The 144,179-nt window shown below is 37.2% G+C and overlaps 1 long non-coding RNA gene across 4 annotated transcripts; it reads right to left on the bottom strand.

Moving 5' to 3' along the window:
- Positions 1 to 29,686: 29,686 nt before the first annotated feature.
- Positions 29,687 to 132,595, bottom strand: LOC103463463 (uncharacterized). 4 transcript variants are annotated; one of them, XR_533515.2, is made up of 8 exons: positions 132,341 to 132,595; positions 128,193 to 128,327; positions 126,688 to 126,758; positions 126,474 to 126,557; positions 124,546 to 124,620; positions 43,476 to 43,587; positions 32,065 to 32,122; positions 29,687 to 31,968 (listed from the first exon to the last, which is right to left on the bottom strand). It is a non-coding gene; the product is annotated as an uncharacterized LOC103463463 (long non-coding RNA). The 4 variants fall into 4 exon arrangements; XR_533517.2 differs by lacking the exons at positions 29,687 to 31,968; positions 32,065 to 32,122; positions 43,476 to 43,587 and adding exons at positions 47,268 to 47,733; positions 68,804 to 68,969; XR_014087270.1 differs by lacking the exons at positions 29,687 to 31,968; positions 32,065 to 32,122; positions 43,476 to 43,587 and adding an exon at positions 47,268 to 47,733.
- Positions 132,596 to 144,179: the final 11,584 nt, after the last annotated feature.

Below are 144,179 nucleotides of genomic sequence, written 5' to 3'. Positions count from 1 at the left end.
CTGTCTACACCAGGGGTGTCAAACTCCAGTCCTCGAGGGCCGGTGTCCTGCAACTTTTAGATGTGCCTCTGCTGCACCACACCTGAATAGAATAATTAGGTCATTAGCAAGGCTCTGGAGAACGTATCTACACAAAGAGGATGTAATTAAGTCATTTCATTCAAGTGTTTTGTACCTGTGGCACATCTAAACACTGCAGGACAGCGGCCCTTGAGGACTGGAGTTTGACACCCCTGGTCTACACTGTGTAATACTCATCTACCTTCTCATGTTGAATGCTTTGGCCAACTTTCTGATTGATTCAGCTAATTATGTGACTGCTGGGAAGCACAGAGCAATAAACCTTCATTCTTAGGTGGTCAGTTGATCCTTAAATTTGGAAAACTAAATGAGATGATGAAGTCACGGCAAACGTAGCATGACCCATCCTGATTCTTTAAAATATGATGATTCTCATAATCCCAAATGTTTTGGTGCATTCATCAGTTTCTACTAGAGGACAGAATGATTTATGTGTTTTTTGTTTTTTTTGTAGATGCATTCCGAGAGGAGACCTCTGAAAACTGACCAATGAGTTTAGTCAGAGGCAATGATAAATGATAGGCCAGCTGAGAAGACGTCATTGGAGACTTTGGAAGTCATGATATCTGTCTATTACGGTTAATCTCACTAAAGATACAAAAAGAAAAAGGTAGACTTTTTCCCCTGTTTTATTTAGCGACTGAGCTGAAAACCTCGCGAAGTCTGTTGGCACACTTTGACTGTTGTATGCATGGAACGATAATGTCTTGGAATGCCAACATCAGGAATACATTATTCAACAAAGGCTTGAGCGGGAGAAAATAAATGCCATGATGATAATTCCCCCACTGTATAATTACACTGCATGTGAATGCAGAGTATTTTTATGGTGCCAGTAATCTGGCACAATTAACAAAGCCGATACCCAAAGGGGGGGGGGTGCATAGCTACTGACCGAGCAGTATCTAGGTAACGAGGCATCTACGAATAACAACAAAACTCAAGAAATAAGAACCTTAAACTTCACTTTGTCACTTCACATTATACAAGAAAAAAAGTAATTACATATGTATTATTCAGCAGACAGTCACAGAATCAGGGTATGCTGGGATACCTGCATCTTCCCAGGGCTCTGTAAAAACAGCTTGGTTCAGAATGAGACTTTATAAAGAGTCTTGGGAACGTTAGCAGCTGTTCAGACTCTGTGTCTTTGTTAGAAGAGTGAGATCAGTGGAGTGTGTAAGAGTAGATATGCATGGGAAGCAGACCTGCTGATCCAGGTGTTGAAGGCTGGTTGGCACTGTGACAGCCGAAGGCAAGAAGAATGTACGCTTTAATGCACTACGTACTCTACAAATACATGCAGATTACAGGAAAACACACAACCTGGATTCCAAAGCACAAACAGGAGCTCTACGACATGTTTCCACCGGATGCATGAACCATTATCCTGCCATTATGTCAACTATTCATTTGGAAAATCGCAAGACAAGAAATTCCTGTTGGGTACCATGCCAGGATTTGTAGCTCAACACTGTACAACTGTCTTCTGTCTCTGAGCTCGATGATGGGCTGAATCATTTTTAAGGCAACACCCATCTGAAGAAAGCCTGACCGCTCTGAAGCAGAATTTTTTTGTGAAGAGCCAATTACAACATGCCTCGGCCCATTGTGCTTTCTCTGGAGGCTTAAATTAGGGAGAGAAAAAAAACAGAACCATGAGTTGCTCTGCTTCTGACTCCAACAAAAACCATGATTGTAACTGTAAACAGCTTTAGAGCTTGAGTTTTGAAGCATAAGTCTCATACCATTGCAGTGCTGCATTACAAGATTGTATAGCTGATTAACCTTGGACTTTGATGCTGTTCAAAACAAATTTGCAATTTTCAGTAAAGATCTTTGACCATTCAATAAAATTTTTCATTTTGAAAATAATGTTACATTGATGGCTCTGGCAATATTAGATTTCTTTTTCAAATGCTCTTTTACAAAAAGTTATCTTTTACATAACTTTAACTTTCTATGTCTAAATCTGGGACATTGTGTTACAGTTGCTTCTTCTGGGGTAAATGTTTAATAAAAGTGATATATAATGTCTGTGAGAACTGTACTTACCCTGGTACAAGTTTTCAGAATGAAATAAGAAAAAAAAAAAACATAGGCAATGATAAATCATTCCCAAACTTTTTCCACCTATATTGTGACATATATTCTATATTATTCCACTATATACATATGTCAGAGAGAAAAATGACAGAGACTGCACTGGCAGTGTGTCGGTTGGTCTGTGTTACCCAGAAAGCAATTGGGCACAATATCGCAAAACCAACACCGTGAGTGAAACAACGACTGGGGCAGCCTACTATATAAAGTACTCAGGGACCACTTCTTTAAAAATGTGGATGTGTAATAGAGTATGGAACAAATTGGCAACCCAAACTAAAGTGTCTTTTCTATGCGCATTATATTGCGCCTTTTATATGAAAAAGGTTTTAAAATAGGCCATTCATTGAAGGTGCGCCGGTAATCCAAATATCAAGGAACTTTCATTCGTAACACTTTGCTTCCTTAGAGTAGATATTATTTGACAACATTTTACTTTTCATAACAGGGATGACAGGAGAACATGCCATCCAACAACACATGTTTATGTTTCCATCCCAAAAGGTAAGAAGGAAACTAGGGTGAACAAAAAATAAATGTTAGTGCAGAACTACCAGCAGTGTCCATAAATTATAATAATATTCTATTTGACGACAACGACCTCTTACGTTCTAGGAAAGCAAAGGCATTGTAAGCACATACTAAGGAAATTTGCCTACAGAAATAAAAATCTGCTGTTAAAAGGGTCAAACATACAACCATTCAGGTAAAAATGATCATCTTGCCTCTGCTAATTGCTTGAGACATCACATTTCTTATTAAGGTTGCAGTAATTCTGTTTCCTTCCCTAAAACTTCCTGACCTTCAAAATATAAATGCTTTGTGATAAATTATTCACTGGGCTCTCATTATCTAATGTTCCATTATGACCTAGTTAGCAGGCTGTAATTTAATGCAGCTGATTCTCCACACATGTATGACCACAAATGCATTGTTCAGTTTACCCTACTGTTTCATATCCAATTAAATACGGAGTCACACAACAGTGCTTTGCACAATTATATGATCTCTTAATGACCTCATGGGATGGACCCCAAACTCATTACACTTCTCTTTTTAGACGTATTCTTAATTAACTTATTTTACAAAATTTCCAGGTTGTGTCCAGGTTTCGTGAGGTGATATAAGAGATTGTAAAATCCACTGGTTCCGATAGCACAGACCACACCCCCGAGGCAGCCAAGATGATGAAATATATGTTCAGCGAGGTCATCTGTTCACTATGCAGCATGATTGCAGATAAACAAAAGCTCTTTTGATTGGATCATTACATTATTCAGTTGGTATGCTTTTTGAAAAGCCATCACAAGGCTGCTGGTAACGGTTAAGGAAACATCAGCATTCCTCCAATCAATCCCTCAAAAAAGGACAACAGTGATTTGTCTGCAGCCATTTTGCCTGCCAGAGATGTTTAACTTCCTAGCAAATAATGGCTCTTGTACTCTGGGTAAACAACCATTACTAGCCTGTTTATTTGGAGGGAGGGGCTCGTTGTGGATCTGACCTGGTTTACAAATGACAACTCTTAACAGAAAAATAAAGGAATGAGGGAGTTGGGGGAAGGAGAGCTGGTTGGAGCAAAGAAGAGACTAGAGAGGAAAACCCAATTTATTTTGAGTAATTGGCTCCACTTGAGCAAACACCCGTTGTTTGCGCAGTGGCAGTCTCAATGCAAGACTATTCTTAAAGCAAAAATATCCAACCCAATGTTCAGTTACTTTCAAGAAACTGTGAGGTTTGAAGGTAATACGGTTTCTAAAAGTAGCAAAAGATCCCTGAAAAGCTTTTCACACATTCAAAGATATCTAGCAATTACATTCAACACCTTTAGATAATTATGTTTGGATATTGCTGATTGACATTATTTGGTATGATTTTATTAGCTCAGTATTTGTTCACTGGCAAAAATATGAGTTTGACACTGAGGGATTTTTTGCACAGAAGCCTAAGATTGTATTTATTTATTTTTTTACAATCACTACAGCATAACTGGTGGGATTTACCTTTTTGACTATTGGCATGTATTGACAGGAAATGTGCAGAGAAAGAAGAGGAACAATTGTGTCAAGGGTGGGAATTGAACCCGAAATGACAGCATTGCGAATCAATAGCTTCTGCATATAGAGCACTTTATCTACTGCTGCAACACACTGTCAGCAATAACATTTCACCAATTTAATGCAAAACAACCTCCTCCCCGCAAAAAACTACAATGGACTCCCATCTACTCACAATTTAGTTTTCACACATTTACCTATTGGTACATTTTTCCGTGAAAAATATCTCGAAATTAATTGCAGAAAAATTGCCTACGCATGGATTTTTTTTGTCAACTCTATTAAAATATTTGACAGAAAGTACAGCTTTGGAAACTGACAAACTTTAGTGCAGTAAAAACTCCTGGGCCTATGTATCTATCTCTGGGACAATAATCTCTCCTTGGTGCTGATTGGCTGTTTCCCCAATAGCAGAGATAAGAAAGACTGTAAATGTTACCATCTGTGACAGTGCAAAGACAGTTTTTGTGGGTATTAATGCATATTAGGGTATATTTGGTGTTGGTCTAGTAAAATAGGCAGTTAGATGTGTTGTTTTAGAAGGGATCTAAAATATTTACAGATTTTGGCTGCAAATTCTGGGGGTTCACTTTATATAATAATCAGTCATAATCAGATCTCCCTTTTGGCTTGTCATTGTTTGATTCATACCTTTTTTGCACATTTTTAAAATCAGCATTATAAATACAATTTTGTTTTCTTCCTGTAAGATCACACTTTGTTTCTTAAATTTCAACTATTTCTAAAAATAGACTGACAGGAGATTATTATATGCTTTGCACATGATGAGTGCTGTACTGAGTTCTACTAAACTTCCAAATGTTATGGCAGTCAGTTTTGTAAATATTTACTTGTATCTGGAACCACTTCTTATTATATTAGCTTTCTTCTTCACATACATTGCCTAAATGTTGATTTTACACATATTAGGCCATGCAAGTCACATTTAGAACTATTAGTGCCCAATATACAACCTTTAGCTTCTCTTTACTAAAGCAGCAATTGATTAAGTTGGATAAAGCCAGGAAAGTACTTCCAACACTAAGGTGGAAAAACGCACTCTCTGCAGTTTCATTTACATTGTCCACAAACAGCCTCAGTGCAGGGAAAGTCCATCTCTTTCATTTAACTATGTTCAACTTTTGCACTCAGTTTCCTTTGGTTGTGTGATGGCCCGGTGGAGCTTTTCCAGCAGATCTCTCCCATTCAGGAAAGAGGAAGCCCCCTGAAATAATACACCTTGTGAATTGATAATTAAGACATATATGGGACTTCTGACAGATAACACTGAGAACAGCAAATGGGACAAATGGCCTGTAGATGCTTTGGAGCCTGTGGGGCTGCATAGGGGTGCCGGGGTACAATGTGTCTGCTGACGAGCTGTCGATGGCGGGTCATGTTGCTAAGTTAAGTGTAAGCGTGCACATGTTTAAATGTTAAACACATACCGTCTGTGTTAGAGGAGTGACCCATCAGGAGTGTGTATTTTTTCTCATTATGTGTGCTTGTGTGTACAGATCACAGTGGGTGGTTTGAAGTGTGTCATCCCACTGCCTTCCATGCAGCTCTGATATTAGAAAGCTTTGCGGTTTCTCCTCCCGGAGGCCGCCTCAGATGTCACACAACATGTGCATCTAAGACTGCTACCTCGCCTCCAAACAGATCAAATGCAGCTGCTTAACCTGTATCACCACTTTCTGCGTGTAGTTACACACCCACACACACAGGTGCACAAATGCTGGACAAATGCTCAAAAACACACACATGCCCATCCCGATAATTGTTTGGAAAATAAGAAAATCTGACACAGATTTAGTTCCCTCTCTGAATTTTAACGTGCTTTTCTTCTCTCAATAGAGTTTCAATTAATACGTACAAAAGCATGGACAAACTCCTGGGCCTATGTATCTATCTCTGGGACAAATTTAGCAGCCAAAACTGAAATGGAAACAAGGTTGTTACCAATTGTTACGAGGAAGCATTCACATTGTGCTAAACCATGTTTTTAGCTGCAGATAAAAACATTAGCGGGTCAGTCTTTCGCTGAACTGTGTGTGTATGCTTCCTTCTGATCGCACCACAGAACAGATCTTGAGGGGAAGCAGGAAATATAGAAACAAAACAAATGGAAAAAAAAAAAGAAAATCTGTTAAAAGTTACAGACAACCTGCTGACTGAGCAGAATGTAGCAAGTTTTATTAAATAAAGTTACTTTTTTATTTGCTTTCAGGGCAAAATGAAATTTATGCAACAAAATGTATCTTAGGAACAGCACTGAGCTCCAAAACCTCGCACATTTTTGCTGAGAGATGAAATTGTGCTTGAAATCTCATGTATATTAGCTCCTAATTTCATAGGAGAAAGTCCTCAGGTATAACAACGGTTATTTGCTGAACAACAGAGATTTATTTACATATGATTTATTTAAAATGCTGCTTCCTACTCTGATGAAATATTCTCCAACTAAAATCAAGTTGAAAAATAATCCATGTCCACATGAACAAATTATGGAAGAATATGTTTACATTTCAGATTTAAAACACAATATTTATTCTTTTTTTCTGCTGGACTGATGGATGGATCTGTTAATATTGTCTGCAGCAGCATCAGGTTTTATGCTATTGCTGGTTATACCTTACTGTAAAAAAAGAGAAAGAACCATTTGTGTCCTCAGCAAATTTCTTCATTCATCTTTTCCTATCAATTGATCTTTTTGCATTAGGCGGGTTAAATCGACAAGATACATTTTTCTTATCATTTCTTCACCTAGACTGCAAGTTGCTTATTGCTCTGCAGAGCTACACAAATAAACCACGTCTGCTCCAACACCTGAGCCCACAAGGCTATAAATCACGACCAGCTCCGTTTCGTCCTTGCTGTCATTCAAAGTCACGTTCTAAGTTGGAACTCGCAATGGACTGAATCTCTTCACGCTGTTTACCACCCTGTAAATCTAGTTTACAGCTCATACTTCTCTGGCTTGGTGTGTTACTGTAAAGTTAATAGGCCCAGTGCAATATTAGTTACAGGTCTTTCAGAACATGCTCCTCTTTGCCCTGACAAAATCTGTGTGAATGAACAGTGCCTTGCTATTATTCTTGGACGGGGGATTGTTATTTTTTTCTGCTTAATTAGGATAGCTTTGTAAGCAGTGGGAGAAAGGTTTAATAGTTTCTAGAGGGAATTTTATCCATCTGAGCTAATTGGGAGAAAAATCAATGCAAGGATTATATCTCATATTTTTTAAAAGTTAGATAAGTGAAGGAGCACACCAATGAATTTAATCTGTTAAGAACCACAGGGTAATGCAAAACAAGTTTGAAACTTGTCTTTAACATCCTTTTTTTTTTTTAAACCATAAAGTGTTTTTCCATACACTGAGTTGTAGGCATGCAAATTTGAATATGGATACTTGCAAAACATTTAAAAGCATGTTAGCAAAGTATTGAAAGGGTTAAAGGGTTTAGATTCATCAATCTATATTCTGTTTCTTTGAGTCTGCAATGCAAGCAAGGGGAGGTTCATTTTTATGACAGCATTCTTGTCAAAGGTAATTCAAATTTATTTGATAAATAAAAAGAAACTAGTTAAAGAAAACAATATGACAAAGAAAAGAAATGTGGTCTAAATGCATTAGAAATGCATTTACAGAAGACAAATGAGGAAAATATAAGATGAAAGACTTACCTTCCACATAATCCCAAATTCTGTGAAGGTTGTTTGAAAATTGAAAAATCTTAAATTTCTAAGAGAACTTCTGCAGCTCAGCAGCAGCTGAATGAACTGACAGCGAATACTGCCCAGTGCATTGTGTGTTCTTTTAAAATCTGTTTCAATTGTTATTCTTGATTAGTTTTAGAACATTTGCTTCATTTATTGTTTTAAGTTAACTAAGTAATAAAAGACTAATCTAATGAAAGAGAGCATCACCAACCAGTTTTTCACTTTGTTCAATTCATGTGAAAATCGTTAATTCACATTGTCAAATTAAGGTATTTTACAAGACAGACAGGCACAATTCATATCTACAAATATACAATAAATCAATTAAGACATTCCGATCATAAATAAAACCCCAATAATATACAATACAGTCAAGTTTATTTTATAACATTTAGTAAAAGTCCTTCTGAAAAGCCCAGCTGATTGCATAAAGACATTAACTGTTCAGCAATCCATCCCGACTCCTGAGCAAGCGTGTGGCGACAGGTACAAGTAATGGCCACCTTGTAATGGAAGGAACCGCCACCAAAATGAGGGTGAGTAAAAGTGGCTGTCTATGAAGACAGAGTAGACACACAAATCTCACGAAAGCACTTTCCTGTAGAGCACAAAGACAAGAAAAAGCCAAATTTAGGTGTGACATGGCCCGCTTCCAAGGTATCGCATATCGACCAGAAGACCTTTGTGCCTGTAAGACTGGAGAAGGCAATTTTCTGTACAACTGAAACATAAATAAAACACTATCAGCAAAAGTTTCTTAACAAAACATGCAACTTTTATCTACACTTTCTCCTCAGAAAATATAAAAATATAAACAAAAACTGTTGTGGATTATTATGTTAAGATGGGATATGATGTGGCACACTGTGCAAAGTGAGATAAGACTTGAGACCAAGATGGAAAAAATATGCAACACAAATTTATTTTGATAATGACGGTTCTGATAACATCTCATTGGCCCCAATTGTTCACGTTGATTACTTGTCATTCCATATTCCAACGCGTATTAAATTTCCTCTCTTTATTCTGGCGGTTTGCTAGTCAGTGTTGTCCAGATAAGGCAGGTTTCAATTTGTTTCCATTATATTTTCATCAGCTGTCAGCTGCATTTGCATATGTAATAATGACCAAGACTGTCAGCCAGACTGTAACACCTTCATAAACACTAATTTAGAGGACTGTTCGATGATTGTTTAAGACCCAAATGCAAACAAGGCAAAAGCAGATGTGTGGTGATGGGGCAGGATAACTTCATGACAAAATTGCGGCATGTTGGAGTCACAGAAACCCAGATCATCAGAGCAATGGAACCTGGATGGTGAAAACAGAAGAATCAATTAATGATTTAGGGAAAGTAAGTATTAAATGGCAAGGATTAGTGGGATTAAAACCAAGTGCATACAGTTGACAGAATTACAGCAAAACTTTGTATCTGATGAATCTTGATTAATGACCCAGAGAATAATAGAAACAAGGGACAACTAGAACAGCATCACAGAAGCTAAGAAAACAGAGCTTAACATATATAAAAAATACAGAAATAACTCTAAATACACGAGCCATAACCCAGAACTCAGATGAAAACAAGCTCAGAGTCAAGTACTCAGGATAAATACTTTTATCCCTTTAAAGTTCTACTGATTGAAAAAGATCACCAGAGGCTCCAATACATGTGGCTTGCATTATTTATCATGCCATTGTGTTCATTTAAATAACTAGTACACTGTCATGCAGTGGCAGCACCTCTGTGACCGAGTTGCCTGCATAAAACACAGAGATGATGCATCACTGACAGAATATCTCTAAGGCAGAAGCGGAAAAAGGTTTTATTTTGATTTTGTCAGGTATCTATTGCTTTGGCAATAAAATAATACCTGGTACAGTAGAGTCCTTGATTTATTTATTATGTATGCATTATGCAGTGTGCTGATGTGAAGCTCATCTGCTAAACACATTGTGTAACTGAGAGTTTGTGACCAACTGATTATATTCCTTTTCTTTGAAGCTGGTCAATCTCACCTATCACCTACAAACAACTAAAAACTGATTTTAGACGTCAATCTAAGCGGACACACATTCCAAACTGAATCTAAATATCTATATATAAACATTTCTTACAAAATGTTTTACATTTCTCAAGCTTAGCTCAGAATTTTCAACTACTAAGTTTATATATATCTTCTATATATAATACAACAGTTTCAGAAAAGAAACTGTGATAACCATTCTCCTCTCAGGTCCTCAGTCATGTCAAATCGGCTTTCTTCTCCTTTGCCCTTTAGTCATCTACACCTTTTCTTCATTTTAATAATTCCCAACATTAGATCAAAGCAGGTTACATAAAATCTTAAAGGAGATCAGAACTACATCCGGCAGCAGTCTAAGCCAATCAGGTGGCGACACATTGCAAAGACGACATGAAAGTTTCACACCATAGGATAACATCTTTGAGAGAGAAAAAAAGAGACGCTTGCCTGTAAGTGTAGAGGTAGAAGCGAGGGAAGTACTAGCTGAAATATACATAAACAAACATCCTCAGGTAACCAAGAAACTATGCAAGACTGGAGCAGAGGCAGGGACTATCAAAGAGAGTATCCAGGATGTGGGGGGAGTGAGGGGATGGGGAAGAAGGAGACGGAAGGGGAGGATGGAAGGGGAAGGGCTGGAACAAAAAGAAAGCCTCCCTCGTTGCACAGACCTGAAAAGAAGGACTCATGCCTTTCAAGGCTGAAAAGGTGCCAAGACTAGGATTCAGCTGAGTCCTCAGGTATTCAGACATTGCCTTAAGTCTCAGAAATGAGTCAGCATTATGTTACCTGCAACATTCAGAGGGAGTGGGAGGTCTACTTCCAGCTACATCGTGTTTCAAAAAAGTACATAGAACATACTTTATAGCTGCTTGTTCTTATAGTACATAGTGTGATGCAGAGAAAGGAGGCAGTACAGGAAAATGTAAGGTTCAATGACACTAATCCGTGCTTACTAATTCCAAACATTTTAAATTTTTATTTGTGTATCATTTTCCTTTCATTTCACAATAATCTACAACTTTGGGAGGGGAACTCTAATTAAATCCTGTTAAAATAAGTTGAACTATTTATTTAATTTAAATCGAATAACATTGAATACGATTGCAAAGCATTGTCTGAAGGTACACTAAAAAAAAGTCTCCTACATTTCAGAGTTTGCCTCTGACTCCTCACACACATTTTGGCAGTGAAGCTGCTTTTATACGTTGTTTTTAGCCAATGACGTGTGTGATTTAAATCAGCACAAATATTATTTAAGGTCAGAGAAAATGTTTTAAGAGACAGAAATCTTGATATGACACTATGCAAACATTACCAGTAAAGGACATTTTATGGATGATGTTTTCCTTTTTGCATAAAGAATTGATTTTGATGAAGCGTGCAATTATATTTTACATGTTATCCAATGTTTTTTTTTTGTCAAAGTTCATCTTCCCAGGAGAAGCCAGCCTCAGCGGGAGAGGCATAATCCGGTGACAAGGCTGTCTGCCAGCCTGCTAACTCCATGATTGTTTCCAGACAAGTGTTGTTGCCCTCTGGACAGCACGTCTCTCCGTTCTAGAGTAATGGCCAATTACCAGGAGGCAGTTTGTTGAAAGGATGCTGCCAGGAACTACATCTGCCTTCAAACAGCGATCGGATCCAAACATATGCTCTGGAACAAACTACCTTCAAAAGATGAAGCGCATTCACTAACCAGAGTTGCCTTCAGAGCAATGTGCGAGTGTTGAGAAAAGTCTAAGCTGTGGATGACATGGGAGTGGGGATTTATTTGTTTATTTGTGTAGATATTGTTTACTAGGTAGGGATGAATAAATGGTTGGCAGAAGGTTTTGGACAAAAATAAGTATTTGATTAAGGTAACATCTTTTTTTTAATTGTTATTCCTTTTTCTCAGTTTAGTTCAGGTCTTTGAAATGTGTCAGTCAGATGTAACATTTTAGTCCTAAATATTACAGCTTTGTTAAACACCAACTGAAATCTACAGTAACATGCCAGATAAATTATGTACATCTCCATCTTCTTTTTTGCAATATTGCAATTGTGTAATTGGTAAGGAGTTTGATTGCGTGGTTCTGCTTGGATCTGGAGTTTTGAGATGCCCTGTCCAGTGTATCTGATAATAATAGGATCTTACATAAATTTACGTTTTTCAATTTTGAGTGTTTCTTGTCTTCTACCCTAAATCAAAGTTCAAGTTTCTGATAACTTAAATTACAATTCTCACATTGGTTTTATGATATCTTTTGTGTTAGAAAAAATTGCTGTATTAGCAGTTAAACTTGCCTAGATTCACCACTTCACACTTAACATGCATGTTTTAAAACTACTCGACTAAGCTAGTAAAAATAATTGTCTTAACTTGCTGTGAATTATTTTGAAAATTTGTAAGGTATAGCATTTTCCCCACTACAAATATAAATATAAAATATTTAGACTTTTTATTTTTACTTCTTTTGAGTCAGAGGATTTGAGGGATCATTAAGAAAGCTATGTACTGAAACAGCATTCAAATAACTTACATGTTTCAAGGTTTTGCATGAATCATAAAAACAAAGAGACTACGTGATGATCACAGTGGGAGTAAATGTTGAAATTGTAGATTCCACTGGTGATTTTTTTAGTAAAATAAATGGAAAATATTTGTATAATTGAAGAACACATATGACAGCAACATTTTTGAAATTAATAAATAGAAATGGAAATAAATATAGATTATTAAAAAGATAATCTATATTATTAGGGTTTTTTTGTCTTTCCATTTTTATGCTGTCTTATTTTTTTATTGGTTAAATGTAGTATCTTGATCTTAAATGACATGTTTTCATTAGCTATAAGAAAAAAATATAATCAACTATAATCAACATAGGAAATTGGTCTGTGTGTAATTTAGCCATATAATGTCTTTCTTAATGAATTGAGCTACAATAGATTATCTCTGTACTTTATTAAATGCATGAAATTATTACTTAGTGCATACATGCATGTTTTTGTTTCCAGTAAATATGTAACATTGAGCTATATCTTATCAGAGAATGTAAGAAGGCAAACAAAGGTCCTCACAAATGAAAGTAAAAATATGTCAGTGTTGCTTTCTTTCTAGTTCTTAAACGTAATTCATGTTGTAGAAAAGTTTGAAATATTAAATAAATGTCTCCAGCAAAAACAAAAAGTTTTCTCTCTAGTCCAATCACCATCACTGTGTTGAGTTTGAGCTTACTGCCTCCAGCACTTCGAAAATCCAAATCATGTGAGACCATTTTATCCTTGTAGACACTACAGCAAACCTCAAGGTTCCATATTTTACATGGAGCCTTGCCACATTTATATTATCTACAATTTCCCCCTGCCTTTGCAATCCTTTTCGACACAAATTTGGACAAATTACAAGCCTCCTTTAATCTTTTGATTAGGCGATGTTGTGATAGTGGATATCCATGGAGGAGGATGACTGATTGACTTCTTCACTGCACAGCCGTGATAAACCAAACAGTCCCGTTTCCAGTGGTGATGTCACGGTGTTAAAGCCAGGTGCAGAGGCCAATGGGTGCAGCAGAAGGGCCCGCTGAAATTCAACGCACACTCCAGAGCAACCAAGCAAGCATCAACACGATCCTTCGGTTTCTCTCAATAGTGTTAAGCTTAATTCATTGATATCACATGTTTCAAATTCAGAATGCTCCAATTTCAATCATCTAATTGTTTCTGTACCTTTCTTCCAGGATTTGGGTTCCTATGTTGATGAAAATAATATGCTGTCAAGTGTTCAAAATTCTGAAATGGAGGAATTGGGCCTGGGGGGGTTAACTTAAACCTCTGCCTTCACATGCATGTGTTGCTGTGGTCTTTTGATGATTTTCCACAGCTATTGGTGCAACGCTGCAGGAAGAGAGAAAATAAAAACATCAGCTAAAATATGAAGTATCCTGTTTTTCTTGCCTTCAGTGCTGCTGTTTTTGATCAAATAAAGCTACGGACCATGTAAAGGGACACAAGTTCAACAAAAAATGTGCATGAGTTTCCCCACATGCTGGATTATCTAATGTTCCTAAAGACTAATTTAAAGTGTAAAAATGAAACATTCATCTAGAGCTGTTTTTAGATTGTTAGTCCAGTAGCAATACAACGACTTTTGTAATGAAATACTAAATAAATGTCGGCAGCAAAAACGGAAAGTTTTCTCTCTAAAACACCTACGATAGTTTTAACAACAGTTAAAACTATAGTTAAAACTATTGTAGGCACTGGGAAAAATGTTACTACATTTTGATGTTTGGATTTTGCACGTGCTTTTGAACATGCAAGAGTTTTTTTTTCTTCTGCAGCTGCAGCTACAAAGCAGCTTGCCACCATCAGCGTGTACACGCCTCCAGCACCAGCTAATATAAATTAATTAATTTTAGCTGCTGTGGATAATAGTTTTGTAAATGAATAATAAAATGTGACATGCCAAGCTGATAACTACAACTTATTTATCTTATGTTGTAAAAGTATCTTTTAGAAAAAACAATTGTCAAAAATATTCCAGTATTTTGCTCTTTGTTTAATGTCGCATTGTTAACTTAAGATGTAATCTTTGAGAACATCGGTATGTTTTTCTCAAATAGAGCTACTCCCTCCGTACTTTAAAAAATACTTTGGAGAACTGCGACACCATATTAGGAAGTAGCATTTTAATATCGTTGCTTTTAAAACTCTTTGTGACCTTTAGTATCTTTGCGACTTGCACTATTTTAGTTTTTGTTCTGCTGCAGTAAAACTGATCCAGCAGGCCTAATATCTTATTGGCATGCAAAGTGTGTTTTCATGACATCTGGAGTTAATAACCAGCAGATATTGCATTCCAAATGGTCTTTTGCAATATTATTAATGTGCACACTGACAGTGATAATGATATAGTGTGCATCCCTTTCTTTGAAAGTGGTGCATTGCTAAAAACTCCACTTTATATATCAGTCTCTTTTAACATGAAGTGACAATGATGCATATGTGGGCAGTGCAGAAACAGAAACACCCACCTTCAAAATAAAAGCTGTTTATTTTTCCAAAAATAAAAGCAATGACTTTGGATTTGTGTATAGCAGTAACTTTTTGCATGTTTATGGTTCTTTTTAAATTTCTGATCCTCATTTGAGGAGTCATCAGTTATTTTGGGTATTTATAAACAGGCTTAAGACATAAGCTGTAGTAGAAAAAGAGAGGAGTGGGCTCAAACAACTGAACCTATTTTTAACTGATTGGTCAATAAATATCAATGATGGCAAGATATTAGTGAAATCTTTTTTCTTCTGCTTAGCATATTGCAAATTCATAAACATATTTATAAACATACAGATCTGGAAAAAAAAGAGACCCACTGCACTGAATCCCATTGAAAACCTCCTGGATATTCCACCAAATAATGATTTCTGAACTCTTCCTGAGTTAAAATATTAGTATTGTTGTCCCTAAATTAACATAAACTAGTTTTCTTTGCATTATTTGAGGTCTGCATCTTTTTTTTTTTGTTTTTTGACCTTTTCTCATTTTCTGCAAATAAATCCTAAAATTTTGCTTGGAATTTCAGAGACATGTTGTCAGTAGCTCATAGAATAAAAGAACAATGTCCATTTTACTCAAGCATATACTTATAAAGAGTAAAATTAGAGAACTGACAATTTTGCAGGGGTCTCTTAATTTCCCCAGAGCTGTACATAACCCTCATAGTCTGACTAAAGCCATTTCTTTGGTGGTAAAAGTTTCAAAGTGTTTATTTTATTCTATGAACTAGAGGAGTTACATGTGTGGGCTGTGATTGGTCAGAGGAATTAGATTTAAATTGGGTAGTTCTCTGGGATGCTTGTAATTTAAGCTGGTAACTCTTGGTAATAACTACAACAAACGGGGTTCCGTTTTCAGGTCACAGCACTCCTTACCTGACCTTTTAGTGCTTTTCTGCTCCTTTAGCTTCCTTTTAATCTGTCTACCACTGAATGCTCAAAGAAATCTTTTTCTCCCATTTACAGACTTCTGTTTCATCTCTTTTTTATTGTCCATTGCTGATAGGGGGAGGCTGGGAGAAAATACTGTGATGGGTTGAAGCTTTTATTTGCTTTAACTACCATAATACATCTCTCAGACTCAGATCTAGTTTCTCTCTAGCTGGTTTCAATTCAGTGGCCCGTAATCACCATTCCTGTGGAGTGTCCATATTATATCCCCCTGTTCTCTCCTCTTTAGCCAGCAATGGCAAGGAATCCAATGCAAAAAAAAAAAATCCCATAAAGCAGTGAATGATCTGGTTAATTTTTACGGTAGACAGAACACTCTGATTTAGGTAACTAATCTTTAGCTTCTAAATAAAGTTTTCAGTGATTTTATTCGAAGTCTGGACAAATGGTTAAGCTTTAGTCCATTGATTCTCCACAAGTAGCAATCAGCGCTTAGGAATGGGGCTAACTGCTCCCATATGGCAAAGGGTTTGTATTGGAGTGAGATACGTGAACATGTGTCATTTCACAAATAACTGTCTTGGGGAGCATTTTTTTTTATATAATGGAAACATATGTGGTTTCTCCCTGTTGTTCAGGTGTGAGACAGAGCTCCAGTTTTTGGAAAGGCTTTACATGGAAAAGAAACTTTTAAAACAAAGAGCCACTCTTAACTTATGAAGGATAACTGTGTCACTATGTCATTACTTAGAACTTTAAAATGTCACTTCCTAGTTAGGTGTAGGTCTCTGAAATCATCATGATAGATAACGGTGTATTTAAGAAGGCTTGTGGACTTTTTTGTGTTTTGCACATGACAAGTGTTGAAAAATATGAAGACCAGAGTAAAATCTGATGAGTTAAATGACAAAGTGAGAACGGTTAGTTGGGAAACCGATGAGTGATGAAAACTCTCCTCTGATCACTGGTCATTTATTTACCACTTACCAACGCTCTCAAACAGAGACCCTTTCATCACCCTTCAGGAAGTTAACAGACCATCAGACCACATACTGGCCTTTATAAGCATTTCCCTTATATGCGTCATGCATGCTGCTGGGTGACTGAGTGAAGCCAGCTCATTGGCTTGCTCAGCTGTTGTCTTCTGTTTTATTTGGAAATCAGCAAAGGATGACTTCATCTCCCCCAGACTTCTTCAAAGTGATCAGATGGAGTATAAGAAGCCCTTGTATTCTGCCCTTTCTTTTCCATACACAGAAGAGAAAACATTCAGCTGCCTGCAGAGCAGAACTGCAGAAGTGATCAATTAACAGGTCACAGACTACTGCTATTTTCACAGGAGAAAATCATCACAGTGGATGCTTAATTCACACCCTGCAGAGCCATTAACTTGAAAAAAGTCCAAGTAAGGTCATGTTGAAATTGCTTGGCAATTCCAGTAGCCTTATAGAAAGAGAAGAATGTGACTTGTGTAATGAGAATACTTGAACTGAAGAGCTGTTGAGGTCACTGCAGTGCTGGAATGAACTCTATCTAATCTATCTATCTATCTATCTATCTATCTATCTATCTATCTATCTATCTATCTATCTATCTATCTATCTATCTATCTATCTAATCTAATATTTCACTTTCTCTGAATGTGTATATGAATGTAGCGATGATAGCGATGATGATAGCTCCATGATTTGGAGATGAGGCACTAAAATTACAGAAGGCAGAGCTAAAAACATTATGAAATCTATTAGAAGTTGACAAAATAGGTAAAAAATTAACATAACAGATGGCGGCTATTAGAAAGCTAGACAGCTCTAAAGTGTGCACCTGAAAGAAAAAATGTATAAACTGTTTTAAATAAATTTGGTCTTGGTTAGAGTTTTCAAGACAGGTCAAAGAGTGGGACCTGAACTTAGCTTCACTTTGAAGTCTTTACATGATGCGCCAGACTGCCAAGGTTCCGCAAACTTTAAGAAATTTAAATGTGACAGCAGTATTATTAACCAAACCAATGGTGAAAAATGTAAATGAGGACAGTAAAAAAAATAATGAAAAGGTTGGGTGGCATCTTAGAGAGATAGTGTGCGTACTTCAAATTAATGTTGGAGTATCTCAAGACAAAACCCATTTAAAATTTGGAGGGCCAGAATATGCTATGCACCCCATTAGAGACATAGCCTTGGAGTCCAGTGTCTCAAGAATTCATGAGAAAGTGTGTGGGGTTATTTATGCAAGAATTCTTGCTGAAGACACAACCAGAGAATAAATTTCAAAGAGTTTCTCCCTGGTGAACTCTTGTCTCTTTCAGTTTCTTTGAGAGAAACTACAGGTTCTGGAGAGAAGCAAATGCTAGAATGCTGAGCACGCTTGAAACAGACTGCAGATTAACTAAACTCTTTGATGACCACACAGGAAAGAGTTGAGGGAAAAAAAAAGTCAGTACATTACAGGGAGGCTATTTATACATGTTTGGAAAAGAAGAAAACTTTTTTCACAGATTAGTAATCCAGCCTTGTACAGAAATGACAGATATATTTTGCAGGACTCAGCTACTACGTGAGAATTGTTGACCAGTAGATTTCTCTATTCTGCATTAGGCCCTGTTTCTCATACCGCAAATCTTCTGCATCTTTTGAGTTTGTATTTCTGAATCTATTGCTCTCCACCTATCAATTTGTCTGGGGCTTTTGTTGAACCAGAGATGTGGGCACATTTATTCTGCTGTCAGGGGAAAAATGGTAACCAGAAGCAACTACTTTATCTTAAACTATTCTTTGGTTCAGTTAATCAAATTAGCTGAATGACTGAGTTCTTTTTCCTTTTTTAAGTTGAAGCTCAGTGATTCATCTGGTTTAGACTGGGCAAGAAGAAAGTTTAATGTTAACAACAATTTGACCAGCTGTTGGTCTTCATGAGCCAACCCCTGAGGAAAGCGGCTCCTTCCTTTGCATTGCGAAAAGTTGCTACCAAAATAGAGTTAACTTTACTGCACTAAAATCAGGGGCTTTCTGTCATCAGACAGAAAGATTTGACTTGACGCATCAGTGTTGTTTTAGTACAGTTACTGGTTTGGTGTAAAATTCTTACAGAAGAAATGTGCTACGTAAATTTTTTAGGTGCTATGTGTGACAATGTTCTTCCTCACGAAACCTAAGAAGCAGAATAGTTAATACTTTGTTTTAAACTTGGTAAAATTCAAGTTGAGTTGTTTGAAAAAAAAAAAAAGGAAATTTTTAGCGAGGATTTTTTAATATTCTCATTTTAGTTGGAATGCGGCACAATTTATTAGAATCTGTTAGAAAACAACTATTTATTAGGTGTCGAACATAAAGAAAATCCACACCACAGCAGGTATGTCTGCTTTAATTTACAATACTCCATCATGCAGAGGCTAACAAAGTGTTGATAAGTCTGAATGGGACTGTGGTCCTCAGGAGAAGGATTACACTTCGCCTCAACTCTCCTTTACTTCGACCGGTACAGAGAAATGATAGTCTCCAGGGGAATATATTTCATCATATTTCAGGTTGAAGCAATCTGTCGGCCAGGAAAACAGCTGGATCAGAGCGTGTGAGAGTTTGTCGACAAGAATGGAAGGCAAATATATTCTGCTTTAAGCATAATGTTTTAGTCGTCATTTAGGTGTGGTGTATTGGCAAACAGAAGAATCACAAAGTACATTGCTGGCCCAGGTTAATATAATATTGAAATGTGTGCTGGCTCGAAATATATAGGATTGGGTTGGCAGCAGTGGCGCTCCAAGAAAATTTTTATAAGTGTGGCCAGGCCAATAAAATTCACAATTCTCCCACATGCAGAGGGGAAAAGCTAAAATAAATACGATTATTGTAGAATTACTGTATTCATTTATTTATTTTTATTGGGTTTGTCATTTATTTCTTCATCGAAGAAGAAGACTGTAAGCCATTTATGACATGAACATGATTCTTCATGTAGGAGACCAGCTAGTCACTGGGACCACCTGTTTTATTTGATTTTAGCAACCTCTTCGGAACATGGCCTCCTTTTGAGCAATATGGCTGAAAATAACATGCCCAAAATGAATTGAATGTATCTCAAGAACTACAGAGTTTATTTTAATTGTTTTGGCATCAAAACAAAGGCAAGACCCTAGGGAACATGTTACAACTCTAAAAACCACCCTGCCTGTTACTGAGGAAAGTGTATTAATATGATAAACAGCAGAAATTAAGAAAAAAATCAATTTCCGCCTAAAAAAAACACTTCAATCTATGAATGCTCCTTTCAAAACATGCAGTGAAAGCCAAAAAAAGTAGCAACAACAGTACACAATCTGACCTTTTACTGTGCCAAGTTTCATGAAAAAAAAGTTAATCATATGAGTTTTAGAGAGGTGCTTCTAGATAAAAATCTAGGCGGACCTTCCAAATGAGCCATTTTGGCACAATTTGTGCCATTTGAACTTTCTTAGTTTTTATTTCTGTAGGGTCTGTTTTAATCATTTATTCTTTTCATATAATAAATTATTATTTATCATAAATAAGTAATTACATCTAATAATTGTTTTTGGGGGTTCTTTTGAAAAATCCACATTGCATTCATTCATAAAAAGAGAAAAAAAATAGACAAATTGTAATAGACTGAAAATGGACCAGATTAACTCACAATAACACTTCAAATAGAATTATACAACAATGAAAATGCAAATAGCAATGAAAACTAAGTTGTCAAAATGATATGATCAAAGTAAAAACTAATATATCTCATAATTACATTACAATAGCTGCGCTCTGCGCTCTGTGCGTAAAACCTCCCAATTCCCCATTCATTTTTTCAAAACTACGCGGGGCAGTTTCTCGGGAACCCATTGGTCAATTTTGACGATTGACATGTCGTTCGAACCGTCAGAGCCAATAGAATCTGAGGGCGTTGACATTAATACGGAAACTAAAGTCATTCACCAATTACAGCGAAAAAAAGGCATGTGACGTAAATTGACCAATTTTGACCCGGTATTTTGTGAAGCCACATAAAACACGGAAATGCCTCTGTGCCGAACCAAAAACCATGTGAGATGTACTCAGGGAAAAGGGATTATCGGACCAGGTGGAAATATTTACTCTAATATGGATTATGACCACGAAACGGCAAAGATAGGACTGGATTTTTGATTTTAGCTTCGTGAAATTAGCTATTTCTGTTTTTCTTCTTTAGCTGCTGGTTCATTGAGTTTTGCACGTAGCCTGGTGACTCTAGTATTGTTAAAAACCGCAGTGCTTCGGCTTTACTCTGATTAATAGTTTTTGTACATCGGGCCTCCTTGCTCTTTTACTATTGCGTTTTTTACCGGGTGTGCCTCGTTAGCCTCGTTAGCGTCTAATTGCGTTTCTTTTTATTAATCTGCTTAGTGTTCAATCTGGGTGTTGTTGAGGAAGAAAATATCAATCCTATCATTTAGAAGAGCTTTTTCCCTTTACGTGGATATGCAATATGCCTATATTGATAAATGTATAGCATGTGTTTTTAATTGATCTTGTTGCGGCAAGCGCCGAGGACCCAAATTTGGGTCCTCTAGCGACGGAGACGCCACTCAAGCTAACGATTTTTACATTCGCCTTAGGAATAAACATCTGCAAGACTATTTTTAAGTTTGCTATATTTTCTTGCCTGAGAATATCTGTTGTGTTGCCCTGCGACAGACTGGCGACCTGTCCAGGGTGTATCCCGCCTGTCGCCCGGAACGTTAGCTGGAGATGGGCACCAGCAACCCTCCCGACCCCACTAAGGGACAAGGGTGTAAGAAAATGGATGGGTGGATGGATGGATGGAGAATATCTGTGTTACTTTTCTAAAATCATCCTGGTAACTGTGACATCTGAACTGATCTCAACAGATTAATTCCATCCATTATTGTAATTTGATCTAGTTAAACAGATATTGTTTCTTTTTAGCTCTATGAAAACTCGAGGTGATTTTGACGTATTTTAACTTCCAATAATGTAGAACTTCACTTCAAAAAGCTAAATGATCTCTTTAACATGTCTCAAAAAGATGAGAAAATTTAGTAATGTTTCAATTCGACTTTTTGATACCTTTACCCCGAGGAACTGAATGATTCCAGTAAAGTGGAGAATGAAGAATTCGACATAAAAGGCTGTGACAAGAGACAGTTGTGAAGCGTATGCAAGAAATCTTTCCCATGGCATTTCCTTTTAATCCTTTAGAAAATTACTTCCCCCTTGAGAAAGCACCTGGAATCTATTAGTAATAGATTATCTTGTTTTTGTGTAATGTAGCGCAAAGTATGAGGTGGAGAGAGACGTATTTATTTTATTGTTAGATTCCAATCTAGCTTAAAAAGTGGTATCATACGAGGGCAAGTGGATGGAGAATTTGTTGATTTGGAAAAAAAAGGCAAAAAATGTAACACAATGACACAAGTAGGTCAAGGTTTTGTTCATAGCACCTTTTTTTTTTGCCAAAGAGGTGATGAGATTTTGTAATCTTAGAAACGGCTTAGAACCTGGGATTCTTCCAACAAGTATAATGACCTTCATCACCCACGAATCCACTACTTATGTCCTGTGCTGGGGAAAAACGTTTAGGCTCTATCTTTTGTAGAGCTGTCTCACTGGAATTGTATCTGCCTGTTTTGTGTATCCAAGGAATCTGCTTATCTGATGTCAACTTCCTGAAGTCTCGGCTGTAAACAGACCTCAGGTCCACCCCTCTGTCTCAGAATCACCACAGACTCATGGGTGACTCAGAGAGGTATCTGAAAGGAAGGGCAGAAAAAGCAGGAAAAAGGAAGGAAGAGACAGAAATGTGAAAGGAGGAGATGAGATGAACTTGTTCAATTCAGAAAATAAAATAAGATTTTTGCTCAAGTCACAATGTGCGTTTCCAGAGGCAGGCTTGATGGGTTAAATGCAGCATGTTAAAAATACCAATAAAAACAAATCTTATGTTACTCATTCTCTTTACTTCTCTTATTTCCCACAGCCAAACCCTTGTAATGATGCTCTTCTCTAACGGTGGTTAATGTTATAAAAGCTTTGACTAAAACCTCCTTTCCAAGCAAAATAAAACAACAATGCCTCCAGGCCTGCAGAAACCTTACAGCTGGACTTTGAGTAACTCAAGACTGCAGAACTCTGTCACTGCTTTCCTGTACATGTTACATACATACTCCTCAGATCTGCTCCAGACCCCTTGTTAAAGGAAAATCTAGTTATGCTAATGTAAAATGAGAAGACACATTGTGGCAGTGAACGGTATCAATCCTGCAGTATTCTCTGCTCCGAAATTTCTAGTCCAAGAAAAGTATGATTTTGGCTGTTATATTTCCATTTGAAGTTTGGAAAATAACTCAGTATGACTTCACAGCCTCTTGTGTGTATCCTCTACAAAATGTAGCTGTGGTTCAATGATTGTACAGTGAGATTTATGTGTCTGCACACAATCGCTTGATTGTGTGCCTTTTTGGAGAAAAGAATCTTGCAAAAACGTTTGTGGAATAACAAAGTCTTTATGTCCAGGTGTTTTGTTGCAAATGGAGTCATGGACAAGCAGGACATTGGAACTCATATTTTGAAGTTATGTTTTGTGTAGTTGTAATCAGTCATAGTTCTTACCTGCACAAATAAGGGAAATTTAAATAAATCCTTGGAATAGGGAAAAACTAACAGCTAGTCAGACAGAGTAGTTGCAGAGCTCCACTTAAATATGCAAAACTCTTCCTTTTAAATGTTTCCATTTAAAGTCATGGGAAAATTAGGACACCCTAAGGTTACTCTACCTTTGGACACATGGGCATTGAAAAGCCTTCAATTTGTCCAGTTGCCAGTTCAAGCCCCCACCCTGTCCATCTCAGGGTGTGGTGTCCTTGGGGACTTCACCTGTCTCACTGTGGTGGTCAGAGGACGCTATGGGAATCTCACTTTTGTCAGACTGCCCCAAGGTAGCAGAGTCTACTGTGTAGTTTACCACCACCAGAGTGTGTGTTAAATGACTAAACCACTTTGAAGTCCTTGGACTTGATAAAGCACCAACCAACACACTTCAAATGGCAAAGCTGATACACAGGTATGTCATCTAAAGTTAACGTGATTAGAACATGTTACTCAGAATTTTGATGTTGGCTTTCACTGTTTAAACTTTAGGCAATCCATCTGAAATACTCCCAACTGTGGATGCAAAACTTTACCGTATGAGTAAAAGAGCTGTCTGGGGCCTTCAACTGAAATATTGTGGGAGGTCTCAAGCAAAACCGAAATAAAACAGAAAATAGTTTACAATATTCTAAAGATGTCTATAAAGGTTTTGAGTTTATTTTATTTTTCAAATAAAACCCAACTTTACAGATGGAATACAAATGAAAAGGTATAACAGGAACTCAGCCATACCTGAAGATAACATGAATAGAAAACACAATGCACAAATCACTCAACGTGCTCATCACTGCAAAACTATGATGAAAAATCCAATAACCAGGTACTGATGAGATCTGAACCTGCTCACAAAAAAACAGTTAAGTCAATAAATACCACTAAACAAAGTTACCAAAATAAAATGATTAAGTCAAAGCAGATTTTAAACAATTCCCACTAGCTCACAGGCAAAAATAAAATTCAGTTTTGGTGGTCTGGAGTGAGCTCGGAGTAACCTCAACACATGTCCTTTCAAGCAGAGCATGGAGCCAACAGATTGTACGGCCAAAACTGGAGACTTTGGCCGAACAAATAACCAGGAGACAAAACAACAGTCTGTCTCCCCTGCACTCACCCGCACAAGAGTCAAGGTCTTCTGTCAAGGGAGACTGGATACTGAAGGACACTCTTCAAAGAAAATAAAAAGAAAAGAAATAATTTACAGCCTGCTCAAGCAGCATGAATGACGGCTGCCTCCAGACCGTGATCTTCACCCACTTATAGTCAGCAGGGCTTTCGAATGATCTACGTCAAAGTCGGCAAAGCTGGCATCTGTAAAAAAGATCATGTGACCTAGTGACAGAACAGAAACCCAACATAACAAGAAGATGCCGACCTGACAAGATAAAACTAATAACCTCTTAAAACAATCAGTGCAGCTGCTCTAAACAATAGTTACAGAGTAATCTGAGTCACAGTCAGTTGTCCAGCTGTTTTTAAAGAGGCTAAGCTACGCCCAGCTATCACAGGTGCAGGTGAGAAGCACCCTAACACAAGAGTATCGATATGAATATGGATGCCTTTAGAGTAGGGGTCTCCAACTCCAGTCCTTGATAGCTACTGTCATGCAGGTTTTGGATGCATCCATGCCCCAACACACCTGAATGAAATGAATGGCTCATTACCAGGCCTCTACTAAACTTGATTGGATACTAAGAAGGTAATTCAATGTTGGCTGAACAACCCTTATGTAGAGAAAGAGCATTCATAATTTTAACTTCAGTGGGAGGTGTGCAAGGAGAAAAAAATTTGTTCTGCATCATCGCAACTATGAAGCATGCAGAGTGAAGTGTCCATTCAAATTAATTCACTTTACTTATATACTGCCAATTCACAACACATGTCGTCTCAAGGCTCTTTGCAAAAAAAAGTCAATTCAATCAGATCGTGTCCAGTACGCACATTCGATTTGATCCTATTTATCAAACAATCCAGTCAAGTTGAGTTTATTATTCAAATTGGTTAAAAGGTTTTCCATCCAAGGACACCCAGGAGATTGGATTGAGTCACTGACATGAAGCATTTTGCTGTGCAACAAGCCATACAGAGAATCTGTGTAGCAACAGAGGAAATTCATATGTCACACACTGTCCAAGACTTCTGGCACTTATAAGTTATGGTTTCATAACTTTAAGATTTTAACTGAAATGTTTGAGCAGCAAAAATCTGGAATACAAATTGGGTTCCGTCCGTCTGCGTTACTAGATTAGCAGTCACATCTCGTCATCCTGTGTGCAGAGCTAATCACGAGATGCCCAGCAGCACCCAGCAGGGGAGCAACAATGCTCAGGGGCAATGCACTACAGTATGAGAGCTTCATTCCTGCATAGATCATGTACGGCCATGAAAAGCTCTAACAAGCCCACTTGTGTTTCCTTATATGTGGGTGTGTGTGTGCATACTGTATAAAGTTACACACCCAAACATACAATCTGTACTACCTCAACTTTCATAGGCAGACGATCCTTGGCACTTGTCCGGCGATGCTCCAAAAAGGAATCTGAGTAGCTTTGTTCATGGCAGTGCAATGAATGGCCAAGTGATTTCAGCCTGTGTGTTCATTTCCTGACCATCAATCCCACAGTCCATTTGGTTCCACACACACACACACCGGTGACTCTAACCATGCAACTGGAGAAGCCCCAGCATCCTCCTTTTTAAATTACACAATTACCATTCAAGAGGGAATTAAAAAGAAAAACCAGTGATTAGATGGTATTTCTACCTCTACAAAGGCTCAGGGAATTGTTCCTTCCAGCAAGTATATCAAATTTGTATTTACTCTTTTATGCAGTTGGATGTTGCATGAGTTGACTTCAAATCCTGCACTGTTTAAAACAAATTAAAAGAGGACATGCCAGATGCTCTGTTGTTGAAAAAACAACATTATTTGGGGACAATAATACATATATATATTTATATATATATATATATATATATATATATATATATATATATATATATATAGTTTGTAAGACTTGCATAGTTTTGTGCAATGCATACAGCATTACTCATATAGTTTTTGCATTATGAAAACATCCCTTTGAAGTCTGTTTTCATTTAGTTGTTGTAGCATGCAATTTTATGTTAATTCATGTCATAATAATTACATTTATGTGTCTATGTCAAAATGATAAAAACAACAAAATGCTTTGCACAAAATATTAAAATGAAAACCACTGCTTATCACCGGATATACAATCTTAAAAGTAGCATTTACAAAAAATGTTTTTATCTGAAAGTTCATCTAAAAAATGTGCATGGTCAAAATATTCATAGCCACTAACAATTTGGGTTTATTTATTTATTTTTATTTTACCAATATGGCCACTCCAACTGTGACTCTTGACAGAGAATTTAAGATTAAAGCGATAGAAATGACTAAGACTTAGGTAATGAGAGCTCACTGATGTCATAATGTTAAGTTGATTTTACATAATCCTGCCTCTTTAATACAATACAAATAAAATCAGATTCTAGTGTTAAGTCAATTTAATTTGTGTGTTAATTCAATTTCATTTGAAATACTTAATCCCAAAAGGAAAAATAAGATATTAACAGCTGTCTTTGACTAAAACCCTAATGCAAACTAAAGGAATTAGTTTTCATTTTGTGCAAAACTAAAAGCACCTGTATCCCTGCAGCCACAGGGAGCCTGTGGCTGCAGGGATACAGATCAAGGCAATTGTTTGTCCTGGTAAAGATTGTGAGGAGTTAACTGTCCAGAGGATATAGAGGTGAGTCCAGTGGTGTGCAGGCAGGCGCCTCAAGTGTTGCTTTGATAACCAGCTCAAGGAAGTTGAACTGAGATCAGGAAGATGAGTACTTAGGAAATTCCTGGAGAAAATGACACAAAGTGGAGGTCATTTAAGATGAATTGAAGTATGCCAGAGAGAAAGGGATGAGGGAAAAGCAAAATCACACAGACTTCTGGAATGAGAGTCCAGTATTCGACTCACTGGTCCCGTGCCAATGTATAGAAAGCAGCTCAGTTTGAGGTTGCTTGCGTCAATGCAGAGAAAACAACCCAGGTCTGAATGGATTAACAGTACTCCCCTAAAACAGTGAACACACCATAAAAGAAAAATAATTTACTTAGGAAAGACTTTAAGATGTTGGCCTTAGATTATCAGCAAATCTTAGAAATCACTGGAAAATGTCCAAGAGACTTGGGAGTTGTCATACCCCAACAAATGTCCAGAAGGCTTAGGCCCCAGGCCCAAAATATGAGATTTTATGCTTTGGTTGTTATTGTGAAACACTGTGATGAATGCAAAGATAAACTCTAGAGCCTGAGAGGCTATATAACGCGACATTGATCTGGTCTGAAAACTTATAAAAATACATTTTGTGGTGTTTCAAATAACTGTCAAGTTGTCATCAGTAGATTTTTATTTCTACTGCAGTATTTCTTTCTATTGAGAAAAAATGGCAAAGTAGTTTTAATTTAGGGGAAATTGACTTGTTTATAGCTTTAATTTATTAAGCTCTGCTTCCTCGAGTATTAAATTTTGCCCTATTTATTTCAGAGCTTTGAACGAGGCTGGGCACTTTTCTCCTCCACTCTAAGCTAATTTTATTTTCAAACTCTCTTTGCATCATTAGAGCTGTGTTTTTGCATTGGCTTTTGTTTAAGAAGTAATGACATATTTACTGCAGGGAAAATTGAGCAAATAAGCAGCTTTGATTTCAAACTTGTGTGTAGATGAAAAATCTTTTGACTCCTTTCTTGAAAAATGGTAACTAAGTTAAGACTTTTAGTCATTTTTATCAACTCAAATTCAAGACTAATTGTATTTCAGGATTATGATGTGTTTCTTAAGGGCCTATCTACTCCAGCAGGTATTTAAGTTTGAGTTTAGCAGCTGATAGTAGCGAACAGTGAAATGGTGTGGAACGGAGATAATTTCTAATCTTTCTTCCTTATATTCTAGTTTTAATTAAGCAAAGACAGCAGAGGAGGAAGAAACACTTCTGCAGTCACTGACAGGCTTTCTTCCTGGACTCTCTTGTAATCGGCTCCATCCAATGTAAAAAGCTTTTCCATCCCTATCAAAGAGATGGATCCCCACACTATGATACTGCCACCACTTTTCAAAGTGAGCTTGTAAAGTCGGAGTGGCGCGCTGTTTTACATTCTCATCACATATACAGCTTGTTCAGTTTTGGTCTTATCCCAGCAGAGCACCTCCCTCTACATGTTTCATGTGTCCTGTCCAAGGTTTATTGCAAACAGGATTTATTTTCCTTTCTTTCGGTAATGGCTTTCTGCTTTGACATTCTTCCTCTGACACTTTCACAAATCAGCTGTATTAATGAAACAACACACAAGTAGACAGTGCGCACTAATTAGTGAAGGCAGTCTGAAGCCTTTTTTAAAATAAAACAGTCGCTATCATTAGCTTATTTTATTATTTCTTATGTGCTACTTCATGTTGTAGCAAACAGCCATGAAACACCAGTAAGACACATTGCCGCTTGTGGTTGTAAAACAACAAAATGTCATGAATACTTTTTAAAGGTATTGTAAATGGAATTATGAGATGTTTTCTTAAGCTTTGTCTAAATACGGTGAGTGGGTATAGAAAAACCCTGCAATCCAATGTATGATGAACTTTTGAACAAATCACACACTCCCAAGAGTTAAGGAAAAAATGATGCAGAGTTTTGAATGACAGCTTCCTGTCCCAGCAGCCTTATAAATATCCTCTGGTATGATTCACTTGATGTAGTACATGATTTTAAAAGCCCTTGTTAGCCACAGCTATGGCTTCCAGATGTTCCAGAAAAAGAAAGAAATTAATCTAATAATCAGGGTGGGCAGAGGTGGCTAGCCCTGGAAGGTGCCGAATGATATCACCACATCTTCATAAATCAGGATCCTGGGTCGGGAATGTGTTTTTCTAAAGAGATCTCAGACCACCCCAGTAACAAAGTATTCCTGGGTGTGAAAGCACACAACACAAATGACCAACAAAACCAAAGCAAAGATCTGTCTCCAAGTTAAAATGAAGATGTGACACAGTATAAAAAATAAAAAATGAAATAAATAAATACACACACACACACACAAGTTGAGTTAATGATGATTATCAGTCATCAAATCAAATGTAATCAAAATACAAGTTTCTCTTTTATTTGAGCCAAGACTTTCAGTCCTTAAATGGAGTTTATTTTCCTCTCGGTCTTTTCCTGATATTTTCCTAGACCTCCACATGCTTCTTTTGTTCGTCGACAGACAGAGCACATTTTATGTGTTTACCCATTTGTTTTGGGGAATGGAGTGGAAAATAATGTTTCCGTGCTAATTTCCCCAGTTCAAAGGGATCAATCTAGGAAGAAAAATTCCCTTACAACAGCCTTAAATTGTCTCAATGAGCTTGATTCTTATCAAACGGGTTCTCGTCTTTGCTACACAAAATCCCATGGAATGCTGCGTTAGAGGCAGTGGAAACTCTGAGCTCAAACAATACCACACTAATAACAGCAGGTATTTTTTCTGACCTGCGTTTTTGAAGACTTCAAATGGAGTTTAATTGTGTTTGCTGCCGGGACAGATGGGATATTTATAGCTGCCTCTACGCTTCATTCCTTTGCAGTAAGCCTGAAGCAGTGCCTCAGACTGGGCTGATGGCTCAGTGCTGTCGAGACATTATTTGCAAGAACACCAAAGAGAATCATTGAGATTCAACAGCCCAGCTGAGTTTGGGATTTAATAAATTGATTTTCTTCCCAAAACAGCCCTATTGACAGTCTGCTACATTCATGGGAAGACTTGCTTTCTCCCATGTATATGTCAAGCACCAAAGAATTTATTTAGACACAGGAGGAAACTAAATGCAACTAGTTTCTGATAGATAGGACTCAAACGTTGCCACTGTGTCCTCAAAAGGACACAGTTGTCCTCGCCCACCGCAGATGTCTTACTCAATGTTTCCTTTCTTCCAGGACTCCAAACTCTGCCAGATTTATCTTCCTCTTTATCTTCTACGCTCTCAGCCACTTCCTCATGCCTAACTCCTAGCTTTTCTCTGTCGCTGCCTTACGTTTCTCTTCCCTATTCACTTCCACTTTATCTCTCTTAACTTCCAAGTTTCTCTGCCATTAACTGTCTCCTATTTTTTCTGTTCATCTAACTCTGCCACCGCGCGCTTCTCTCTCCTCGGAATAAGGTTGCACTGTAATTGTCCAGCGAGAAGCTTATGCACAGGTGAAGGACACATGGCCATCTTCTGACATAAACACAGGGAAACATGTTGACATCAAGGCCACATGGAGTATCAATGATGTTTATACATAGTAATCACCTGAAGGTCTGATTAATGTTTTTGTTAATCAGTGGGACAGGAAGGAATACAGCTGTGACCTGTGTGAGTGACAGGCTGGTGTAAAAACAAAGATCGGTGGTGTGCGTCTCAAATGACTGAAATAAGATACAGTATTTGATATTCAATTAAAGTTTTACTAAAACCTATAGAGAAAACAAATTTATTCATTGACTTTGTAGTATTACACATTTTTGAATGAGGGACAAAAGCTAAACATTTTATCATGAACGTGACCGGCTAAAATTGGTGCTTTAGTTAATTGTTAATTATCTTTAATACATTCTACTTTTTTGTTGTTTGTATCTAAGTATCGAGTAGCTTCACTGCCAACGCAACCCCCATAGGCCTAAATGTTGAGGTTTCGTATGCTTTTTATGTCATCTGGTCAATGAATAAAAACTTTTCCAAATCTCTGAAGCCAAAGTTTTCAAAAAGTGTTTTGTTTCCACGAATTCAATGGGTGCATTTTCTTCCTCTGGCCACAGCATGGCACTCTTCTAATTGAAATCTGACCTCTTTCTAAACAGTTCTGCTCCTTGCTGACATTTTGAGTCAACTCTGGGACATGCTGTCATGCGAGACGCAGCTCTGCATTGCAACCTGTCCTTTTTATTTAGCTTTAAAGATGAATCACGGGCGTGACGAACCGATCACACATGCCTATCAGAGAAGGGACACTACTGCAGGTTCTCTGGGGTTTGAGAGGAGTTTCTTTTGAAAACACAAAACAGCTTGAACAAAATTAATCCCCTTTTCAGCCTTCTCCCTTTTTATTACAGGGCGACTCTCCTGAAGATCCGAGCAGGGCGGTCTCAACGCTCAGATCAGTCCTGCCATCTCATTACTCTCCAAGGGATCTGGGAGGTCAGTGCTATCAAGTGGAGTGAAGCTATAAAATAAATTGAATGTTCTGCTGAGGGAAATGTTGAAGGTGATGGACAGAAAGGGCCTCTTCTCAGAACCACAGCTCTCTTCAGGTCCCCTGGGTGGCACAGACTGGGACCTGGGCTCAGCAGCTGGATGACTGGCTGGAAAGAAAGGTTGCAGACAGAATTAAACATGAGCGTACTCGACCAGTGTGGGATGTTGGCCATCCGTCATTCTCCGCAGTTTTGAAAGGCTACCTGTGCAAATTCAAAGGACCTGTCAGGGATTGGAGTGGACACACTTGGCTGCACAGCGCTGGAATCAGAATTGCAGATGGGATAAGAGAGGAGAAAGCGGAATAGAGCCAATCGATGTGAACGGCTACAGTATAAAACCACAGAGAGAGGCTCTCTGCTTCGAGTGATGTTGGACAAGGATAATTTTAGACTACAGTTACACATGTCATTTTAATGTGATGTTTGAGTTTTAAATATAAAAACATCCCGTTTATGACAGCAAATTACTTCGAGTCACTAAAACCTGAAAGTCATGAAAATGCCTGAAGTAGCTCTGCTTAGTTTAAGTCTTTAGTCAATTTGGAATACAGATGTTTTGAGTTTCTCTGTGCTCAACAGTGTGTCCAGAGAATGAGGACGAAAGCTCATAGAATATTTATGGATTTACTGTAAATATAGAAAAACACAGCGGGGTCTACATTTATAGTTGACTTGCATTTATAATGTTCACATTAGCGTCAATAAAGGAAGTTAATGTAAACAACTTAATGTTCAGATATTAATCTAAAGTTAACACAAACAAATACTGTTAGACACGTTTTAAATCTGAAAAAATGTAGTTTTCTATGTTTTTTATTGGGGATGATGTCTTCATTATTGTCCTAACTTATTCAAAGGTAAGACTTTTTTGTGTTGTTCTGTTTGTGTTTGTCAGATTTTAAATAGGTTTCCACAAAAAATGTGTGTGAAAATACCAACTGTTTAATTGTCCCACAAGTGTTAGGTCTCTTTAATCTGTTGCTTCCTCTGATTTCAGACTGCAGAAAAGACTCCACACACAAAACATGTGCTGACTTTATAAAACACCTGCCTCAAGCCTTAAATTAGATGGTCTGGACCTAGACAAATACTTGGACTAATTCCTTTATCACCACAAAAGGAAAAGCACAATAGAGCACCTCTGACTACTGAGCCAGGGGTCTTTTTTAATGATGGCCTAAATTACAAACTGCCTCTCAGAAATGTGATGGCTATTTGTCTTTAACACAGCCTTTTGGAGTTCTCCTTATCTGCACATTTAAGATTTACACACATGGCTTCACCAACATGATGGGTTAGCCCCTGTGTTTTTGATTATGTTTCCATTAGTGTTTTTCTAAGGCATCAACTTGTAAACTAATTTAGCTTCTGGCGCCCTAAAACTATTCTGGCATGAAAGAGCTATTGCAACATTTGGCTTACAGCCCCTCCTTTTTTCTCCACTGCCAGTAAATGTTTAAATATGTTGCAGTTTTGTTTGAAGGACTGTGTCACAGCACACGGCTAGTCAGCAGATATCTTCGAGATAAGAGCACTGTGTTTACTCAGGTTTTGCTTTTAAACTTGTCTCCAGAGCTGTGGTCAGACCTGTTGCTGGTAACAGACTGGACCTTTGTACTACAAGAGAACCACTTCAACACAGACTCGAAAAGCGCATTTCAAGATTTATATATATATATATATCTGAGATGATTCAGAGGGTACCCAGCTTTACTCTTTACAAAAAAGTCAATTGAGTGATTGAATGAATTGTGCATTTTGGAAGTAGGATAGAAAAAAATGTTTAGTTTGATCAACTTTTTCAATTTTTGTCTATGTAAAAGCGGTATCTGATTCTGAAGAAGTATGAGTATATATATATATATATCTTGTTATGAAGTGTAAATAAATATCTGGATTCAACTGTATCTTCCTCTGCTGACTTGATAATAAACAGACTTCCATCAGAGACTACTTCAAATGATATAGAGCACATTTTTCATCAAATGACTTGCTTCTCCCTTTTGTTTTAAGGTCCTCATTATCACAATAGCAGGAAATGACAGGTGACAGCTTCCATTTAAAAGGGCAACTGTGACTGAATCAAATCAATACTTAGATGGATGACACTGCTCTTCCACGCTAAAAGAACTTCCCTTTGTTTGGAGCCTTCTGAATGTGTACACTTTCACCTGAAACCTGCTCCTTCAAATGCCATGTGCTTCATCACTGCCAATCTTTGATTACTTCTTCCTCATTAGTTCCTTATCCGAAAAACCATGACTTTTCAGCCAAGGGTCATTATTTTGAGAGCGACATTAAAAATCACTCTTCTGACAGGTTGCTTTCTTTATAAATGTGACAAAAGTCACATACATAGTGCAGAATTGCACTATGTATTGCAATTGACAGGTAATAGGACCTCAACAGCTAAGCTCCAGTACTAATCCTTAATCTTTGCTACACATCAAAAAAACTTCACTGTAGTTAGACTGGAGAGATGTATAATCTAATCATTTCTATGTCTGCCCAGTGCATGTGTTGTGTTGTCTCTTTGTTTTCCCTTTGATAGACTGTCAAATATTTCATCTACTACATCCCTAATAAAACGCTAGCTGCTAATCAGCTTAGTGTTGTTTAAAGATTTGATGGCCCTAGAAAATGTGGCCATGTCAGACAGGAAGATGAACAGAGAAAGAAGGGAAAAGACTTGCAAAGTCCACATGTCAGGAGTCAAACCACAGGTGGCTGCATCAGCGTCTAAGAGCACCTGAGAGCACACCACTACCCTCTGGCAACCACTAAAGACAAATCCCCAAACTGGTTTTATTGGAACCATTCTATTTTCAAGTCCCACCACTTTGGATAAAACTACTACTGAAATCCAAGTATAGGTGCCATTTTGTCACATGAAATGCTACGTGTGTAAATTGTGAGACTAGACTTGTTTTACTGTACTTCATATGTGTTTTTCCAAAACATCTTTGATTACTTGACTAAGTTTGCATGTAATTATCTTATATGTTTATATGAAAAACTTTAGTGAGCTGCAATAACAGGAATACTGAAAAACAAGGACAACATATCTCCAAGTCATTTACACATTTACAAGTTGTTGTTGTAGAAGTGTGAAGAAAGCTTGTAGTGTGTTCTACCACTTACGTACATCTTCGATGGGAAGTACCTGGAAATTCAGCATCTTCCTCACACATGCATATGGAGAGAAGCAACACTAGCATCATAGACAAACAGGATTCAGCTTTATTGTGGAAAACAAAACTGCTGGGTTTTACTTATTCCAAATAAATCCAATATTTTGGAATGCACTATAAGAAATATGCCACAAGAACTCCTGTTAAATTCTGTTCTAATGGTACCGGTCTTAAAAGTCTGCAGAAAAACTGTCCTTGTAAGGATTAAGAAGTCATTATCTTCTTCAGAGTTTTTGACTGGCATAATCTAAAGTATTAAGACATTTTTGTGTGGGAGTTTTTAAGGTTCAGGTTTGCAATTTAATGCATGAGCAGACATCTTTAGTGGAAACCCTTTTTCTCATTATAAGTTATTCTTTGCAACTTGCTTGATTTGGTTTCCCAGGAATTCCTGCATGGTTCAATTTTATTTTCTTTCTAAAAGACAAAGAGGTATGAATATATCATCTGGTCACTCCTTTAATTTTGTGGTATGGAAATGCATTTTTTTAAATAATATTCCATATTATGAAGAATATGCTCCTTTTTTCTTGAAATTGGTAAGGAAGGAAGATGGGACGTGGTTACAGAGCTGAATCTGGCTTGGATACTGTTAAATTTTAGAGGTTAGACTTCACATTTGTCTTCTGCAGAGGGACAATGTCTGGTCTTATCTTGCTTCCCCAGTGTTGGGCTTATCTCAGCTTTGGTTTTGCACTTATTCTTGGACAGAAGAGTACACCAACTGCACTATGCTCAGTCCAAGGCTATGGAGGCTTTGCAGCAGGCTGTGACTCATGCCTATATGCATGAGTAATCTACTTTCTCATTACATGTGGGTTAGACCCATTTATCCACTTCACTTTTTCTGGAAAACCCACTATCCACGTTTAAGGGAGACGTCTCTTCCAACTCCATAGCAAATTCATCAAGCTAAAAAAAATGCTACAACTTTTGTTTTTACTTGTTCACTTCAGGGATGCCACAGGCCTGTATGAACTTTTAAAAATAAACAGCGTAGATCAAGCCTGAGATTTCCACTGGATCAATTAGGATCCTCCAAAGGATCGGATGTTGCTGAAATTTGAAAATGTATAAATAACTTGAGAGATCTGATTTAGCTTAGTTGTCAAGTGAACACATTTCGTCACAATGTACCCCATTAGACTTGTTTTGTTCCCAAGCGAGCAGAAAATATTTTTGCCGTTACCTCCTGTGCTTTCCCTCCAGCTTTTACTCTTGCATGTAGATGGCATAAAGTGTTTATGACCCCACGTCCCAGAGGTCACATTCAGACTTTCATTCATTACTCTGTCATGTCAAGCATTTTTATCGGCTTCTCCAATCCTATTCATTTATGCGACTGAGGTGGTTAAACAAAAATGCACTGAGAGGTGGTGACCCTGACCTTTGTTCAAACAGAAAGGCACATACCAATGTCAAGGCAATAAGCAACTTCCTCCTCAGAGCAAGCAGTCGTCTAAACAGGAGCATTTGCTTACAAGTAATTTATCGCCCACAGTACATTAAGCAAGAATAAAGCCATCCAACATGACTTGCTCGTGTCGATTATAATGCTATTACTTATAATAAAGCCATGAATTTCTTTATCATATCTTAATCAGTTTGGTGCAGTCATAACAAAGATAATAAGGTAAAATAGCTATGCAATGCACTGAACCACACGTTCTTTCCCCAGATGAAGGGAACTTGCACTTCCTCTTAGTAATTGTACAGGCCCACGCATGTGTTGGAATCCTGGACCCTCACTCCAACTATTTCCGGTTATAAATAAGCACTCAACCTTTAAACACCGATAGCAACAGTTCATTGTGTCTGCTTCCTTTTCCACCATGAACACTGATAATTAAATTGTCCACGCAGAACGATAACACATTTTAATGTAATTAAAAGATTGCAGATGTGGAAGCTTGCAGAAAATCCAAGTTCTTATACTCAGTTTCTAAATATATTTGCATCCAAAAGTTCATATTGCGAGTCTTTGAACCATACAGTTTGAGGTATTTGGATTTGTAAAAAGAAAACTGGACGATGCTCATACTTGCACCATTAGAGGCACTGAAACATACTTTCTCGGAAAGCCAAGATGGCCCTGCGCCTCCTGGCCAGCAGCACGGGGCATTGTAATTGTTCCATAGGCTTCAATACCTGGAACTGGTGGGCTCACTAGTTCTTCCGAGAACTAATGAGCCCACTGAAGCAAAAAAAAAAACTAACAAAAAATATTATCTTAGATCATAAAGTACACTAAGGTAGAACATGGGTAGTAGACAAGTGAAAAATAAAATAAACATGTTTACACAACTACAGTGCAAGAGATGAATAATCATTATACATGTCTAGTTTAGATAAAAAAAACATCTAAACTAGATGTCTGTTTTAGAAACAAAGTAGGAGTTTTCTTTATGTGTTTTAATAGTTTAAAAGTTAAAACCGAAAGCCCAGTTTGACTAATGAGTTTTATTTAACAGACTCTAGATGATAAGCAAGGTCCACCCTGCGTATTGATGTGTTTTAAAATGACAACAAATTTATGATTTAACTGTGTAGCAGACGAAAACATTGCTACTTTGAAAATCAGCCCACTCTTTATATTTGGAGTTTATTCACACCTCACAGCTGTTCAGTACATCTGCTGCCATCAGAGGGTCTTTGATTTGTGAATACTTACCATGCAGCTTCTTAAAACTCCAAATGTCAGTTTGCTGTTTATAAAGTTAGTTAAAAGTAACACATGGACTTTTTTTTCGATTATAGACTGAAGTATTTTGTTAAAATGTCAACTGCTATATCACTACTTAAGATTTAATACATTTTGAGTTAAACTTTTTTTTAAGTGTACCAGGTTCTAATTTAGTCTATGTAAAATTAGCTATAGTAAGACTTGCACAAGTCTTACCAAAGATGAAATCATTTTAGAATTCAAAGCAAGTCTGCCTTGCTTTCCCCATGTCTGGTCCCAATAGCTTATAAAAGCAGAATGATGTCACTTGTTGGGTTTTCTGTGTCAGAGCAGATGTGGAGGTATGGATAGTGGAAATTTCCTTGTTGGATAACTTACTTTATTTAAGCATAGAATTATAAGAAAAAAATGTGAGACTGATGAATATGTAATATCTGATTAAGCTTACAAATGTCCAGAAAGGAGCACCAGGTGTAAAACGTTGTCTTTTTACAATCAGGGAGACTAATCATCCATCCATCCATCCATTTCCTTTACACCATTGTCCCTAATGGGGTCGGGAGGGTTGCTGGTGCCTATCTCCAGCTAACGTTCCGGGCGAGAGGCGTGGTCACCCTGGACAGGTTGCCAGTCTGTCACAGGGCAGCACAAAGACACACAGGACAAAAAACCATGCACACACACTCACAACTAGGGGCAATTTGGAGAGACAAATTAACCTGACAGTCATGTTTTTTGGACTGTGGGAGGAATCCGGAGTACCAAGAGAAAACCCATGCATGCACAGGGAGGACATGCAAACTCCATGCAGAAAGACCGGGGCCGGGAATCGAACCCAGAACCTTCTTACTGCAAGGCAACAGCTCTACCAACTGCGCCACTGTGCAGCCAGAGACTAATCAAAGAAGGCGAAATGCAGACTGAAGAAGTGGCTATGAAACTATATCAGTTGGTGGGCGATGGTGGTAGGAGTTCGTCCTATAATAGGTGGGTTGCCAGTTCTAGTTTCTGCTCCATCCATCTCTGGTGTTGTGTCATTGGGCAAGACACTTCAACCACCCTGCTGGTGGTGGTCAGAGGACACGGTGGCACTGGTGCATGGCGGCCTCCCACTGGTGCATGGCGGCATCGTAGCCACAGCTGCCCCAGGGCAGCTGTGGCTACGATGTAGTAGCTTACCACCATCAGTGCATGTGTGAATAAATGACTGAATATAGTGTGAAGTGCATTGGAGTTCATAAGCCCTATACAGGTACAGGCCATTTACTATTTTATTATGTGAAGCCATGCAGAAGTAATGCTAAGAGAGAATATTGTTTAGTTACTTAGTTATGGTAACATTACTTAAACTTAGCTTACTTTTCTTTGTGTTTCCTTTTTAAGAACTGCTATAGTCTAGTTTTCAGGATTTGGTACACTGTAAATTTCTCTTCCTAGTCTTAAGTTGCAACCAATATTTCTATCATGCATTTGCAGTCACAGTATACACACTAATTTTTGAGTGTGATTGATTTTTTTTTTCATTTGTAAAGAACAGTAATAACTTTTTTGTAACAAAAACAACAACCAGAGTCAAACACAAAACCTTCCCACAATAGCAACCAGGGAATTCAGATTAAGATGGAATAAATGGTAGATATGCCAAAAATGCACTATTTATTCACCAGTGTCTTATACACAACTAATAAGGGTGGATTAATGACAGTAAAAATAATATCATTACAACAGTTCATAGCAAAAATCCCAACTTTAGGCACAATTTCCCAGCAACCATACAAGGATTAGCAATGATATTTGTCCACGTCCCTCATATTAAAAAACAATTAAGACATTTTAGTGATATTTCCACAGTTGTGGTCTGGAATGGTCTTGATTCAATGGTCTTGAATCCTCAATGTCTAAAACCAGGACAAGATTGAGTACAAACCCGGTCGAGTCCGAGATGAGACGGAGACCATCAAAAAGTGGTCGTCAGACCGAGACTGACCTCGGTTACTACATAAATAAAGTTAATTGAGTTGCTTGAATTGCAATAAGTAACTGAAACACAAATTTTGCTTGGCAGAATATGGATTTCTGTACTTTGTACAGTTCCTTTGATTAAAGCAGTGCTGTTCAAAGTCGGTCCTTCAGGGCCGGTATTTTTGCATGTTTCACAAGTTCTCTCCCTGTGGGTAGCTACTGCCTCAGCATGTCAATGTTCTGCAGAGACCTGCTAACAAGCTACCATTTAATCCAGGTGTGTTGAACCAGGAAGAGAACTAAAACATGCACAATCCGGGCCCTTGAGGACCAACGTTGGACAACACTGGATTAAATATTTTAGGCTAGTCTGTATTTATTCAACAAAGAAATATTGAGATACTTTGGTTCTATTGCATCTACAAGCCTAATTAAAGTTTCACTGGTAGTGATTTGACTTGTAAATTAATAAACACTGAGCAGAATCTCTTAATCCAGGGGAAGATGGAGAAAAGAGAAATAGCAAAATACGTCGTAAATTACTCTGCATTTTTTTTATCATACAGTCAACATCTAATTGTCTCTCTGATGTGAAAATATCTTAACATTTTACAGTTGTACAAATGGTGTTTTTGCTGTTTTTTGTTTTTTTTGGTCTGGTTTCCAAGCAAAAAAAGAGTTGAATGGGAAAAGTTTACATGTTTCAGATGTGTATTAGGAGAAAAAAAAAACTGTAAAGTACAAGAAACGAAGTACACTGATGAATTCTCCATAATTAATGTTTTTTGAAGCTATGAGTCATGGAATTTCTCATAAACATTGACTTTGCTTCCTGTTTTAAGTGCATTCCAGAAAAGTCCAACATGAACTTCTTTGTGGCTTTAAATTAGATGTTTTACGAAGAGTGTCAAAAAAAAAAGAAAAAAAAAAAGAAAGAAAAGCCAGATGGTACCCTTGGTGTTATCACCCTGGCATATGGGTCCTTTTCAAGCACATTCAGAGCATTGTTGTGTGTCTAGTATTCCTCTCCAGGACCCACAAACACTGGCACTGCAGTCACAGCCACGCAGGCATGCCTTCATGTGGCCAGGCGTCACCATTCTACCAGCCTTGAGTGCATCCTCTGTTGCTCTAAATGGTTCCTGTGGTTTTATATTAAATGGGAAGAGGGGGGGGGTGTCAAAAGCCACAACGGTTTTAGCTGGTATGACTCAGGATATTCATTATCGTATGCTTTTATTTAAAGCAATGTGACTACGGTAAATCCTAGCCTGCTGCCTTTGCTGTTTGCACTTTTCTTTTAACAAGCAATAACGTCTTACCAACTTAATAGATAATTCGCTTTTGAAATATAATCATCAGGCTTAGTGTGTGTATTAAAAAGTTAAATAGAAGCCATAAACTGGAAGCATCTAGAGCTTTGCAGTCCTAAAAGTAACTTTCACTGTCTGCACGGGAGGTAACTAATTTATCTGACACTTTGTTAAACTACAACCTCTCCCCAGTGAATGCTGAAGATAGGCATCAGCCCATCCTGTGCTCACGGTATTGAAGGAGCAGTATTATATATTTTCCAGGCATATATTGCCATTTTACAGCACAATCAAGGAACAATGTTACTTTTATCACCTCCCATCAGGCCACTGCGTGAACCGGGACTTTTTCTCTAGAGAGAATAAATTATCTGTGCCCTCCAAAGATAACACTTTCACAACACTTAACTTTAACATTTTAATATGAACTGAAGGCAGAGGAGTAATACAGAATAAGCAGCCTTCTGGTGCTTCTGCCTATGATTACTCATGAAAACATGTTATCCTCTGTCCTTGCTGCAGGGAAACCCCGTACATAGACTCATACAGTCTTTTATCTCTGTCTAGCCTGGTTTTATTGACGGAGCACTGACTGTTGTGGGTGAGTTGATGTCCAAATGTAAGATATATAAGGGGTGAACAAGGAACAGCAAAGTTATAATTGGTGATTAACAAATGTGGTAAAATAACCAAATCACTCTTGTTTGACATTATATGTGTGAAATGGCAACAATGTTTTTTTTTAAGAAAATAAAACAACATGATGATGCTTTAACAGACTTAGGAGAGAAAAGACAATAAATGTGGATGACTTTAAATATCCTTCTAAAACTCCTTATAGATTCTAAGCTTACCTTCAAAAACATATTACAAAGGTTTGTCATATTCTGATGTTCAGTTCATCCAACTTTTAAAGTACAAGAAACTCATCGACAACAGAAGGAGTCAAATATTCTTGAACGGAAATATTTTGTCTCACTTGTTTCATATGGAAGTTTATATGTTTTTTCTCCACAATAACATTTTATTCAATCTTCAAGTATCTTTGATGGACAAAAAATAGCATTTACCGTCTGTTTTTTTTTTTTATGTCAACACTGCTTGTTTTTTCTTTCTCCTCCTCCTGAAGGCTGATAATTGGCTCTCGTTCACATTGGAAGCTCATTAACACCTCGTCAGCACCCAGAGGATGAGCATTTCATTGATTAGATTCCTACCAGGAGTAACGTCAGACACCCTCAGATGCTCAGTTTGTTTCCATATTTCTGACTGCTTGTTAATGAGATGGAGGAAAGCAGTAGGATTTTGCTGACTCTTTCCATGCTCAGAAGTTGTGAGCCAGTCTTATAATTACTAATTTACTCTTCCTCACACCCAGCAAGCTTCCAAGACGCTGCTGAGAAGCACCACTAGGAATAAGCCTGGCCTTAATATCTCATTAAAGCAACAAAGGGAAGGCTATAGGTGGAAGCATTTAGCATTTAGTTCATGAAACCTATTGCAATCTACATGTTAGATTAATTTATGTCCTAAATTTATAATGTCCGCCTGGATATTTTTTGCTTGTTTTAATTGTACGCAGTTCTTAAATGTCTTGTGAGTAAATAAATTTGCCCATTTATCCATAAAAACTGGAGCTTTTAACATCTAGCAAGTCATTTTCTCAATTTATTGTCTATGAAAAGAGTGCCTCTCACATTAATTTCACTTCCTGCCACAATGGGTGAAATTACCGTAATAAACCGACATTGAATGGAAAGCTCCCCTTTTAGAAACCGTTGAAATTTTTCAGATAGAGCAAAGTGTAGCAGAGTTACGGCACTGCAAATTTGACTGGATCACTGGCGCTCTGTTTAGGACTTAAAGGTTTTTAAAGAAAGCCAATCAAAATCTCAAAATGTTGTAGAATAAACATTGTAACTATCTTAATTATTAGATTTTAAAAGTCAAACATTTGCTGCATAAGCGTATATATACTACAGCTAAAGTTCTACTTTTTTGTAAGGTGAAAATCAGACAATTATAAGCAAGTTATCAAATATCCCACCAAGCCACAATTGTAAAATGAAACTCAAATGACCTAACCGTGAACATGCCTAAAACTACTTTATTGAAGTGCTGTTTGACTAAATACCACTGGTTTGGTATTTAGTGGATTTACACTTTTCACATGGAGTTGTGGCCCCAACGCGTCTGAGAATACCAGGGTGTCCATTGTAGTCTGATGGAGCTAAATTGACCCTTAATTCCAGAAGTGATGTCAAGGACAAGAACAACACAGTACATCACCCAACGTGAAACATGATGACAGCGTTTTGCTGTAATTATTGACAGCACCAAATACCACTTAGTTTTGAAAATAACTGCTAGAGACAGCTAACGATGCAGCTATAGTCAGAGGAATTTCCCTTTTCAGCAGATGAGAAAATCCAAACATCCATCCAAGTCAAAAGAATTACTTACCCTGGAGAGAATGGAAGTTTTGGAATGTCACAGCCAGCGCCCATAACCAAATGTGACAGAAGATCTTTGAGGTCACGTGAGGAGGGTTGTTGACAAGACATGTCCTCATGATCTGATAATTTAGGAGAAGTGAACAAAGAAGTGGATTTAGTTAAGATGAATCATGTCAATAGTCTCCTACCAAAGAAGACCAAATGCTTGTAGAGAGTTTAAAGGTTCAACAAGCAGTGCTTAATGGTGGGCACACTAAATGTAACCAAGTTATCATAGCTTTTTTATCATTATTAGTCATTATTTGACATTTTTGAGCTGAATTGTTTAAGACAAATATCATAAGAAATTTGGATTATAAAACATATAAAATGCAGGTTAAGATGCCTCTTCCCTACCAGGACACTTTATTGTGAATTTTGCAGTTGGATCCCATTCATCACTGGTCCTGTAATGGCGTTAAGGTACCAGATCCTTCTGTGAGAACATTGTTTAAAATAACCAGAGATCACCTGTGACTCTTTATATAGTACATAGCTCATATACATAGCTCAACAACAAGAAAAAAAGAGCAAGCATAAAGACAGATTGAGATCTGAAGGTCTTGCTTGCTGTTAGTAATTAGAACTTTGCTGTAAGCAGGTACATCTGCGCACATCACATCAAAGCTTTGTGACAGTCCTGATTTTTGTCAGTGCTACAGATGTCAAAACAGGCATTTGTGATTCACAGAACACCTACTAAGGTTTTCATGAAGTCAATCTGAAGAAAAGGGGTGTTTCTTTATACGGCAAAACTTTTCATTATCCAGATTGAAGTTTGATTATATTACTCAAACCTGACACACGGCCAAGAGTGCTTCTTCTGCTGCAACTTACAATCCATCTTAATGGTTACTTTTCATAGCTTCTTCTCATATATGTTTCTGGTTCTCACACTGTCTAACTTGCACTCAAATCCACACTACTACTTTCACTCTCACACATTGTGCCCTGAAGTAACACCTCTGCCTTTTGCCCTTTCTTGCTCCAGTCTGTCTTCCTCACCCTGTTCTTCTTGTACTCCCTCCACTCCTTCATCCGCATTTGTACACCTATATCTTATTTATCCATTCCTCTTAGATAAGGTCTCGGGAGATGAGAGACATCTGCTGAATCTGCTTTGAAGATGTGTCACGTTGCTCAATTATGTGTGGTGCCAAGGTCTAGTTTGCATTTGGTGACATGGAGAGAGCATCGCTAACAGGTGGCGGGAGAAGACATGCGTGTCAGGCTGTTTGATAAATAAAATATATTATGGTAATGTTACTGAGGAAAGGGAGAGATGTGACTATTAGTGAATTGGCTTGCACTGCGCCCACATTCAGAGAGATGGGACTTTAGGAGGTGGATGGTGGAGAAACATATGCACACACTCACAAGCACTAAAAACATAAATACAGTGAAGCACCCCCTTGCCCCCTTGTAAATGTGTAAATGCGGGCATATGTTTAATCTTCTACTGTCAGTGGATTTGCATACGTGTCTGAATACAGACTTCAGAAACGCTTATTTGTTAAAATGAATGCAAATCAACTGCCGCGTTGAAGGACTGCCATAAGAGCCACGGATACTGGCTTGACTGGTGCTGGCAGATGGAGGCTTGCTTCCTCTGTGGGTGTATCCCATTACTCTTCTGAAACCCTGGGCCTTGTGCTGGACAGAAGTTGGACAGGCACTCTACCATCAAGCCAAATGAAGAATGTGTATTTAATGAGGAAGGCGGGAGTGCAGGGTGGAGGGTGAGAGGGAATGAATTAAAACTAACATCTTGAAATCTTTTACACATGCAGGCATGCAGACAACGTGCAAGGCAAAAATAAAGACTCTGGACAACAAGCGCCATAGTTCAGCCTCTCCCAAAAAAAGCACACACACAGCCAATGTGAGAGGTGACCAGAGGTCAAAGGTCTTTGGACTGGAGGGCATCTCATCTAAAAAATGGGAGCCGAGCAATTCATCATGCATTTGGTCTCCCGGCACACATTATCAGTCTTTGGTGTCAGAGAGACTCCATTCCGCTAATGGTTGTGCTTTGGAGCTAAAAGGATATATTAAAAGGAAACTGAAAACCAATTCCTGAGTCTCGACTTGCCAGTTTTCGGTACATTTAATGGCGATGTTAAATACATTACATCAAACAATAGCCAGGCACCTCATAAAATAATAAAGCTAAAACATTTTACATTCATTTGTTGTATTTTCAAACAACTTTTTTTCATATATAGCTTTTTCCAAAAGTGTCTCCTGGTGAGGTCGGCATTTTGACTTGTCAATCACATCTCTGATGAGAAGGGTACGATGAAGCTGGGATGAGGTTAATATATGACAAACAAACAAGAGAGAAGGGGGCCTTCTGTTCTGCCGTGATACCTGTCTGCTAGTGGGAATCAGGCCCATATGTGTTATGGGTAACTCCCAGTGGAAGCCGTGACTCCGGGGGTCATGCTGGGGCAGCTTCGTACTCTCTTCATTGCACACAGCTGTGCTTGCAACGCAAAAAGCCCTCACCTCTGACCTCACGACCGCCTAGTACACCTTTGCAGGAATGTTGGATGATTGGCTACTTCGCTCCCCTTTTCATTTCCTGTCGCTTCAGTTTTCGCTAACAGCCTTGTGAGTCTCCCAAGTGCCTACCCACCTGGGTCTTAAAGGGATTTTCTGGGCTATCAAGGACAGGCTCGGGGTTTAAATATGAATTATGAATGGATTTGAGCAGAACAGTAAATCAATAATGTTTGCACGGGAATGCATTACACTTGTGCCACTCATTATTCATCAAGCAACAACGGAAAACTAATCCCTGGTATTCATGTTAGAAAACAGTTAAACACTCTGACACATTTTGGTTTTGAACTTAAAGGTCATATGTGCTTCAATATTTCATCACAAAGGATGGATTACAATTACATTTCAAGGATTTTCTTGGACAATTTGAAGGAGAGTGGCAGGGCGCAACAGCTGAAGTCATATTTATTTGACACATTTACTGCATACATTTCATCTTTGCAATTATGCGAAAAAAAAATCTTTAAAACACAGTAAATATATAATTTATTCAATTTACCAGGATGTCAGTCACAGCCCTGACGATTGAGTCCGTTTCTTTCAGTGCTTATTTGCACATCTAATCAAATAGGAAATGAGCATTGTATTTTGTGTAATGTAAACACAGTAAGAAGTTTGATTGTACTGCAAATTTGGTGCTTGAGTAAGGGGTTATTTAATAGATTTTTTTTTACTTTTAACTTCTCAATAATTCAGGAACGTATTTTGAACGTATGTCAAAATTTAAAATGCTTATTCATTACCTAATTTCCATCTACAATGCACATGCATTATTTAAAATAAAGTTTGATATTCAATAAATGCTTATTTTTTTTGAAAAAATATGCACAAAAAAAACTACAGTTTTATGGGATTTTGGGGTGGTGGTTATTACCACCTTAGTGCTGCTGAAGGAAGGGTTTTCAAAATTAGAGTTTCAAGTAGATGGAAAAAAAAACTAATTTCCCTTTTACCAAATCTTACAGTTGAACGCATGAGAGCTGGGTTTCTGTGTGCTATTATTTACTAGAGATCCTTAAAGTTTATTTTAGTAATACAAGTGAAATTACACAGAGGATTCTTCAAAAATAAATCTTTGGGGTCATTCGGTGAGTTCGTTCCTCTCCTCACAGTGGATGAATCTCAGTCTAAATCTGCCTTGAATCTGGCATTTGAGTCTGTCTGGCGTGATGTTTTTAGAAAATCCAACACCCAGTACAGCTGGATCTGCACTTTATTCCGCAATTTGAAGACTGTCAGAAAACAAGAAACACATGGTTGTTTGAAATATTAAAACAAGGTCATTAACATAGATTGAGGCAAGACTACTTTGAGTGGTATTTTTTCTTAGAGAATATAAAAACCAGTCTTTTCTGTAAGAAACCCCTCTGCATTAACGGCTATGCTCCTTTAAGGGGACGGAAAAACGGGAATTTAGGCTGCCACAGATGATGGATGGATGGTGTGGTGTAGATGAGGTGAGATGTGAGACGTTTGCTCCCTTTTCCTTTTTCATCCCTTCTGGGGCCAAACAAAGACGAAGGAGAGTCACGTTTGAACTGGTTGCCTTTGTTATTCGTCCTGTTTGAGGCGAGGTTCAGTTGTCACTTAGACGTCTGGGACAAATCCATTAGCTCTGCAGTATCTTGACTCCTGAAGGCGTCACCTTCGTCTGTGTCACTCTGCAGGCGAGCAATGGAGACGGACACAAATAAACTCAGACGCACAGAGAGAAATGTAGCAAGAGTCAATAAAAATATCTCAGAGCAAACATAAGTAGGATTCAAGAGTTGAAAACAGGAGTTCCTGGTAAGCAAACAGACACAATGCTTTACTAGCATGTAAATACTCTTTAACCACACATTTTGTTGAATTTTAATAGGACTTCAGTTGCTAGAACAACACAAATTAGCTAATAATTTTGAAATGAAGGGAAAATGATACATAGGTATGAAAATTTGTTAACAAATTTGTGATCTGCATACTTTGAATTTGATGCTATACACAGAATCCAGTGGTATGCTCCATCTACTGAAGCAAATCATCTTTGTGACTCTACGCCTGGCTTTAAAAAAATGAGATGTAGAATTTTCTCCATCATTTTGACAGAAATGTTCAAAACAAAATCTGTTATAATCTAAACAGCAGTTCCCCTTCTCAAAGAGGACACCACCCCAGTCTGCCAATCAAGGTGAACTACCCCTGAAGTCCATGCAACAGTGCAAAGTCTTCTTGCTTCATGTTATACCATGACAATTTTTCATAAACTCAAGTCTTTGTAAAATACATGGGATTATATTTTCAAGCTGTTTGGCCAACTTTTTGCAGATTATTATAATTTGTAAGATCTTATAATAAGATCTTACAAATTTTTGTCCTGACTTTTGTCCTGACTTTTGTCTGTTTTGTTCTGACTTGACAAAACAGGACATGAAATAGATGCATTGCATCTGCAGCAAAGCATGAATTTTTCCCAACAGAGTACAGTCCACATTAAAATCAAGACAAGTTTAACTAGTTAGTATCATAGCACTTACAGAGACCAAGGGGACAGTGATAAATTCCTAGATGCCATATTAAGCTGTTAGGGACCGACTATATAGCCTATAGTTTGCTTACAAATCACAGCTGTACAAATGCCAGACCCAATACAATCATTTTCTCAACAGAGGAAATAGTCCTCCCTCAGTAGTTAACCCTTCTTGCATGATGTAAAAATAAATATGAAATGCCAACAGTCGAGGAAACAACAAGGTATTCCTTGAGTTTAAATAAACCTAACCTTTTGTCCTGCTGCTACCTCTTTGTGGAAGTCTGCTACTATGACGATAATGAATAGGATAGAAGTCATTTAAGAACAAACAAGGGAGCTATTGGAGACATAAAACGGAAATTCTCACCATTGCGGTTCATATTCTCCACTTCCTCAAGAACACTAGTTTTTACTTCTTGTGTTGAAAGATTTAGTAGAAGGAATGTGTTGCAGTGCTCGGTAATAAGTATGTTGTTAAGGGGAGGCAGTATGACCCTGGATCACTTTAACTTCACTGTGGATCAGTCACTGACTGTGGCTTGGTTAGAAAACCGAGCCACATCAAAAAATTAAGTAAAACATCTGATTTCATAATTTGTGTGCATTTTTCCAATAGGCACAAAGTCCCATTCATGTGGTACTCAAAGAAGGATAAATCAAATACTCAAGCACCACTTGAGCCTGAAAGCTGGACTTGTAGAGTCCTGTGTAAATAACACATTGTTTGGCTGTTAGGACGTTTATGTAAGAGTCAGGGTATTCCACTAACATTAATTGCAGCATGTCATGTAATTCAGTGCTGAAAATTTAGTATCGTTTTTGATGTTTTCAGTTATAACGCTCTTCATTGTGGTAACACAAGAGAAAACTTTTTAGATCCACATTATTTGTCTGTTCTCCCTGTTTGGTGAGAAGTCACAGTTTTCCCACATGTATTTGCGTAAAGCTCTACAAAAATATACAAACACTAATAACTTTATCTGATTATCATCTGGTTCTGGGCTTTTGAACTTAGGGTCAGAGGTCATTCTAGGGGTAATAGACACAATAAGTCCTTTTCTAACTGGTAATTTCAAAGAGTTTTTGTAGTCCTCTTGAAATTGAATCCACTTGACCTGAAAGGGAACTTCTGGGCTGTTGATGAATCAACTACTAAATTAGACAAAAGCAATAGATTATCAACTCAAACCACTACTAGTAGATTGCTAAAAATGACTGCATACTCTGCAAATTCTTCTTATTCATTATGCATGCACATGCTATTGACAGAGCAGTCCATGTGAAGCAGGAGAACGCCTTTTCTGTTGTCTGTTTAATGAAAGCAGTCAGTATAATCAAGAAGAATTTGATCATTCGGTCACTTAAAATTACTTAAACTGGAGCATCACGTTGGAGGCATGATTATCAAAAATACTTTTTTTTACCCTAAATGACTTTGCTAGTAATAAATGTTTTATTTTTTCCCCAGTAATTCTCAGCATAATTTAATTTGCTTTCCCTTTGAAACAACAAAAAAAAGAAAAATAAGAATAAATGACAGCAATAATTAAATTATCCCAAAACATTTGCAGGCTGATTAATACTTACAATGTTTCCACTGTTTCCTCACTGTACAGACTAATGTTTTACAGGGCGCTGTATCTTCTGACATGTTCTCTTTACTCATCTATCAATACTCTATATGCTCTTGGTTTGTCTGATACTGAGGCTGCACAAAGACGTAGACTTTCTATCCTGTCAAAGATAAGATTTTTCTTTACTTGTGCTTCACAACACAGCGTGTTATCTTGCCTGTCATGACCACACCGTCTAGTGTTTTTCTTTTTGGAGTGCAGGTCTGATACGGCGTGTTGAGGTAATCACAATACAGTCGTTTCAGTGATTGATACTTCCCGCAAAGCCTTCTGGGATGGCATGTTTTCACAGAAGGAAAAGGGTGAACAGTTCTGTTTCTCCAAATGAAAAACAAATGGAGCTGGATGGAAAATTGCGGAGGGATGGAAAGGGATCACTAGTTTTGTGGTTCCATGTCAACCACAAGGTCACATACCAGGAATCAGGATCCCCCACAGTGGAACGTGCATTTCGTCTTGACGGCAGCACATTGTTATGCTGTCGGTGTTGCTGTAACTGTGGAAAGTGGCCAGTTAAAAATGCTTCACTTGCAAATGTGCCCTCGACATTTACAGCGCCACTTAGGTCTTTATTTAATACAGTTAAAGTAATATAAAATTCAGGATGATTGAAACTGTGTATGACGCACCAAGAATGCATGACATCCAATAATGCAAAAGAGCATGTGATTTTAGGTCTAAAACTTAACCAGAATAGCATGCCGTCCTGTGGCATTTTTCATTGTACCCCAGAGACATCGGACCAATTACCTCATTAAGTAATGTGTCTGCCTAAGTGAACTGGTCTGGTGAGCTGGAGACAGGCAGAGCGAGTGAGAGAATAGGAGGCAGTCAGAAAGAGCGGAGTGCCCGGAACAAGTCTATGTCGGATAATGAGTAAGCTATGGGCCCTTTTTTAAACAATCCAAAACATTGTTCAATAGCTACCAGATGGCTTTGTGAAAATTTGTAAGTAGGGAACTTGATGAGTTCCAAGTGTACAATGTACACTCTTTTCTTAACGTAAACTGTGATATTGATAATAGGCTGAAACCTTTATTCCCGCAAAGCACTTAACAAACTAGGTGTGATATAACAACAACAAACAGCAGCATCAAGTACTTCAAATGATTGAAGTGGTTTTTAAAATATAGCACAAGTAATTTATTACTCTTTGGAAATCAAAGCAAGTTGTTGACCTGTTACAAGTATTAAGATCACACAATTTTCATTATACTGTTACTGCTGTTCAAATAAGTTTTTTGTAGTCAGACGCCTAGAGTGACTATGGATTTTCCTGCTGGATGGAGCATTGCAATGCTACCCCTCCCTCACCTGTTACTGCGCACTAATGGTCATTTGGCTGAAAGAATACAAGGTAACATAGCAATGGCACAAAGTCCCCAATCTTCTGCACAATAAGCATGTTTACTGGAGAACTAAAGGTTCTCAACTAAAGTAAAAGTTTGCTATTTTTAGTAAATATGTAAAATAAGAAAGATACAATAAAAACATGAAAAATATTATTAACAAAAGTTTAATAATATTATTTTGCAGCATGAATATTTTTTGCTATTCCCATTTTTGAAAAATATGGCTCATCTTATGCTTCTTTCAAAGTTTGATGTAAATATCAATAAACATTTTTACTCAATCATGTTTATCAGGAGAATCCCATACTGGATCCTGCCTGGTCTGCTGGGTCCCCTTATATAGAATTGCCTATAGTCTTAGAAGGCCACACACCTCTGTTCTGCATTTAAATCTGTTATTTTAAGAAAATGACAGAGGTGCAATCTGTGCACAGTCAAAAAATTTACAATCCGTCGCTAAAATATACGAGGCAGATGGAAAATAAAATGACAAAAATAAAGAAGAGACCAGCTGCAACACATTAAACGTATTCTTTATGAGACAGAATGTGACTCAGATAATCCATAAGCTGTGATAGACGCTATTTGGACAAATAGGTTAAGCAGCTCTGATACAAACAGACGAACATTTGTTTGAATCTAATTGTATTTATTTTAAAATATTTTTATGTGATTATCTGTTATCGCTTCAGTTCACTATGTGAGTAATATGAATACAGCAGTCAGACAGACAACATACTGTTGCTTACACAAAGGATTTTTCTAAAAAGTAAGAATAATACTGGACTTCTTTCTGTAAGTTGTATATAATTGAATCAAGCTTCAATCTAAATGTTCAATTGTCTTTCTCACTCATGTTGTAATTAATAACGTACAGGGGATCATGTTTACTTCATTGTTGGTTTTCTTTCCCACTGATGTTGGCTGGGATATAACAGACAGTACAGACTGTACTGTAGCTCTAGTTAAATTAAGATTTGCAATGAATAAGCATAGTAGTTTCAGAGTAGGGCTCCATGTAACATGAGTTTGAATGATTTTAAAGAAAATCTACTGAAAAAAGAAAAAGAAAATCAGGCTGGTTGATAAACATTTGGTTACTTAAACACAGAACATGAAGTTGACACAGCTTTTTAGCCCTAAATTAAAGGTCTATTTCATAGTTTCTATCAAGAGTGAACGAGATCGTTTTAGTCTGAAGACAGATCCTATCAAACACAGTTTGAGGTTAATGAAATCTGTATTTTGTTAGAGAAACACAAAAGCGGACGCTGTCGATGCTTCTTTGACATGAGCCTCCTTAGAAGAAGACCATCATAAATACCTCAACATATGAGCTAATTAAACCTGCCCTATAATATTTTAGACTAGATTGTTTGAAACCCAGTTTATGATTCGTAAAAATGTTTATTTTCTCATTATTTCTATTTTGTGTATTGTTACGTCTTATAAGTTGTACACAGCTATGCCTGTAGATAATATTTGAATGTTTTGCTTAATTTATGGTTCTAAAACATTCCAGTAGGTAGATAAAATCACCTCAAGCGCCACCCAAATGTCTCCCTCTCTTTAAAATACATTGCAGAGTTTGTTTTCATCTATGTGCTTTTTAAAGCATTGAAACATTAACAGTATTAAGGGCTAACTTCCACTTTTTTTGTTTTTGGTGTGTGCATGCAAGTACGCCTGTGGGGTCAGAGCTTGTCTAAGGCAACGAAAAACTCAGAAGGATGAGGTCATAAGTCAGAAAAGGGCTGGGAGATCTCTTGGGTGTCCCATATATGTCAGCAGGGGTCCTGTAAACCCAACACTTCGCTGATGGATCCCCACTCCAGCGGAGAAAATGTTTTAAAGGAAGTGCTGAGTTGTTGATGGAGAGCCTTGGCACATAACTGACAAATCTTCTCAACAAAAGTGTCCACACCTGAACAGCAAAGATAAACAGAATGATATATATACATATGTATATTTTTATCTTGAAGTTTCTTCAAATCAAGGTTGAAGGTAAAAATCCTGCATTGCTGCAGTCATTTTGATCAGACATATGGACCTCTTAAACTGCATTTAATTACCCAGAGTGCTCGCCCCGTCGTCTCGTCACAGTAACTGCTACGTGGCGCTCCAATTGCTCCTGGCTGCCATGCAGGCGGTTTCAAGGAGTCTGCCCTCAGCCTTGTGTTGCAAACAAAAGTCAAATGCACCAATTAATCTGCCAGAAGAATGGAGCGGAGATGGAGATTGTTTTGCTCGAGTCAAAATAAACACACTTCCCTTCCTTTTTGCATTGCACAGATTACAGTTAATGGAAACAGGTTTTTAACATTTTTGACTATGTCAACAGAATAAATATGCACATTTTCTAGATGGAGATCATGTGCATTACACGCTGGCAAGATAATATAAAGCAAAGCTTGTTTATAGTCTAAGCCTTGAGCTCTTTTCTGGCATTATCAACTGCAGACAAAGTGAGGGGAAGACAGACTTTTGAGAATGAGCTGGTCACAGATGGAGAGGATTGTATCTTCAAAGGGACAGAAACAAGGTTTGGTATGAAGCAAAAACACTTTTACGAGATTGGTGTGTTTTAAATCACATCCTAAGTAGGTAGAGCAGAAGAATTTACTGCTTTAAAAATACAAAAGAGATGAATAGAGGAGATATGAAGCACGTTAGAGAGCGTTATAGAAACATTCCTTGTTCTCCTCAGGTGGGAGTCGTAGTCCTGAGCATTTCATTAGCTGCCTTTCCACTGTTCTGTACCGTGTCCCAATAAAACCGGAGGCCATTTGGTTTCAGTCTGTGGAAGCTATTCTGACGTAGCCAGCTGCTGCTTTAATGGACAAGGCATTTTGTCGACCCGTATTGTTGAACTCCTGAACCTAAACTCATACAATCTGCACATGACAATGAAGGAAAATTTGCTGATACAATTTTTTGTGGAGCAAAAGAACATGTGGCAACCGCAAAAAGCCAGAGGAAAATGGATCAAAGCCTCTAGAGGTCAGGATCAATGAGGAGCAATTTTTAATATGTTCTATTCAGCATATGGTGTCCGTGCATGCAAATAACTAGAAAAGCAGAGTTGAGCGTTGACATTCGAAAACAATGTTTACTTAAAGCAATATATTTTGCATAGCAGGCATTTTTTTTATTTCTCATTAATTGTTTCCAAGTTCTGCAAACTTATAACATATATCAGTCAGCATAACATTATTACCACCGATAGGTTAAGTGAATTATCCTTAAACTTTTCATCACTGCACTTGTTAGGAGAGGGACATGGTATTGCTGAATATAATAGCACAGAGTGCTCTAAAAGTATTGCTACTTTAGAAGATTTTTAAAGCATCACTGCTTTAAAACATAACGTATGATCTTTGCCCTTCACTTTTGCACTCAACTCTCCTGACTTTTGATTAAACTGTAGAGACTTTCCTCAGCTTTTCTTGTGTTTCCCGACTGTCCAATAAGCAGATCCAGCAGACCCATTCTTACCGCTTCTTCTCGCTGACCTCTCTGCTTTCAGTGTAATTGCCTCATAGCTAGATGGGCCACTGTTTCTGAATCAGACTATGTCTCTCAGCAGCATGTGATAACAGTGAGAAGGCCCCTTACTCCCTGACCACCACAAACTCCTTTTGATGAACATGTTAATGTCGGTGGCAAAGGAAGTACTTTAGCCATATGTTAAGGAAATAAGGTCTCTGTTACTCAGTTTCACAAAGCTCTGGTTTTTATTTCCACTGGGAGAAAAAAAATTGAGCTTTCATACTGCACCTTTTAGCAGCACTGCATGGATCCAGAATGTGGCTTCGTAAAGTGGAGTCTGCTAAGTACAGATGTCAAGATTCTCATCCCAGTTTTTTGTGATCAAAAACATCAAAGTCTGCATCCAATTTTTAAAAGCATGTTTTTCTTTTGGATCAGTGGAGCATTTGCCGAGATGGAGAATCCCTCCAAGTTCTCTGACCAAATGCATTTTCATTGAAAAACTATAACATGATTTCAATAATTACTTTTAAGTGACGCGATTGAGGTAATTAGCAAAGCAGAGAATAGGGCAACATACTGCCTTATGAACTGTATAAAACAAAAAGTCTGATCTAAAGCAAAAGTTGGCAAAGCAGCAACAGATATCTATAAAGCAGGAAACAGATGTTTGCAAGAAACTCATTTTGATCCAAGTTGAAAGCCAAAACACTCATTTCCTATCTTTTGTTTTGGAGGGCAAATAAAACTGTCATCCAGCTATCCAGGACTTAATCAACTGAGCACCGATCTTTAAGTCACATTTGTATGAGCAATGAACAGAAAAAGACAGGTTGATGGATGCACAGGTGCTGAGTCATGAAGTGCATGTGCAGGAAGGGAATTTAGCATTTCTGGCTCCTGGGTTGCCCCTAAGCCGTGGTGATGACAGACAGGACGGTGCATGATAGATGAAGATGTACGACTGATGCACCAACAGATTAGTGGTTTGTAGTACCTCATGTTCTGGTGTAATCAATACCATTCATCTAGTCTTTTATGTCCTCACTGAATGGTCAGAGCTACCATCTCTGCATCACAATGACATAAGTAAACTAAGTAAAAACACAAACAAAAGATGAATTTCAATTTCATTCCTGTTGGTTTTTCCATTGCTATCTTAGAGGATTGCTTGGAAGGTTGGCTAAATCCTTTCAAGATGTCAACCTTAAATCTTGTGTTAAGGTTGTACAGGTACTGGTCTAATGGCTGGTAACATCTCTGCAGACCACACCTATCCTGGACAGAGACTGTCTATTAAACATTTACCTTCAGACTGGTACTACAGAATACTATTTGTAAAACATGGCCTATATATAGACAGTTTCTCTCCCTAGCTATCTCTGATGAACACACAGAGTATTTTGCAGGCTGTGTAGTGTAGTGAGGTGCTCTGCTGTGAAACAAATGAAGTATATTTTCTGTGCCAAAACCTGCATTTCTTTTTTCTGTTATTGATGTAGCAAAATGGCTCTACGTACACATGCATGTACATACTGTTCATTGTATCCTTTATTTTCTTTGTTTCTAAAGTTTATATATCCATGCTTAATGTTTAAATTTCTTGTTTGTGCACACAAGCTTGGCCGCTAAAACAGATTCTGAAAGCATCAAAATAGACATTAGGGACCACGGTTTTCCAGCAGAATATTGTCCAACACATCACATTGTATCTTTAGCACATGCACTCAACCCTCTGTGCGATGCAAAAGGGCTCAACATGGGCATTTTATCTGATCAATCAATCAATCAATCAATCAATCAATCAATCAATCAATCAATCAATCAATCAATCAAGTTTTTGTATAGCACATTTCAGCAACAAGGCAGTTCTAAGTTATTTGCATCATAAAAGCACAAAACATCAACAACTGAAACATTACAGTTGCCTTGCAGTCTTGTGTCTATAAACTATGGTTCAGGAATTAACTTGTCTGTTGGATCAAACTGCATGGGATAGTTCTTGTTCTCCACACGCATCGTTGAGCTTTGGCCTCCATTGACCCTCACACTAGTTCCCCACTGTGTTACGCATGTTGTTGGACAACATGTGAAAGATACTGACCTCTGTGGACAGGGAACATGCCTTAGGACCTACAGTGTTGGAGATCATCTGACCCATTTATCCATCCACTAAAATTTGTGCTTGTAAACCATAATCTCTGATGACAAATTGTTTACCTGCTGAATTATATGAATCCTCCCTACTAACAGATCCCATAATACATAATCATTGTTATTCCCATCACCTGTCAATGCTCATATTGTTATGGAGACATCCATTTTATATCTTTGCACATACCCATGGTATGTTAATTTAAATCCTTCCATTTGATAAGATTAGATTATTGCCGATTGTTTGTTGGTGATAAAATGTGAGAGGCACATGTTGACAAAAAAATGGAGCCAGTCATATTTGGCAAACATCAGTCTCCTGCATAAACTTCACCCACACAATTTACCAGACCAGAATTACTAGATACAAACACAAAATTAATTAGAAGCTTAAGTCTTTCAGCTTCTTCATAAATTGCTATCGGAATGGACAAAAGTATTTGGGTATAAAAAAGAAAAGTGAAGTTTTCTGTTACATGAGGAAAATCTTCCAGAACTGATGTCCTTATCATAAAATTTACTTTGCGAGCTGTTAGTCCAAAGTGGCTCCATCCATCATGTTTTTCCAAGAGCTGCAGGATGAGCTGAATCTGCACTCACAAAAATATGAATGAAGTACACAAAGACATGTTAGTTAGCACAACCAATTAGACTGCCCAACTCTTTATGATGTATATGATTTTGTTGTCAATTGTTGCAGTTGCGAAAGGCAAAATACTTACATCTGGTAGCAATGACAGGTAAAAGAGGAATAAAATAGTCTTCCACCATCAGCATTTAATGGGAATAAATGGCTTACCTGAGCCAACTAACAACAAACCACATCCTGTTAAGAGCACCCAAAGGCTACCTGTCAGTCTTAGACCTTAAGCGAGCTTCAGTGAATGAAGGAACGTCTCACAGCAAAAAGAAAATGTTTATGTTATGAAAGTTTCATTGCTATGTTGGCAGAAATAAGGAGAAGAAAAAGAGACACCTTTTAGGTATACAATTCATGCCCAGATGATGGGTGGGAATTAAAGACATGGCTTACAGTATAGGAGTAGTTTCACATAGCTAACATGTGAGTCAGTATTTCCTGGCATGACTTCACCTACTTTCGTCAAAGTAGGCAAGTCATTCTATTTACTTGAAGAGAGATTAGCAAAGTACAAGCACTAATTAATATCACATGGCGGCAAGGCTTGGTCATTGGGGTTTGGATGTGCCATGTTTAGGCAATGACAAAGTGAAACATCTTGCAATGTTTTGTGGTGTGGGAAAATTTTCCGCCAACAACTCTACCCTAGCAAAAATGATCAACTTTTTCTGCCTAAAATTTCCACAAAAGAGCAAATGTAAAAACGGAAAATGGGTGACATGAAAAGGGCATTGTTTTTCTCTTCTACCATACTCTGCAACTACTTCTCATTCATAGGTGCCAGCTAAGGTTTTTCTAATCATCTTCTGAGTCTTTTATTACTTGTTTTTTATTTTATTTTATTTTTTTATCCAAAGCTGATGTGACGATGATTTGAAGTTTTTAAAATTAGTATACAGTAGGCATTGACTAACATTTTGATACTTTGAGGCAATTTATTGTAAATGTAGCCTGATTTAATTTCTTTAATCGAAAACTAAAAAAGGTCAAATTGATCCTATTACTGCTATTTTAAATTATTGTAGTAATAGAAAAAAAATTACTGTAGTTTTTTAAAAAAAACTTCTTAAGCAGCAAGTCATTTGAGTCTTTTGATGCACACCACTGTACAATTAATTAAACACTATTAATACTGTGTGTGTATATATATATATATAGTTTGTCCTATGTTTTCTTGTGTTGTGATGGACTGGTGGCCATCTTAACTGTACCCAATACTTCCCCATCCCCCATTACAGTGCACAGACAGGCAGGTATAGACAGTGAGTGGATAGATAATTCAGATTTAAGTAAACCTGAATTAAAACCCAACAGTCCAGCTACCAGCTTTTTTTTGTTGTTGTTTTTGCTGTGTTGGTCGGTACATATGCAATCTTATAAAAAGGTTGCAGAGAGAGAGAGAAGAAAAAAAAAAAAAACAAAGGGTGGGAACATTGCGAGAAGAGTGCCTGATAAAGAGATTGAGAAATATTGGATTTTCAAGAGAATCTGATGTATGAATGTGTTTGATTAGAAAAAAGGGTGGAGTGGAAACTGGGATAGCGATTTGGGGGAGGAGGAACGTATAGGGGGAGATGCATAAGGATAGGAGTGTGAGAAGGGGGGTCTGAATGGAAGGAAAGGGCAAAAAAAGAGAGAAAGTCCTCCACAGGAGAGAGGGGGAGCTGGAGTACTGTGACTGAGGCAATATTCACACCGGAGCTCAAACTGCCCCAGTTTTTATTTCTTTTCTTTGCCTCTAAGAATGATGTGACAGTTTTATATTAGTTGTGAACTATAAATTGTTAATGCCAAAAGACATCTGTTAATGTTTAGTGACACAAAAATAGCTTTTATTTGGTTTGGGAAACTGTTGCTATGCAGAAGCCGTGATGTGTTTCAAGCCAGTAGTATTCCTTCGGACAGCAACGGAGAAAATGAATGTGGGAATTTTCAGCTGAATGAAGCACTGGCAAGAAAAACCAGTACCTGACCAAATTACATTATGTTGCACCAAACACAAATCTCAAATACAGTTGAAGCTGTATATTTAGGTGCCTAGTACACAAAAACGCATGAGCTTTTCTCTCATTGTTTTACATTAAATCAAACTGAGCCTTTGTTGTAGTAGGTTAGTTGGGATTATTAAAATTATTTCCATTTTAAGAATAACAGAAAATGAAGCATTTTAAAAGATTTACATAGATTGCCACAGAGTTTGGTAGCATTTTTTTTAGATAGTATAAATTGGATTAAATGTTTTGTATAATTTTCCACCAACTTCTCAGAACAATATATTGCTATGTTTTGGCCCATTACTTATAAAAGAAACTGTTGAGAGTCAGGTTGATGGGCCACCCTGACCCTACACACCTAATCTACAGCATCAGCTCTGCCCACACATTTTCTGAAGACGCTTTTGCACTTGCCAGCCTCTAATCGGTACGGTCGCGGTCCGCCTCGGCAAGATTTGTTTTTCATTAGCAAATCTGGTGCGGCTCAGTCTGGCTGTTCTCAGATTTTAGTACCTACTAGTAGGACTGATCAGGGTATGGCACTGAAACCATTTGATTGACATCTGACCTCATTCATTGATTGGCTCGTGATTTACGTCACTGAAAATTCCTAACAACATTTAGTGTTAAAATATCTGCCAGAGAAGGAAGGCTACATTGAGGGAAGATTTCCTGCTTGAACTCCAATAGTGCTCTGGGAAGTAAGGATTTTGGTAATTTTTTTTGAAAGATACAAATGATTGCAGTGTTTGGATTTTGATAAGAAGTCCTTCTGTCTTATCACAGCCTTTTCCTGCAAAAATGAGATACACCAAAATTGATGGATTGCAGTTAATTTTAGCTTAAGAGTGTTAAGCCACTCTTCTTGCTTTTCACATGTGTGTAAGATTAATGATAGCTTCCCACCTCCAACGTGGAATACATAATTTGTCAAGCAATTCATGCTCCACTAATTTTCTGATAATGTTATTCAGGGCGGATTGATTAAGAAGCCATAAGAACAAGTACAGGATTTTTTGTGCTAATGCTAAAACTATTTCAGACTCAGAGGATAAATTTTAAGTTTGACAAAAAATAGGAATTCCTACTCATTTGACTTAGAGTATATATATATATATATATATATATATATATATATATATATATATATATATATATAGTGGGCATCTCAAGAAATGAGCTCTTAGGTGTTGTGATTGTGTGGGGGAGCCCAGATAACTCAGTGTTAATCCATCTGAGAGTCATCTGTGCTTTTCTTTCAATAACCTTTGACCTTTCTCAAGCTTTCTGGTCCCAAATCCACTGTTGTTGACGAACTGAGGAGGGGAAGGCAGGAGAGGGAGAGAATAGTCATTTTCCTCTGGATGTTTCCTGTGATTTTGAGAGTTCATTTCTAAGCTTCAAGGTCTCAAAGGGCGTTTTTCACAAACATGGGATGGTGATCACACTATTCCTTTCTGACTAACCACTAAAACTTACCAACAATAATAGTCACAAAAGGTGTTGCAAATTATTGTTTAGTCCCCCGACCCAAACAATACTTAATTCACTTTTAAAGCTCAGGTTCTCCTTTATGCAACAAAACAAAGTATTTGCCTGTAATCACAAGTGTTTGTTTTGAAAGGTAAGAGCACTGCGAATTTGAAACCAATACACTCCTTTCCAAGGGAGCTTTTGGGATAAATAAAAATGAACAAGAAGATAATTGAGTATTAAGCATGGTGGATATTTAGTAATAGACCCAGATGCCTTGAAAATGACCTTTTTTGACACTTTGAAAGGAGTAGGATCAGTTGAGAAAGATGAAATCCTGTCTAGAGTCACATCAGGAAGGAAAGGGAGCGGAGAGGTTGGTATTTGGAGTCCTGAACCTTGACAACCCATCACCAATACTCCTGACCCATGTTTATTTTGTGCATTGAGACAAAAGGGGAAGAAGATTTGATAAGAAGCTAGAAGGGATAGGAAGGAATAGAAAGAATGAGAATATAAATGTGTATCACAATGTCAGTTTTTTACCAAATATGTTTTTTTTTTACATCTTTGGTAAAATTGTCACCATGTCCTGCTAGTATAATGCGAGACAAATAACCTCTGACAAAAGCCAACTCCTCTGCCTTCACCCTGTGGTCCTAGTGCAACAGAGAGCGAGGGTGTGAGCAACGCATAATAGAGCATGATTGACATTGCTAAAACACACTTCCTGGCACTGATTGGTTGTTTTTGACTGGAAGCCGGCATTTCTGAAAATGGCAGTAGGACCAAAGTGAGGAGGAAGAGGAGCTCGATTTTGTCATGCATTATGTGTCTCATATTATACTATCAGGAGATAGTGACAGTTGTAACAGATATGTAAATATATTTTTTTTAAATTTACCCACTGCAGCAGCAAGATAGCACTCAATGTAAATCTGAAATAGCCCACAACCCTTTTTCTTGTAGAAATGATTTAGCTTATGATAGACTACTTTTTATCCCTAAAACTATAGAACATACTATTAATTTCATGCAGTAAAATACACTACGTACTTTTTCCCAGAAAGTAGTTGTCCATGCATGAACTCAAAATAGCGATGAATATTTTTGTTCCCCTTCTTCAGCGTCTAATCTTTACTTTTCACAGAAAGTCAGTTTGTGAGCTTATCATCTTGATGAACAAAAGGAGATTGTGGACCACCCCAGCTCTTGTGAGCTCTCCTTCTGAGCCATGGTCTCTTAAACAAATAAACGCACAGTGATTTAATGATGATTGGCTTTGGGATCTCTTCCACCTCTTTTATCACACAATCAGACATTCAGTGAAGTGCTTATTGAGTGTAGCGTGCAAATGAGAATTATTATCCTGTTCTCAATGCGGTATGTCCACCAAGTTCTTAAGAACATTTTGCAAGTAAATAATGACATTCTGTATCACTTAAACAGTCTTATACAGGCAAATGTAAAATACTAATTTTAACAACCACAAGCTTTAAAGGAATGTGTGTGGACATACAGTAAAGGACACTATAATATCGACATTCTTACATTGAATGTAAGATTTCCTTAAGAGTGGCTTAACACGCTTAAGCTTAAATTAACTGCAATCCATCAATTTTGGTGTATCTCATTTTTTGATGAATGTTTTATTTTCTCTCATAGTATTCAAATCTATTAACATATTATAACAAATAAAGAAATCATTAAATAAGTAAAACATCTAAAACTGCCTTCAAAACAAATGTATGTTTCTGATATGCTTCGTTGATAACATTTATAATAACATCAATGTCGTGTTTTACAACACAATTCATTTCAGCACTTTGCCGTTTGCAAAAGGGATTAAAAACAATTTAGACTTTCTGATTTTTTTAACAAAAAAAAAAAAATTCCACTAGCTATTGATTTTTCACTAAAAGATTACGACCGAAAGAAGTGCAGGATCCTCCAAAATGAGCAGGCAGTTTAATAAAGATGGATGCATGACTCCATGTCCCTCAACACTGATGATTTTTCTTGTTGATTTTTGCCCGTCACTTGGGAATACATACAGCATGTATTTCAGCACATCTTTGAGACTAACACTTGTAGCGCAGCAAATTGAACTAAAGGACCCACTCCAAACTGTTTACTTAAATTAATCATCGCCCGGGCTTCAAAGTTTGTCCTGTTAATACTTAGATGGATGTATATTCACAACACTAAGGAGAAGTGGCGGACATCTCAAAGAGGCTCTGTTTATGGCTGAAGAAAAGCCTCTGCTGAAGGTCCTGTGTTTTCAGCAGCGCCGCTGCACAACAGATGCATTATTCACCGTTGGCTGCATTTGCAATTCTCATTCATTTTGAATATAAAATGTAATCAGTTATTTTAAATAGTGTATCCGGTAACTAATTTCCTTAGGTTGAAGTGGATATTTCAATATTAAAATACTCTGAATATGTGCAGTGATAAACAAATGTTACCTGTGGTAAACATGGAAATATCACATAAAAATCTGCATCTTAAAAAGAAAGATCTGAATATTTGAAGGCTCTGAGGTTCTTTTCAGACATTAGAGACTAAACAGCTTACATGCTGCAGGTAAATATCTTAGGATAGGATATAAGTTCCATTCAAGGTTCTTTTCCACCAGGACTAAAACAGATGCAATCCGGTAGAACTTTATCTAAATCCAGGTAAGATGGTAGGGCTTTTGGGAACTAAAAGCAAAGCTTTGTTGTAGGAGGATGCTAAACACTTTTTATTGACTGAATAGCCCTAGCATTTTGTTTTGATCATCTCCAACTTTATACTCCTCTGCATTTCATAATTTCTGAAATTGAAATTTGATTTGATTTAATATGAAGTTTATATGAAATATAACTCTATTCTTAGCATATAGCCTTGAGAGTAATTTCTGCTTCAGTCTTGAACCACATCTTCTAAGTTCAAGCGCTAAGTGATATTTCTTTAAAATTTAAGCCCACAAGCCACATATCAATATGCTAATGGTGAGTTTATGTCAAAAACAATTAGGTTTTAAGTTGTTTGGGGGTGACTGGTGACAGAAGTAGAGCGTGTAATCAAAGCATGGGGAAGGGAGATTTATGTCGGCCAGGAGAACCTCAACCCAGACAGGAAGTGGATAGTGTTTTTGAGGTCAGCACGCCACAAGGCATCGACTATGCTCTGAAATCCACAAAAACAGCTTCTTCAGAGTGTGTGTGGACAGACGATCACCAAATCAAATCAGCACACCTTCTACACTGGCAGTTAAAAATGCTGGGAGCACCTTACAAAATGTAATTGGTGCAACGAGCAAATTCTGTTCAGTTTTATCATTTAGATTATTTTATGTATGTGTTTCATTGGATGTGACTTTTGAGGATCTAGGTTCCTGAAGCAACAACTTTGAACATGTTTTGAATATGTGTTATCCATAAAAGGGAAAGAAGTGATATTTTCCCAGATAACAAGCAACTATTTTTATTAGATCAGTTATATGGAAGAAATTGTTCAATTGGGGAGAATGGATGTATGTATTTTTTTTTTCATACAATTTAAGCATATCAACCTATCTTTCTTTTTTACCTCATTACCAATATATTCTGCCATGTTTTGTTCCATTTCAGGGTAGAGCCAGTGTTGTATGAACACGTTGTCAATGCTAGCAGTGAGTTGTGATGCTTTCCAGACACTGACAGACTCGTGAGACACACAGAGAGACTTGCACATAATTTCACCACTACAAACTCAGACCCTTTCTCTGTCACATACGTAGCAACACACATTTTTAAATACGTTCTTCAGCCCACACAGAAATGCAGAACCCAGAGTCCTATGACAAACGGTGCAGGCAGTGCTGGAAATATGCATCACGTTCTAAAGACACCCATGGCGAGTTTTCAAGGAAAAATCCATTTCCAAACTGCGCAACTTCATGGATTTTGAAAATGGTCTAGCCAAACAGCTGTGTTCTGTTGCACAATTATGTCTAAAAGAATTTTCTGTTTTAAAAAAAAATCACTTTAATAATACTACTACATGGTAAAGTAAATTAATTTCTCTCAGCCCGTTTCCATTTTTTGTACGCTGGATGCCAAATAAAACACAATGAGCACCAACAGTATTTACAGCACAAAGAAAGAAGTCCATCTGTCCAGCAGTATCTGGTTTAGCAGCTATTGTGAGCTGCCCTTCACTAATCAAGTATGTCTGTGGATAGGCGGGCTTTTGATCCCGAAACAGGCGTTTACAAACTCAGCAGCGTGTGTGGGCCACGGCCTACATGGACTCACACACCCTCCAACCGCCTGACACACACACACACACACACACATTCAGCCAGTCTACAGCCACAGAGGCACGTTCCCACAGTAACTGCACAGCACATGTTAGTTGGATCACTGGTAGCACAATCAACAGGCTGCAAGACTTTTTAAAAACCCCTTAAAACTTCAATGTAGCAGTTTTTCTTACCAGAATTAAAAAAGAAATAGAGAAAAAGAAGAGAGGAAGTAGTGGGATAAATAATTAACCTTCGATATTCAAGTCATGTAGCATTAACTCTGCCTAATCCTACTCAATGTTCTATTTACTGTTATGGAATGAGAGTCTGAAGCAGAATCTCTGCTGTAAAAACGTGTATATGAATGAAACTGAGAGTATTTAATACAGTATATTAAGTATTTCTAGCAGGATTCTGATGATTTTCTCCCTTGGAGAAAGTTATCTGTAAATTATTCATCCGATCAGGAATACATTTCCTATATGTCTGATTTAGAAAAAAAATCTGAAAAATAAAAAATAAAAAATTCACAATTTAAATCACACAGTTATTTGACTTTAATAAATCACTTATTACAATTTGTTTCAAATCAATTCATATCATGCAAAAGCAAATGCACTTCAGCTAAGTTTCACTGCATCGTCAGTATAATAAGGTAGTGTTCTGGCAGCAATGACTCCCCTGGAGCTGATCACAGACACTTGTGACAGCCATTGTGAAACTAACTTCTGAAACTCAACCGGAAAAAAAAAGCTTTCTGAGTCTCAGAGGCTTCATTTGGCAAAAAAAGAAGAAAAAAAACTGGCAGAAGGGAAAACAACTACCGAACAAAACTCCTTGACCAAAAAATAAAGTCTGAAAAACTATTTGCATTGTTACAAATTTCTTGCAATTTTATGTTTATGTCACACTTATATGTTTCAGATCAACCAATAAGTTATGAGGCTAAGATAATCTAACTGGGTTGGTCGCCCGAACGGGGAAATTGCAAGTCAAGTTAGGACGCTTCCAGTGCTCTGAACACAGCACAGATTTTCTAAGGTCTCATCTTCATCTCTGTCTGATCAGAACAAAACCTGCAGTTTTTATAAGTTTTCACTTGAATTTTAAACCAGGTACTTACTAACTAGGTTGACATTTCAAGATTGACTCCAGTTAATTTATTTCTAGCTAATAAAGGCTCCCTGGCAGAATAAGTGTCTGTTGTTGGCATGCATGCTGTGAAACACTACAGTAATGTGACATGTGTTGGCAGATAATTTAGAACAAGTTCTGGTATTTCTCTCCCTTAGGCTCATCAGCTCTCAGCTTCAGATTTCCCACTGTGAGGTCTTAATCACTCATAAACCTGAAACTGTTTCTGTGAGCTGTATGACAGCATTATGCAGCAAGGGTGAAAAGAACAACAACAAAAAAACAAAACAATCAGCAGTATAATTTAAACAATTTCAGTACACTTTACTGGAACAAATGTAGCAGTTTAGTTTAACTTCTTTTGCCCTTGGAGGTTATTGATCAGTCTAACCTTTCAGGATTGGCTACATCTGGATCCTTTTCATTGTTTTCCCATCTTGACTGCATTTGCAACGCTATAAAATTAACTATTCTTCGGTGCACGCCAAAAAAGTTTCAAGACATTTTACACACGTAAAAGAAGGTCGTTTGGATTTTCAATTCTATCTCATCTTCCCCCAAGTGCAGAACCTTAATAAAATCCACGGAATCAAACATGAGAGTCTGCAGGATGCAGATTGTGCAACACTGAGTGTCTGTGCTACTGTATGTTTTCATGGCTAATCATCATGAATTGCAGTGGATGGGTTACAATGAGCACGGTAAATTAGACACATTAGCGCAGCAAGCTTCTGTAGAATGCACCCGAGCTGTCTGCCAGATTTTCCTCTGGAATATCAATCAGAGTCGCTTCACTATGATGACGAGTGGAGCTACAGCAGCATGGCAGAGATCACTCAGTTGCTGAGAGGTTTTACAGTTTGGAACTGGAGTGTATGTTTTTTTTTTTTTTTTTGCAGAGAGCTTGATGTTTTGCTGCCTCTTACCCGAAGCATGTTTTAGTGAAATAGTTGACGAATATAGAGAATTAATTTGCCACTTAAGTACATTTGGGAGACATGGTCTTATGTGTTTATACAGGAAAAAAATAAATCAGTAAAAACATTTTCACTAAACTAAAATATTTCCAAAAAGCAATGCATGGAATGTTACTGCAGATGTTATTTTGGATTTATACTCGTCGACTTGCAAAATAGCTTATATGTGAAAGAGGTATGTATGCAATCAATTATGTGAAAACATTTTTATCTTTGACATTCTGTCTCATTTACCCACAACATGGTGGGTGAATGATGTTTTTTTTTTTTTTTTGGGCAGCCTGCAACATATGTACAGATTAGACTCGACAATGTCTTAGATGTAGATTTAGAATATGATACCATCTATATATCTATATTTGTATGTATACATTTTGAAAATCCTCTGAGTCAGCCAGGGGGGAAAAACATCAAAGCTCCACATAGACTTAGCTTCAATCGAACCCCCAAAGACACAAGCTTTGACTTGGACTTGTTTGGAGTCTGGCTATTTACCATCACTTCATCAAACTTCCCCAGTGATCCGTTTAATTGTCTACTTCTGTTTTTAATAGTGACGATAGTAAAAAAAAAATAAAAAAATCTGGTCATGTATGATTTGTTGACAGTAAATGTTTCATAATGGACATTGCCAATTACATTGGCTGCTCATTGCAGCCCTAATTTCTGCTCAACTTTAGGGGAAAGACGGACTTGTTCTGTGACAAATGGTTTAAATGTTATATTATTTCCTTCAACTTTTTTGGGGGGTTGGTTTTCTGACCATGTTGCATAATTTTAAATGAGATAATTGATAACTTAAAAACATCTCATTCAGCAAACATTTTAAATCTACCTTTCTAGCTGAATGGGGTGGTGGATGTCATCCCATCTGCATATAGCACACCACATCAGACATTAAAGCAACCTTTCCACTTAAATAGATTACTCTATTACATGTGCTTAGAATTAAGAGGGGAAAAATCCCCATTCAAACATCTGTGTCCATCTGCATGTATAACATGTTTTTAATTTTGTGTGTATTTCACAATTTACTACAAAACTGTATGAGAATAAATGTTTATTTATACCAAAAGAAGAAATAAGAGGCAGAACTGACCACGTGCTTTGCGTGCAGATCGTTTTCTCTTGCTCCTTTTCCAGTTTCCCCGAGTCTATTTACAGCAGCCGTGTCAGGAATGCTCAGTTCCCATCTCACTGAAGTCTGTCTCCCATTATTGCTGACAAACACTCTTTTCAGGAAATTTCTGTCTTCATTTTTCATTCTGGGCACAAATACACAATCCAGGTAGGCTCATAAACATGTGTAGGCGAGTACACAAACAAAAACAGACCAAACACCGCTTCATTTTGTGGTCACTTTCCTCCTATTTTTCTTTGCTTTTCTTTATTTATGCATTTTCTACTTCATCAAACCCGTATACTCACCCTTCACAAACCCCTTTCCAGCCACATCAAGCTAAAACACTGGGGGGAGCAAAATAGAGTGGTTGAAAGAGATGGGAATTCAAGGAAGTAGACTGTAGTTAAGATTAGAATTGGGGGAAAAACAAGGACACAAGCAAAAAAACCAAAAATATGAAAATTTGTTAACAGTTCCCTTTAAATAATAATACACTGTTATTTGGATGTGGCAAAAGAGGTTTCCCCTGTTGACAACCAGATGGAAATGATGGTTTTATTCAAACCCAAGAGGAAATGAAAAATGACAAGTGACCAAACAAAGATTAGCATGTTTATTTGTTCTACACAAAACTATAGTTGTGGGATGTTCCATAGACTTTCTACATGTTGGCGTGCAAACAAACTGGAGCTTAATCAGCAGTACATTGCAATGTGGGGCTTTTATGTTAACAGTGTAACATAAGTGTTGATTAAAAAATCACTTTAAAGGTCAAATATACAGAGGCCATTGTTGTAACATAAAACCAGACATGAAAAGTTGTTGAGACATGGCTGTGCACGTCAGACCAAAGCAGAAATTACATCTCTGAATGATGCTGGAATCACAGTGGTAAAAACTACAGTATTTGGAACAATGGTGAATTACAGGCTCATCGAGCAACAAAGGACTTTTAAATCCTTCTATAAGGATAATATAAAGCCTCTAGATGCATTTTGCATGCCAAATAATTCCAGTATTTCATCAGTTCCTAAAATTAACGCGTAATACTTTTGGTAACGAATTCAGTAGAAATGTTAACTGCATTGCTAATCTTCTCTTTCATGTTAAACTTCAAAATTTAAACCTTTCCTAAAATGTTGCCAATTGCATGTTTGCTCTTGCTGAACTAAAAGAATCAGCTGCACCAAGGTCACATGCTACTACACCTAATCTGGATGCTTCTTAAAGAGTAGGCTGCTTTCACTATATAATTCTTATGAAATAATAAATTTTTCCCTGCTAGACTAGATGCAATATTTGGCAATGAAAGGAAATGTCTCACATGGATACTATAACACTAAAGAACACAATTTGTAGACGCTACCATTGACCTTACACAACTTTCCACTATGAGAAAACTTTCTTTCCTTAACTTGTTTTAGTAACAAAATCTTCCAAAGCAGTTTAAAAACTTATGATGCTTTTTGTTTATTTGATGTTGTTGGCCTAAAGCAGTGATATATAAAGTCAGTTCTCCAGGGCCAGTATCCTGGATGTTTTAGTTCTTTCCCTGGTCCATCTCACCTGAATCAAATATTTGTTTATTGGCAGGCCTCTGCAGAACATTTTGATATGATGTGAAGGTTAGTTGGTCCATTTGAATCAGCTGTGTTGGAGCAGAGATACATCTAAAATGGACAGAGCCCACGAAAACAGAAGTTGGACACAAATGGCCCAAAACAATGGACTTCATCATTTCATTGTCTTCCAGAGTCGTTATGCAATTGTCTATGTGTACTAAATCCATGCTTCTCAGTGAGATGTGCAGCTGAAAAGGCTTGTTGCACTGACAATCTAAATCAGCTGTTGTCTAAATGAAAGTAAAAACCTGATCAGGACATTCACATTTGGAGGAGCAAGAAAATCCTATCAAATTTCAGTCCACAGGCACACTTCAAGAGCGAACGTGAGAGAAAGGCCAAAACATGAGCCACCCTCACACACAGAGTCAACATGAGAGCTAGCGGGTTAATCCTGTTTCAAACAAGCTTGGCTTAACCCTTGTCAACTCTACCAAAAATACTGCTCTCTTCATTACCCAACACGGAGTACTGAGACTTTTTACATATACATTTAAGTCCGCTAATAATGTGCCTTATAAGCAGGGACTTGCAAAAATATCTACACCCTTTGACGCTTTTTGCATTTTGTCAAGTTACAACTACAGATTTATTTGTATCGTTTAGACAGACAGACAGACAGAAATGATTGCTTGCTGGAGGCGTGAACACTGTTGAAGTTTTAAATTTTGCCCATGCCATGACGTGATGTAATGCATCAGTTCGACGCTATGAAACTTACTGGAAATTGCCTGTGCTGTAAACAACTATCCTCCAATGCAAAGAAAGACGTGCCAACCCAAAGATGGCTGTCAATGTTAATTGAATATTTGGAAGCCTGGCCAAGAAGTAAGGAATATTAGTGTCTAAAGGCAGATTACTATTCTAAAACAATGCAGAATATTGACATGAACAACTTCCCCTTCTGTTTGCTGACTGAAATTGTACCAGAGGATTCCACTTCAATGAGAAAAAGTCCTGATTAAACTGAGAAAAGATATTAAAATTGAGCAAGAATTGCATAGGTAGGCCATAACCAGGTTAGATACACCCAAGGCTAAAGTATGATGCTGCTTTGACAATGTTTTCTCCCAGGATTCCTCTGTTTTTAATTTCATTCATTGTTTACCTCTGACCACACTTGCAGAACCTGATCCAGCATGATGGTGAGAGCATATTATTTTAAGGGTGGTTTGTTCAGAGTGACTTTGAAAATATAGGGTTACCAAAATCACTATTGTTTTGCATGTCGGCCCAAAGCATAGTTTTTGATTTCATTAGAATTTATTTGGTAGTGACAAAGTAACGGGGGCTGAAAACAAATGCTTATAAAGCGCCATGATTATATACTACCTTATGTTGGTTAATAACATGAAGATAATTGAAGTTTATTGATGTAATATAACAAAATGTGAAACTTTGAAAGAAAATTTTGTGGCCTGTGAAAAGAGCTGTAGCTACACATATGCATATTAGATCTCTACATAGCATTGGGGCTTAGAGCGTTATTTGTTGTCTCCTTTCTACAGTTAAGCTACTGTGTTGGTGGTCCATAAATTCCATAACATTATACAGCTTTCCTTCCTCAACTTAATAATATTTATATCTGATGTATTCTATAAACACGCACAGACAGGGCAAGTGATGCTATGATAAAAGAAAAGACATTACACAATTTCTACATTTCTGTCATGCATGTCTTTAAACCTGCATACAAATAAACATACACACACATCAACAGGCAGAGTCATCTGGTTCTTCTCACAGTCAGCACAGCCTGTATTCGCCTCCCTGACGATTCTTAACTTTATACATTCATATCTCCATCAAAGAGCTTTTGATGGCGATAACTAAACAACTAAACACTCGTACAGCTACGCTAGTCAAGACACCACTACATATGTCAATGTCAGTGGTCCCGATTTTGCCTTGTAAAATATTCAAGCTTACAATGCGACAACTTAACCTGATGTGTGGAAACTCAAACACTGATGAATAAAAAGTGACCCTGAGTTGGCTGACCCTGCTCATTTCTCACAAAATGTCTGCTGGCATAAGCTCTATCTCACAAAACTTGTGATTTTGTAGCTTTTCTGGACACATTCTTCTCTCGCTTGTCTGCATTCATCCATTGAAATGCTAAAATCTCTCACTTTTTCTTGTGTAAAGTGGATTTTTAAAAACCTAATAGGTGGAGCAAATGAGGACTATAGGCAAAGTTTTGAAAAGGTGAGTTTATAAAAAAACACAGCAGGTTTTTAATAGTTGAAAGATAATTCGCTTGGAGAACTCTGCAATGTTTACACTGTAAGGCATCTGAAAGAATGCGGTACATTTTGACTTTCAAATGATGGCTTTACTTTAATGTGGTATGCAATTGAAGTTCTGGCATTTCACTTCCAGAAAGATAAATGATATTTGTGTTTTGGCGCCTGCAGACAGTTGGCAGTAGCTTCTATTAAAGCTGTAGGGTCCCACATCTTTAGAAACCAACTTCATGCGCTATTTGTACATACAGTTGTGTAAAGGTTAGGGCACTGTTTGTGAACTCGTTCATAAAAATGATCATATTCAAGCTGCATTAATTCAGTCTTGAGTAAGGTGTTTCTTTTAATGCACTGCACCTCTTCAGTTATAGAGAAAGTCTTAGAACTTTCCTGTAGACTGGATTACAGAATGTTAATGAGTGTGTCCTCAGATTTGACTGAAAAGCATTATTGATATTTTTTCCCTGTTATTTTAGTTTTATTGCAGTGATTGGATTTGTTTTGTGTTCATTTTATAATTGTGTGCTTATTTTAATTATTGCACATACCCCTTCTTCTTAAAAAAGAAAAAAGAAACACAAACAAAAAACACAAACACATGCATTGCTGTGTATTGCTACCTATAATGTCAGTTATGAACTGAATAATATTTGCCAATTGTGGAAAATATATTTCTTATGCAAAAATATAAATATATATATTTTGTATTTTTTTTTTTATTATGAAGAAGTTGCACAATATCAGGAAAATATACAATTGCAATATTATTGCTGAAAATTGTAAAGACCATATTAAGTGTGGTTAATGCTGACTTTGTTCTGATTTAACGTGAATGCATGACCCCTCAAGCATTAACAGTTATATATATATATGTAGATGCACAAACGCACATATTTTTTTCACAGATATTTGTGAAAAATTAAAGCAATACTGGATGGAAATAAGTCGTAACATTGCAGAAGCTGTTTAAACACTGCTACTGTGAATGCCATTTCGTTGGAACTAAAGAAGCACCAACAAAATATTACAGCGTGGCCTTTTTTGGTGACAATTATCTCTTGGTCAGGCAGTGGATAGACAGAGAAAAATTAAGACATTGTGTGAGTTTTAGAGTTTGTGCTTATTCAAACACGTTTATAAAATAAACGTTATGGTTGAGAGAAATGGAGAATAAAAACTAAACAAACTTCTGGCTGAGTGTAGGGCAGAAAGGTTGAGACAAGGGGAAAAGTAATGAGTGAACTGGATGTAATTAACCTATACTCATCCAGAAAAACAGCATTGGACGAGGGATTGGGAGGGCGAGCCGCGCAGTCTCTCGGCTGAAGCTTGTAGTTTTGAGACTAATTAGGACTGTGCTACAGTACAGTGTGAAGGGGTTCCCATGTGGGTTCTTGATATGTTGGCTGTGTACACTTGCAGACTGCTCATTTGTGGTGAGGTGAGACAGCGTGAGACCCAAGAATCTGAAGAGAAGATACACAGCATAAGACAAACATAAGCAAGTTCTAGATGGGTGCAGCAGTCTAAAAACGGTAAACAAGGAGAGTAAACTAGAAATAAGAGAATGAAAGAAAGGTGCATGCCAAGAAAAGACAATTGTTTAAGTAAGATTAACTTTTTTTTACCTTAGAGCAGTGTCTGTCTTGCAGAAACTCTACTCAAACTTGTGACAAATAACACACCATTAAGAGAATCTTTTCTGTACTCTCTCAGCGGTGCCCCACCAACACTGTTTATTGTGGGTGGGAATGGTGTGTCAAACTGTAATTGACATAAAAAAAAAAAAAAACATTTTTGTTTATTTCATGGGGACATTTTTTTATTTGATTGTTTATTAACAGTATTTATTTATTTTGAATGGAACTACTGTCCATACTCTTCATGTATTCTTCCAATCACACTGCAGTTGCTGCTATATTCACTTTCATCTTAATAAGCCAGTCAAACAATGTGTGCAAAGCATAGATTGTAATACTGTTTTGCACATTGCATCACACTAGTTCAGGGCCTGTTGTTGCCAAAACTATTGGAGAGTTGGTTTTAAAAACTTGACAAAACAATTATAGACATTATGAAATTAGAAACACACTGTTGAAAGGGATTCATATATTTAAAATATATATGGAAATTAGCCACCCATTAGTGTTTACTCTGTCACTTCATGGATATTACATATTTGCAAATATTGCTAATTTCCCTCTTTCCTTACCAAATTTATCTCTATAAAATAAGACGTTACTTAATCAGAGCAAGAGGAGGTATTTGGAAAGTTATATCTTTTTTTACAAAGCATCCATCATACTGTAGGGGATCTGATATTCTGGCCAATATGCTTCCAGCCCTAAATTGTTAATGCACAGCAGCCTCAGTTCATAGCCTCTTCTAGGCTTTGATCTCATTTGCATCTTTAGAGCAATCTCACACACACCACATTAAAATCTTGGTATTGTCAGGTGGGGGAGGAAGTGGCATCCAAAGTGAATCATGTAGGACTCTCATACATGCATACATCAACACAGAGTGAAGATGAAGAGCCCTCCAAATTCACTCTGATACTATGACAGCAAGCTTGATGTGTGGGAGCACTGCGAATGTGAGAAGGAGGAGGGGAAGGCAGCCATGCACATTCTGTGGATTCATTACATGTTTAAGCAACTGTTATGTTAATTCATTTTGCTTTGGACCAACACTGTGACAAAATAAATCTATGGACACCATGTAGGCCAGAAACCTAATAAAAGAAAAACCTGATTTTTACACCAATATTGTCTTGTGATCCCAAGAAAACAAAGTTTCTGTTTTTAAAATATCATGAAAATTAAGAACATCCAAAGGATGTGTACACTTTATACACGGAGATCTATCTGGGGAAAAAATCTCTTTGGTCTTAGGTACCCATGTATTTCTTTTTGTTTTTGTCATTCGACTTTATTATCCAATTCCAACAATACAGTCCTTTTCATAAGCTCTGAAATGACACTGTTAAATACAAGATCTTGCAAGAGCTTATTACTTCGCTGTACCATCAACTCATTGACCGCAGGACTGATTGCGTTGCCAAGAGAGGCAATTTTAGGATTTTGGAGCAATTGAGTGACTTGTTTTAAATAAGATAATTAACATGGCTTCCCTCACTTCTTGTGGGATGTTTCCTCCTATTAAAGGATGTAAAGATCTAAAATGATAGGTCATCTAATAGCAAGGTTTTAATGATGTGCATTAGCATTTTGATAGTATGTCTACACCCACTAATTTCCACCTCTTCTAACTTGGAAGTTACCAAGACAGTTAATCATATGAGTAAAAAACATTTGATGGTTTCATAATACAGTTTCTTCAGTTAACCATATGAAGACTAGTTAAGCATGTTTGTTTGACTGATAGTAAAGTCTTTTGCCTATGTAGGGAGAGAACTACAGCCACAGCTGGCCTCCAGTGTCTCCGACTGAAGAACATGCTGCAATGTTGCCTCCTTACAAAGATCCTTTTGTTTCTGTGACTAGGGGGGTTTGTGCTCCTCTAAGACCCACCCACTCTAACTCTTTCCCTCCACCTTCCCTTATGTGTATTAAGCATGTTGATTCCCAGTCCAAATTGGTTCCCCTGTTATTAATCCCAATCACCCGTAAAACATCGACCACGGTGCACCATTAAGTCACATGTGCCTGCCGCCCTGAACCCGCCAGATTGGCACACTGATTCTAATTAATTAATTGCATCCCAGGTGATTTTTCTTTGAAATGGAAAGACAAAAAAGGAAGAGGGGAAAAAAACGGGCTGGATCCCACAGGCACCACCAAATTGGCAACAAAAGCTCCCAAGGAAAAGAAAAAAAGGCCCAGTTCATTACATCAGGGAGAGACGGTTTCATGTAGCAGCTTCCTAACTAAAGCTGTGCCTTCCAAGACCAAAATACTCGTCTTTTTTTTTTTTTTTTTTTCTTACTAACTTGCGTGTCTGCCACTCACAAAACCCTGCCAGAAACACACTGTGGAACAAACCCGCAACAAATTGATAGCACATTTAGGTATTCAGGATTATATTTGCAAGGAGAAAAAGTGGGTGCTTTGAGTGAATTACATTTCAGGTCAGAGAGTTGCTGGATAGTACATAAGCTATTTAGCATAGGACTGTCAACTACTTAAAAACCACATGAGTCAATTTTCAATATTATCCCCTCATTTCAAAGTCAAATGGTTCCACCTTGCCTTCCAGTTTCCTTTCCTGCTCCAGATTCTTTGACACTTTCAACATGGTTAAATGTTCTTCTTTTTTTTTTACCTCTCTGGCAATATTGGAGTGATCTGCTGACATGAAAAAGCTTGAATTTGCACTTCTGTTATGCCCCATGTGTAAATATTGATATCCATCAATAATCTTACACATCATCTCTTTCTGTGCAGTTCATTTTGAGCGGAATTTGAGATTGCAGAAGTGGCATGGTTGCATGGAGCTGTGAAATTATGCTGAGAAGAGTTTTGATCAAGCGATATGGACTGGGTGATTTTTATTTTTTTTGTCTACACAGGATTTTGATTTGCAGTTCAATTTACAATCATCGTTCAGTTGCTTCCCAAAAATAACTCGTGCAGTGTCATTCAAAGTCAAAATATTACAACTGGGCATATTTGACAGTTGGAAAATACGTGAAATGATAAGAATGACCTTGATAAAATATACATTTAATATAAGTATGTTGTGAAGTCTGTGAAGTCTTGCTTGTTTCTAGTGGCCTTTATTTGAGAGAGGTCAGACAGAAAGGTGGGTTATCAGAGAGAGGGGGGAGTCATGCAGCAAAAGTCATCACACCGGGAATCGAACCTGTGACTGCCACATCGCGGACTAAAACCTTCGTACATTTGTTGTGCTTTACTCCTTTGCCATCGCTGTTCCCCATTTAGACTTTTTTTTTATCTGCTTATAGAAACTAGCAACTACATTGGATTAACTAGGTTTACTACTAATTTCTTCTTTTGTGTAAATACAATGTAACCTCTTGCAAATGAAACTAATTGATTTTCTTTTAACATATTCCATATTTAAATAATAATATATGAGTTTTTACTTGAAAACAGGAAAATTACTGCAAGCTCCGGTTGGCAGGTTGTGCTTTAACCATTTATCTTTGCATAAACAGATGCCACCTTCTTTTTCCATCTCCTTATGAATTTCAGAAGATCAAATTTCCTGGCACATTCTTCTGCCCAATCTTACAGAGGGGCTTCCTCTCCCTATATTAGCACTCATGAGGGTTTTGGCATACTTCTACCAAGTGAGAGGTTAGAGAGAATTACTAGGCCGGGGAATTTCCACATTGCTCATAGTGCAAAAATGAGGAATTTCATGAAAACAAAATGGCACAGAAGCAAGCTGTGCTGGAATATGGAACTTGTGTATCCCTTCCTGAATGTTGAGTTTAATAACAAATGAGAAGTAAATACAGTTGAGTGCTTTTGTCTTTTCTGGAGAACATGGATCAGGTAATGTCGTCTTTTAGAAAACTTCAAAGTTTATGAGGGGAAGATTCTAATGATGAATGGAAAACCAACAAATCCACAACAACTGTGTGATGCAATTTTGTCACTATGGACCAAAACCTGAGAGGCAGCTTTGACAATTACTGTCAGCTGATAATAATTGAGGGTGTTCTACTGATTAGCAAGGGTCCCATCAGGTACAGGTGAGGTGTACCTCATAAAATGGCAGGAGTGTTTAGATTTCTCAGCAGATAAGATGGGTTGTTGTCAACAGTCAGCTAGAAAGAAGCTCCAGCTGGATTCAAAGATGTTGCTTTAGAGATGGTCAAAACAACAACAACAAACAAAAAGAAACACAGGAGTGCCTCACTTGCAGGTTTGCATGCTGAGTGCATGTTTTCCATGATAAATGTCCTTCAGTTTATTCAGAAGATGGACTTTAGCATTCAAAACAGTTATACTGTAGTTTCCTGCATAAAGTCCTAGTCGGCTCACAGCTCTGCTGCCTGGCCTCCATTTCCAAGGAAACCATGTTTTGTGGATCCTCACATTTGACTAATGGTCAGTTGTTTGAATTTATTTTACATTTATTTATACAGGTAAAGCTGTTTGAGACATAAGGTCTCATTTGCAAGAGCAACCTGTAATTGGCTGCCTTGTTAGCAAGGCAGTTAGTCATGCAGCTTCTCTTCCAAAACAAGTTGTTCTTTACCTTCATGCCAATGATTTTTATTCAATTTTTTTAAACTCCAGAATGCCTGTTCACAATCACAAACCTACATTTAAGGGACATTCTGACCATAATGTGCAATATTCACCAGTCAGAGTCACAATACTGATAAATTATCATCAGGAAGAGTTTACTGGAATGACTTGATGCTTAGAAATTTAATCTAGACTTTCGTCTGTCTAAATCGTTTCCATTTTCCTTCACAGTTATCACAAAATTTTAAATACCCTGGAATAGTGTAATTTCTGTGAAGACAAAGTGTTGTCAGTTGACGGTTCTCTGCAGCGGGCAGTGTCTCACAAAGTTTTATTGACTGCAGGTCAGATCTGTCAACAGGCGAGAGAGGTTCTGCAGAACAGAAAGATACATGACAGATGAGCTGCTGCAAAATTGTGTCTATGCTTTAACAGGCCACAAATAACCAGCAGCTACTGTAAGTGTACATTGACGTGCAGAGCGTGATGTCAGATCCGAGTCATATGAAATGCAGAAGAGCTGCGGTGCAAAATGAGGCACTGAGAGAGTTCTGGTTTGTGTAAGACACAAGTGTTGCTCACTCAGAAACAACGTTGCCTCTATTTAGACAGTTTGAAACACACAGCATGGAATTACAACAGAGCATGTCATGTGTTTCCACCTATTCTGCTGAACTGCTCCAGGTTGAGGCTACAGCTTTTTCAGGGTTGAGCAGCGCTCCTATGGGGAACCCTGCGGTGAGCCGGGTCTTCAGCAGCGGAATGTGGAACGGAATGCTAGTCTCAAAGGGCCCAGATCCTGGACACATATTTATTTGCTCATTCATCACTTTTAGATGAACTCTGACCCACTACTGTGTGCTTTTGCTTTTTTTCATTCCCAGGTCCTCTTTTTTGCTTAGGTAGATATGTTGACACGCTGAGACGGTACAGATAAGATGAACATGCTGGAATTTAGTCTTTTGAGTGCTTTTGCTGTGGTTGCTGAATGTACAAAGTTATCTCTAGTTTAATATGAGCAAGAAGATGAATGACTGGCTGCATGTATGGAAAAGGTTTTTGATGTGTTCTCAGTGGTCGGTACCCTTCTCCAGTGAAATTCTATTGGGAAATCGTGGTATGGAGAGGAAACAGATGTTTTTGGTTCCCAACGTGAACACATATGAAAGGCCGAGGTATAAAGGAGTTAAGTGAAGGAAAAATGTGAGACTTTATAATGTATTTTCAAATCCTCTAGTGAAAATAGGCCATCTGAGGCATAACGTGGCATGTAAAAAGTGGAAACCATACATTCTGTCCTGGGAGACAAATCAGTAATCACAAGATAAAAAAAAAAAACACCTGCAACTAACGGATCTCGGTGTAAACCTATGATGTTACAAAAGACAATTTGTCAGAACTATCTGTCTGATTTTTAATTTAAATGGAACTTTTTTCTTTCTTTCTTTCTCTCTCTCTCTCAAATTTCAAACCAATGTCATTTACCATGTCATAGCTAAATGACAAATATTTTGTTATAATTGTAATTAAAGTATTTTTTGACAAAATTGCCAATTGCCTAACTGCTTAAAAATCTGATTTCATAGGAATACATTTGATAAATAATGACAACATGGAGGTTACCAATCTACTTGAACTTTATGCAGAAATATTTAGTTATTTGTACGTTTACAGACGGGTTCTTTCTGCCGTTTCTTCCTAATATTCCTTTCACATAGATGTTGATATAAAAATGTTTTTTAATTACTAAAAAATAACTAATCACTAATTATAAAAAAACAAACAAACAAACTTGTATTAACTGAAACCTTTATTTAGCAGAAAAAAGTGTAAGCCAGAACAAAAAGCACAAAGAAGAAAAATAAAACCTCCAAAATGTGCCTGTTTGCATGCTAATCACTTATACTGTAGATATTAAACAATTTTAATCTTCAAATTTATCTCAAAGGTTCACCTCAGCTAGACAAGAAGACAATGAGCCCATATTTTGTGGTCCATAAGCCAACTTACATTTGGAAAGGGACATTAAGTTTTCTTTTCTAAAATGAGAAATATGCCCTGTTCTTGTCAAGAAAAAAAAAAAACAAGTCTCTGATGATCTGGGGATTACAATGCATGAAACACTGGTACTGATACAGAAATACATGATGAAACTTTGGAAAGCTCTAAGCTATAGTGATGCACAATAGGACACATCAGTTCTATCTTTAAAGTGTTGTCACTAGCAGAGCAATATAGACAGAGTGAGAGCGCTTGACTGTTCTGTCACAGTGAGAATGTCTTTTATGTGAAAAGTAAAGCTGCATCTTGAGAAGAATCACAGACTATGAAGCGGCAAGAATATTGTCTTCAGGATGAATATTGGCAGCGACAATGACTTTGCCTGTTGTTTTGTAATCAGTGTTTTGCCATTTCATTATCATTGAAAACAATCCGTAAGTCCTGTTCACACAACAACAAAAAACTAATTTCATTAATAATCATCTTCCGATAGGTAAGTATTTTTGACAAAATTCACAGTTGAGAAGCGACTCACATATTTAAGAATATTTTCATTCAATAAAGATTTCATATTTACAGTTCATCACAGCGTGCATTAATTTTGATATTGCTTAAGCATTTACAAGTTGGCCTTTTCTAGCTTATTTACATCTGTTTATTGCGCTTCTGATCTCTTTAGTCGCACATCAATTTTAAAGTGTTTCAACTCTCTCAAAATAAAATCTGATTGTTATCCACGCAACTTTGTACTAAACGTTTCAGTTTACATCATATATTTACTCATTTGCGGCACCATTTTATGATGAATGCATTTAATTTGGACCAAATTTGTGAGCCATGTAAAGATTTTTATTTTTTTGGGATTCGCTTTGTTACTGTAGAAAACGGGGAGTGAATAGCAGGGATAAAACATGGCCATATATTGTAGTCAGCTGCTTTACAGTGGAGCCATAAACATCAGATGCTCTTAACATCTGCCAAGAAAGAAGCAGGGAGATTTGTGAGTCAATCTGTTTCTTCAGGGCAAAACTGCAACCATCTGCCACTGAATATGTTAAACATCTTATATCTTAACACACCAAGTGCATGAGATGAACTTTTCAATCCCAAAGTTCCAGCTATATCTCACTCAAGCACATCTTGTTGAGTAAAAGTTGGCAGAATGGTCAACAGAAAAACTATTCACCGATAAAAACCCAACAGAACTGAAGTTGTAAAAAAACATATTTTTAAATGTCTTGGTGTCCATTTTTATACACTAAATATTCAGAAAGACTAATTTATTTCTGAGAAAGTTTTGCAAATGTTTAGTGCATTTAAAAAACTATAAATTGTAAATGCTGATGCACAGTAACTTTTTTTTTTTACTTAATGACTTTGTAATGCTAATACTGAAGAAACAACTTGAAGGAAAATGCATGAAATCTGATTAGATCACAACTGCTTGAACAAAATCAGCAGCTCTCGTCTTTGAATGTCCACTGATGTCAGACTCCTACTGCTATCAGTGACAAAGTGCCTTTCCCCTGGACATAAATTAATAGGTTCAGCTTGACATCAGCCTCCAAGGTTAAGTCTATGGTGTCAAAATGCTGAGGCATTTTGGTTACAAAAGACTTGGTGACTTGGGAGTCTCACATGGACTGATATGGACAGATTCCAGACATGGTCAAATTTTGTAAAGTCCAATCTGAGATTAATAGAATACAGTCAGCTCAAAGCTTGCATCCTTTTGACAATCAGGGATACAATATTTGATTATATAATGGACTAGAGGAAGAAAAGATGTCCATGTTTCATGTAAGGGAAACAGTTCAGTCTCTTGATGTGTATTGTTATACACTGAGTAATTTTAGGGATTATAAATATCATAAGAAATCAAATAGGACGTTTTTTTTTATATTATTTTACATTTTGTTCTGACAACTTATCATTGTCAAAAATGATCTCAATGACCACAGAAAAGTGAAGCATTTGTTTTAGCTACATGCACTACGGTGCAGTTTTTTTTTAGTTTTGGATGGAAATAAAGGTAATATTTCATAGTACAAGAACATAGATGTTATAGAGAATAAACTGAATCATGAGGAGGAAGCAAACTGAAATAGAGTATTTATTGAGTTTGTAGAGCCAAAAGCCAGACATGGCTTAGAGATGATCATCTGGAGTAAACAACATTACTTCTTTATTGTCAACTGGTTGGCACCCCTGACTGGGTGCCACAGGATGTTTAAGGATTTCTCAAAAATGCATGAAAGAATCAAAGCAGCACTTCCTGTATGTTTTTTAAGAGGTAATCATTTTATAACATGACATAATGCTCAAAGTCGAATTTATGTAATTACCACCCTTTAAAATTGTAGGTGAAACTCCTGGAGAACATATTAGATCCCAGAGAGAAGTCTTCCTGCCCACACCTATGAATACCTATGATGACTCTAAAGAAGATTAGATCATAAGAATTACTGCAACTTTTAATTTTCAAATGAGATATATAAAGTTTTGTTAAATTGTTTTGAACTGAACTGGATCTACATCTATAACACAGCAAGCACCACAATAATAACGATCATGGTTTTAATGTGTAGCGCAACTTAGTCTGCACATGTAAGCAACGCAGGCAAGTACAGGTCGATGTCTTGATCAGACCAGTTTGCTTTGACAGTAGAAATGTTCCTTTTTCAAAAATAAAAAAGGTAAAAGATAACTTCATCTGTCTGATAAAGTGGTGTAATTTATTTCAGTTACATGAAATACATTAAGAAAATGATAATTAATTAAATTCACACAAAAAGTTGTGTCACTTATTAAAAGGGAGATCCCTCTTTAAAAAACCTACTCTTGATATTAGGTTTGTTGATTTTATTTGTTGCCTTTTCAGAGAGGCCCTGCACTTACACTTAAACTAAAGGTCCAACTGACAGGATGTGTAATATAACATTCTCTAGAGTAAATAGAACCAGGCAAGGTTTGTGTAATATTAAAATGATTTATGCATACTGTGATAACTCCAGTGTGTCATTCTTTTAATGGTAGCGCATCTAAGATGGAACAAACTTCAACTGCAAGAAAAAGCACATTTTTAATGTATGCATTATAATTCTAACCTTTACACCTTGATTTTTTTTTCTTAAACTTTTATTTTAAGCATTTGAAATGTGTCCAAACTTTCTCTCCTTTAATCATTATTTAATGGCACAGACAAGTGCCAGAGAGCAGAGGCCTCACAGCATTAAAGTAGGTTGGTAGAATAGGTGCCCACTGGCAATGTGGAGCTTTTCCCGGTGTCCTGGGGTCCTTGGGAATTGCTCTTTTAAAAGGATAGGGCCATGAGTACAGGGTGTGCTCAATCGCAGCATCTGACCTGGTAAAAATGGGAACTACACTGCTGTCACTCCAGGGTCCCTCTCCAGGGATGGAGTGTAATTATAGGAGTTAGGGCCCTAAGGCCCCGTCCCTCTAAGATCCATTTGCTAATCACAACTCACACTCAGGCACAGGAGATGTCTTCCCTGAAAAACTGAACCAAAAACCCCTTAACGTGGAAAGGTCAGATTCAAATACACAGTTAAGCCCAAAATTCTTCTTCTCCCCTGGCAGATTGAGATTTAAGATTATTTCCAGTGAACCAATGAGTTTGTTTCCGATAGGAAATGAAAAAGACATCTCTCAAAAGATAATCAAACAATGTAAATGAGGTATCAGATTTGAAAATATTGTATTTAGTTTTCTATACATTTAGCAACAAAATAGCACCTCAATAATAACATATAGGAAACTCTTAATTGGCATCACAGCAATCAAGCATTTTGTATAATTTTTGCGCATATCTTTGGGGAAGAGCTATAAGTGTTTAAGGTTGGAGGGCCTTATTGGCAACACCCCATTTTATTTCAATACTATATAAGAATGAAAGATTACTTAAATCTTAATCTACAAGAGGTATGTATAATTGTGAGTTTACCTGTATGAAATAATTAGTGAGATTTCCCTGTCACTATGAACTAATTATGCTGAATCATATTCTGCATTTATTTAATTTATACATAATTTTAGGATTATTAGAATCTTTGAAAACAGTTTTTTTTTAGTTTTCAAGTTATCTTTGATTTTCCGAACTATTTGACAAAATGCAAATACTTTTTCACTGTGTGGAAGTAACAGCCTGCTTTCCATGACAGCATCAGAAAGGAGTGGGGCACATAAACTACGTCTTATCTGTCAGTCGTCCACTGAACAGGTTTGCTACTACTTGAAAGTCTAGTGGAGTAAGTTTCCGTTAGTTCATGTTGAGTACTGGGAAACTAAGTTACCTGCTTTCTGCTAAAAAAAAAATCTGATAATTGCTTGCCTTTTAATTGATTGGAGAGCAGCAGGAGGGGTTTGCAAAACTCCATTCCTATTTATGTTTCAAGCTTACAAAGTTAAGCATAGTGATTGACAGCGCCAGAATGTGGTTAATCTCATAAAAAAAATGTAATCGATTGACAGCACCATTTTAAACATATTTTTATCTTCATGAGAGTAGCTAGTATATCTTAAAAGTGCATTTTGGTCCCTAGGAAATAAAACCTAATTCTTCTGAAATATCAAAACCTTGACAATTTAAGGAATGCCCATACAGAACCATTATTTCTGTATTCTTCATTGTACCAATTTTATACTAAGAGGCATATTTTCCTTATGTCAGTCATTCTCATGGTTGGTTATAAGTTTTTGCACCAACAAAGCCGTAGTTGCAGCACTAGACTCATTATCTGTTATTTTGCTTTTCTGCACAAGCTAACACACCAGGGCAACATTTGATCTTTCCTGTCATCTCTCTTCGTCTTTCCTGCTATCTATTGTACAACTCCCATTGCCCTCAAACCAGAAGGCCTTTCAAGGTCTACTCAGATAACGTCACTGCAGCTGAGCATCTGCTTCCAATTCTGTGCAATTAACAGGGGCAGCGAGGGAATGTTTCTTTCTGTTTAATCCTCCACCATTTTTTCTCCTTTACAGCCCCTCTTAATTTTCTGCCTGTCTCTTTGTTATCCCAAACTGAACGACGGTCATTCTGTGTCTCTGAAATCAAAACAAAAACATTTCTATAATTTCTTTACCATTTGGATATAACTGTCGATAGTTTTAGAATGTTCCATTGGCCTAGATTAGTACTTTTATTATGCTAATGTTAAATTTTATTGTGGTTAATTTTACTTTTTTAAATGTAATTTATCTTTGTCTTTGATAAATGTTTAATTTCTCCATTAAAATATCAACACATTCTGTCTTGTGACAGATTTATCAGTCATACATGAAGTACTTCAACGTTCAGCCACTTGTATGGAAAATTGAGAACAAAGTTTGACTGATAGACCTTGATTGACACACATCCAGAATATGTTTACTAATGTACAAAAATCATCTAAAACGAGGCATATCATTTCCGTATTAAATTCATTTGGAAAATGGAAAAGTATACAGAAATTTTAGACAGGAATTTTAGAACAATATTTTTATTAAGCCAGTGTATGTTAAATTTATACCACAACCCTCATTGTACTTAAAAGTAATTTTATGATTGGCCAAAATAAAATACTGTGTAGTTGTAGGATGATAGATGTTACATTGTTTTTTGTGTGTGTTTTTTGTTTTTGTTTTTATAAATACCAATGCAAAAAGCTATTTCAGTCTTGTTTACTTGATTACTCCTACCTGCCTTCAAAAATGACCAAATTACTAAATAGTTCACTTGTGACAAACCACAACACAACTACAATCCAGCACATGGCTGTATACCTAAAGTATAACAGGGAAGAAAGGGGAATATTATCGAGCATTAATAATATAAACAACCAATTGTCCCAAAGTATCTCCAGAGGAGCTGCAGAGATCCATATCTCAGGTGAGAGAATATAAAACAACTATTAAATCTTGCATTCCATAGATATGGTTTCATGGAAGAATGGCAGTAAGATATTTGGAATCATGTGTAGAGACAATTTATAACCCCTATATACTAGCTTACCAAACAGACTGTCTTTTATAAACTGTATGGAAACTGTTCTTCATTCCAAACCAGCCCACTGTAAAAACACCAGGAACCTTTAATGATACTTCTTAAAATGTTTGTTTTGTTTGGATAACCACAACCCTAAAAATGCAACAATCCACACTCTTCCTTTCAGCTCAAATGGCTGGTAATTCAGTATGGAGTTTGTGTATTTGTCTAACACCAGTAGCTCTGGGCTTTGGGCATAAATTATGCACAACCATGTATTTTATTTAAAATTAATTACCCTTCCTCATAGCTGTGGATTGTTTGCCAGTGGAGAGAAAAGGAGGGGTGAGAGAGAAAAAAAAAAAGATCCAGTGTGATGGCAGCTGTGACTCCATGGTTCCCCTGCTGCACTCCAGGAGAAGATTAATAGTTAATGGAAGGCCTTTAGGCTGTGGAAATACCCCTAGTGGTCCTTATCCTGGCTGTGGGAAATGCACAGATTATTGTCAAGGTACTGGAGTCTGTGAAATGCATGCCCTCCCCTTCCATTTTACAACCCTCTTGATCTTCTGTTCATTAGCTAAACAAGCAAAATATTACCCACAATGGGCACAGGTGCACAGGAAAGCCTGCCACAATTCATATTTTGTTTAGGGCAGTGATACATGTAACTTCACACTCCCTTCTTGGCTTGTATGATCTTTAAATAGAAAGAGAGAGAGGTCAATTATTCAAACGTGGCACAGCATATTATCTCTGGCAGGGCTAGTCAAATCAGCCTTGCAATTAACGTAGACTCAGCGCCGCTATGAAAATCATCAGGCGTGTTCAGGGTCATACGGATTCCTGTCTCTAGGCAGTTAGCTTCCTTCGTTAATTAAAAATTCTAATCAGGATGTTGGATCAATAGTGTAAATCACATGTGCGGCAGCTCACCAAGGGAAGCCCCATCTTACTTCCAAGGCCCGCATTGACAAAGTAATGAACTGAAATCATGTGAAGGATTAATGGAGCAGGGCTGAGATGATTGACACTCTTAACAATATAATCTTCAGAGCAGACAGCACATAAGGAACACAAATGAATAAAAAGCTTGATTTTTCCATCAGTTCTTTATCACAAAAGACTGAATGCATCACCCACAGTACTGGAAATGAAGCTCCATGGCATTTTTTCATCTTCTGCTCTACTATTATTTGTAAGCAAGGCACCAAGATACAAAAGTTGACCTGCCAAAGGTCAAAGGTTGAAATAATCCACCTTTGAGAGCCATGGTCTCAGAGATGGTAGAGTAGACAGTCATCCTGGCTGCTGCACCCTGTGCTCTGAACAATGCCAGTACCTACTTACGGTCATGGAGATGAAGAGGCCAACACTTAATCCACCGAAAGTCAAGACAATACTTTTTGGTTCACCAGGAAGACAATCTACCATCCATGCAGATTGAGATCCTTTCCACAAACACTAATATATGGTTGAAGTCAGGTCTACACAGTGAACAAGCTGACAACCCAAGCCCAACTCTCACTCCAAGCATACAAGGACAGGATAGAGTAATTGCAACTACGGTAGACAATACCCCACAGTGCACAACAAAATGCCTCAAGCGACAAGTTTGTTAGCCTTTCCAGATCTACAAAACAGGTGGACCAAACAACCAAACTTTCTTGACATCCTCAGAAGTTGCACAGTAGTCAAGATCTTGTCCAGTGATATGCAGCCACTCTGCTTCTCCCAAAACCAGAGTTTGACATTGACTACACTGTAGAAATGCCTTCTCATAAGTTTAGAGCGATAATGGAGAAAAGATGAAAACCTATGCTCGAGTAGGGAATCTGTATCAATTAAAATGGACGGGCTTGCCATAGCTGAGAAAAATCCAACACATGTTATCTAACTTCTATTTTCAAGTGCTGGTCAGCCCTGACTCTTTGCTCACATGGGTGAGCCACTCATAATGGCTCTGGGGCCCAATTATTTTGTGGCTGAGAGAAAGTTATTTTTCCTTTTTTTTTTCTGATGGTGTAGAGAAAGATATACACATAGTTTAAACTGACACACTCCCACATTAAAATACACAAACAGTCAAATGTACAAACACAAATCCCCATGTAAATACACAGGGAAAGTGTGTATGTGTGTATTGGATTTTTGAGACACAGGAGACACAAAATAAAGTTTGTCTGGAACGTTTTTTTTTTTTTTCAATAAAACTCAGATATTTTAGTGGTCTCGCAGTTGTGGTTTTACTGAGAAAATATCCCTGGTAAATGTTATTGTTGTTCTAAGGTCAATACTCAAGGAAAATGAAGTCATTTTGGGTCCCACAAGAAATCACCATAGACCAAGAATTTTCCTCTCGTTAGCAAGAAAAAGAGTGAGAGGGGACAGTGCTGCTAGAGTTGCATTTTATGGCTGATTCATTTTAAAAGGAGGTGAATTACAACTGTGGTAGAATCCTTCTTCAAATATTATCGGCGTATATCATTATCAAGTTACTGGTTCTGGTCTTATGCTGAAATCTGAGGCCATGTGGTTTTCAGATATAATGTTGCTGTGTGCAAGTCTGGTGATAGTGAATGATCAGGGCCATATTGCAGGTGTCACTTCCACTTACATGAAACGGTAGTAAGTAGCATATAACACCACATTGCTATGTATTGTCAGAATACAACTCCCACCTCCCACTCAAAAAGTGCATTGATAGATTTTTTCCAACAAGAGTTATGGCAACTTCCTCTAAGAATATAACGTTAAGGAGTTCCACTGAGAATAAATTTACCTATCTATATATTCGAAGTCAAATCATCAGTTGCAAATTAGAGTGTATCATGGTAGCTAGTTAGTGGTGAAATAGCCAGTTTAAATTTCATAAATTTCTTACCAAAAACTGACTCACTAAATCCGGAGACAGGAAATTACCATATCAAATCACACACAATTTCCTATCCTAAGTGCACACATTATTTCTGTTTGCACTCCAATCAAGTAGGTGGTAGTAGAGCACCTTTCAGTTTTGATGCCAGCTGCAGCCAGCAAATAAAAAAAATTAAAAAAAAACAATTATAAGGGAAAATACTCAGTTCAGTATTTCAGGTATAGAATGGCATTTCAAGCAAAAGTCTTAGCTGAAACTCATTTTCTTCCAACCACTCTGCTTCTCTACTAAGACAAGTAAAAAACCCAAAGAAGGTAAAGCAAGGCTACATCCAGACCTCCACATTTACATATCTCTGTAGTGCAAAACAATGTACGTTTTGAAGTAAGGTAGGTTGAGCAAATTTATGCTTATAGTTATTCTGTCATTTTTTACTCTGGTAAATAGTGTGATTAAAAAAAATGTTTGTCCTAGGGGGGCTCTTATAAAAAAAAAAAAAAAAAAAGTTTGGGTCTTAATGGGTTTAAAGGCAGAGTAAAATAAACGACTAAAATATTTTTCTAAACTGAAGAAAACAGCCACGGAAAAGCTGCGGGTATTCCCTATTTGCTTTTCCAGTCAGTGCAATGAGAACAGATTGTCTGAATTTGTGTGGCATGCTCCCTTATTTCTTCCAGAGAGATTTTGACACAGTTAATCAGTTATGCATATTGAGATTAATTACACTTTCCCACAGCTTTTGCAAATCCTTTTTGCTTTCCATACTTCTTCCCTTTAGCTGAAAGAGGGAAAGTCTGGGAATTATTTTATTGTAATATGCATTTTTTTTTCACTTCTACTTTTCACTTCCATCAGCCCCTCTGGAGTGGTGTTTTCTATCATATTTTTCGGAATACTTAGTATTTATCCGTTGTATATTTCCTCTTGACTAATGCAAAATGGCCTTGTATGGAAGCCAAGCATATGCTTTTTCTTATTCTCTCTTTAAACTTGGCACTATTGATTTTTTTTCTCACAGAAATAAATGCCACACAAGCAGCCATTAATAAATCTGTCCCTTTCAGCATAATCAGCAGCAGGGAGGTTCACAGGAATCAAACCAATGTACAGCTGGTTGAGTTTCTTGTAAATTAATGACATCACTGATAGCGTATGAGCTGTTGCTGAGGTGCTGCATATCACATTTCATAGTTTATTGACGATAAATAGAGCAGCAGCAGAGCAGGGCAGCAGCAGTGGAAAGAAAATGGAGATTTCTTTCATTTTAGTCTTGTACTGCCTTGTGCTTAAAAACCCATAGAAAATAAATTAAGAATGTTTTAGATTCTGGTTTTATATTTGACTGTATTTAAAAGTACTTCGAAAATGTACACATTTGTAAGTAGCTTGCATCCCTAATGGTTGTCTTTGGGTTCTAGTGGAATTTAATTCAAACTGCTTTGTAAGAACTAATCATTTTCTTCTCATTCTGCAAAGCTTATTTATAACACAATTGAAATGAAAATCATGTCAAAAATTTAAAAAAAAAGAGACGAAAATGTGTTATAGACGCATCACAAATCAAAACATTATGTTTTCTAAAGACCACTGAATGTGGCCATCCATTTTGTTGAGAGGGAAGGACTGGTTCTTTATTTTGACCTGCATAGCTTTTAATTGCCCACAGTATGGGTGATGTGATCGTGACAGAGTGCAGACCGCTGTCACACCACCTCTACGGCTGTTTGAGGGGGACTTTTTTAACAAAGGTGAAAAGGAACACTCGAGTTTTCCCAGCTCATAGACAGAAACTGCAGCTGTTTCTAATTCTCCAGTGGAATCTGTCCTGAGTGATGTTTACAGATCCAGCGGCACACATCAGTAACACAAGGAAGATTTGTTCAGTAAGGGAAAAAAAAAATAGAAATATCCTGAGGAAAAAGAAAGACTGAAAAGAAATATTTTCTACTCTGTCATCTCTCTAAAGAGGTTTGAGACATTGCCAGCCAAATTCCCTCAGACATAACAGGGTTTTATGACAGGGAACTGCACTGTGAAACTGTCCACGCCTGATGTTCTCCAGAGTGGGCTTTGCTGCAGAGCTGCAGTTTTGTTCATATTTGTGTCATATCGAAGTTCACAGACACACTGATTGTTATCTATGAGGGAAGGGCCATTCCTGCCCTGCATCTAACAAGGTTACCATACTGTGGTTGTCAGCTAAATGGTGACAGGTGAGGTCACATGCAGCACTGTAACCCCGAATCATGAGCAAAACGGAGTGATGACTTCTAATGGGGCAGCCTTTCTTTGAGGACGCAATCCAGTTGTTCTGTTTAGCTTTGTGTCAGATTTTTCCCTGGATTGCACAAACCTTCATCATTGAGAAATGTGAGGCAAACTTACGCTGTGATTACAGTACAACCATTGTTACATATGAATTTGACCACAATTCCTGCTTAAATGGGATGGAATCAGACACATTTTTTTGTTGTTGTAATAGTGATGCAGTCCACTTCAACAGACAGCCATTGTGTCAGGGGGAAGGGAGTTGGATTGGCCATTTGCACCAAAAAAAAAAGCATCTCTTCAAATGTAATGGGTATTTTACAATTTTTTGTTTTGTTTTGTTTTGTTATTAGTACATTTTAAATGCGTTTTTAAATGAGCTGTCACTTTCATTCCAAAATGCTTAAGAACTTAAGAAAGTTCTTTGAAATCTTAAAAATTTTGAATCTTTATATTCACTTGGGAAATTACAAAAAAGAGCATTTTAGATGCTGGTTTGGCCTCAGGGAAAGAGTAACACTCGTAAAACTTGTAAACTTTGACATGAATTCGCTTCAAACCACATCACAATCAAGATGGTTCACATATCAATCAATCAATCAATCAAATTTTATTTGTATAGCACATTTCAGCAGCAAGGCATTTCAAAGTGCTTTACACAACCAAAACAAAAACAGAAATAAACAGTGAGAAAGAGAGAAAATTAAAAAACAAAAAACAAACTCCCTTACCAGAGGACGCCGCCGTCCCACACAGAATTTAACTAACTTATAGTTAGAGGAGTCTGCCCTCCCGCGGACTTTAACTGGTTCCATTCCATTTCCATTCCACTTTAATTTTCATCGTTTTCCACCCTCATTTTTCACTTTCTTCCCCATACATAAAAGAAAGAAGAAGAAAAAAAAAAAAAAAAAAAAAAAAAAAAAAAAAAAAAAAAAAAAACATTAAAGACATAAAAACATGGAAGACATCAAAACCCGCACTCTAACCCTAATTTAGCCATAAGCAACTCTAAACAGGTGGGTTTTAAGTTGAGATTTAAAGGCACCCAGTGTTTCAGCTGTTTTACAGTTTTCTGGAAGTTTGTTCCAAATCTGTGGTGCGTAGAAACTGAATGCTGCTTCTCCTCGTCTGGTTCTGGTTCTGGGGATGCAGAGCAGACCAGAACCAGAAGATCTGAGGGGTCTAGATGGTTGGTACAGTAATAACAGATCTTTAATGTATTGTGGTGCTAAACCGTTCAGAGATTTATAAACTAACATCAGTATTTTAAAGTCTATTCTCTGAGCTACAGGGAGCCAGTGTAGGGACTTTAAAACTGGTGTTATGTGCTCTATCTTCCTGGTTTTAGTGAGAACCCGAGCAGCAGCATTCTGGATCAGCTGCAGCTGTTTGATTGATTTATTAGTCAGACCTGTGAAGACGCTGTTGCAGTAATCAATGCGGCTAAAGATAAATGCATGGATGAGTTTCTCTAGATCGTGCTGAGACATAAGTCCTCTAATCCTAGAGATGTTCTTCAGGTGATAGAAGGCCGACTTTGTGACTGTCTTAATGTGGCTCTGAAGGTTCAGGTCAGAGTCCATCACTACTCCCAGGTTTCGGGCCTGATCGCTGGTTTTTAGTTGTAATAACTGAAGCTGTGCATTGATTCTAGTTCGTTCCTCTTTAGGTCCAAAGATAATAACTTCAGTTTTGTTTCTGTTTAGCTGGAGAAAGTTTTGGCACATCCACACATTGATCTGTTCTAAGCATCTATTCAGTGATTGGATGGGTTCAGAGTCACCTGGTGACATCGTGATGTAGAGCTGTGTATCATCCGCATAATTGTGGTAGCTAATCCTATGTCCTGTTATAATCTTTGCCAGTGGGAGCATATAAATATTGAAAAGAAGGGGTCCTAGGATTGAACCTTGGGGTACCCCACATGTGACCTTTGACCTCTCTGATGAGAAGTTTCCAATTGAAACAAAGAAATCCCTGTTCTTTATGTAAGATTCAAACCAGTTGAGCACTGGACCGGAGAGTCCGACCCAACTCTCCAGTCGATTCAGTAAAATGTCGTGGTCAACAGTGTCGAAAGCTGCACTGAGGTCCAACAGAACCAGCACTGTGGTTCTCCCACAGTCTGTATTTATATGGATGTCATTGAACACTTTTACAAGGGCCGTCTCCGTGCTGTGGTGAGCACGAAAACCAGACTGGAAGGAGTCAAAGCAGTTTGTTATTGTTAGGAAGTTATTTAATTGCTTAAAAACAGCTTTTTCAATAATTTTGCTGATGAATGGGAGGTTGGAGATCGGCCTGTAATTCTGCAGTAGGGATTTGTCTAGATTGTTCTTTTTATAAGTGGTTTGATAACTGCTGTTTTCAAAGCCTGGGGGAAAACACCTGAAGAGAGCGATGAGTTTACTATTTGGATCAGATCATTAGCAACAACAGGCAGGACTTTCTTAAAGAAATGTGTGGGTAGGACATCCAGACAGCAGGAACTGGAGCTTAATTGACTTATAATTTCTTCTAGGGTTTTATAATTTAGTAGTAGAAATTGGGTCATTTTTCCTGCATTTGTTTTGTTTGGGCCCAGCATTAGTACTGTCTTTGGAGTGGATGAGCAGATTAATCCTCTGATCTTTTGAATTTTCTCTGAAAAGAAACTGGAAAACTTGTTGCAGGCGGCAATAGATTGAAGTTCAGGTGGTAACGTCATTGGAGGATTTGTGAGCCTGTCAACAGTGGCGAATAAAGCTCGAGCATTGTTAATGTTTTTGTTTATGACATCTGCAAAGAAAGCTTCTCTCGCATGTTTCAGTGTTGTGTGATAGTTACGTAGTCTTTCCTTGTAGATGTCATAACAAACGTGCAGTTGACCTTTACGCCATTTCCGTTCGGCCCTACGGCAGAGTTGTCTTGCAGATTGAACTACTTGTGCATTTCTCCATGGAGATTTCTTCCTACCAGTCACAACCTTCACTTTAGTGGGGGCAATGTAATCAATGATATCTGAAAGTTTGCACTGAAAATCATCCACCAACTTATCTACGTCACTATAACTTAAGAGTGAGGAAGAAGAGTAGATTTGATTAAATGTTTCTGCTGTGTTTTCTGTGAAAGTACGTTTTGTGATAGTAGCTGTTTGTTCAAGTGGGTTAACAGATAAAGAACTGTCAAAGAAAACAGCAAAATGATCCGACAGGGCGACATCAGTTACAGAGACATTGGAAATATTCACACCCTTACTGATAACCAGGTCCAGTGTGTGTCCCTGAGTGTGTGTTGCTTGTTTGACATGTTGTGTTAAACCAAAACTCTCTAATATATTACAGAGCTTTTTAGCCCCTCGGTCTTGGGGGTTGTCAACATGAATGTTGAAATCACCGACAATTAGCAAACAATCGTAATCAATACATATGAGAGATAGAAGCTCATTCAAGTCCGCAAAGAAATTTTCCACATATGTTGGTGTTTTGTATAGAGTTAGTGTCAAAGTTCGTTTGTGGCCTTTTACCTCGATTCCAAGATATTCAAAAGACATAAAATTACCCAAAGAGATTTTACTACAGTTTATGGTATTCTTAAATATTGAAGCCACGCCTCCGCCTTTTTTGTGTTTTCTATTTTCACTTAAAAAATTGTACGTAGGAGGCGTTGATTCAATTAGTACGATTGCTTCATTATTGTCATTCAGCCATGTTTCTGTCAGAAATAAAACATCAATATTATGCTCAGTGATTAAATCATTAATTAATAGAGCTTTCGAACAGAGAGATCTGGTATTTAAAAGAGCCAGTTTAAGTGACTCGGAGGCTGAAAGCTCTTCAGTCTGAGGTTCCTTTAGACAGGGGATCAGTCTGAGGTTTGAATTAAGACCACCGTTTTTTGTATTTCTGTTTTTTGTAACTGTTCTTGTAGTGATCCGGACAGGTATTGTCCTGCTACGCAATGTTGGGGGGCCAGACACATTCTGGAGGAAATATGCCACACCAGTGAACATTTTTAGATGAAAATATGTACAAACATAAATGTCTAGGCTAAACTTGGCTAAATTGACTACATTTGGTTTAAACATCACAATTGAGCAGTTTAAAGTGGATACCATGAATTGCGGAAATAACATGTTCATCCAAGAGACATCTTGCTTATTGATCATGGTTCTATTACTATGAATGAATTGGAGACGTCTTTTAACATATACAAATTATTTGTTTCTCATATGCCCCAGAGATATTCAGTGAGAGCTACATCACTTCAATTCAAATCATTTTAACGTTAGGTTAAAATGTCTGTTGTTCCGCCAGCAAATGTGCATTACAAATTGAATCTTGCCATATATCCTACTATTCTCAAGATATTTGGTTCTTAAATTAGACAAATTATTTTTTTCCTGCGGAAGCCTAAAAAATAGCTAGTTAAGGCTTATATATACATTTAAATCATAGCTATCGACATGTTTTTGACTGATGTCTAAATGAGGTCTATGTGTTGTTTTAGTGTTAAAATCATTTCTCACTGGCTCTATAGCCTGTTATTGCACATTTACACAAAACCCACCATTACACTTTAATGCCATTTAGCTGTCAGAGTTATGACCATTATGCCAAATTTGCTAACTCAAAACCTAAATGTATTTGTTTTGTTTGGGTTACATTCCAGTTGAACTGTATATAGTTTAGAATGTGCTTAAGAAAAAAAAATGAAATAAATTTTTCTATTTCATTGGCAATAAATTATGGCAGTAAGGTATTACATTGAGATAAGCATAAAATTCACCATGCATGATGTGCTAGGCAAACCTTGACTGTGTGACTTTAAACTGATTCTTAAACAAGACCTACCCAGTGTACTATACATAAAATGAAATATTATGCAGAGTTGCAGAGTATATATCTTGTGTCATTTTCAGTAAACTATTTTTAAAACAGTTATAAAATAAAGTTCTTAAAAATGTCCTATTTATTTCTCTTTCTCACTGAATAAGTAGATTCTTATTATTCTGAAATGTAATAATGCATTGCTATATTCAAAACATTTTTCACTGCCTCGGTGCCCGATGCAATGTTAGCTTTTAGCGCCTCTTACTTCATATACAGTAAGATCTGCCAAGTGACGGCGACAACTTAACAGCTGCAAATAGCAACCTCCGACACTAGCTTTACTCTTATAAATCAAAGCAAACAGCATGAGAGCAGAGGAGGAAATGTAAAATGGAAGGCGATATTGTAATCAGCATTGACTACTATAACTGTGGAGTTAATTGGATGCGATATAGTGGCTATAAATTACTTTGCATTTGGGAAAATTGGGAGTTAGGATTGGAATCATTTCCTTTTCCAGATACTCATTTTACTTTATGAAACTGAACATTTCTTTTGCCAAAAAAAGGTTTTACCTTTCACTCTTGTGTTTTTTTTTTTTTTACAAGTTCATCGGAGATTAATCCAACACAGTGGCATTTGGAGTTTAGCGGTGTTCTGAATTGCTGTTCAAACTGAACAATTAACTGTTACCTTCCAAATATGACTCACGTGTTTTTGTTTCAGCTTCCTGTCTTCTGGCTCCCAAATAATAATTACGTTGTGACTGGGAAAATTTGGCTCTGCCCATGTTATGCTTCTGCCTTTCTGTCAGTGTCTATTTTAAATCGGTACAGATTAAATCAGGTTCATGCAGACAACATTAATGCTATGTTCACTTGTCATAAATCTCCCAGTGTGGTTTACCACCATGGAAGCTCTTTGTGTACACGTAGGAGTTAGTCCACAGTAAGCCCTGTAAGCACTCACATGCTGAGTGAACTCAAAATTGCTCAGGATGTTTAAGGATTTTACTTATTTCCTTTAGGTTTTAGGATTTACTTCCATTGTTTCAATATATCCTTGTCAGCATGTTGTTAATAATGTGTATGTTTTTAAGAATGTGATCAGTAAATCACTTGTTTTTTACATTTTAAATGTATGACTGAGATGGTGTTTAAAAAGCAGGCAACTTGAAACAAGCCTTTACTACCAACTAAATCAAACTGATTATCAGCTTAATTATTTACATACAAAAAATAACCAAAAAAATAGTACAAACTTATGTTATGTTTTAGTACCTTACAAACTAAAACGGATCTGACTTTATTAATCAGCCTGGTTATTTTTTGAAACAATAAATTCATGATAACAGAGAGACACAGGGAAATATTTCTCTAAATACTGACAAAAGTTCTGTGCAGGAAGTGCTAAACCCACCTACAGCAAGCCCAGCTGATGATGCTCGTCATTGACTACCGACTCTGTGTGCTCTGACTGGACAGCATGGACACCCCACTGCAAAGGAAAGCTGTGGACAGAGCTATCACTGTAATTAACTGCAGTGATTGGGAGTGGAAATGGGTGTTTAGAGTGTTGTGGCGCGGATAGGGATCACGGCGTGCCCCATGCTGGCCTCGACAGGCCTGGGTAATAGTCCCCATGTGTAGTGCAGTGGGCCCTAACCCATAGGGGTGCTGTGAACACAGGAGGCCACTTGAAAGCCTAGCTGGATGTAGCAGCAATCAGAGCTCGAACAAGCTCATAGGGGAGTAATCTGTTCCAGTTTTTGGAGCGTGCCGGGGTTGGGGCAAAGAGATGAAACTGTGTCTGTGTATGTGAGAGTGTGTGATTGGGGTGGGTGTGTGGCTTATGGTCTTCATTTGGACAAGGTCATGGTTAGTCACATGGCAAAAACATATCTTCCTCCCACCCTAGAGCACATTCATAGAAAAAAAAATAAAAAATAGGACACGACGATAAAACAAGCCCTCAGACGTGCTCAGCTGGCAGCCTGTGGCATATAGCTGCATCATTAAAATCCCTTCGGTAACTGACTTATTGGTGGTTTGTTGACTTCCAAGGACATGTCACGGGCAGTAGGTAAGGCTTAAGATCCAATAAGGGTTTTGTGTCAAGCAGCAAATATGCAGAGACAGCTTAAGCCATTCCAAGCAGTAGTCGACATGTCGGAGACCAATCTTAAATCTTTTTCTTGGCAGGCTGTAGTTTTACCGCAGCATCTATATATTTTTCAGTCAACTAAATCATAACCTTTAATCCAAATGTCCCAAAAAAGTATTTACAATTCTATTCAAGTTCTTACCCTTTATTAAATACACATATAATATATCTGAAAATCTTAAGACAAATTCAGATTTCAGACGTAACCATGCAGATAAAGTAGGTGTCATCCTGACTTCTTCAAGGAGTTGATAAAGACAACACTGAAAAGAATAGAAAGGGTATAATCAGTAGGCTGTGACCCAGAGGAGGTCATGCAGAGCCTCTGGGAGAAGACTAATGAAAAGTCCAATCAGCACAGCAGAGGACGATTAGAAGGAGCCTCGGGCTGTGATGGAGAGATGGAAGAAAACGGAAAGAATAGAGAGCAAGAAGAGTAAAATGAATGAGTAGGGGATGAGCACTGAGGAATGCATCCCACAAATGCACATATACACCACTCTCTTCCCATAATTCTCCTGGAACATAGTTAATTGTGGTCAAACTAAAGTAGCAAAACAGGAAACCCAAGAGGAGCAACATGTGTTAGTACTTTGTTTTAGCATTGGTTAATGACCAGAAGACAGGGTAATAATTGGTATTTATTTGTATTCCTGAATTTATTGCATTTCTGCTGCAGATCTTGTAATGAAAAGCCATTGCATGTTGTCGTCATCTTGCTGCAGGACAGCACTTCAAATTTGTTTTGTCAACGTCAAAATAAGAGAGATAAAATTGATGGAGCTAGTGTTTAACAGATGATATACTTTCATAGACATTTCCTCCAAAAACATTTGGACTCTTTTATAGCAATCATAAAAAACAAAACATATTAAGGCTCAAGGTAGGCACTCATTTTATGACTTCATGAGGATCCCTGTGCTTAATTCTTCTAGCTGCTTTTTAGTAGTGATAATTTTATGTTGTAGTCCTTCATCTCACTGTTGACAAGTCAAGCAGGCATACTGAAAGTGGCACTTCAAGACAAAGCACATTATGCAAGCCCTTACAAAGTATTCACACCCAATTAACTTTTTATCTCCATCATAATTTTTAATCAAGTGATTTACGTGGTCTGTAAATAGTGATCCATAATTGATGTCAATTTTTTTAATTAAAAAAACATTCAATTCAAGAAGCCTTTTGACTGCTAATTTATTGAATAAATAGACATATGAGCTCCACAACAAAGATACGTATTGTTTTTAATCTGTTATTTTGATTAATCAGCAATCAGATTGGTGCAAAGTGCTGTTATATCCATTAGGTTTTTGATCATTTGTTTAACTGTCTTGAAAAAAGACCTCTTTAGAAATGTTAACTGTGGACACTGAGGTTGATTTAGGGAAGTCTGTTCTTGCTGCAACATGTTTAGCATTGAGATGGAATTTTAGGCTTGAAAAGCTTTGATGGTAGGCCAACTCCTTTTTGCACAACTTTGCGCACAGCAATAGTCTTTTCCAGCGTCTCCTCAGATTATTTTTTAATTGCAAGACTTTAACCCCAGTGGGCCAAGAAAAGTGGTTTTCAGTCATCCTAAACAGTCATCCTACACTGTTTACTGACATTGTGTGTTAGATTCACAAGCAAAGGTTCTGGCTCGTGCCTTTGGATGAGAGAAAATGCAATTAATTGCATAAAAATTTAAACACGTTAAAATTTATGCAATTAACTCATCAAAATTAAACTCCCTGGCTCTAATTTTGTCACATTAACTTGAACATCAATTTATTAAACTGTAGATAATCAGAAGTTTAAACTCTTAAAGAAAACCTTTGTACATTTTGGCCAACAAATCAAAATGTAAACAGTGACTGTCAATGGAGCATAAATACTAACAATGAGTGATAAAGTGTTTGATTACCTAAAGTTAAAAAAAAATTAAAAATGTAAATAAAAATGTGGCTTCTGTTGAGTTTTTTGTAGAAAACAATTATTCTTTAAGTAAAGTAACTAAGAAGTACAACCTACCAAATACAGATTTGACCACAAACATATTGATTTACTTGAACCATGCCCATGTTTTGTTTTTCAAAATATAAAATATATTCAAATACATTTTTTTCATAATTTCCACCCTGGACTTCTTTATATATAAGTTGTTGAGTCAGCGTCTTTAAGTTCATCCCATCCTTCCAAAAGCAAAAAAAAAAGGTACCACTGCCTCATAAATCTGTCAAAGATTTCCATAAGAGTTTGGAAAATTTTGTTTCCTGATGAACTTTCCTCCCCATTTCAGCAAACTGTGGTTGACATATCCTCAAGCAAGATACTCGCTCTCAATTTTTTTTCTTTGCAGCTACTCAGCGGTCAACTGAAGGCAGGAATTTCAGTCCCATCCATAAATTTAGGATTTTCACTCTAACTCCACCAAAAGCATTATGCCCAAGTGGACAAGCCCCTTAAAGTGCAATATCTGCCTTTGCAACTTAGTTCATAGGCATGCTTAATAATCCATAAATGTGTGCAGATAATTTTAAAAGGATGATCTCTTGTGATTGAAGCATTTTTTAAATTATTTTGTTCCTTTGGAAACTGTTAAAGAGCGTCTTAGTTTTAATTCAGCCTGATATCCCTTCCAGCCTTCCAGCGCAAAACCTTTGGACAGAAGCACTGAAAACCAAGCACACATTTCTTTGGCTTTTTTTTCTTTCAGCTTTCCAAAACAGCCGGTTAAATTTGTTCCAAAGGCCAGCTGCTTGGAGTAGAATCATTATTATGACACAATATGGTGCCCACTTTTCTGTCCAATCTTTTCCCACTGCTCAGTTTGCCACTTCTTCTACAGCTCCCTCTTGCCTCCTGTGACATTTAGATTGAAATGGGTCCAGAAAGGCTAGTACAACCTGCTTGGTGCCTGCATGTAAATCAGGCCAATGGAGACACATCTGTAACAATACAGCTAGGTTAATATGGAGAAGAATTCCTCTGCATCGGTGAACATCTGGTGGGATATTTGGGACGCCAGCCCTCAGTCCCACCATCGTTTTTCTCTGTTATCGTTTCATTTCCCAACTGTCAACAGTTGTGCTTTTTTTGTACCTTTCACCTAATTTCTCTCGTACTACAAAAAAATACTCCTTTATCCCTTTGTTCAGATATATTTTTGCCTCGCTTTTTGTCTCTGTAGCATGACGTCTGCTTTTCAATATGTTTCTGTCCCTTGCTTGTCACTTTTTCGGGTGCAGGTGTGGTGGGGTGAGGGGACTGTGATCACACACAATTCTTACATTTGGCAGGGACCCTTTAACTCCAAAAAATGATTCACCATGGTAAAATAAACGTTGGTGTGATCTCTAAAAACATGCATAATAAAAAAAATATTAAATATTATTAATATTTTTTTAATAATAATAATAATAATAATAATAATAATACAAATTTTAATTGGACATTACTTCAAATTTTAAGTTTAGATATTGCGTTGTTAGAAAAATGACCACCTGCAACTGAAAACTACAAACATGTCAGAACTTAACACACCTGCTTCTTCCTGCAATAAATGCTCTTTACAGCCAGCAGTGAAATCAGACTCATCATTAGACAAAAGAGAAAGACAAACCTGGTCAGTTATCTTTAACTGTATCTCTGTCAGCACCTCTAACATATTCAATGAGTGTGAGAGCCCGAGGCAGTGCTAGTTAGACTGGGAGGGAAACTGAGACACGTGTCCATGCACAGGGGCTAAATACTGGCTGGTGTTAATGTTCATGCCATTACCAGCTCCCATCATACTTTTTTGGATGGTGTACTGCCTTTTGCCCTGGGGATGGGAGTCATTACATATAATATGAAGAGATAGGTAAAAAATGTAAGAAATAGAATCAGGGTCGTGAAATGTTTTTGGTTCCATGCAAATGTCAAGGCTGGTATAAAATATTTAGAGACCAGCACTGATTGCTCTGCAATCCGACATGTAAAAAATTTATGAAATGTAGTTTTTTTTATTGTTTTTTTTTCACTTGTTAGACATTCCTGCAAATTTGATTCTAACTTTCCTGAACAGTGCGTAACTCGGATAAAAAAATAAAATAAAAAAAAGTAGGAAAAGGAGCCTGCAACTAAAAAAAAAAACAGTCACATTGTTGGGAAGACTGTCGAAATGTCTTTGCTGACAAAAACTTAGTTTTACCTTTTTACCCTCACTTTTAATCCAAACCACATCCTAAGTGGACTGTATTTAACCTTTGTTTGCAGAGAGCTCTGCGGAGCAACTTGACACTCTCAGTGGAATATAGTATTGTGTTACCGAAGAAGCTAAAGTGGAGGAAACTTCAAAGACGTAAACTATGCAACTATTAAAACAGTAACTGAATGTGGGGTTAATGAACATCACAAGAAACAACATTGTATAGAACAAGAGTAAAACATTTGTTGATTGAACATATTCTTCGTTACTGATTTTTTTGTATGCACAAACTAATTATCTGAAGCAAATTTCAGTGTTGACTTAGCAAGAAACATCATGTTTTAATTAAAGCAAGTTCATTTTTAACAACATTGCAAAATGTAGATTTATGACAACTGTCTTCAATTAAAGTAGAAATGTAATATTTTATTTAATGACAGACAATGTGCAAACAGGAAAATGTCAATAGTGCCTTTTTAAACATTTGTACATTAATTTCCTGTTTGGATTTCTGATTTTGGACACATTCTACCAATCTTTTAAAGACAGTGAAAAATACTGAAATAATAATTTTAAGATATGTTGCCATGTCAAATTGCTATCTGGGAAACCGCTCTTGCTAGTGTGGGCGTCTCTCTGACAAGCCTGCGACTTTGAAGTTGTGCTGTTTATTAATTAGAGAAGCTGAAACCTCCCCGCTCATGTGTGCCCCTTGCTTGTCAGCACTGCAGCGCTGAAGGCTTTGTACATGATGAAGGTGATGGTGCGTGTGTGCTTTGCTGTGTGAATGGGAGGGATCGCAAGTTTGTCCAAATGCTCTCAAGTGAAAGAGCCACAAGTAAATTACTTGTAGCTGTCGCCACATGCGTTGGCTGTCAGCTGAGCCAATGTGGGCCGAGACGTACATAATTCACGTCATCGAGAAACATGTTGCATGCAAATGCTTTTAAGCTGACTTGAAGAAATTACTTTGGTTTGCGCGCTCAGCACAAATGGAAAACAGTTTCTTAATCATACTCATGAGCTCTATTAACATGAAAAATTGAGATATGTGTTCTTCAAGGATGTAGGTAAATGCCAAGGAGAGTTTGAAACTGTCAATTTGATTTAATTGAGCCATTTAGGGCTAACTCATTAGCAGTGGAGGGCTTACTCTACAAAACACTTTTAATTAGTGTATTCAATTAAAAGCATTTGTGATACACATTTAGCAGCAGCAAAAGATTCGCTCTCTAATGACAGTTGATAGCGGAAGATGAGATTAATTGACTTATTTTTTGTGTTAATTATGATAAACATGATTTTGTCAGGCATCAGTTTCACATACTTCTGAATATGAATTCGGAAGTACCATACTAATTTTGAAGTCTGTATCAACAAATATATTTTCCAGTGCTTTGCAAAAGTATGCCAGGCTTAAATTTCAGGATCTGTTTTCATTAGATTTGCACAGAAAAGAAAGTAACCAACAATTGCACCTTTTGTCTTTTTAACATACCTGAAATGCAGTAATATTGAAAGGAGAATGTATGTAAACAGTTCATTTTAAGACTTGACAGAGATCCTCATATGGATTTCAATTAAAGCAGTGGCAGTTGTTGATATGGCCAACATCCACTCAAATCAAAGTTTTTCACGTTGTTTGGTTTTGTTGAAAACCATTCCATTATTCTTCTATTTCACAAATTTTGTTTTGTTGTGTGCTACAAAAATTTACAAATACATTTTTCAGTTTGTGATTGTATCACGAAAAAGGACAAATACAGATATGACTACTTTTGCAGGACACCATTTTCTTTTATGTGTGCTTCTTTTTTGTGCCAAATTATTTGGCTGAAAAATATTTACTCAATACTTCTTGTGATATGTTTTTTTTCCCCTTTAAGTGGGTAAGAATGAGCCAAATTCAAGCAGCTGAGTATTTGCACCCACAATACTCTGGAGTGCACATGGGGTTAAAGGCCAGCGGCAGCATACGGTGTTTGAGATGTAACGACGTGCATATCAAGAAATGAAAAACAGCCACCTTCCTGACAGAAGCCATTACTCATCAGCAGTATTTCTGAATGTTAACCTGCTGAGAACCACATCCTAAGAAAAGAGCCAGTGTCCAATAAATCCTGGGTGACCAAGCAAAATAGGAATTTCCGACTTATGCTGTTAGGGAGTGAGAAAAAAGAAGTGAAAGGAGGGAGAAAGGAAGAGGGAAAGTGAAAACTTTTACCAGCCTGACATAACCTGAGCCAAAGAAAATGATTACTCTTCCTGAAGGTAAAACTACTGTCAGCATTTGGGTTGAAGTCAAAATCCACTGATACAAACTCTCAATTATTTGTATTAAAAACAAATAGTTTAGTAACTGGCATTGACTCTGTTTGTGTTTCCATAAAACATCAATGCAAACAGAACCGCAGTGCACTGAATATACTGTTTTCATAGCTTAGGGTGTGACATACTGTTTTAAGGTTTTAAAACACCAAGATTCAGTAAATATGCAACACAATTACCTTATTAATGTGTCATTAACAACAGTAATTATAGATGTAAAAGATACAGACAAAATGAAAACCAGTTGCCTATGTCACTCCCCTTAAACCTTATCCACAGCTCAACATGGCACTGTACTCTATTCACCCTGAGGCAAGTCAGATTACCTCGCTCCTCACTCCACAGGCTATCAGGGCTGCTTGGATCCGGGTTTGAAGAAATGAGAGGATCTGAGACACAGCTGGTTGGAAAAATAGGGGAAACTATTAGGAAAGAGATTTGGATCAGTAGGGAGGATGTATTGGACAACTAGAATTCCTCAGTCTCTACTGTTCGATCGAGTGTAAGTGCTCAATATTATGGATTTACAGCAAAGCACCCATTCTTCCTGAGTTATTATGGACTCTGTGTGTATGGTCAAGGAAAGTTGAGCTAGATTGCTGATTGTCAGGGAAGGATATTTCTATGTGATGCCTTCAGCATGCAGAGAGAAAATCTTTGCACTCAGCCTTGTTAAAAAGTTTGTTTTTTGCAATACTGTTTTTGCAGACAAACACTGACCTCTGAGGCCATAGGGACTTGGGGGACAATGGTTTTATAATTGGGTAATCATTCCGGAGCATTTGGGCATAATTACAAAAAGGGCTATGCTACTGTGTGTCTCAAAGGTTCAGTTCAGTTCTGCAGGAAGTGCTTTCATTCCAGTCAGTCTCCCCGGTTTTTCTTGAGTCCGCAATCTCGGAAATTCACAGAAAATCAACAAATACCTGCAGTATTCATGCTTAGAGGAATATATGTTTGAAAGCGAAGTAGCATGGCACCAACAACTGAAACCAGATGTTTACATACTGTAGAGAAAGATACATTTTGTACTTTTTCACTGACATTAAATTTGATTGGACTGTTTCCATTTTAGGCCAGTTGGAATGACAAAAAGTATGATTTGTTTTTTTTTTTTTGCTAAATCCAATAATGAGAATTTTTTATTATTTCATTCAAATTCATTAGTTTTGATACAGCAGTATTCCTACTTTAGACAATTAGGGAAAGCCGATATGTTGATTTCATGGTTTGCTAAGCTAATGACTTAATTTAAAACATTTGAGTTAAATGGAGGCTCATCTGCGGGTAGTAAATACAATGCTTCTTTGTGTGCCATCATGGTTAAATAGAAAAGAAATCAACCAATAAATCATACTGGTTTATTGTCGAGTACAGTTGGCAGACGCCTTTCGTTGCTGTGTTTTTCTGTTCAGATGCTGCAGGAATGTCAAGCGATCATATTGTTCATCTCTGGGACACTGAACCCGTCTGTCTAATGTGTTTTTGTGCTAAATATATGTGTCAAAAATACAGCAAAAGACCTTGCCAAAATGTTGCCTTAAGTTCTTAAGAGACTATTGTTGTCCACAATGAAGCAAGTTTTTTACAAACATGGACTGCAAGGCCACACAGAAAACAAAGCCATGACTACAAACACAACATAAAAATCTTGACTCCTGGAGACATGTCCAATGATCATGTGCAAGCTAAATATTTAGCAACGTGAAAATTAAATATTCAACTCCAAATTAAATATTTAGTTTGTAAAATACATATTTAGTTCCGAAGTAAATATTTATTTTCCAAACTAAATATTTACACCAGATCTAAATATTTAACTTGCTACCTAAATATTTAGCTTGCTCATGTAGCTACAGCTACTGAACCAACTAAAGCAGTCAAGCCAGAACACATCTGGTTCATGTTCGATTTATAGCCGCTCTGAAACAACTTAAGAATAAAAGTTTTTGCAGAAAAAATTGTTCATATATATTAAAATATATATATTTTCAATTGAATAAACAGAAAGTCTTAAACTTACACAGTCGTTCCAAAGCAATTTTGGACACATACATCCTTAATTTCTTTACTTTATACTGTGTTCTGCAAGAAAAGACCTCACAGATAAAGAATCTGTGCTGAGTTTGGGTTTTGCAAAGAGTGTTCATTCTACTATTTTTTTCTGACTGGTCACAAGGTCAGCTTATATGGATGTTGTATATGTTTGCTGATTTTTGCCTTAATGTTTCAGTCAATGGCCTTGGAGCGTGTCTGAGAGCAGTTTAAGATCCAGCTTTTGGGTGGAGGAGGACCAATCTATTTTAATAGCTCTTACCACCGTACAGAGAATCTGTTGGGTGTACGATTAAGTTTCTCTTGTGCCAACAGAAGATGTTTGATTGAGTGTATCTGGGCATAAATCAAAGCCAAAAAGTGTTAAAAGTAACTTCAGGAATGTCGGACATTATCCATAAGACCTTGATCAAATTGCCAAGGTCTGAAATTGGAATCCCAACTGCCTGCTCAGTTGAGACCATGGTTACTTCACACCTGAATAAAGAAAGGGGCAGATGTAAAGTTGTCTCTTTAGCTAGGTTAAAAGTTTATTTTACAATGCAAACTACTTCCTCTGTGTATTGAAAAGACGCTGACAAAAATGATCATTTTTACCTTGATCAGTTGTGTGAACGTATTTTGTCCAAATACCTTTTAAGTTTAGTTGGCTGCCACATAATTTTGTAAATATGAATAAACTAATAGACAGATGGGGCCGCACAGTGGCGCAGTTGGTAGAGCTGTTGCCTGGCAGCAAGAAGGCTCTGGGTTCGATTCCCAGCCCCGGTCTTTCTGCATGGAGTTTGCATGTTCTCCCTGTGCATGCATGGGTTTTCTCCGGGTACTCCGGTTTCCTCCCACAGTCCAAAAACATGACTGTCAGGTTAATTGGTCTGTCTAAATTGCCCCTAGGTGTGAGCGTGTGTGTGTGCATGGTTGTGCCTCTGTGTTGCCCTGCGACAGACTGGCGACCTGTCCAGGATGTACCCTGCCTCTCACCTGGAATGTTAGCTGGAGGTGGGCACCAGCAACCCCCCCAACCCCACTGAGGGACAAGGGTGTCAAGAAAATGGATGGATGGATAATAGACAGATGAATACAAGAAGAAAAGGAAAAAACTTTTTGTTCTTTCAAATATATGAAATATCATCACTTCCTGCAGTCTGCAAGTTTGCAAAGTCTTTTTTAGGACTTGTAAAACTTTTTTACAATAGCAAACAAACCATAAATATTACAAATAATTGCTAAATGTTAGTTCCTCCTCTGGTTCACCTCTGAGTTGGTTCAATTAAGCTTACCCTGTCCCGGGTAAATCTGAGCAATAAAATGCCTCTTCTTTGTTATCTTTTCAGTAGACATTTCAAGGTTTTTATTCAAAACAGCCTCACATTTAGTTCATGAGTCATCCCCCTTGAGTAAGTCTAGTTCTCCTTGAAAAAATGTCCTTCAGAGCATGATACTGCCTCCACCATGCTTCCCAATGGGTTTCATTATTATTGTTTTGTTTTTTTTTTGTTAAGTATTGTGTTGTTTTTATGCAGAAATGATCTTTGGAATTGCTGCAAAAAGCCTCATCCCACAAAACTTTGAAAGATTTTTGCCTAGCCTGGATGTGTTCATTGGAAGAAGAGTCCTCTGTCTCCCTGCTCCTCTGTTCAGACATCTGGAGAATACAGGAGGCTGTTGTCAGAAGGAGAAAACAAGCAGAACTAAACAGGATTTCCTGCTGCTCTTTTTAGTGTTACTGTCAGACTTTTGGCAGACTTCCTGACCCATTTTTGTCTCATCTTGAATGATGAAATTGCATCTACATGTACATTACAAAGTATGATTTTAGGGTTGTGCACATTTATCCAGTAAAGTTATTGCAGCTTTATTTTTACCTCAATTATTATTTAATTTTTCTTGAATTGTACACAATACACATCACACTACATGCAAAACCTTTACGGAGAGGTAGTACCTTTTTACCAACTGGCATAATCAAATCATCATTTCACAATTTCAATGCATATTTTGTGCACTGGAATGTAAGTGATTGACTTCCAGGCAGTTTATGTGATTGGATTTAATTGACAGTATATTCCTAAATTGTATATGCTTGTTTTGAGACATTTGTTATAAATCCGTGGTGTATTGTGTTCAATTAAAGTTAGATTGAATTGACTCTGATTTGTACTGAAAGTCTGAATGAGTTAAAATCAATGCTGAGACCACAGTCCCCTGTAATATGTGCTTCACCTGATCAGACACACAGCCTTTCAGTCCCATAGACCGAGGTCTGTTATGTTGCGTTTTTATTAAATATAATTTCCTAATTGTTCATAATTTGTTTACATTGCTTTACTCCTCATGGGAATTTGTGACTAAAAGTTGCCTTAAGTGCATACCCAAACCAAATGTAATATTGTCTAGATTATATGTTGTGCATGTTGTACTTATTTATCAAACGTTTTAATCCCAAAATCTTAATAAAATTATATTTGGTAAAAATGAGCATTGGATGAAAAAAGCAGAGCAGAAAACTTCTCTCGCTACATCCAGACAACCTTAGTAAAACAACAGAAGGCTAGGATACTAATCATTTAAATTGAGCTCTCTTCTCCTTCTACCACTCCTTTAACACATTTCTAACTAAGGTAGTCTTAATTCTAATCACAGGAAAATATATTCAAGTCTGCAAGTAGTTGCATCTAAGAGAAGTTCTTGTGTATGCATACCACATATATATTTCATTAGATGCCGTATGAATATGTATGAATGAACGATCTGCAGGGTACTCTGCACAAACACAACCATTCATCAACATCACTTTGAGGTAAGATGTTTAAAGAATTTTGTCTTCCCTGAATGCATTAGTTAGGATAAAAAGAGTGTGTGCGCATGTGCGTATGCGTGAGCATGGTGAAGTTGGAGGTGGATACACTATTTATAGTTTTAAGACTGTTCTTCACGAGTGAGATTTAGCTCATCTGGCTTGCATAAATCCCGTTTTCCTGATCATATCTTGAACTTTTCGCATTTCTCAGAGTGGAAGGAAAGCAGAGCAAAAAGGATAGCTGTCTGTAGGCACATGGAGGAAACGGTACAAGTGCGAGAGAGAGAGTCGGTGTGTCTCTGAGTGCGAGAGGTAAAACAGCAGCCCTACAGACGGGTAATACTGTAAATGATGCTAAGCATGCCTCTCCTGTCAGATGAATACCACATGGTAGTAATCCATCCTCCTCTTTAGCCGGTTTCTCTAAGATCATCCTCCAGGCAATATGAACGAAGCTTTAAACATATGAAACCACTTCAATGTTTTTGAGTTTTTTGGGGGGTTTTTTCCAACTGTATTTTCAGACACCTCTTTGTGTTTGCAAAAGATCAATGATTTAGGGCGATGCCAAAAACTTAATGCATGATGTCAGGAGGGACTGTGGTGTTTCTGTGTGGTGTTTTTACTGGGATTTTACGTGATAGACCAACTCAATGGGGCACCTAATTTTGGTGGGAAAACATAAATGATTTTCAGAATTTTGACAAAATGTTTACCACACATTTGCATTCAGTCATCCTGAGTCGGTACTTTGTAGAACCAAGTGCTCTACAAATACACTTCTTTGGGGTTTGCTTCTACCAAAACGGTTTAAGCTCAGTCATACTGGATTGAACAGCAATTTATAATTCCTAACTTCAGCTAGGCAATTCAAACACATCACTACGATTTAATTTAATCTATTAAATTATAGCCTTGGTTGTGTTTTATTGTTGAGCTGGAGGAGCATATAGTCTGTTGCAGCATCTAACAGTTTTTTTTTTTTATTTCAGCCTCTTTTTATTCCACCTCTGCTTTTGATTTATCCGGAAAATTGCAGCTCATCCAAATGTTGCTGTGTTCCCCCCAGATGTCTTGTGGCAAAAACCAAACAGGATTTCTCATGACTTTCTTTAAACAATGGGATTCATCTTGCTGCACTTCCATAAAGTCCAGATTTGTGGATAGAGAAGAGAGCTTGATAGTTTTACTGTCAACAGATCCCTGCTGTTGAGCCATAGTAGTCACTTCTCTATTGTTACAAAAGGCTTTTGATATGTTTCTCTGATTAAACTCTACTTACCCATAGTGGGAAGGCATGACTTGGTGGATGTACCATTGTGTCATACTTTTTCCATTGTCCCATGATTAATTTAACACTGTCCAAAATGATGCTCAAAGTTTGGGAAATTGTTTTGTAATTTAACTCTGATTTAAACGTATCCACGGTTTAGTCTCTGATCTATCTTCTGTGTGTCTTTGTCTTTATGACACTGTTTGTTCACAAATGTTTTCCAAAAAGACCCCAAAGCCATCACAGAAAAGCAGTATTTATGCTGAGATTAAATTACACACAGATGGACTCCTTTTACTGATCAACTAACTTTTTAAGGAAATTGGTTTCACTACATTTTATTTAGGGGTATTATAGTGAAAGGGATCTGAATACAAACTGTTCAGAATTTTGTTTGTACAAATTATGAATTATCTTTTTACTTCCAAAAATATGCTTTTTGCTAAATTATCACAAAAAAAATCCTCAAATAACTTGAATATTGAGATTGTAGTGTGACAAAAGGAGAAGAAATTCAAAGGACTAGCATACTTTTGTGTTGTGTATCACATTTATTTATATTTTTACACAAAACATCTTATAATACAAAAAATGAGTTCCGTTTTTGTTTTATTTGTTACACTAGACAAATAATCCACTGGAAGAGTGTTTTGGAACTTCATTGAATAAATTCTTGAGAATTTGTATTGTTTATATGCATGAAAAAATAATACAGCCTACTTAGGTTTTTGTTATTAGGTTTTACGTTTTGTATTAGGAAAAACTAATGGAATTAATGAAAAAGTATTTTCCCTAATATCTGAGACTGACTTGTCTTTTCCAAACTGGAGAGACATTTCCTTTCCTCCTGTTTATCCTTCGTCTCCATCCCCAACAGTGTAGATGTGTTATGAGAAAACGCAGTCTCTGGAAAGTGTCACATCTGCATGGGAGAGACGGAGCGTCGGCAGAGGGTGGGGAGGGGTTTCCAGGAGTGTGAAGATCTGTAATTTAATCTGGAAGTCTGGAAAGGACTGTTAGGGTTCACTTGGTGGGAGAGGACAGGACTGAATTCTGATCTAATTCTAGCCAGGAGGGGAAGAAGAAAAACACAAGGGAAATGATACTGCTGCTACCCCTAATTAGATTTCAGTTGATCATGGGCTCTGATATTCAGGATTTAGAAGAAAGGCAATACAGAACGAGAGAGCTGCCTGTGTTTCTTGAGCTTGTAAATTTCCTTGAGGTTAGGTCGGTCAGATCATAATGCAGCAGTTACGATGGATCAGAAGTAAACTGGAGCAGGGAAGGAATTTAAATTGTACAAATTTTATAAAGGTGACAACTTTACTTTCTTTTTTTGAGTCCATTTGAGTCATGCAACACTTGCATTTCAACATTAATGCCTGTCTTAAAATTAAATGTACTGTAAATGTTTGAGAATAATATACTGTAGTAGGTTGACAGAAGACTTGACTGTTTTGAGCTTTTTTTCAACATTTACCATTTTCTAAAACTACATAAAATGCTTTAAAAAAGTAATCTGATTGTGTGAGAATAAGTTAGCAATTTGAATGTTTGTGAGACATAGAATACAGCAGAGGGCACATCTATAAATTGTACATGCACACAAACACCTTTTGTTTTGTAGAGACAAGTATTTATACAGAAGGAATGTAGAATGAATACGATCATGAAGCACAGATTTTCCAGATCTCACCAACGTAGGTGTAGTGTGGAGCCAACTTCAGATGGAGACGGATTAAAAAGGAAAAGAATATATCATAAAATGTACATTGCATTTTTTTTAGCAAAATTGTTTTATATAATGCAGTGCCTAATTAACTCTCCTTTTGGAGTTTCCAAGTTTTTTTTCATGATTCACCTGATTTCAGCTCCATGTTTTGTTCCATGAACTCTGAACATGCTAATGAAAATAATCTCAAATGATCTCCATTTAATTTTGGTGGGTAATGTTTTTAGGATAGTATGCAGAATTATTTTCAATAATATTGAAAATAATTCAATATTATTGAATGAAACATTTTGCCAAAATGTTTCATTCATTCGACCATTAAGTGAGAAAGTCATCTCTCAAAAGACAGCAAAACAATATATGGGCAGGTTTTTATTTATGCATTTTATTTTATTTGCCATGCATAACTTTTGTTTCACTTCACAATTTTCTATCACTGTGTGTTTTACTCTCAATCACATTCCAGCTGCTATTTCTTTAAGGCATAGAGGTGGGATTTTAGGACCTTGATCTTATTACACTCCAGACAATCTGTACCATATGTCTCCATGATGCTCATAAGCTTTCCTGTCTCTGTGGACTCGGCCCTCGAACAGTGTCTTCTCCAGTCATGGTTTTCATCCAGTGGAGTGTTGCCAAATGTTGTAAACTCCATTCAGGTGAGGCCCTTGTATTTTATGACTAATGAACAGAAAAATGTAGGGATGCTTCTCAAAATCCTTAAATTCATCCAAGAAAAAGAAGAACTGTCAGCAAGGTTTTTTGGACTATTGTGAAAATATTAGCACTGCTCTTCAAAATATAGCTCATTCTGCATTATTGTGAGTTTCTTGTCAAGGCTAACATGTTTTCTTTTAAGCCAAAAGAAACCAAAACTCTTAACCAATTCACAAAGCCTTGTGAACAATTAGGAATTTCAGGTGTGTTATTCTTCAGGCTTGAATAAATGCCCTCATTCCGTTTGGGTGCTTTGATGAATAACATCCTCACATAATCGTAACCCTAGGCTGTCAAATCTTCATTTTCTTCAAGGAAAAATAGCAATGGTAGCCGATGTCTTCTGGCTGTGTGTGGATGGCAATTAAACCTGGTTCCACTTCAATGTACATGTGCGAAACACATTTCCTTAAACAACAAGATCAGGAAAATTGGTTTTGCTGAACACCAAGGTCAGAAAAGAAAAACAGAAATTGCATCATCTATGTTTTAAACATTTTGCCTTCTCTCCCTCAAACCTAAAAAATGCTGCCTTTGTGGTAAAGCATTTTCTCCATACTTAACCATGCAAGTTTATTATTAAGCAATATGACACTCTCAGAGTGTTATGTGTCAAGTTGTAAAATTGGTTTGGGAAAGGCTGTTGGCTTACCACTGTGAATTGGAATTGTTGAATGACTGATTGTAGTGTTGAGCACTTTGTAGTCCTGGAACTTGATAAATCGCTGTACAAGTACAGGTCATTTATCATTAACTTGGGAGAAGGGTTCGAAAACACTATGATCCTGAATCAAATACGACCCTGAGGAAATATGTTGCCCCGAACCTCTGCTTTGGTCTCTCATGGCAAATTGGTCTCAAAAGGGATCAAACTAAGAGCGATTCAGAGATTCGGATGAAACTGCAAATTAGATTAATTTCAGATTAGGTCCCTCCTGGAGCTAACCTGTGGGTGAGCTTGCCGGTGGGCATCTGATAGTTGAGCCTTGTTGGACCACTAGCTACAAGGAGAAACGTTGGGAAAGTAACAAAGTTTCTCCTTTCCACCAAGCTTGCACGGCAGTCAGAAAGTGCCAGCAGTGGTCAAACTAATCAAGACTGAGCGTCTGTTCAACTCAGTAGAAGTAGCAGCCAACACAAGCACAATGACGCACAGCGCTAACGGAAGAGGAGAGATGAAGAAGTTTGACAGTGAAAAGTAAAACAAGTTACTGGAGCAAGCAGAAAAGAAAGTACAGGACATACTGTGAACCCTTTAGTAGCCCTTAAGTATACTGTGAATGCAAAATATTACGCAATTTTTATTTCTTCTGCAAGCATATAAACTATACTGTTGCAAATTTTGCACAAAAGTTTAAAAGTTTTGTACCTTTTTGAAAAGGAATAAGCTGATGAAGCTGATAAGTAACCAATGTTTGTAGTTAAAAAAAAAAAAAAAAACTTTTCTCTTTTGAGACTCACACACAGACATCTTAATTCAATGTTAAAAATGCATCAGGCTTGGGGTCTAGATTCTAATGCCTAATAATTTGAATTGTTTTGTAGGCAAAATAATAAAAATTTGGTCAAATAAATGAAGACCCAGTTTTACAGTAAAAAAAAAAAATGGGAGAGATTTATTTGTTTTGAATTTTTTTTAAGATTATACATTAAGCACTAAAATGGTTTGGAGGAATACAATAGAAAAAACATACATTATATTACATTTTTTTAAACTTGTAGATCATGGGAGTTTCAGTGAAAGGCTTGGATGAAACAACTCATGAAGGCTTTTTAAAATCCTTTAAATATGATCAACATTTCCTCCCACCTCAATCTGATCTGTCTTTTTATTTTTGATTTGGTACCTTTGAACATAGCGAGGGATGTGAAGTTCAGAGCCTATTGAAAGAACATAGAAGCTGAGAGCATTTCTAGCAGAACAAAGTTTTCCCCGCTATCAACATTTTAAAAGCTATGAAATGGTAAAGAGCATGCTTGAAGCAGATTGTTTCCTTTTCATGGAGATGATGCGCAGACTTGACTTTCATTAGCATTGCTTTAAATATTTCTGAAGTGGTTTCAAAGCTGAAAACAGGATAGGTCACACAGCAGCATTCAGAACGTTTTTGAGTGTGTTCCAGCTTTGCCTACATTTCATGGAAAACGTGGGATTTTATGTAAATGAAAACAAACAAGCAAACAAAAGACAAACGTGAAAAATAATTGACTGTGTATAGAAATGTATGTACAAGCATCTTTATGTATAATAGTTTATGAAGTTGTGATTTTAAGAATGTATCATTTACTTGCAGTGTGGGTCTCTTATTCTGTCAGCAGTAAAATTAAGCACAACATGTCTTACTTACAGGATCACTGTAGTTGCTTAACATAAAAGCAGGATTTTGCCCACAGAGAAGCTCCAGCAGCAGCATCAAGATAAATTAATCCACTAGTGTCAAGACAAAAGGTTAAATCAAAGTAGGTCTAAAAACATCTCCACCTACCACTGCAAATAATTTTTTTTGTCCATTCAACTTTCTCGATGCCAAGTGAAGGCTGAACAGCTGCAGCGAGTCAGAGCGCCCGGCTCGTTGTTCGGTTTCACTGTATATTCATAACAACCAGAAGGTTTGGAAAATTATTCAAGAAAGCATGTGTGTGATTAAAAAGATGATTACACGGGAAAATGATGGCTTTTCTTCTTTTAAGTAGAGTGTAATTTTATGATGTGTACATATATATTTGGTTTGTATGACATATAAACAGTCATGATTGCTCAGTTTTTCCCCTTTCGTGTTCCCTCCTTCTTCGTTCCTTGTTTTTTTTTTGGTTTTTTTTCTTATAGTCCTCCCTGGTGCTGCTCTGTTGCTCCAGGGCTTTACTAATGTGGTGGAAAACTGAAGGCACCTACTAAAAAAAGGGTCTCTATGTGTGCTGCTCTTGTTAGAAGTGATTAAAAAAGGATTTGTGCTGGGTGGGTTGTGATTGTTATCACTACACACGATTTATTGTCCTGAGCTCATGAAGGTGGGGGCTCTGGTGCCGCCGTACAAAAACCATGCACTACTGGAGCACACAAAACTTCTGTTAGGTAGAAGACATGGTCAACAGCACTACTGCAAAAATGTAAGTATGCTAAGAAAGAAATGTGACTTCAATTCATTCATAGTAAAGATATTTTAAAAATGTAACAGAACTTCGATTTAGACTTGTATTCCAGATACATTCAACTCTTTTGCAGCCAAGTTAACCTTGTGTTGAACTGCACAAGGTATAATTATAAAAGGTGTAAAATGTCAACTTTACGGAAGATACGAATAAGAAAAATAAAAACACTGCATATTTTTTTTTCAAAATTTGAAAGTCAAACGTTTCAGTTTTTTTTAAATGTAGGCAGATATAGCTATGTGACATTCTACTGCAACGTTGGCCTAAAACTGCAAAAAAGTATATTTCGCCTTCTATAAGGACAATGAGGGTTATTGTTAAAATTTGATTTTCCTGTTTTTAAACTGATATACTGAGTTTAACTTAAAAAAATAAACCTTTAAAAAAAAAAAAATAATAATAATAATAATATATATATATATATATATATATATATAATTTTGTTAAACATATATTTAAGTTTTGTTTTTCCATCTTTATGACAATAAAAAAATATGATATTATTAGAATGATCCATCTGTGCTTTTAAAGTGTAAACCATTTTTTACTAAAACATTTGATAATTTACACTAAGTTTTCAATGTCAACTTTTGGTCAGATATTAGATAATATTAGTAGAGTTGATCTTTTTTTTTTTTTTACACTACATTTATGTATGTATTTATTGTGGAAGAGTGGCAAGGAAAAGTGCCAATGCAGAATGTTAGCCATAGGAGCTTTGTTCAAAGTTTGCTGGAAGCCATAAAAAACGTGCAATAGTTAATTGGGACCCAAAACTACCGTGTGATGCCATGTGTCCTGTAAATATTTAAGTTCTGTGAAGGACTGGCAACCTGCCCATCACAAACCTAAAGTCTCTGACCTAAATCAGCAGAGGTTCAGTCAGTTGATGCTTGTATTCTCACGACGAGTGGAGCGGAGATCACCCGGGTGCAGTGACTGTATTTCAAGTAACTGTAGTATAAAACCACCTGTGTCAATTCACTGGTTAATCAAGATTCTTGGTTATGATTAAAGTGGCTAGACTTGAAAAGAGCTGTTCACATCTGATCCGAATGCAACCTGACATAACTTGAACAGTTATTCCAGGAAATATGGAGCAAAATTACAAGTCTGATTAAGACCAATCCACACAGACTCCATCCCGTGATTCCAGCAAAAGATGCATCTGATTCTGATGTGAAGGGAGTGAATATTTATGTAATCGCTTACTTTATGTAAAATTATTTTATTTAATTGTAATTATTTTGTAGAAATAAAGTTTTTTTTTGGTCAATTAAAAAAAATTGTTGATTATGACTGGTTTGTCCAAGCAATAGAAAAAGTAAAATAACCAAAGGGGTGAGTACTGTTGATATGGACTGTAAAACTATACAACACAATGTCCCACAAAGTGTTGACTAAAGGGGTTGGCCATAATTTGAAAAAATAAGTATATTTAAGAACCGTGTGTCCCGTTCCTTCTACTTTATTTGCTTTACTCCAATGTCGGTTTACATAAACCCCCTTTAAAATACATGGAAGTTTATGGTTGTAGCCAGTCAAAAATTCCAACTACAACAATAATAAAAAACCACTCAAGGCATTCAAATGCTTTTGTACTGCATGTACATAGTTTTAAAGAAATAAAATGTATGCAGAGAAAGTAGTGATATATAATGTTTTGCCTGCATAAGCCCCTTTTTGATTCAAGTCCAAATATAACACAGCTTGCAGATGACGCTCACTTTACATGCAGTGACTCGGGCTTACCAAGTCAATTAATGGATTTGTGTGGGTCTGATGATGTTACCAGACCTGTGTGTCAGGGGGTTGTGGTCAGGGAGGCAATCACAGGCAGGACCAAGAAAAACATCTTTGTGCTTGTTAAAACCACCATTTCCTTATAAACTTTGTCTGTTGGAAACACGCATTTTCACCTGGTATGTGTAGCTTTTTTTGCCCAAAAACGATGAATAATGATCTCGGGGAGATAGTTTTCAAATTGTTACACTTTCCGTTTTGTTTCATCTGCTACTTTAGTTACTGACAGTGGCCTTTTTTTCTTTTTTTTTTTCCACATTCATATGGCCGTGAAAAATCTATCGCTGTTTATCACCATTAAATGACAGAACATCTGCCTATGACTGCATGGTCCATGTCACTTTTGAAGGCGCTTTAAAAAAGAGGAGCTGTGGGAAACTGGGGGATTTTAACCTGATGGGAGACAGGGTCAGGCAGGGAGATATGGTACATTAGCAAAGCATGATTTCCCCACATGTGATACTGGTGTAGGTCTGGCCCGAATATTAACGAATATTAGTCAGAGCAAGAGTCGGTAACATAAATGGAGAGGGTTAAATGCTTCATGCAGCCAACTGGAAATCTTAACAGTATTTTAACAAAAAAAAAAAAAGAATATTATGATCTTTAAAGTAACCAAGTCAGGATGAATGTTTATGTCAGAATTTGTTAACAAGAAACACTATTACTCTGTGTTAATGTTGTTGTTTTTTCCCTTTCTCTGTCTATAATCTTATGGACACAATATAGTAACTTAATCAAGATTTTTTAAAAAAATTACAGGCAACATGACAAGAGAAGGAAATCCTGTTTTATGAATAAAGTCAGTTATTAAAATGGAACTGACTCTAAAGACAACTCCAAGGAGTTGTGTGGTGAAACTAACATTATTTATGGAAGTGTCTGGGGTCATTTGTTTGCATCTATTTTATGTGGGAAAAAACTCTGTCCATATGGATATTAAATTCCTTGCAGGGACCATTACAAGTTCAGGAAATTAAAACAAAGCTTATGCAGCCAAAGGCCGTCAGTTAATTCTTTGTAGAAAGCAGCTCATTTTTCATGTCTGGCCCGTTTTATGCTGGTCTCCGAGTTAATATGGGTGCAGCAAGCTGGAAAAATGCATCCGTACATTTTATTTTAACTGCGTTGTATGTGTGTGTGTGTTTCACAAGCATTTGTAGTCAAGCAACTGGACTAGCCTGCATTTTGAAACCACATGATGACAGCACCCGATGAAGTCAGAGTAAACAGCAAGCCAGTCCTCATTACCGATCGCGTGTACTTTTGGATTTATTTCACATGGTCACAAACCCCCCTGCTGTTAAGAGTAAATATTCTTGTGATATGTCTTTGCATGGACTTTGAGCTGTAGTCTACCAGTGTGGCTTCAGACTCAGAGTTTCTGTACACAAAGTGAAAGCTTTTAAAAACAGGTCTAAATCTGCCTCCTAATTGTGGAAGAAAAATGTTTAAAGTTTGTAGAACCACTGGTGTGATTTTGTTTCAACGGTAGTCAGAAAATGGGTGCAGCTTTGCTGTAATATGTCAACAACTCGGTGAAAAGGCTGCCACCTGGCATCAACATAACTGATTTTTACGAGTGTGTTGAAACTGACAAAACTTTTTTTTTTTTTTTTTCCATAAATTTAGCAGATTTAAAGCTAATCTAAATCTGATGCTATGTAGGGAAAATGTGAAACAGATAGTTAATTTATCACATGCTCTCAAAAGGTTTTACTGAATACAGCGCAATACTGCATGATCATTGCCTGTTTTGAGGTTAAAAATTGAATTTGATTTTTTTTTTTTTTGTAATTTGTACCAAATAGTATTAAAGTCATTTTGGGGGAGGGGGGGGGCAGAATGGTGGATTTTTTTTTTCTTTTAATTTATAGAATATATTCAAGAGTGAATTTCAAGAATAGAGTTGAAATTTGAGAATCAATTAAACATTTTTAGAAGGCTAATGAGCAAAAATGTAAGGCTGTTATATCAATACTCTAAATAAGACCAAAAACTGTTGACTCTTTAAAATAAAGCTTTGAAATGAAAAGCAAAAAGTATATTACCAGAAAACATATCTGTAAATAAAGTTATTAATGTAAAAAAAAAAAAAAAGATCTCTAGAATTGATCAATTGAAACACAATTTCACAAATTCCAAACTCAGCTCTTATGTTCCCTGTTTACTGAAACTGAGCTGCATTCAAATGGTGTTGGAATTTCCCATTTTCTGAGTCATTCTGACCTTTTATGTTTATAATTCTGTTTTCTCCAATTATACCAAAGGTTCTTGAACTCTTAGAAAGTATCACTTAGGAGTGGGAGCACTTGATTAATAAACAAAACAAACTAAATAAAATAAATAAAAAACACCCACACCATCAAACATGTTATCTGTGCTATTCGTCATTATACCGAACCGATAAGAACGTTGTCATAATTTCTTGCTATACTTCATCAAAAAGAGGACCCAGAGGTCTTCACTCAGAAGTGGAAAAAAAAGAGCTCTTTTACACTTTTGACACTTACTTCAACACAGAATGGCACAAATTTCCAAGAAAGTAAATTGATTTTTGTAGAGCATTCTCAATTCTCAACAATAAACCAAAGGTTTGCATTTGGTTTATTGTTCTTTGCATGTCTACTTTTCTATGGGCGTATGAACGTGATCAATCCCACTGCATTTGATGAACCACTGATGTGTTTACATATAGGATAAGTTATCTGCATGAATTAAAAGCTTGACTTCTGCTAATCTATTCCGATTCTCCCTACATAGAAAACCTTGAAGCAAGGACATTCAGACCTGTAGAGGGCAAATGAAGTTTGCAGCTGATAGAATTAATACTGATAACTTCATTCAGAAAGTGCCAGGCTAGGTTGCATTCCTTGTTTCATTTGAACAAAATATTTTGTTCAAAAACACCAATTGCTACCAATGGTTGAAGGGTTGTTGATTCTTACTGCTGTCCAGCCTCACTGCACACACGTTCACTTATGCTTGTATTTTATTTATTTTTTATCGAATATTTTACTGTTTATGTAACGCAGCCAGAAACTACTTTTATCACCATCTCCAATTGCTTCAGCTTTAGTCTTGATCCCTCTCATTAGTCTGCAATGGTAAAACAGGGATTCAGTAAAAAAAAAAAAAAAATACAGAGCATCATTAAACACAGTAAACGATATACTTGGAATTATAGGAGTTCCATAAAAGGACTGGAAGAGTGCCAGAAAACCTATTTAATTCCTCCAGACGCAGGTGTGAGCTCCTGCAACAAATCACCCTGTGCCAGAGGTCTAATTTGTAAAAGAAAACAACGTAATGCGTATAAAGAGCTTAAAATGTTTGCCGAACAAAGGCAGATGTTCTATAGTAAGATATATGAGAACAGAAAGCAATGATGCCAAGCTGATTAGCAATTCGGATTTGTTTCATTTTATCAACTCGAGACACGAGGAGAATGTAAATCGATGAAAACACCGAGGTACGTTGACAGAAAAAACAAATAAAATGCTGATTAAATGGGAACTTCAGTATAAAAGCCAATAAACAAGCAGAGATTAATTGAAATACAGTATCACTGGTTGAAGTTAAATATTTGGACAGTGGGTTCATGTTAGGGCTTTTCAACGTTGAGCTATGAATTTTAAGCAGATCCCACAGACACATAAAGAGCTTAAAAGCATGAATAAAAGAAGAGCCTCTCAGCTTGTGATTATAAGGTTTTATGGCCCTTTTCTCTTCTTTACTTTACAGAAGTGGATGTTAGTTGGGACTATTCATTTTATGTGGATGTAATTCTACAAAAAAGAACATCAATAATCTGCACACGAATATGACAAATGGCTCTGTTCATATTTTGTAAAATCTTAAAATTTCCTAAACCTTGATTAGACAGGGTGAATTAAGCAAAAATTGTTTGCCAAGAAAGAAAGAAAGAAAGAAAGAAAGAAAGAAAGAAAGAAAGAAAGAAAGAAAGAAAGAAAGAAAGAAAGAAAGAAAGAAAGAAAGAAAGAAAGAAAGAAAGAAAGAAAGAAAGAAAGAAAGAAAGAAAGAAAGAAAGAAAGAAAAAGAAAGACTGTTTTGAGTGGACAGATGTAAATACTCTCTTTGTGTACACTTTTAGCTGATGTGATTGGAACATAGCCGTGCTCAGGAAACTGAACCGGTGTTTAACTTGGAAGGCCGACATGCTTCAAGGCTGCCAAAGTGCTCGGACAACCAGCTCACCTCACCCAGCCTGCCGTAAATTCTCACCCTCTTCCCGTCCCTCGCATGCTCTGAAGTCTTATTTGTTTTCCACATTTTGCTAGAGGTGACATTCACTGTACGAAACCGTTGCCTAAATGCCAACTTCTGCAAAAGTGTGATCTCAAGGCAAAGCACGAGACGCTGGATAACAGGGCTGGGGACAGCAGTCTCTTTAGTGCCATTACAACAAATCCCACCCCTGAGAGTACATGCTCTGGCCTGTCATTTGTCTATTTCACATTATTTTTATTTTAGTTTTTAGAGGAGGTGCAGTAAAACCCGAGTTGCCTCTTACCCTTCAGAACTTCTTATTTCAAGCATATTGCCTAAATCACAGGAGGTATGTTGGAAAAACAGGACACCCCATAAAATCCTGAAAATGGCCTCCTGTTTTAACATACTCATGGGGAACTGAATCAGACGCTTTTAAAAACAGAGCTCGCTTTGGAATGAGGAATAATGAAGCAAAGTTCAGGGGCATTTTATCGGTCTTCTCTTTAACTTACATTGATTCGGCAGATATTAAAAGTTTTCTGTTTTCAGACAAATGAGACAAAAGGTAAGGTGAGTTTACAGGTATGATGAGACAGAGAAAAACAAGGGCAAAGGTCTATAGAGTCAGGGAACACCTTTACTTTAACTGTCCATTTTGTTGATTGGCAAGAGGGTTAAACTCTCCCCTTTTAATCTTGTTGTTTGAGCGATTAGAGGAGGCATGGATGAGAGAGGGAGGAAGACGAAAGGACAAACAAAAATAAAAGTATATTACGAGAGTTAATATGAGATCATAGAGGTTGAAGTAATTTAATAAAGAATGCAATCTCTTAAAGTGCTTTATGTAGTTTCCCGATTTCTTCATCTCTACCTAATGTTATTTTAAACACATAGCATGCATTGCTTTTGTTGATTTTTTATTTTTTTTTGCTGTCAGTTTTGACAGTAATAATCCTAAAAAAATTATTGGTGGCAAAATGTGAGACGCTTTGAGTTGAGACTGTATATTGAACCTGGCTCAATAATGACAATCTGGTTGTCACTATAGTGTGAGCCCTGTTAGAATAATTTATTCCAGACAGCATTGAAAGGAAAGCAATTAAGCTATTTTTTTCCTTTCTTTGCAATCCATGGTCAAAATAAATTGAATCTGGTCAAAACTAATAATTATCCCTCTCCCCCCCGACAAAGAATAGGAAATTCAAAAACTTAGATCCAGAGCAAAATCCAAAATAACAACTCACAAGAGAAACACAATGAAACAAGCTAGTGGGAATAACAAAATGATCTTACCTGTTTAACTGAGTTATTAAAGCTGGAGATGACAAATGAACAAGGAGCAGGTGGTTGAGCAGAAACAAAGTGGAGCTGTGAGGGAAGGCAAATAGGAGAAGTTAAAGGATTTTCCAGGTCCATCTAGAAACTTTGTTATCTTCAGATGTAATGAAAATCCTGTCACATAAATGAATTTGCATCTTAAATAAATTTGACTTGGCATTACAGCTCTCTATGATGTCCTGAAGTTGGCATTTATTTCTTTAGAAACCTCCTACCCTTTCAGATACTCAATCATTTTGCTCTATCATTTTGAATAAAATATTTGCCAGAACGGATTAAAGCCATGCCCATGGAGAAGGGCTTTTTGATATACTCAGCAGACACACACATCAGGTGTTTGCTAATTGCTGCTGCTACTAGTTTGATGGGGAAGGCGTGAGGGAGGGATGCTCCGTCAGCGTCAGGTGGGAGATCAGTTGGGGACTGAAGCTTCCAGGTAGAGCTTCGGGTAAACAGGCGGCCTCCTCCAAATTACATCATAACATGATATAAAGCTCAGAAAAGAATTACTTTGTATAATACCTCCTCTAAGCTAAATTAATGGGATACATAGTTCAACACACAAGGAACAAATGAGCGGAATATGAATACATATGAAATACGGAAAGAATTAGGAAAACTCAAAGCTAAAGTCTAAAAGATCACAGCACAAATTTATGAGTGATATAAAAACATGGATTACATATACTAACTTTAGTCCAGCAGTTCCACAAGCTACTCTACAGCAAAAAAGGAGTCTTATTAAAGACCACAGACAGCATTTTAAGATAGTACATTGTCAAAATGTTTTAGTAGCTTTCCTGCATGCAGATCCAGTAAATTCTCATGTACAAAAGTCCATGAGAAAAAAGAAACCACCCAAACTAACTACAAACTTGCAAATGTTTTTTTTTCTTTTAATTGAAGTTGTGACCATCATATTTTGTCCCCGACTCCAATTTGACTCATTTAAGATCAAATATCTACGGATACCAAGTCCAGAACCAGATTAAAGGTCGCTCAGTCAGTGCTATGTACTATATGTTTAAAAGCTTAATACATTTAAAATGCCAATATTTTGTTCCAACATTTGTTTTAAAGGGTTTAATAGGTTGGCACAGTTCCTTTTGCTAATAATTTTTGCCTATATAAATAAGTGTAAAAGTCTGAGTAAAATTTTGTTTTTACAGTTCAATGAATGAACCAGAAAAATAAGTATCCATATTTTTTACAAGCTCATATGGTTCTAATGCCGACCGTCTTTCGTTGCATTTGTTTTCAAAACAACATCCCAGACCATGTCATTCCTTTGGTCATGCCAGGCCTTTGTTCAGCAGCAGTAAGCAGAATCAGATCCACCCTCAGAGTCCCAGTGCATCAGGCAAGCGGGGACTCTCTCGTTTCATGCGGTAACTATAAAACATGTTCCAAGTACTTGCAACAGTTCTGCTCAGAGCCGCAGCAGCAGTGTTCCCTCTAACAAGAGACAATTACAAACTTGTTGTAAATCATGGCTGTGTGCATTTGGGAGTTTTCAGAATATCCAAGAGGTATTGGGATGTTTTAGAACTTGAATATCTGAAATATACATAACTATCTTTTTTTGTCGTGGTACAGGCAGCATAGTATATGGTGCACCCAAGAATCCCTTTGTCACTTACAGAGAGTGCTGTGTAATTTAGCAATAGAAGCACTGCCTAGCATCACAATATTGATAAGCAAATTATCTGTAAATGTCTGCAGTCTTTCATGTTGACTTTTGATTTAACATCACAGAGCGTGTAAAGTCAAAAGCCGTAATCAAATTATACAACCCTTTACTTACTTACCACTGCCTGTGCACGCATTTTATGTACAGATAATAGATTCCAGGATGAAAAGCATCGGATCAATATTTTTATTACCTGTTGAGATCTTTGTAACCACGTTAAGGAAAGCCTCCAGCATTACAGCTTAACCTCTTTCAGAGATGATGGGATTTGTTCCACCTGTGTGTGGTTGCAAACTAATTATTGCAGATGCACAAAATTAACAATTCCACATTTTCCTTTCTAACAACCTCTTCTCAATTCACTTATACAGATTGCTGGAAAGAAAGTCTCTTATATTCACACACACCTTTTCCATTATGCCCACACAGAAAAGACGAAGGAGATGTCCATCCATTGGAAGAACGTAGAGTCACTGAGCTGCACAGAAAGGAAGTCAAGTGAGGGATTTTTTTTTTTTTCCTTTTCCTGCCATTTCACTTTCTTTTTTTTTTTCTTGCTTGGCCAGTCCTGCTGTGGCCCGTGATGCAGGGTCCCAAGGGCCCGGCGGTGAAATAGTAATATGGACCATCTGACACCTGTCAAAACAGCCCTGTTAGTTGAGCGTCAAGCCCTGTCAGCTCACAGAGGAAAGTGCTATGCGGGCTCTCAATTTCCCCCTTTCCCTTTAAATCTCTCCCCTGTCCCTCTCGTTCTCCTGCCACATATCCCAACTTTTACTCCCAAGACTCTGGTAGAAATTCCCTCCTTTCTTATTCCAATTTTCCCCTTTGGTTTTCCCATTTTCTTGTATCTTCTTCATTCTCAGACTATTGGTTTGCTTGAGACAAATCAGATCAACCACCTCACAAACTGTGATTTGTCCAGATTTGTTCTTGTGACTAGAAGTTTAGAAAACATGTGGAAATGGAACAGTACGTTCCTTTTCCATTTTCCCTCTTTTATTAAAACACCTCATCTCTTAGATCCTATCAATTAAAAACCTGGGCTAGAATAATCACCAGAGAGACCAAGGGCAATTGTTTCCAGTGTAAAGTCATTAGAAGTTATAATGAGTCTCAGTCAGTCTCAAATGTTCCTCCATTTTAAAGTCACCCTTCCTGGTCAACGATGTATGAAAAGGAAAGCCTCTAAATCACCTGAGCCTTTCTTTTCCTGATCTTCCCGACTAGGTGTGGCATTTGATAATATGAAGCGAGAATAACATCTGAAATTAATATTAACAAAATCCTCTTTGACTTTGTCTGACTTTTAGCAAATTTTTACACTTCACTAAGTTTCATGAATCACACAATGGTAAACTGGGGAGGTTCCTTACAATTTGCGTTGTGTCCAAAACAAAATGTTATTGAGTTTGTTTCAATTTTTAGAATATGGACTGAGGAGAAAAATGTTGAAAGCTTGACATGGTGTTGTATAAGCTAGCCCCTGCTTTAAACTTCTCCACACCTTCAAAATGTTGTTGTGACATAAATGTTATAATATTTTAAAATGTTGATACATTGAACAGTCAGAAAAAAATCCAGAATAAAACACCCAGTTTTAATGTGACAACGTGTCAAACAATTTAAGAGGTATGAATACTTTTCTGCAAATTTTGCCACTGACAATACAGCAATTGTACTCCATCAACTGAGAAAGAAGTTTGCTGGAGAACTGCTGCTTGTTCACAAGTAATAGGAAAGGTGGAAATGTTCAGCTAAATGTAATTGCCTTGGTTAGATAAAGAACAACCCATAAGAGAAGGTTCATTTCTCCTCTCCACATTTTCTCGCTCTGTCTCAAATTGTACCACTCAGCTGTCCTGTAAGACGACTTTGCAAATCATTCAGTAGGCGAGTTACATTTAACTACCTTCAATTCTGCATCAGGTTAATGGACCTTGGAACTCAGATGTACAGTTGAAAGGTGTTTCTGATGTGATCCAGAGGCTGCGCTGATCGAGTAAAGAAGGAGATGGAGCCCTTGCCAGCGTGGCTGAGAAAATCACTGAAGACATTGCAATAAAGAGTTCTCTGCATTAGTGAGAGTTTATAATAAAAACAAAACCCCAATCAGAGTTAATGACGTTGTATTAGAAGGTATTTATTGAGAGTAAGGGAGACAGCAGCTGTGACTTCTTGTGCTTATGGTGAACAAGTGGTGGCAGTTAGTGGAATTTATGGGCTTGCAGGGAAATGAAGTTGGGAATAGGTGTGGCTGTGACGACAGTGATGGGTCTGCAAGGATCCAATGTAATGTAACTGTACTTTACGCAAGTTGTGAATGTCAAGAAATTCTTTTATGAAACCTGATTGTAACTGGATTAGGAGTGTTTTTCATATGCAGCAGTTACGCCTGATGAAAAATGAGAAAGTAGTCTGAGCGAGTCACATAACAAATGCCAGATTTCACTGAGATCATTGAGAAAAACAGAGCATTCCAGCTAGTTTTCTTTTTTTTGCATCACAAATAGACAAAATATGACCAAATGTCTCTGGGTCAAATGATGCCGTTACGCTTTGAGAGCACACCAGTGCCTTGTGTGTCTTGATCTCCGTTTCATTTGTCTGCATATCTGTGTGACCACGGGGGTGGCCTGCTCACATGGCCACCCTGCTCTGTGCAAATCACTGGCGCCTGATGGGAGCAAATAGGAGGCCTTTAAATAAAAAGAGGAGTCATAATGTTGATTCTGGCATCTGCTCTAGATTCTTGAGAGGAATTGGACCTTTGTAAAACTTTGTTGCAAGTATTACTGAATCAAGCAGTGGGAGTGATGCTGCTATTGGCGAGAAGTAAGATTTCACTAAGGTGACTCAGCCACTCGTAAACAGCTATTAGTTGGGGATTTTCTCTAGCTCAAATTTGTCTCTCGGCTTGGCAAGCCAGGGAACAAAATGATAGTGTGGCACATGTACAGCTTTCCACCTATTACATCATCAACAAGTCATTCTGTGATGACCCCTCTGGCTGGACTGTCCAAAATAACAAGGCTTGGAATAATATGGCTTAGCACAGAACTCAACTTCTCTCAAACTTGCGTGTTGGCCTCTCAGGTCGTCTTCATGATTATGCCTGGAGGACCTGTCCATAGACGGTCACAAAAATGCCCAACTAGGAAACAATCCAACAACTTAATGTCAGCAGTTTACAGCTTTTTCTCATTCCCGTTTAACCCCAAAGTATAAAACAATGGCTTGGATTTAGCTAAACTTGCAGTCTTGAATTCTTGTCAAACAATCAGCTCAAATTGTTTCTAATCCAGAAATATCATATCCCACTGCCTGACAGTGCCTGTTTTGATTTTTGAATGAGAAGGCATATTACTTTACATTTTAATGAGACGATCTCTCAACAGTGTCTGCAGCCTGGCAAAGTGTTTTCACCTCTGCAATTGTGTCCACACTTCAGAGAACAAGTCATTAACAAGATCCAACAAAAAGCAAGAAGCAATAGTTGTTTCACGGCTTCATTAAGTATATAAGAAGAAACTGAAAAGCAAACTAGAAAGTAATTTTTGGAACTTCTGTCTAGGTCAGACCTCTTACAAACCAAATGGAGAAAACTCAATGTATTGCTTATTACCACAGTTTTCTTAACACTACCTTGCTATCAAGACATCTTAAAAACAACATAACCCGTTACCTTTCCTGTTTTGGCATAAATAAAAGAAATAAAAAAATATAACTGTGATATGTTTGTATTGTATGTTTGATATAAAAAAAAATCTGAGTTTCACCTTGAAAAGATGAAAAAGAAGCCTCCGACCCCCAAGTCAGAACTGCAATAGGTAAAAACAGTTTTTTCAACAACCTAACAACAAGACCCAATATGATTTTACAAAACAGCTCCACCATAAACCAGCAAAGAAGAACTGCTCCATAACCTGCCTGTGATCATTTACAAGTCACAAATCAATTTTACATGTTTGTTATAAAAGCAAAAATGTGTGTCCTTGAAATAGTCATCTCTGTCTTGGCTTTTCCACTGTACATTAATGCTAAACTTTTTAATGTGTTTTGTGTAAATAGCGGATACCAAAATTTCCAAAATGTGCTGCAACAGGCAGTCCAAATACTAGCTGTTGTAGTTGTGCTGCAGCTAAAGCACCAAGTCTCTAGTGGCCTTAAATTCCTATGGTTGTATTTTCTCCACATAGAAATAACATAACATGTAACCCAGCAAATCAACATTAAACATATATTATACCGTAACATTATGTTATTTAAAATTTTTATTTGTTTTGTTTTTTTGCAAATATTAGATTAACATTCATTCTGAAATGATTGATAAAAAAAAATAAGGCTCGTTAGTCAAAATTTCCACTGCCTATATTTTTGTCAGAACAAACCCAATCACCTGGTTTTTTGCAAACATAATGTATTATTAGTACATAAAGTATTTATTTTTTTAGTCGTATGAGGTACAAATAGCTGTCGATATACATTTAAATTGCTTATTTCCATTTTGTTTCAGTAACCACAGCTCCAAGGAGTAAACACGTTTTATGGATTATTGCTAAATCTTCTTTAGTAATTAAATTCTACATTTTCAAACAACATCATTAAACTATTTTTTTTGCAATGAGAGTTTAACAGAAAAATCAACAGAAGATGAGCAGTAATGTTGATGCATAATACCTGCTCACGGTGCTGACTGACAGCTCTCGCTGAATGTCACTCCATATGTCTATTGCCACATTTTAAGTTGCTCCAAGCAAATGAACCAGACAAGTCAGATGCTGGAACTGCATAGCAAATCTGGTGAAATCTTCATAATGTGTCAATCACATCCTGAGCCATGACAAAAACAAATGAGGCATATCTTGGAACTGAGCACAATAACCGACTTTGACTTGAGAATTAACAGATACAAAACATATTGAGAAATATGGGTGTTTCAATTGGCACTATTAGTGTATTAGCACTGGTTTTGGGACGACTGTATAGTGTAGACCAAAAGCCCAACATGATCTCAAGCTCACTAAACAAACACAGCGACAGAAGAAAGAGAAGGTTGAGGCAGACTCAAACAGCTGATACAAGCCCCTCTGAGAAGACTGGTCAGGAGCTCCCAGTTGTACTGATTAGTCCCACATCAGGAAGTGGAAGGAAGCAAAAACAGCAGAGAAGGCAAAACAGTAAGCCCTGCTAGAATGGGAAAGAGGCTTTGTAGAATCAAACCGCACCATCAACAAAACCGGGCACTGAGTCAGAATTTAACCTGTCCTGGGATTTTTACCCAGTGTATAAATTGTATAAATACTGTAATCATGGTGGGCTGCCATGACCAAAACTGTTTAGGCTGTTTTGTGGTCCCAGTCCAGCCCTGCTCAAAATCTTCTGGTCAATAATAACAAGAGCCTTTACCAGCATACATTTCTGTTGCAATAAAGCTGATAATGAGCCAAATTACATTTTGATATTTTGTGAAGGGGTAAATCATTTACCTCCTGTTGGTATAAACAGTTTCAGTTTTAGTTGTTTTAAATAGCTGATATCAGCTAAAACTATAATCTATAGTTTTATGAGTTATTTTAATAACTCGCTTTACGAAGTGAAACATGTGTATTAATTTCTTACTTTCTGTTAATATTGAAGAGTTCAACTTAAAAGCTAATGAAATAACATTTAGGATCAGAATATTACATAAGGCAGATTAAAAAAACTAGGGGTGCATCCACTTTGACGAAGGTTATCCCAGCTCAGCAACTTTCCTTCTGTATTTAGCAAGACTCAGACAAAATAAGAATTTGCAATCGGTGCACCCCTAAAAAAACATTTACAATACAGAAATGTGGGCTAATGAAAAGTAGGTTTAATACCTGCTTAAAGGTTGTTATTTTCAAAAGATACTTTGAAACTATGTAAAAAAGCCTTTTCTTCAATTAATGCACTAATGTGTAAAACTAGCTTTGTAGGTAGCTAACAGTGGCTCTAACAAATACTCAGAAGAGTCTTACTGTGAATGTTCTAAAAATGAAGAACACACAAAAACATAATTGTATTCAGAATACTCACAGACAGATGTTTCCTGGTAGTCAGCAAAGCATAATGACAAAGTTTATCACTGCCGAAACAGCCTTCCTCAGAAACTTGCCCGAACTACAGGAGCCTTTTAGGACAAACTCAAACAAACTCAAACTACAGGGGGCAGTACAGAGCCTCATCAGAAGATATATTTTAATTTATCATTGGGGCATGCTACTAGCAATGCACAGGGAAGAGCAGTGCCTTCCACTGCCTTCCATGCATTGCATGTTCTACACCCAATAGAATGTCTCTTTATTTATTTTTCTTCCATAACCGTTAATGCGGCTTGTACCGCTGCGTGCCCTCCTACAAAAGTGGTATCAAAACGTCCGGCTTGATGCCGAGAAGGAGGCTATTATTTTTTTGGGGAATCGGAGTTGCGATGGCGACGTAAAAAGCGAAAAACGAGCAAAAGTTCCAACTGCCGAAACGCAGCGTGTAGGACGAGTAGCAGTGGCAGGAGCTGCAGGACAAGTGGCAGTGCCGGGACAAGTGGCAGTGGCCAGAGGGGTAGGATGGACAGAAGTGGCTGGAGGGACAGGATGAGCAGCAGCGGCAGGTGCAGCAGGACATGTGGCAGTGCTGGGACAAGTGGCAATGGCCAGAGGGGTAGGACATGCAGAAGTGGCTGGAGGGATAGGATGTGCAGCAGTGGCAGGAGCTGCAGGACTGGTGTTGCCAGGACAAGTGGCAGTGGTAGGAGCTGCAGGACAAGTGGCAGTGGCCAGAGGGATAGGACTGGCAGAAGTGGCTGGAGGGACAGGACACGCAGCAGTGGCAGGAGGTGCAGGACAAGTGGCAGTGCCAGGACGAGTGGCAGTGGCCAGAGGGGTAGGACGAGTAGCAATGGCAGGAGCTGCAGGACGAGTGGCAGTGGCCAGAGGGGTAGGATGAGTAGAAGTGGCAGTAGCAGCAGGACAAGCCGCAGAGGAAGGACGAACATCTTTGGCAGGAGCGGTAGGACAAGCCGCAGAGCCAGGACGAACGGCTTTTGCAGGCAGGGCAAGACAAGCACCAGTGGCAGTGCTGCTCTCAGCTATAGAGATATTGGTCTCCAAATCTTTTCCAGGGCGGCAATATTTGTAGAGTTTCTTCATCCCTTTAGTAATCAGGTATCCTAGTACGAAACAGAGTGGAACAACCATGACAACTTTCATCTTTCCAAAAGTGTAAATCACGCTGAAATGCTAAGTTTTCTGTTTGGATTCTGACGAATGTTCTGAGAGACAAGCATTCAAAGCCTTAGAACTTATTTGATTCATTGGTGTTAATTAAACTAATGGATGCTAAAATGTAAATGTACCTATTCAACAAATTAGATTATTATTGAAATTTTCCATTAACTTCAGGAACTTTATCACTAAGTAAATCAAGTTACATAGATTAACTACACGAGGGTCGACATTTGAAAGCCTTTTTTCTGTTAATTACGATGATTTTCCACTTACAGTTGATTAAAATGACATTTAAAATGAGAATATTACATCAGACCAATAAAAAAGCTATTTTCAATTGAAAAAGTGTGTTTAATACCTACTGAAATGTTGTGAATTTTTTAAAAGGTACTTTATCTACGAATATTCTAATTTATTAGAAGTGGCAGGCACCTATTTTTCTACACCAAATAGAATGTCTTTTCATTAGGGCCTGCGATGCAATGCATTGCAGGAATTTATTGTTCTACACCCAACAAGCTGTCCTATTATTGGGGCATGCCATTAGCATTACATAGGGAAGAGCAGTGACTGCCTTGCGAAGCGATCGGAGTTACGATGGCAACTTAAAAAGCGAAAAACGAGCAAAATTTTCAACTGCCAAAACCGCAGAGTGTAACTGACACCAACTGCCGCTTCGTTAGAGTGAGAAACGGAGTGGATTTTTGACCCCAAAATACTTTTGAATAGGCCCTCACGCCTACAATAATTGGTCTATCGGTATGAAAGTCGGTCATGACATTGATACGCATGCCTGCTTCCGTAAAATGTTTTCAAAATTTCTCTAGGGCTGACAGTTTTCTGTCAAGGTGCTTCTGGTTTGGACTACAAAGACTCTGTGTTTCTAAACATGGTGGAACACTTTAACACAGAGGGCAGAGCAGAAGGTCAGAACATGGTGGAACACTCAATTATTACAGAGGAGGGCTGAGCTGGCAGTTAGAACTACTTGCTGTTTTGGCCATTATATAGCTGGATTAACCAAACCACTGTAACACATTGGATTAGTATAGCCATTTAAAATGAGGCTTACTGAAAATTTCAAAATAAAATACATTAAATTTAACTATAAATTAATGTAAATTTTACAAATTAGGTCAAGGAACATTTACTAATAAATTCAGAAAAGCTATTTACCCAAACTTCTCTACAATCAGAACAATGATAAAAAAAAAATTGAAAAATGAAAGTTGTACTGGAACAATGACAAACAACGCTGGACGAGGACCCAAGTTTTCAAATAACTTTGTCTAACAACAAAATGTTGTCTTTTCTTTTCTTTTTTTGGCAAACTCATGGGAGAATCCTCATTATAAGCACCTCAAGCAGAACTCACCAGAGAGAGGACTTCTGCTATGGAGGATTGCTCAAACTTTGAGTTGCCCATCCGACATTGCTAATTAGGAGGCAGAAACCTCCATTGCTGGTGTTTCGTCAATATACCGCACACCCTTCAGGCTCAGTGGGCATCACAGGGTCGCTGAAGATCTGTGTGAGTCAGTGAAGCATACTGCCCATGTCACACAGTGGGTCACTGTTTTTACTTAGCTGAGCTTTAAGTCTTTATCAGCCTCAAACATCAGGGTCCAGTAGTCACACAAATTAAAGGGCAATTAAGGCCCTGAAACAGCTTAGGGATCAAAGCAGACGACAGGAGGGGAAGCCACTCTGGAGATTTACAAAGCAACAACAGTCTGATCTAATAGGAACCGAACCAATGAAAATATATTGTTTGATAATATTTGAACCAAAGGAGATTTGTCTGAAAATGGCCCCCATATTGCTAAGCAACTTGTCAGATATGCTATAAAACAAGTAGATAAACACTGTTTACATATGTACATAGTACATGACAGCTATACTAGTTTTTTGACTTGTCAAGGATTAAAAGTAAAAGAAAGAAACTGGTTGGATGGCCTCCAGTTTACATAGATTTTTACTGCTCTGAACCCTCTTTAGGCTTCCCATATCTCGTTAATTTCCTTTGACACAACCGAGAACAAATAACAGCTTTTATCATCCTTCACTTTTGTCTCCTCGCCTTCTGTCTGCCAGTAGCTCATGCCAATCTCAAACCAGTCAAACGATTTCTACAACGAAATGGGCTTCATGGATTAAAATGCAATTTGCTACAGTTAATGAAAATGTGCTCTGTATAAATACATGGGCGCTTATTAAGTTGGGGTTTGGGAGGTGAGAGCTGGCTTTAAACAAAGACAACCATCCAGTTCTTTCATGTTTGCAGATGGGCTCTTCTGTGCCAAGGAGAAATGCAATAGCACTGACTAATTTAATTTTGATATGCCCATAACAATATCTGCCTGAGTGCATGCTGACTTGTTTGTCTTGGTTGCGAAGATGTCCTTTAAAGACACAGTTCTGTAAGAAATGCGGGCATGTTTTACAGTTTAAGAACGCCTTTGATTTTTGCAGCCTCCACCTGTTTCTCTCAAGGAACAGCTACAAATTAAACAAGCTTTTACTCTAAATCAAAAATCTGTTATTCTACTCTGCCGTGAGACAGAAAACATATGCGTGTGGCACACTGAGAAGCACACCCGTTTACTAGACGGCCACGCCTGTCTTGTTAGGATTCTCCTTAACCGCATTTCTCAGAGTGCCGTGTTACTTATAGAAATATCTCCCAATCATCTTGAGACTCCTCAATGTGACAGCCATACTACATATGCTAATATCTGTAGATCAGTCTCAAGCAGATTCACCCTATGAATAGTATATCTCTTGAGAATGTCTATACAGCTCTATTTATCTGTCCATGAGCCCATTTGTCTGTGTGGGCGTATCTTCTTGTCAGAGGAAATGTTTTGGGCAAATGTATGTGTACTCACATAGATTTGCATGCTTCCCACAGACCCAAGCAGCACAGAGGCATTAATTTGTACAGGGAGCACAGTGTATGCACGCTCATTAGGCTTGCGCCGTTACATGAGAGTGATATAACAGGCTAAGGGTTAGGTTATATCCACTGAGAGGGTGTGTGAGCGTGATTCTGTGTTCTGGGGTTTGCTGAGAATGTTGGAGGCCCTCTGCGTGAAAATTTATCTGTCTGAGAGCATTTGTCTGTCTGACTATTCCCTTGGGTGTGTGTGTGTGTGTGTGTGTGTGTGTGTGTGTGTGTGTGTGGTGTGTGTGTGTGTGTGTGTGTGTGTGTGTGTGTGTGTGTGTGTGTGTGTGTGTGTGTGTGTGTGTGTGCAATTGTACAAAAATAAGGGACTCATGTCTCGCCTTCCTGACACAGACAGAGTTTTGTTAAAGCGTTAAGTGGAATGAACCCTTCAGTCTCCAGAATAATTTATTTTATAAAAACAGATAATGAGTATAAACCTTTAACAATTCCTCCAAACTAAGTCAGTAGACCGCCAAATCCTCTCAGCCTCTATTAATGGCAGCTAAAATCATCCTGGAGAAAAGTCATTAAAACTTTAAATTGCTAATCCACATTTTGGAAGAGTAAAAGCATAATATACCAGATTAATTTGAGATTCAAAATAAAACATTTTAACCAAACACCACAGTGCATTCATGATCTCTAGTGATTCCAAGCATGGTTCTCTAGACTTTAAACCTTCTAACTGGATTTCAGCTAATTTCATTTTTCAAATCATCCTCAATAATTTTAAACTGCAGGAATATGATTTCTATTTGAGTTTTAAAGAAAACTGTTAAATGGAATTAACCTAATCAAATTGCTGTGATGATGGGGATCATCTCACATCCTGGTGTTAAATTATTGATTGAAACTTGACCATGACTGGGTGCTGTGAACATAAAATATCACTCACTGAAATGCAAACCCGTCCTGCATTAGAAAGAACTTGGGAAGTTAGAAGTAATGACACATCTTTATTGGTTTTCCTAAAGTTCATAACACCAGCTTCCACTGATTAAAATAGTTAAGTGGCTAAAGGATGGGAGGTTTCTAGGTGTTGGCAATCTGGTATTTTTATTGATTAATGGTCAAAGCCATGTTTAGTGTTGAAAATGTCGGTTTGAAATCTGATAAACTTGGTGGCAAAAATAAAACAGAAATTCAATCTTTCTATATTTGGAATCCATTAAAACTCAGACAGAGTACATGGAAAAGTTTGCATACCTCTGGAACCCTTGAACATTTTGTCACATTACCACCACAAACTTATGCATGTATGTACTATAGTTTTTATACAATACAACAAAGGTCAACGTAGCACAAGATTTTAAACTGAAAGAAAAATTATACAAGGTTAATAAAGCTTTTTATTAATCATTTTAAAAATCTAATTGAACGCACTGCGTTCGACACCACTAATAAAAATGCAGTAAGTCAATATTTGATAAAATCACCTTTTCTTGTGATTACAGTTGCTAATTTGATAGGGTATGTCTCTATCAGCATTGTTCTTCTGAAAAGTTTACTCATAAACACATGAAAATGCTTTTATCCAGACTGTTCCATGCAGCAGTAGATGTATGCTTTAAGAAAATTAAATTTTTGGGAAGTTCACAACTAGAAGTTTTCCTATCAACAGATTCTGCCAGCTGTGCTGTTGATCTTTATTGTTTCTCCAGAGTAGCCATAGACTTTGTCCAGTCTTACTTTTAGGCCACTTTTAGCTGTAATATACTTTTTTCATTTCCAGATGACAGATTGAATGGTCATCTGACATCTGATGTATTGAAAACCTGGTATAATATTTTATATTATTATTTATATTATAATATTTTATGTACTGTTTTAAACCTGTATGCATCTTTATCACTGCCCTGCCGTCTGTGTTTATTGATCTTCATTTCCCAGGACAATTGTGTCTATACTGTTAATACAACTGGTTGCTCTGGAATACGCCCATTTTTGTGTTGGTCTATCACATAAAATCCTAACAAAACATATTAAAGTTTGTGATTTTAGTATGATGACATGTGGAAAAGTTAAGAGTGTCTTTTGCAAGACACTGATGGTTTTGCCCAGAGCAAAGTGTTAATCCTTGTATATATTCAGGATGCTGACATAAACTTCTCTGTCTGGACGTGGGACCCAAAATAAAGCTGTTAATAAAGATGTCTGAGATGAGAGACCGTCAAAGTAAAGCTGAAGAAGAAGCGTTGGGAGACCGTGCTGTTTCAAAGTAAAGGGGGGTGGGGTTTCGTTTTCTGGCAAAGCCACCAAAGAGATGCATGTTAAGGGAAAGTGAGACATCACAGAGTGTAAACGGATCTGCCCTAACATTATCGTCGGCATCACAGGTCTATCTATCTCATTGACAGGCCAGTGGCGTCAAGTGCCAGGGGGTATGACACAGCTGACACAGGAGTGTGCCCCACTTTCACACACACATGCATGCACATAAAGACACATTAATTACTGCCAAATACAGACACCCCTGTCTCACATCTGCAGTAGGAGGGGTTTAACCTCACTGCTGTCCAGATTTTGGGGCTATAGCAGGAAGGATTAGCCAGGGCCATTTTTTTACTTAAATTGATTCTATCTATATGAGCTTGTGGCACTTGCATGTGAGGTCAAGATCGTAAAACTTCAGAATGTACAGTTGCTTGGGTGCAGGGATCGGATCCATGGGGGCTCTAGCCTATTTGTATCCATTGGTGTGTCAACATGTTTGCCTGTTTGTGGGCATGCTTTTATTTTACGTTTCATAGTTTGTCCTTTAACATAGGTTGGATTACAGAAAAGGTATTCTTTATTTAATTCCTTCTTCTTTTTTTTTAAGAAGTATGCCGTTCTACAGTCTTAAACATATATAAATTTACTGTGTGTAAATGTTTATGTGTGTGGGTGGTGGTAGCAGTAAAGCTAAAAGGCCATGAAGCAGCTGGGACTTCAACAGCCCTCAGTTGACCATATCTCCCCCCAATTCATCCTTGTCATGTCGCTGTGTGGATGTATGACTGTTTGACTTTTCCTTGTAATGAAAATTCCACATGTGGCAAATCAGACATGGCTGATGGGAGCTGTCGTCAACACACATCCTGGTCACAGACACACATTCAAAGAGGTGGAAAAAATAAAATAAAATAAAAAATGCATTGTAATGTATTGAGCTATAAAGACTTTCCATTTCTTTTACCCATACTACAAAGTCAAGCATTATTTTTTTCAAAAACAATGTCAGAGTCTGTGTTTGTCAATATTCCGTCATTATCGGCCAGTCACTGTGGTGACAAGAGGATCACTTCACAGCAAAACACCTTCTATCGAGCTGCAAATCGAACAAAGCAGAGCATGCCCCACCCGCAAACAAGTCTTGTCTTTGAATGTAAGTGTTGAGCACTGCTTTGTGTTTTGGCATCTGTTCCTGCTTACTTTCTATTTTTTCCCTGTTCTCCTGCTTTCCTTCTTCTCTATTGTGTTGGCAGTGGATGGTGAAGATGGGATGGGATGAATCTTTAATAGATTTGTCTCGGGGAGCACAATGGAAGGAGGGATCGTTGTTAACATTATAAGATATTGATCGCTTCAACTCCATTTCCCAAGGCCCTGTCACACAGAAGCCATTACTCTCAGCAGTCAGCCCCACCACTGCTCAGTCACGTTTAGAGCCCCTTGTACAGCATGTCTATGCTGGTTCAACATGTTCATTTCTTATGACCCTTTGAACCTCCCCGCCTTTTTGCAATGAGGACTTTATTTTTACTTTATCAGCATTAGCATTAACAAAACATGGTTCTGGTGAGATTTTGAAGGTGACTAATCATGGGTATGTGTAGCATACATTTTATTTTCAACTCTAATTTAATAAGATGAGTTTATGTCTGGATACACCAATTTACTTAACAAATTCATGACTGGCAGCCGAGAAAAAAGACACTATTGTCTTATAAAAACAGTTTTCATATTTGAGTAACACTTTTTGGTGTTGGTTAATTACTGTTGTGCCTTTCAAATAAATTTATATCACTGAACTTTTCCACAGTTTGTCCAGTAACAACTACAACATTCAATGTAGTTTAAGATTTTAACTCACAATTATTAAGTCAACAGAAAAGCACTTATGATTTTCTGTAAGTTTTACAAATAAAATTCTACAAAGTTATTTTTAGATGCTCCTAAATAAAATCCACTGCAATCTTTTGCCTCAGAAATTCTCTCAATTTTTTATATCTCAAAAACACAAATAATATGTTATTTTTTTATTGAATTGCAGCACTTATAAAATGCACCCTGACTTAGCTGACCTTTGATTGAATGATTTCTCAGCATTTTACAGTGAATAAAATAATGAGGGTTTCCTAGTTATTAAAACTGAACTTTGGCTAGAATGAAACCACATTTTATTTTATCAATCTCAGGATTGTGAACTGAGGAATTCAATTGGAATTAGATTATTAAGTTTGTTAATTTATTTTGTGATGTTGCACATTATATTTATTCAGGCATTCACAATAAAAAATGTTCAGTTAAGTGTAAACCAAAGTTGATGTTCACTCAAATCATGTCTCTTTGTGTTTATGTGTTTCACAGTATCTTAGCTACTTATGAATCTAGACTAACATGTATCCAATAGTGGATTACACTTACATAAAACCGTTTGAAGTTTGGCAAAAAATGGCAAAAAATGTGACAAACCTTAAGGGTTTTAAATAACACATCAGTTTACCTAAGGTCTTGCGTGTTGATTGAGAAACTTGAATTCATCTTGTACTAAATTTCACACATTTGAATTGACTTCTTTGCCCTCTCTAAACTGCAGGTGGCAGAGTCATCATTTTATTTCATACACAGAAAAGACAAACTTGTCAGATGTGCTGACACCCTTTCACCACTTTAAAAGTTTTGATAGTTGTGACTGAAGTTGCAGATGTGTGGGAAAAACATTGGACGAACATTTATAGATTACATTCCCTATTGATCATTTATCTGCAAAGAGTAGGGAAAGTTGGGTTTGTCCGTCTGGGCAACAGATGTGCCTCAACTGCTCAGTTTCCATGAAAAGAACTGACAGTCCTGAAACATCTAAAGACGGTGGACTTCAGAGCAACTGTCCATGCTAATATCCTTGACAATGGATCTCTTAGGATGGTCAGACTGCAAATCTTACCTGCCTTGTCTTGAACTTGCTAGGGTCAAACTTCAAGAATGTGTGTATGTGAATGTTTAGTCGTGTGCATTATGTAATGCTAAACATAATCTTTTACTACAGGGTTATTTGTCCTCGCAAAAAAATTCATAAAAAAAAAAATAAGGCTTCTTTTTCTTCAAATCAGAACTCTCTATTTACAGTCCTGTTGCTAAAATAACACAAATTGACAAGTAAAAACAAACTAAAAGCTCTTGATCCACCATAAATGTTGAATTCAATTGCCTTGGCCCTTTCTGTCAGAGCCCATTTGAAGTCCTTCTGAAGACTGATGATCAGAGCCCTCCAGGGTCAGGAAAGATGCGGTTTTCTTTCCCTCCGCCGTGACAAAAAAAAAACTTTTTGATCTTAAAACTGAAGTTGCCCCTGCTTCTTCCATCAGCTGAATGATGGTTTGGATAATGAAGAGTGAATCCTGATTTATTAAATATCAATTTCCTTGACGGTCACACATCATTATACAGGTTATCCATCTCTTGTGTCCGATCGCAGTCAAAGCGAGATGAATTTTCAGCTTCAGATCTCTCATTGATGTACTTCCTTGATTTCCAGCTTAAACACAAAGATTTGGAAGTGTCATTGTAAATTCTATATTTACCTTCTGTGAGACAGTTTGGTTGCAAAGCAGTGCAAGTTCTTCATTGTACACATGTCCAACTGCTTCAGCTTGTATGCAATATCTACTGAAATATCATAGCAATGACCGAGTAATGCTTTAACTCATGCAACTCTTTGCAAAATCTCCAATAGTGCTGATGAAAATTAACCCTACACTATATAAAAAGCAATAGGTGGAGTTTACTCGAACAATTAAAGCAAACTTGTTGCTTCAAAAAAATTTGGTTTTCAACATGTAAAACTTTTAATATGTCCACACAGTACATCTTAAGTTTACATAAGTCAACTAAGTTGATCATTTTGAGCAAGTTGAAATGACATAATAGTAGACATAATTCTACTACAAAACCTAATTAGTTCCCCTTGCTTAAAAAATATATCCAAACTTGTTGCCTCCAAATTTTTATTTTAAATTAACTGATTGAGTAACATCAATTTGTGCAATTTTAGTGAGTATAACTTAAGATAACTTAATAAATCTGAGTATCTTGTAATTACTTAAACACCCACAGATTACAATTTACTATTTCTAGTTTGTATCACGAGATGTAAACAGAAAAGTACTTAATTTAAACAGTTCCTGCTTTCTATTTGTTTCTCTGCTCAAACTTTGACAGAAAATATAGAAAGCAGTGAAAGTTTGCTGACTTTATTTCAGCAAAAAGCAAAAGAATAAATGAACACAACATACAGGAAGGCTTTGATTTAAGACGTGAAAATAGCACAGTGATACTGTGCAGTGCTTTTGGTGGCCACTTTAAAGTTAGATTTCTAAGAGCTAAATTTTATTGCTTATCTGCTGGTAATTTAATGAAAACAATCAACTGATCATCCAGTTTCACATCCAGACACACGTTAAAGGTTTTGGGGGCATTATGCTAAATCAAGTTTTTCTAGTTTTATATCATGTTAAATTGTTTTCCTGTCACCAAACACATATCTGGAGTGTTGGTTAGACATATTAATATGCATGTTTGAGGAATCCTTGCATCTCTCACTGCAGCCATTCGGAGCTGCCTTAACACCTATTCATACAATGCGCCACCTTTTTACCCAAACCTTCGCCATTTAACTTCAATGCCCAGGTGCCTGGAGAATGCTAATGTAGTGAAAATTGGTCTTTTTTCATTACTAAACCTAAATCCATGAGATCAAGAAAAAAAAAAGAAGAAGAAAATATATGCACTGGGAGAACATGCAAAGTCCACACTGAAAGCCCTTGCCAAGATTTTGGAACTGGCAATGTGGAAGCTGTAAGGTAATACTGCTAACCACTTAACCCACCATGGGATTTTGATGATCGCTTGGTGTACTTTTCAGATTATGAAGCAATTTTTGCAAGCCACATTTATTTGCTTCATAATAAAAAGCATTTAACTTATTGACAACTGTGGGAATTTTGTTACATTAGATATATGTTTTCAGAAATTGTCATTCATGAAGTAATTGTTGAATAAATGTCTTAAGATTTTCAACCTGATTTTATGGTGATGCTGAAAGTGAAAAAAAAGCTTGTTGTAAAACATCTGCTATGTCATATTTATTTGGGTTATTTAATTTCCCTTTGGGATCAATAAAATATTTTTGAATTTGAATGTAAAACGTAGTTGCCATCTATATAATCTAGAGCATCTGAATTTCACCAGTTGACACATTATAAATTATATCTTGTGCTTCTCCAATTTCACCAGGTGCAAATCTTTCCTCCACAATCCAGTTCTTTTTCACCCAATCTTCTCTCCACCATAACATCCATAGTCCCTCAGGGGAGACTGCTGTCCTTGAACTTGGACCTGGGACAAGAAAGTAATTTGCTGACTGATTTGGAAGCTACCTGGCCCAGCCAGTGGCCCTGACCTTGTGCAAGCTGTGGTGAATTATAATTACAGATGTCAGAGT

The sequence above is a fragment of the Poecilia reticulata genome, chromosome 4 (assembly GCF_904066995.2).
Source record: "Poecilia reticulata chromosome 4, P_reticulata-male-v2, whole genome shotgun sequence".
Lineage (NCBI taxonomy): Eukaryota > Metazoa > Chordata > Actinopteri > Cyprinodontiformes > Poeciliidae > Poecilia > Poecilia reticulata.
The sequence above is the reverse complement of the archived record's forward strand: the minus strand, read 5'-3'. Positions and strand labels throughout refer to the sequence as shown.